The sequence below is a fragment of the Gigantopelta aegis genome, chromosome 10 (assembly GCF_016097555.1).
Source record: "Gigantopelta aegis isolate Gae_Host chromosome 10, Gae_host_genome, whole genome shotgun sequence".
NCBI classification, from domain to species: Eukaryota; Metazoa; Mollusca; class Gastropoda; order Neomphalida; family Peltospiridae; genus Gigantopelta; species Gigantopelta aegis.
Window position 1 is genome coordinate 86821094 of NC_054708.1, and position 144179 is coordinate 86965272.

Genomic DNA, 144179 nt, shown 5'->3' on the forward strand with positions numbered 1-144179 from the left:
CTATTCTTCAAATAAAATTCAATTATGGTGCCGTTTTAGCCATCGTAGGTTCCATTTTAGCCATAAATTTCGGTGCCGTTTTAGCCAACGCAGGTTCCGTTTTGTCCAATTTGTTTCCGTTTTCGCTTGGTGCCGTTTTGGCACGGTTCCGTTTTTAAACGTTGGATAAAAGTCAAATATTGAAATAACATGGCCAAAGAAATGATCTTGGTTTTATTATTAAACATAACGATGTTAGAAATGCACAACCACTGAAACAAGACACAGCACCATTAATGGATTACCTTTTTGGCTATTTTGGTATTTTTCAACCTCAGATTGCAAACGTTTTTGGAGACCATCCGCCATGGTTTTCTTTCTCTCCTGACAACAATTCCTACTTTAATTTTAGAGCATCAAAGAGTCGGTAAGTTACCAGTGAAGCAGGTTAAACAAAACCTTACAGTGTTTTATTAGTTATATAGATGGTGCTCAGGGCCGTATCTAGCAGGGAGCAAGGGGAGCAGTTCCCCACCCCCCGAAAAAATTCGGAAAGCACTATAGAAACTTAAAGAAAAGGAGTTTTAGACTATTAACTACTCAGTTGCCCTCCCAAACAAAAAATCCTAGCTACGGCCCTGGTGCTATTTTTATATGTACTAACATATTGTTTGTGGTCAGTGTTATTTCTAACTACAATAGATGTGATTCGATTGGTGGTGGTGGGTGTGTGTGTGTGGGGGGGGGGGGGGGGGCATTTCTAAGGCTGTCTGACGCTCATGAGCGCTGTCAACTGTAGGGATTAAATGTAACAGAACACACACGTCCGGTTGAATTAGACTGATTTCCCTATGATTCTGTTTTATGCTCAATAAAAGCGCAGCGTATAGACAGAACAGGGAAACAGTTAATGATGGAACCGGAAACTATTAAACCTAAACACAACCCATATGATTTCACGTGGTAAAATGAATTCTGCAGAAGATTTTGATATTCAGCTGAATCTGTGTAGCTCACAGATATCGGATAATGTACGATTAACTAAGACTCCTCCCTCTGGATTTTCTTCCCTGATTTTAATTATAACTGGGCAAAAGTATAGCTAATAAAAATTTTAAATTGCTAAAATGTTTTCTAAAGCAAACTTCTATTCTTAAATGTTATAATTCTAAGGTCGACAACAATCACTTTTCGCACCCTGGTTTAGGCTTTGTATACAGTAAATAAAACCTATTCAGCGGTAATTTTTTAATATGATATATTTAACAAAAGGTACTCTTTATTTCTGTGTTTTAAAACAAACTTAAAGTTACAGTCTCTGGTTACCATTATTATAACATCATGTATAGGAGAAGCCATGTGTTTAGGGAAGTGACGTCACGTATCAGCATGCGCGCGCATCTGGTAGGCAGAAGTCTATCATAATGGCCATTAGTAACAAAGCGAACTAGCGTAGCGTGAATAGCAAAGAATGGCCAACACGTGCTTAAATTACCGCTTGTAACACGGGAACGCTATTCTACATGGCTCCTGTATGGAGGAGATACATGTACTCTTTCCACCCATACAATTTGACTATTGACCGAGTTCAAAACTATAGCAAACTTCCTTTTTTTTCTTTTTCTTTTCACCTGAATAAATATTTTTAGTCCATGTATTTTTAAAGCGTCTGGTCCATATTTCAAGTAAAGCATTACAAACGAGCGTGCGCACACACAAATAAAAATAATAAAATAAAACGAGTAGGCCTATATTTTTTATTTAAAACTGTTTAAAAGAAATAATTGGCCTACACTTTGTTAAAGGAAATTATTTCTTTAAACAATTTTAAATAACCCATATATATATATATATATATATATATATATATATATATATATATATATATGTATATATACATATATATGTACATATAGATGCACATACACACACACACATACACACACACACACATATATATATGAACATTTGTTACAAATGAACAACCAGTAGATAATATATAAACAGTAGTTATATATATATATATAACACATCAGACTTGTCTACTGGTTCATTTGTAAGGCTTTTCATCAACAATAAATTTAAGCAAGTATCTTACTAGAAAACTTTACAAAAACTTTAAAACTATTAATTTTATCAAGTCCTTTTTTATTCCTTAAACTTGCTGATATCGAATACATATTAACACATTGTATTAAAATGGAGGAACCTAAATTTAGTTTCCATACATGTTCCATGACCACAAATACATTGCTCCCTCTAGCTACAGCGTCCCTTTTTAAATATTAGTACAGAACATAGCCTTTTAAACCGGATACATCTCACCTTTGTGGTTCCATCTTCAGAACATTTTGTAGCATTATTTTTATATATATATATATATACATAAAAATTGCCATTAATATTTTAATCGCCTAATCCCATGCAGGCCAGGACATAGTTTAATACGCAGTCGATCTAGGATTGATTCCTGTTGGTGGTCCTATAGGGCTATTTCTCATTCCAGCCAGTGCTCTACAACTGGTGTAACAAAGGCTACACTATTTATTATCCTGTCTGTGGGCTGATGCATATAAAAGATCCCTTATTGTTAATCGGAAAGAGTAATCCATTGTGTGACAGCAGCAGGTTTCCTCCCTAATATTATCTGTGTGATCCCTAAACATGTCCGACTCTATATATCCGTAATTAAAATGACTTGAGTGCATTGTTAAATAAAAGATTCCTTCCTTTCAAATCTAAAACAGTGTCAGTTACCTTTGACAAGAGGCACAGTTTCAAAGGCTATCACTTTCAACCTGATTAATAAACCAGTTAAAACAACAAATTACTGTAAATTGTAACAATACAATGTTTTAATGTAAGACACACATTAACACAATGCAAATATCATTTGATCATTGGTTTATAATGATAATAGAAAAAGAAAATAATAAATATGTGTTGTCTATTGTTTCTCGATATAATTTTATTGATTTTGTAAAGTCTGTTTTTATTAGAAAATAGAGATCCTGGTAAAAAAAAAGATTAAATCCAAGTGTTATCAATGTCATCATCACATACTGAATAGCCCCAATAATATTGCACATGGTAGTTTGGAAAGTCAGTGAAAAAGGTTCTGGTATCCTTCTTATGCACAGAAACATGAGATACTGTAGAAAAGAATCGCTGAATCTGATACCAGTGTTCTCCTTAGCATCCCTTAATTCACCCTAAAACTTAAACGCCGTTAATTCATCGTGAAAGGCCCATTTTTCATCCAAGAGTTGCCGGTTCTCTTTTTGTCCATAAACAGGGATCACTGATACCTAGAAAAAAATAAGAAAATTGGTAAATTTCTATGATATATAAGTATGAAAGTTTTATATTGTGTATATTGAATATTATTCAAATATTTGAATACACATAAATGTATTTGTGAAGACATATTGACATCTGTCACTGATGACAATAATACTTATAAATACAATCAGCTCCCCTTTTCTTTCTTTATTTGCTGCAAACAAATTCAGATAACTTATATAATAAATGCATGTAACATAATTTATGTTTTTAATAAAATATGGTGGCTATCACCAACTTGTGGATCAATATCCAGTTTTATTATTAGTATTTATTTATTTTTAATCCCAAACAAATGATTTAATACACCTGATATCCCACCCTGAAATGTTTATACCTTTTATTTTATTATTAAAAAATCAACTTACACATTACAAATACACCTGTGGATCACTTCTTCAATAAAAAAAAGTAAAACATTATAATTAACATATAATATAATAAATGGAAATATTTCAGAACCATTTTCATATGAAACAATATATATATGCTTGATTGCACACACACACACACACACACACACACACACACACACACACACACACACACACACACACAGCTCCCTGTTATTTAATTAAAAATATAAATACTCCAGCCACCTACATATTTTATGGCATAATACAATATAAAATATATTCAGATTTTTGTTTTACCCACTATAATGGATCTGTCAATACAAACAAAAAGTTACCTAAAACGTTGTTTGTCGATTGACTGGGTAGGCCTACTGTTCACAGGGTAACTTTGTTTCCATGTCAGTTTGGTGGGGGCTTTTATTATTATTATTTTTTATTTTATTATCTTTTCAATTTTCATTTCAATAAATACTGACGTGTATTAGTATTACATACAACAAACCTTGTATAAAATGACGATCTCCGTTGTGGGATGGGCAAAGTTGATTGTTGTCAGCTTTAACTGTTCAACGTTTCGCTTCCACTGTATTTGATGTAACTAATTTCATAATCCTTACTACAGTGACTTGTGCATCTAACAACAACGTATGAAATTACCATGACAAAATACCATTCATCAAAACTAGTCTACACTGATTTAATTGACGGAAAAACATTCGATTGTTCATTACTACTAATGCCAGTATTGTCAACTGGTTTCTTGCCTACCAGCGCTCACACGGTACCATGTGATCAAAACATGTGACGTCACCGTGGCTTCTCCTATACTAGGGTACCACAATATCGCGGTATTTAACTATTTGCAAGAAATAAAGAAATGTATGTAAACATATGAAGGTAAATATACTTGGGTTGCAATTTTTGCTACATCAGCATCATGTCCATGCCATTGTGTTGACAGATAAATAAAATTCTAACATTAAAACAGTTGATGGAAGTACACCATAATCATGTGACCATAGCACTGGTTTCTGTTTAAGGGAGGTTACCACGATATTGTGGTAAATCGCAAACGTTACAATCTGGTGGACCGCACTGGTCAAAAATGGCTCTTTTTGTACACACATTTGTAGTAATGTCTAGTAAACAAACTTCAAGAAAAGTCAACTTAAAATGTTTAGTTTTTCAATTGTAGTAAAATATTTACATTTTCCAATGGAAAAGTCGGTAATAATAATTCTTCTTCTTCTGCAAGACAGTGTGGGCATTTAAAAATACTACCAAGCCATATTAGTAAGATTCAACAGGTCACGCATTCTAAATATATAGTAACACTGTGACCGTATATAGCCTCGTTTTGATTGTCAACAACCAAACGACAGTCTGATAGCTGTGAGAGCAGAATTGTCTGTGTGTATGGTAAGTAGTGGGGCTATTCATAAGCATGGGGATGTCAGTAAAATCACACTCTTATTTTATGACTCAACAGTTAAACTATGAATACTTACCCAAAATTTTGACATTTCTTCAAATTTGTTAACAAGCAAAACAATGTGTTGTCTATCATCACATTTCTAATAATAAACGTGCCATCAGGGGATGTTGCGCGTGCTAAACTGTATAAATGTAAATGCCGCGATATCGTGAGCATGGAGTATACAAATATGAAATGCAAGCTCAAATGCACTTTTAAAAAACGTGTGTGTTTGCTATGAACGGAGATCGTCAAAAGTATACACTCGATTCGTCGACTCTGCCGCCATTGCTCGGCAAAGCACAAACGACAGCTTGTTGTCAGTTTCAGTTAACATGTGCGTTTGCCAATTTCAAATTGTAGGGTTCGTCTCAAAAATTAAATGAGAAATCTTGCACTGTACGAAAAACGTTCGGTTGAGGATACGGTACTAGAGTTTTTTTTCGTTAAAACCGGTTTGATCTTGACAATGTATTATCGACAATCATACCATCCTATTTCAGAATTAATATTTTATATAGTGTTAGTTGAACTTTTAAAGTTTAGTTTGTAAATAAAATATACTAAAGTAGACAATGAACGTTTTCACTTCTTAATTATACGTGTGTTAAAATCAACAAATTCAAATAAATATTCTTTCGTTTGGAAAGGGTAAAGTTAGGTGTTTTTGTTTTTTCTTCTTTTTTTTAGGTTTTTTTTTGTTTAACGACATCAATTGGATGTCAAACATTTGTTAATTTTGACATATAATCTTAGAGAGGAATCGGGTGCATGTGCAAGGGGAGGGTATTGGAGGTCGAAACCCTTACCTGTCCAAGCTTATATATTTTCTAGGGGAGCATGGCCCCATATAAACTTCGTTCAACACAGTCTATAACCCAAACCCCACTGAAATCTACATTTTAAATTAATTTTTTTTAGCAAGGGATCGTTTATATGTACCATCCCACAGACAGGTTATCACCCCTGGAAAGGTGTTGTACCATACCTCTATGGATATAAATATGTTTTGGAGATATGAGATGACCCCTCGATCAAGACAGTTAAATTTGTTCAAAATCACGTGAGAAGCTCAGTGCCTGCGCAAATTATGTAAAGTCCCAGTTCTGCTGGCATCCCGCTAAATGAAGAAAAACAAAGCTGGCCAATGGGTTTGTAGTTGACCTAGATAAGTTTTAAGACTTCTGAAAAAATCCAATGCAAAATTGCAATTTTTTTGTTTGAACATTACTAATGCACCTGAATGTGTTTGAAGAAAATCTTGTGATTAAAAAATTGTACTTTTTACGAAATATGAATTTCAATTGAAATTACGGTAAGATATGCTATATTTATGTACAAAGCCAAAACAAGGGTGCGAAAAGTGACTGTTGTCAACCATTGTAGTAGGAATGCATATTATGATGCATAGGTCAAATGCATGTTACATATCTGCATATTGGAATGATGACCGAAGAGTTGGAGAATTTACGCATTGTGTACATATGGAAGCACTTCAATTGATTTCAATATAAACTGTTGTTTATGCACATGGATTCCTCACTTTTCTATTTTCTATCTTCTAATTCACCCCAGTGCTCTGACTGTAAGAGAAACGGACATTTGGACAATTATTAGACCTTACAGTCAGAGACAATGGTATGTAATTTTTTCGCAATCGCTGCCCACCGAATGATAGTCAAAGATTCCCACTCTAATACCACAACAATCCTATGTTTGATATCAAATACCTTTACATCGATCATTTTCGAGTACCGTGATTGAAAAAAATCCATATATTAATGACTAATATACACACCTCATAAAGAAACCCGACAGCACCCACATTCTGCTAAGCTTCGACCAACTCCGATGCTGGTATTCCAAAGTTTGCTGACCTATATCGTGATGTAGCGTCACTTGGTTATTCTGCTTTACAGAGGTTGTCTTATACGATGTTACAACATCGAGGAGTTGGCTTATGCTGTTTTGGAAGAATTTGGCTTTAATTACAGCTTTTCAACTGTGAATTTTCGAAAAACCACAGGGGAATTTTCTAATGATTTGGCGAAAGAATTTCATTGAATAAATCATGTTTTGTCAGAAAATAAATGGGTTTATGCAAATATAAATTATACTACCGTTACATATATTGCCATGTATTAGCCCACTCCTTGGATAAGCCGACCTCTTAGTCTGACCCTTAGTTATAAATATCAAGGACAAAATCATCAGACTTGTGTATAAGCCAAAGTCATCTTTTGTCCAGTTGTACATTGTCTTAATTTCAATGATACTGTTAAGAAATAGATTTGTGCATTTCTTTTTCATTATAATTTTTCCCCCTTTAATTATTACAGACACGGTAATTGATATTGCTGTACTTACGTCTTCCATGCTGTGCAAAAATAATTTAGCACCGATAAATCATAACAGGAAAATAAACAATTCAAGCTGTAAGAACATATTGCACATAAGTAATTAAATTATTCACTGGACAGCAAATAATAAACATATTAAGGCATGTTTAATCCCTGTCCCCCCCACACACACACACTCACACAGAAACAAATGATTCTGTGGTCTGTCCATGGCTGTTGTTCATACTGGTGCAGGTGGCAAAATCGTGTGATCCAGTGAAATAAGAGCTAACAATTACACTTATCTAAAACTTGTAAATATAACACACACACACACATGTATATATATGTTTTATTATAGACATGCAGGTGGCAAAATCGTGTGATCCAGTGAAATAAGAGCTAACAATTACACTTATCTAAAACTTGTAAATATAACACACACACACACATGTATATATATGTTTTATTATAGACATGCAGGTGGCAAAATCGTGTGATCCAGTGAAATAAGAGCTAACAATTACACTTATCTAAAACTTGTAAATATAACACACACACACACATGTATATATATGTTTTATTATAGACATGCAGGTGGCAAAATCGTGTGATCCAGTGAAATAAGAGCTAACAATTACACTTATCTAAAACTTGTAAATATAACACACACACACACATGTATATATATGTTTTATTATAGACATGCAGGTGGCAAAATCGTGTGATCCAGTGAAATAAGAGCTAACAATTACACTTATCTAAAACTTGTAAATATAACACACACACACACACATGTATATATATATGTTTTATTATAGACATGCAGGTGGCAAAATCGTGTGATCCAGTGAAATAAGAGTTAACAATTACACTTATCTAAAACTTGTAAATATAACACACACACACACATGTATATATATGTTTTATTATAGACATGCAGGTGTTGCTATATGTTCATTAAGTGTGTTCCAACTATACGGTCATTTACCTCAGTTGACTGTTCATAACACATGCATTGCAGGGACCACTGGATTGCAGGGGGTTGACAATTTATACATTATTGAACCATGGCTATGTTGCAGTATGGATGTCTTATTTTAAGTAACATGTTCAACATACACTCCTACTGGTCACCTGAAGTGTTATGTCCGGCCTGGTGATGGGATATGTATAGATATACATATAGTAAGAGATAGTTTAATCAAAGATTCTCTGTAATTTATATTGACATACATGTAATATACTACCCTTTTTTGGTGATGAGTGGCCTAATCCAAATTAAAAAAATTATAGCGATTTACTTGGGTTTGAAAGGAGGGCATTTGGTCTTGGTGACAGATTTCATAATTAAAATTATGCCGTTATTAAAGAGAATTATTTTAATTGTATATTGCATTAAATATATTCGGACACTTTGATGTACCATAATTAAAAGATAAAGATTGAACTGGCATGTCACTGCAGACTGACTACGCTGTATATATATATAAATTGTCATCCCCTTACAACCCCATTGTTCTTAATCATGCATTTGTCATTCGCATGTTAATTGTTAAGTCACTTTCAGTCGATGAATACCACCACTGGTATAAATTAATCTTACAGCATATTGGCATACGAAACAAATAACAAACTCATCATTCAGATTTACTTACAATCTAGAGTTGACATGTTAACAGTAAAACTGCCGTGGACATTATTTTTCTACATCATTTTTTTTGCAGTAGTTATTTTCTTAATTGCAGGGGTTGTAATATATATATATATATAATACATTTTTTAAAAGGAGTTTCTGATGGGTTCTGGCACGGCACGGAACCGAAAAATGCTTCCCGTGAAATTTAAAATCCTATGGCCTGATTCAGTGTAAATAAGGATATTTACTTTGTACATTTTTGTCACAGAGACGTTCGAGAACTAAAGAAAAACCTTCTGGGCTTAACCACAAAAGAGTCATTACAGATGGAACTCCTCCCTCTCGGCAGTCACAGAATCAGAGAGATCTTGGTGGCAAGAGAAAACTGTCTGACTCCGACACAATTACTTCCTCATCCAAGAGGAAGAAACCAGACCAGATCATTTCCTCCTTGTTCAGACATAACCCAGATATTCCATCAGTCGACAGGTAAGCAAGTTAGTACCATCAGTAGACAAACTCAGTTTGATCACTTGTTTAGACATAACCCAGATATTCCATCAGACGACAGGTAAGCAAGTTAGTACCATCAGTAGTCAAACTCAGTTTGATCACTTGTTCAGACATAACCCAGATATTCCATCAGTCGACAGGTAAGCAAGTTAGTACCATCAGTAGACAAACTCAGTTTGATCACTTGTTCAGGCATAACCCAGATATTCCATCAGTCGACAGGTAAGCGAGTTAGTACCATCAGTAGACCAACTCAGTTTGATCACTTGAATCATATAATATAGTAATATGAATTTAGACTTGCATCTTACCTGTTAAACATGACAAAGTAAGAGAACTTTAACGATGTACATGTGTATAACTAATTTGTCTCAACTCTTTGCAGATCTGATGTGACCCCAGTGAAAGAACAAGTTTTCACCTCCAAAACTTTCTGTGATTTGCCACTTCACCAGTTTATGGTAGGATTATTGTTCCATGTCCTGGGATCTGTGAAATCATGGAATCCTGCAAACATTTCAGTCTGTAGTCTGTGACCAATAACTTTCACCACCTGTTGGGAAGGTTTTAGCTGCCTGGTTTGAGTCTGTAGTCAGTAACCTATAACTATAACCACCTGTTAGGAAGGTTTTAGCTGCCTGGTTTCCGTGGCTCACTGATTTTTTTCTGTATTTTAAAATCTACCTAATCTGTTGTACCTTTGCGGTCACCTGTTTTGGTTTTAAAACAAAAACTCTGAATGTACTAGTACTAACACAGGCCTTGGAAGATATTATATTGTCATGGTGTGTATATTAATAGTAGCATAGTTATTTAATTATTGTGCTGAAACTTACATTTTCACCTACAATTTAAAATCGATGAAACTTTACAACCAGTTTAATAGTAGGTCATTTACATGTATTAATGTAGTTAAATTATTCAGGTAAAATGATAAATTGCAGCACATTCGTTCATTCGTTTATTAACTGAGCTTGCTGCTTTCATTATCGTCTGTAGATAAGCAACCTGGTTGATAAGATGAATCTGTTTTCTATAGATAAGCAACCTGGTTGTTAAGATGAATCTGTTTTCTATAGATAAGCAACCTGGTTGTTAAGATGAATCTGTTTTCTATAGATAAGCATCCTGGTTGTTAAGATGAATCTGTTTTCTGTAGATAAGCAACCTGGTTGATAAGATGAATCTGTTTTCTGTAGATAAGCAACCTGGTTGATAAGATGAATCTGTTTTCTGTAGATAAGCAACCTGGTTGATAAGATGAATCTGACCTGTATGACCTCCATTCAGCAACGTGCCATTCCTTGCGTTCTACAGGGAGGTGATCTGCTCATCAAATCACAGACTGGCTCAGGTATACGGTTATTTAAAATTGGAACAGATCTAGCTATATATTTTAAATCAAGGTCCTTTTGTTTATGGCCAACATGGCATCTGTCCACCCAGTTTATAGGTGAACTACACTCACACATGGGTTGGATTTCTCACTATTTGTATAATATTTCTTTTAAAACATGTTTGACATTATTATGTAATGAAAATTGAAGATTTGTAAAGGATATATTTGCTGAAAATAACTGATAATACAGACTTTGAAGTAGATGATGGATGGGGTTACTCCTTGATTGAAAGTGAAAATAAACTTTGTGAAAGCATCATAAACAATAACGTCATGCATCATGATCGTAGGGTTTTAAAAAAATATTTCAAAAATATTAATTAAGTTATGTAACTTTTATTTGGGTAAGTAGACTCACTAAGATGTTCTCTAAACTATGACATACATCAAAGGAGTGTTACATTAGTTGTTTACTTACAATTTGAGGTTTAAAAATGTAGGTTCACAATTACATATTTCATGTTGGAAACTTGGGTCATTGATGACGTTTTCTGGTTATAAAGCTGGGTGGATAAGAGTAAATGATATTTGGTCCACTTGGAAAAAGGGATGCACAAAGAAAGTTGCCTCTTCAAAGATAGAATGATAATTGATCACTTGGTGAATAATTTATTAAGACTGTTCTATGAAAATTAATTGAACACTTGAATACATTTAATGAATGTCTGTGTTTTGTTACAGGAAAGACGTTAGCATATGCTGTTCCTATTGTACAGAAGCTGCAGGCTCTAAAGCCCAGTGTTCAGCGGTCGGACGGCCCATACGTTATCGTGGTCGTGCCAACACGAGAGGTGTGTATGTCAAGAGTCAATACAACTTCAGACTGGGCACTTTGTCATAATATCAATCTTTAAATGTGTGCTTGTTTTAGTCAGGCACAACTATCTCACATTAACGTGTCATAATTAGTACCCTGCATACCTGTGCTGTTGAGTAAGCATCAGCAGTCACCCACAGTGTCTTACAATTTCTGCTGAGAACAATAAAAGATTTTTGCTGAGTAAACAAGTGCACGATAATTTAAGGTATTTTGGAAATTAAAGAACATGGGCTGAAAATAAAAAAAAGGGTAAGCATTTTAGTTATTGCACATTTCACTTATTTGTTTAACATGTTTTACCTCATTGTTCTGTCTGGGTTCTGGGAAAATCCTGGAACGTGCTTATTTTTTATTTTCATCAAAAAAAGTGCTTAAATCTGGAAAAATGAATTAACATCCAGGAAAGTCCTGGAATTTTTGTATTTTGTTTCTTCATTTAATAATAATAATTATTTGGAAAATATATTGATAAATAATTGCGTACTACATCTGGTTCCAAACTATATCATATCCTTCACATAACAGTAATTATAAATGGTCAACTGCCATTGGTCATCTAAAATATATACACAATGAGAAGGTGTGGACACAAATGAACACAACTTGTCATTGGTTGAAAGAGTTATGTACATGTAGCTGTTGGCAGTCTTGTTTCTGATGTTTGTGAGTTTGAAACTGCTGTCAAAATAAATAATTCAGCAATTTGGAATCCGATTTAGACAGGTGACCGCTTACAGTGATTTTCCTAGAAATATGGCAAGGCATGGTAGACCAAACACTTTTGGGGCATTTTCACCAATTTCTGGGCACTTGTTTTTCATTGAAAATACAAAAAAATTAATTGAAATAAACATTAATGTAATTTATGTGCTTGCTTTAATAAATGAATGGCAAAAGATATAAAAGGCATATTTTATTAATTAATAGTACCTTTTTCTGTGTTTTATAAAGGCAATTTTAGTGAATTTTAGTGAAAAAGGCTTGTTTAATCTCAGGGCAGCATGGTGCTGATTAAGACAAGATGATGCTAGACTATTGAGGCATGGTGCTGATTAAGACAAGATGATGCTAGACTATTGAGGCATGGTGCTGATTAAGACAAGATGATGCTAGACTATTGAGGCATGGTGCTGCACCATGCTAAAACAAGCTAGGGAAAAGTGGCTGCTTAAGGCAGGTGACCGCTGATTACAGGTGGCCTCTAGGACAGGTTATATATATATATATATATATATATATATACTAAACGAGCTTGCCTGTCATACCATTTTTATGAAACAAGTGAACAGATTTGGTATGAGTGAAAGCAAGTCAGATACCAACACTGTTCACGAGTTTCATAAAAATGGTATGACGGGCAAGCTAGTTTAGTATTTTATTTATTACAAAACAGCTGCAAACAAGCCATAGTAAGCAGTTGTCAAGACCTACTACACGTTATTTTTCTACAAATTTGGTCAGCAAGTGATCTACGTCAGATGTACACTTAAACAACATCACAATGAGCAACACGTCAGCAATGTACAGTTTAGATTTTGGTGTGAAGCTGGCATTAATTGTCACTTAAGGAGGTGTTAAATTCACAGTAATGACTGGATTATTGATCTGATCAGCAAAGATTGAGCTGAGTGAATGGGATTGACTAGATGTGATGGCCACATAGAGGCCATAAAAAAAAAGAGTAGCAGTTTGACGACAGACACTTCCCGCAACATCATTTTGGCTTTATACCCATTAGGCCCAAATATAACAGCTTATCTTATTGCAGTTTCAGTTCATGACCATATTTTGTAATGGTACACTTTTAAATTACACTGTTTTGTACAAACACAGTTACATGTAGATACGTCAATAATCGCTGAACAAAACATTTTCCACAGCAATTTTGCACTTAATGTTTTCTAGCATTCCCTAAAAGGATGTGTCATGCACCCAATGTGACTTCATTCAAATTTAAAAAAACAACCTCACCAGTCTGTACATGCCAATATTATACTAGTTAGGTACTGAGTAATTGTTATGACATGAGTAATATTTTACACAATAAAAACAGATATCCAGAAAGATATTTGTTAAGACATACAAGGACCATATATTTTTGGCAAGTATCTGTAAAGAGAGTTTTACCACCAACGCCATAACAGTCATGTGACTTTAATAACCAGATTCCAGTACAGCTGAGAACACACAGAAATAGATTTTAATATTAAGTTTTCTTTTAAATTACAGTCTTTGAAAATCATAGAAAAAAGGTATTAAGAAATGTGCTGTGTTTATGAGTGGATTAAGTGTGTATAAAAATGTGTATAAAAGACTGTATATAAAATTATACTTAACTTTTAATGTTCTTTGTAAGAAAAAAAAAAATTAAATCATTATTAACCAAATTAAAAGTGATCAAGTTTAAAAATACAAATAGACTAGTCGACAAACACTGGCATTAATATGCTTAATGGAATATATATTGTTTTCAGTTAGTGATTTATAATGGTTGGTTTTTATTTCAGCTTGCGATACAGAGTTATCAGACGTTTTGCAGTCTTGTTAAAGTGAGTATATTTTATGGTTATTCAGTGTTGATTACCCTCGGTTATTAGTCTCCTACTGGTCTAACCAGAGGACAGAGGGGACTGTAGCTTTCATCTCTGTTTGTCCCACGTGTCGTTTTAAGAACATTTTTTTCTCTGCACTGCCTCAATATATTTAGGTAAAATTTGGTATTTAGCTTTATCGTGTATAATTATAGATCAAGTTTGATTTTCATGGGAATTTATCTCTGTGAAAAAACAAGAAGAGGGAATTCATCCATGTCTGACAGAGTTATGGCCCTTTAATTTATGAGATATCAATATTTTTGGGGTGCAGTATGAGACATGTACTGCTTTAGGAGTACTCTCAGAATACTTGTGCATTATAAATGGTGTCCCATTTTGTGATTTACCTTATTTTGGATATGTAATAATAGTGATATTTAAAATGTGTTGTACTATTGTTAAGCTGACATTTCTTTACTGTGACGAAACCAAAACCTTTCACTGCAGAGCCCAATATTTAACGCAAACCGTTATTCTGTCCGGGTGTCAGTTACACATCTTTAAATTTACATGACCTGCCAAACAGTTACATGTATACATGTGTGAATCATACAAATTCTAAAAGTCACTTTAACAAGTTCAAAGAAACTGCTGAAATTCATTAATGATTTACACAAAACAATTTTTTGTTTCTTACAATATCAGCTCCAAATATTGTCCTTAAAAATAAAATGTACCTTCAATACATATAGGTAAAACTTATGTGAACTTATTTCTAGTTACTTAAGATTCTGGAATAAATTACTATTCCCTGTAATTGTAAAAAAAAACCCCACCCTAAACATTTTTGTGAATAGCCAATTTAATGAACATGGTTCTGTTATTAACTTAATAAGTCTTATTTATAACACTATCAAATCAATATTAGAGGTTCGGTCAAGCACATTTTGTGTAAAAGAAAGCTCTAATCTACACATCTCTCTTTCAGTGTGTATGTTTGTGTTTCTGTCTGTGCCTGCCTGTCTGTGTCTGTCTGCCTGTATGTCTGTGTCTGTCTGCCTGTATGTCTGTTTGTCTATTTGTAACTCACTTATTACATCCTTCCATGAATCTTTTATCTCTAGTTAAATGCTTGTCTTTTCTTTGTAGCCATTTATTTCAATTGTTCCTGGCTGTCTAATGGGTGGAGAGAAGAGGAAAGCTGAAAAAGCTAGGTATTAACTCTTTCAGTGCTAAGTGATTAACCTTTCCATAACCATGTATGCATAAACTCATTTTGAGTGGTATAGCCAAGTCAGCCCATGATATTAATATCATTGTACATATGTTTATTGCCATATACATATTTTCTATTTGTTCATAAATGTATGTATTGCAATTCTGTATTTTTTGTATCTGAGGGCCTCAGGGAAGATTAGTTTTTGCTAACTGTGTTATCCTCACTAAACAAAGAATTTGTTATTATTATTATTATTATTATTAACCTTCACACATCATATTTTTATTACAATATACATGTACATGTATACACACTGGGTACTCATAAAATATTAGCAATCTTATAATTTAGCTACCTCCAAATACGTGACATGTTAGTGATATCAAACACTACACTTTTTTAAAATCATATCAAACATTAAAAAGATATCACACAAAGGTTTTTCACAACAGTATTGTATGTTTCTTTAAATTTAGTGTTGTGAAATATATTGATTACTCAACATAGTAATTATTATAATGCATAGTATCACATTATGTTTTCACTTCGACTGTTACCCTTTAAGTATCAGTTTAAAACCCCACTCTAGTATTAAGAAATCAAGAAAACTAAGTTTGTTTTTGATGTTGAGATTTATTTTAACCTTGCAGACTGAGAAAAGGGATAAACATTCTTGTTACCACGCCCGGTCGGCTGGTTGACCATCTGGAACACACACAAGGGATGTCACTCTCGTGTGTACAATATCTGGTGCTGGACGAGGCAGACAGGTGGGTTTAGGGGGTGATAGACAGATGGTCGTGAGGTGTGACAGACATGTGGGTGCACATAGGGGATGACAAGATAGGTGGTTGTATGGTTGACTTACAGATGGGTGTAAGGAGTGATAGACAGGTGGTTGTGAGGGTGAGGCAGACAGGTGGTTGTGAGGGTGAGGCAGACAGATGGGGGTGAGGGTGAGGCATGATAAAAACAGTTTAGAGTGATGGATTTGTTTTGCATGTATCAAAGCAAATGCAGTTTTCACTCTAAGATTGATTAAGAAAACTTGTATGTGATCATGTATGTTAATATTTTATGAAAGCTGTAGTTTTGTGTGTGTTGTACAATTGTAAACTATGTTAGATGTTGGTGAGGTGGGATTACGGTTTTAAAGCTGTTCATATTTACCATTAGTCAAAACTAAATGATGGTGATATAAAGCTTTTAACAGGAGATTATATATTAAATTTTGAAAATCAAATTTTATTTATACTTGATTATTTTGGGTATGCATCATTATTTTCTTTGTTTCAGACTGTCTGACCTTGGCTATGAGAAAGACATAGCTACAATAGTGACAGCCCTGAACACTGATGGACACCAGCACAGGCAGACCATCTTGTTATCGGCCACTCTGTCTAACGGTGAGTTCTCAATACAAAACATTATCAGGATAACATTTGTTTGGTAAAGGGAGGTAATCATACAGTTCTGATAGAATGTAGTTTTCCTACTACAAGAATTTTGAATAATATTTATTCACATGGTATTTAGCAAAAAATTTATAAATATAGTTTTCATATTATAAAAAATTTATTAAATAGTTGGATTGGGTTGGGGGTTTTTTTGTTTACATTTTATTGATCATACTTTTAACAGTTTGAGGAAACTCAGTATTAAAATGTGTTTCACAGAGTCTATTTTGTTGAAGAGTAATGTTCATCTTTTGTTATCTGGTAGACAGAAAGGAAAGAATAATTGTTTAATGATCCTTCAGCACATTTCCTGTCTGACATACATGCATATGATTATTTGAACTTGAGAGAGGAAAAGAGATCAGTCCTGTTGCCATAACAAGAGATTTTTTGGTTTTGCACTTTACCATTTCATCATGTCGTTTGATAGACTAGTGGTTGGAAATGACTTTGATAGTCACTGAGGCTACAAATTATTGAACTGAGGCGAGTACTCTACCACAGAACCAAAGCCCGCCTCTTGGAGATTGGACTCTGTGTTAATTGTTTAAAGAGAAATAAATATTGTGAACCTCTCTATACTTATTTCATTAGGCGTGGAGCGTCTAGCGGGGATGGCATTAAACAATCCACAGAAGATCAGCGTCAGTGAAAACAACAACCTAGAATCACCAGACAGCAGGCTTGAAGAGTTACCACGGCAACCTACTATATGTTCAGATTCTGACAGGAGTGAGGTTTTCTCAGTCCCTGATCAGCTGGAACAGCAGTTTGTCATCACGCCCAGCAAGCTGCGACTTGTCACTTTGGCAGCCTTCATCTGCGCAAAGTGCAAGGTTAGTAGACCTCCGTGGTTGGCGTAGGGGTGGGTCGAGCTCAGTGTTGTATTTCAGCCAGGCCTCCGTGGTTGGCGTAGGGTAGGGGTGGGATCGAGCTCAGTGTTGTATTTCAGCCAGGCCTCCGTGGTTGGCGTAGGGTAGGGGTGGGATCGAGCTCAGTGTTGTATTTCAGCCAGGCCTCCGTGGTTGGCGTAGGGTAGGGGTGGGATCGAGCTCAGTGTTGTATTTCAGCCAGGCCTCCGTGGTTGGCGTAGGGGTGGGTCGAGCTCAGTGTTGTATTTCAGCCAGGCCTCCGTGGTTGGCGTAGGGGTGGGTCGAGCTCAGTGTTGTATTTCAGCCAGGCCTCCGTGGTTGGCATAGGGGTGGGTCGAGCTCAGTGTTGTATTTCAGTCAGGCCTCCGTGGTTGGCGTAGGGGTGGGTCGAGCTCAGTGTTGTATTTCAGTCAGTGGAATGCTCATTTGAGGTGCTTGGGTTGTTGAAGGATCAAATCCTCTCAGTAGATCCATTCTCTGATTGGGTGTTTTGCAATCCCAAGCAGTGCTCTACAGCTGGTGTATCAAAGGTCATGGTATATGCTGTCCTGTCTTATGGGAAAGTGTATATAAAACATTCCTTGATGCTAATGTAAAAATGTGTCAGGTTTCCTCTGAAAACTGAATTGTCAAATGTTTGACATCCAATAGCTAATGATTAAGTAATCAATGTGCTCTAGTGGTGTTGTTAAAAGAAACTTTAACATTTAACTGTGGTTGACTTGCCCGTTTCAAAATGAAAAATAAAAATACCATTCAGAGAACATTTTGATTAGTGATATTTCTAGTCATTTGAAGAGCAATCTTTGAAACTTGTGTAGCAAATCATAACGCGATACTGAACAAAATGTTCCCTGCTATTGTGTTTGGCTTGAATCAATTTTAGAATTTGTTAATTTAACTTCATTATGTTACTGCATTAAATGGCTATTATTGGTTTTCAGCGGAAGACCAAGAAGTGTAAAATGATAGTATTTTTATCAACGCAAGACTCAGTGGAGTTCCATCATGCCTTGTTCACCAGACTGTTTGTTCAGGATCCTGGAGAGATTATGGACTTGACAGAGCAACACACATACAAACAACACACAGACGTCACCCTGTACAAACTACATGGAGACATGCCACAGAAGGTAATATTCAGGGACATACATAGTGGGGTGACAAACATGGGTTAGTAATATTCTTTTCATAGAATATATACAGGTCATGAAAAGTCCCCAAAATGTCATTAAAAAAAATCAGTTTGGTTTGACTTAAGAAGAAAAGTAAATTAAAGTGTTTCAGACATAACAAAAAAATATTATTTTTGTGTGCAATTTAGAAAACAATCGGCTCAGAAATAAATAATTTGTAGTAAATTCCATAGTATGAAAAAAGGTGTTATCAGTGGGAAGAACTATAGTAATGTCATTTTCCAGACTTGGAATGTTGTTATCAGTGGGAAGAACTAATGTAATGTCATTTTCCAGGCTTGGAATGTTGTGGAATGTTTACTTGGATTATGGAAATTTGTGGAAAATAAACGTGTGGATGATTAATTTTTTTTATATTTCCTAATACATTCTTAAAAAGTTATGTAAATTTGTATATAGCAAAGTGTATGTATGTTGCATAGCTGCTATAAAATAATTGCCATTCATATTGTGTGCAAAACAGAGGTACGGTGTTATGGTGCATATCCCATCATTCAAACTTAATAGTGCCCCCAAAAGTTTATATTTAACTTAAAAATATAACATATTTATTTCTCTTTAGTTGGGAAGATGTAAGATCTTATTCAACCCTACCTGTATATAATACATGTTAGCTTACCTTGGAGTACTGTGAACCCTACCTGTGTATAATACATGTTAGCTTACCTTGGAGTACTGTGAACCCTACCTGTGTATAATACATGTTAGCTTACCTTGGAGTACTGTGAACCCTACCTGTGTATAATACATGTTAGCTTACCTTGGAGTACTGTGAACCCTACCTGTCTATAATACATGTTAGCTTACCTTGGAGTACTGTGAACCCTACCTGTCTATAATACATGTTAGCTTACCTTGGAGTACTGTGAACCCTCCCTGTGTATAATACATGTTAGCTTACCTTGGAGTACTGTGAACCCTATCTGTCTATAATACATGTTAGCTTACCTTGGAGTACTGTGAACCCTACCTGTCTATAATACATGTTAGCTTACCTTGGAGTACTGTGAACCCTACCTGTGTATAATACATGTTAGCTTACCTTGGAGTACTGTGAACCCTACCTGTGTATAATACATGTTAGCTTACCTTGGAGTACTGTGAACCCTACCTGTGTATAATACATGTTAGCTTACCTTGGAGTACTGTGAACCCTACCTGTGTATAATACATGTTAGCTTACCTTGGAGTACTGTGAACCCTACCTGTGTATAATACATGTTAGCTTACCTTGGAGTACTGTGAACCCTACCTGTGTATAATACATGTTAGCTTACCTTGGAGTACTGTGAACCCTACCTGTGTATAATACATGTTAGCTTACCTTGGAGTACTGTGAACCCTACCTGTGTATAATACATGTTAGCTTAACTTGGAGTACTGTGAACCCTACCTGTGTATAATACATGTTAGCTTAACTTGGAGTACTGTGAACCCTACCTGTGTATAATACATGTTAGCTTAACTTGGAGTACTGTGAACCCTACCTGTGTATAATACGTTAGCTTACCTTGGAGTACTGTGAACCCTACCTGTGTATAATACATGTTAGCTTACCTTGGAGTACTGTGAACCCTACCTGTGTATAATACATGTTAGCTTACCTTGGAGTACTGTGAACCCTACCTGTATATAATACGTTAGCTTACCTTGGAGTACTGTGAACCCTACCTGTGTATAATACATGTTAGCTTACCTTGGAGTACTGTGAACCCTACCTGTATATAATACGTTAGCTTACCTTGGAGTACTGTTGCTGTTGTTGATGTCTCATCTCTAGAAACCTCCTGTAGCTTACACTGTACATGCAGGTCAAATTATATGCATTTCAGGGACAGTGAAAATGGCCTAAATTGACTGTTATGTTGAGATATGTATATCAGAATGTAAAATGACATTAAAATAATCATACCTAGGCAGGTTGTGGTTATTGTAGCTTTTAAAAAAGAATGTTTAAAACATACATGTATTATATTTGAAATTCCATGTATATACCCTGATGAACAGAAATAAGGGTTGACACCAAAACTAACATGAAATAGTGACTGCAACCAAAAGCCACATCCATAGTGGCAGCAAGATGACATCACTGACATTCAGTCTCATAGTACATCTTCATACTTTATACAGACATTACAACGCTAATAGTCATTGGAAGTTGGGCTACAATCCCAAGTTTTCCCTTGTTATTTCCTTTAGTATATAATATATTTGAGATTGAAGTCCATGCATCTGCATAGTGTAATCATGTCAGGTGTTTGGTATTCAAGATGGCTGCTATAGAAGGATTTGTTGAATGTTCACTTGTGTTTGTTTGTTCAGGACAGAACGCTGGTGTTCAGAGATTTCTGCATGACGTCTGAGGGAGTTCTCTTCTGTACCGTGAGTGTGTTTTGTGTTTGTTTGTTTTTATGTTTAATGATGTAAACTCATGACCAAGCTTTATCATAGAAAGTGTTACTGGTTCCTTGGCCACTGTACTGTCAAACTGATCACGATGGAATGTGAAATACATTTGGAAGTCATAAAGTCATAGGCCCTGTGTTTATAACACTAGTCTAGACTCAACTCTCTAATGATGTCACAGACATGCATTTTGAATGGCGTTGCCATGACGTTAAAGTCTCAGACTGTCTTGAGTCCTGACTAAACATATTATAAGCACTGGTCAAGCACTTTGGTTGTTATTAAAGAGTTTGACATCTTTTATTTTGACATATTTATAGGATATTAAACAGGCTTCCATTTGATGTCATGTTTATGTCCCAAGTGAAATAATTGTCAATTGCCATGAGCTTTAGCAAATGATAATGAAAATGATTTTATGATATGAACATGATATGAAATGGTAGCGAGTTTAATATCCTATTTATTACCCATTAATAAATTGCAATTTATATCACCCAACTCGTTAGGTTAATGTAAGATTGTTGTGCGCCAGTCATATGACGTCGAGGTGTTACATCCCACTTGGCATTCTAGTGGGACATAACACTTTGATGTGAACCAAGATATGTTTAACCCCATGGGTAACTAGCATGTTTGACTTGCAGGACGTCGCGTCTCGCGGCCTCCACCTGCCTCACGTTGACTGGATCGTGCAGTACGCCGCGGCTGGGTCAGAGGTGGAGTACATCCACCGGGTGGGGCGCACCGCCCGGGCGGGCTCACCAGGACACGCCCTGCTGTTCCTCCTGCCTCACGAAGTGTCATACATCCAGGCGCTCAACAAACAACACATCAGGTCAGATTATCACTACAAGTCACGAAGTGTCATACATCCAGGCGCTCAACAAACAACACATCAGGTCAGATTATCACTACTTAAGTCACGAAGTGTCATACATCCAGGTGCTCAACAAACAACACATCAGGTCAGATTATCACTACTTAAGTCACGAAGTGTCATACATCCAGGTGCTCAACAAACAACACATCAGGTCAGATTGTCACTACTTAAGTCACGAAGTGTCATACATCCAGGCGCTCAACAAACAACACATCAGGTCAGATTGTCACTACTTAAGTCACGAAGTGTCATACATCCAGGCACTCAACAAACAACACATCAGGTCAGATTGTCACTACTTAAGTCACGAGGTGTCATACAAAAAACACATCAGGTCAGATTGTCACTGCTTAAGTCATGAAGTGTCATACATCCAGGCGCTCAACAAACAACACATCAGGTCAGATTGTCACTACTTAAGTCACGAAGTGTCATACATCCAGGCGCTCAACAAACAACACATCAGGTCAGATTGTCACTACTTAAGTCACGAAGTGTCATACATCCAGGCGCTCAACAAACAACACATCAGGTCAGATTGTCACTACTTAAGTCATGGTGTCAGTGGACTGGATTTCAAAATGAACCCAGTAAGCAGCACATGAGGGTAGCTTGCAGTTATTTCATTCTGTTTTTATTCTACGCAGTTTTTACATTTGATCCACAAATAAAACACTATAGGTTTTTTTTAAAATGAATTCTGTTTAATTTCATTCCATTGTTTCAAATAAAAACCAGATATTACAATGTTCTGAAGATATAGGTTAAGATTTAGATTAATATTTTATGCTAATTTAAAAGCATATTGAAATTATTTGGCTTATGAAAAGGCTATAAATATTTAAGTTGTCATTCTATTCTTAGTGCTAAAATTAATATTACTACTACTACTACTACTACTACTACTACTACTACTACTACTAAAACTACTACTGTTGTTATTATTATTATTATTGCTGTTACTACTACTACTATTATTACTGTTATTATTACTTTTATTATCATTTATCCCCTACCGATCCAACTGGAAGGGACCATAGATCTCATCTCTGTCCTTCTGTCTGTCTGTCTGTCCATCTGCCCGTCTGTCTGTCTGTCCTTCTGTCTGTCTGTCTGTCTGTCTGTCCATCTGCCCGTCTGTCTGTCCTTATGTCTGTCTGTCTGTCCATCTGCCCATCTGTCTGTCTGTCCTTCTGTCTGTCTGTCTGTCTGTCCTTCTGTCTGTCTGTCCATCTGCCCGTCTGTCCCACATATAATTTTCTGGATGGTCTTTTTTTAGAAAGTTTTGAAATATTGACCTGGAATTTTGTGTATAGCTTTATCATTTACTATTACAGGTCAAGTTTGACTTTCATGGTGATTTAACCACTTTTCACAGAAGTATGGTCCTTGAATTTAGGAGATGTGAAAAACATTTGAGTTCGGTAGGGGACATGTATTGCTTTAGCAGTACTCTCAGAATGCTTGTTTCTATCATTATTATAATTGTTATTATTGTCCCCAGAAATATTAATAAAGTTAAAAATGTCATGATTGAGATAGTACTAATTATAATAATTACAACACAGATAGAGAAGTTAGTTTCTTGGTGAGATGTGTAACAATGTTGAGTTGATAGTCACTGTGGTTGTGTGTGTGCTTTCAGTTGATAGTCACTGTGGTTGTGTGTGTGTTTTCAGTTTAGACGAGCTCAGTATGGACGAGGTTCTGAAGACGTTGACAAACACGATACAAGATTTGCCATTCCTTGCAAACATGCCGGTAAAACAATTATAGTCACTGCTAGTACTAAAGATACCTCTCTTTTTCCCATTTCTTGTTCAAAATATCAAGTGCGTGTTCAAGCTGTCATTAAAGAGACAGTTTCATGCAGTACAAGTCTTGTGTGTTAGAAAGATGCATACCCAGAACACATACACATAGTTTAACAAATGAAAACAAGGAATTTTAGAATTAAAAAAAAAAATATGAAAAAACTATTATTCCTGCTACCTGGGAGCAGCCATCTTGTGTCTTTCTGACTGGCTATGGCCACTCCAGCTTGCCAGGAAGTGACATCATGACTGGTATTGTATTAACTGTTCCTGTATGTACAGAGTAAACATCTGGCCAGGAAGTGACATCATGACTGGTATGGTATTAACTGTTCCTGTATGTACAGAGTAAACATCTGGCCAGGAAGTGACATCATGACCGGTATTGTATTAACTCTTCCTGTATGTACAGAGTAAACAAACATGGTCATTTAAGACAAGGTGATTCTAATCACTAAAGCCCAACTTCACAGCATCATTGTCTCGATAATGAAATTAGAGAATACATTCCACTGAGAAAGGCAATGACAGCTGCTGAAGCAGTGCACAAATATAGTTATAACAGGCCTGTAGGAACAATATCTGGAATTGGGGGCAGGCACCACCTCTAGTGGTGAGGCCAAAGTCTTTAGTAGAGGATGGCCACATATTAATTTTTATTTACATAGCATAGAAACAAACATACATTTTCATCCTCAAGTGGGGATGCATCACCCTCCCCCCTCCAGTTCCTACAGGCTTGCATAATGAACATGTTTAACTGGCCTAATTTGACATTTTTAGACAGAATAGAAAAACATAATTATATAGTTTTAATTTTTTTTAGGTGTTGTTATACACTGGTTTCCTGTACAACAGTGCATAGTTTTGACTGAACTGGATAAACAGATTGTTTTTGTTTTCTGTCTTACAGAGAGACATGCCAAGAACAGCAGAAGAAGCAGCGTCATGTTTACAAACACAGTTTGAGGACTGTATCCACGGCAACAAGAACATGCTTCAGCTAGCAAGAAAAGGTATGCACCTCATGTTCCCAGTGAATAAACATGCTGATGTTTGCTGCTCTCAGAATCCTATTTACGAGGTCAGTGGGGCTGTGTTGTTAGAATGTTTAAGGAATAATAATAATAATAAGAGGGTAAGAGGATTGAAGACCCACTGCAGTGTACACCGTCTGTTACAAATCAGATGTCACACTTTACAATCTTTATCCTGCAACCGCTGTTTCTATTGGCAAATTATGATGGTAAAGTTTCTTTTGTTTAACGACTCCACTAGAGCACATTGATTTATTAATCGTCGGCTATTGGATGTCAAACATTTTGTTATTCTGATATATATAGTGAAACCTTGTTAATCCAGACAGTATGGTTTGGTTTTTTAAATGTCCGGATTAACGAAATTCTGTAGTACCGAATCATATATAAAGGCTCCTCCATTGAATTACAAACCAATAAAAAAAAATTCGAACTGAAAATAAACATTTTATTTTAAAACATACGTCGGATACCAATACAGTACGAGTTCCAAGGTGAATTTGTCACTATCGGTTTCAAAGTAGCTGACAAGAGAACCAATGAGCGTTCTTGCTTCCTTTGCTGATGGATCTGGTACTGCTACAGGCTCAGTGTCATCGTCATCACTGAGCTCCTCATCTGTCTTGAGTGAGCGGCCAGTTTCTTCCATGTTGTCAGTGGCCACATATGCCTCAGCCGTGATAATGGGACCTCCTTCATCAATGGAACCTTGATACGATTTTAACAAATCACACATCTCTGAGAGCACGAAATCATCTTCATTGTCGACGTCGGTATCGGGAAGGATATCAACATGCTTGTAACAGTTGAGAATCGTTGCACGTGTCACCTCACCCCACGATTCTTTGACGAATCTCAAAGCCTGTTGCAAGTTAACAATTTGTGGTACCTGATCTTCGACACACTTTAAAACTAACCACACCAAATATCTTCTGTAGCGATCTTTGAATGCTCTGACAATGCCTGCATCCATTGGCTGGATGTGTGCGGTTGTATTCGGGGGAAGAAAATGTACTTTCACATTAGACAATACTGTATCTTTGCAAGCATGACTGGTGGGATTGTCAACAAGGGGAATTACTTGATGGCCATGTGACCTCATTTGCTGGTCAAATGCCAATCCACAAAAAAGCTCGGAAGTCATCCACACCATTTTGTTATTTCTGTATCGCTCGTACACCTCTGGGTTGAAATCACTGTTAAAACAACGTGTCCTTCAAGCTTTCGCGATCACAATGGCTTGATTTTGATTTCCCCTGTCGCATTAGCACACAATGCAATTCTTATTTTTTTCTTTTGAACATCTTACACCTTTCACAGGCTTTGATACTGATGTATAGTTTGGCTCAAGTTTTTTAAAAAGTTCCGTTTCATCCAAGTTGAAAATATCCTGAAGCTCGTAGTTTTTCAACACTTGTTTCAATTCTTCCCAACCCTTGACAACTGCTGTTATGTCACAACTTTCTGCTTCACATGCACTTTGTGACGTTATGGCGGGACTTGAAATGTGCCAGTCATTCCCAGGAGTAGGCGAAATCAGTTATGTTTATTTTTGCTCCCAGATCTTTTGCTTTTTCTGTCAACATTTGATCGTTAATAGCAGCATTTTTACTAGCATGTCTCTTAGCCATAAGTACAAGGCGTTTAATTTTTTATTCTTAGCATTTCGAGCTCGTAAGAGTGATGCTTCATCCTCTGCAATGTTTAGTATTTTTTCTTTACTTTTGAGTATGTCACCAATTGTTGATTTTCCGATTTCATCACCAAAGCTGTTGTCAGAATATTTGGACATTCTATCTAAAGTGGCTTTTGGATTCTTTAGTTGTACTTACATTTCTCTTTTCTCAAATGCTGTAATTTCGTGACGTTTTCTTTTTTTGTGTTGGCTAGCCATGACATTAAAAAGCGATATGAGTCAAAGTAACATACATTTCCATTTGGCAAATGTTGCTCATAACTTTATTACACAGAATAGACTTTTACCTTTAATTAACTGTTGAAAAAACCCGTTAATTAGCGGAGATAAGTGAACACAATGCAGCCAAGCTTAAAACCAAATTGAGGTGTGAAACCCTTTGCAGCCATGTTGGATCCTGTCAAAATGGCCACATGTTAACACACCAGAGATGGGACAATTACTTGACAAAATGTCCTCATTACAATTAAAGTAATCGATTACAATTGTGCATACATTGATTACAATCATGATTACATTTCCACAAATAGGCACAAGTAGTGAAATGATGTTACCAACATGAAATTGTTCACTTTATTTCACAACCATACTAATTCCATTTATTGAAAGATATGATGGATAATTTCGGATTATTTAGTAAATCATTTCAGAAATTATGAATGTATGTCCACAAATATATTTATATTTGTCACACAGCATTTCAGTCATTCATCCGAGCTTACACGACCTTTCCGTCCCACCTGAAGTCAATGTTTGATATACGACAGCTACATCTTGGTCACCTGGCGAAGAGTTTCGGACTCCGAGACGCTCCGTCCAACATGAAGGTGAACTTGGGCAGCAAGCACAGGAGTGACCAACACAAACATAACAGGTAAACAAACAAACACAGGAGCGGCCAACACAAACATAACAGGTAAACAAACAAGCGTAGGAGTGACCAGCACAAACATAACAGGTAAACAAACAAACACAGGAGTGACCAACACAAACATAACAGGTAAACAAACAAGCGTAGGAGTGACCAACACAAACATAACAGGTAAACAAACAAGCGTAGGAGTGACCAGCACAAACCTAACAGGTAAACAAACAACGTAGGAGTGACCAGCACAAACATAACAGGTAAACAAACAAGCGTAGGAGTGACCAACACAAACATAACAGGTAAACAAACGAACGCAGGAGTGACCAACACAAACATAACAGGTAAACAAACAAACACAGGAGTGACCAACACAAACATAACAGGTAAACAAACAAACACAGGAGTGACCAACACAAACATAACAGGTAAACAAACAAGCGTAGGAGTGACCAACACAAACATAACAGGTAAACAAACAAGCGTAGGAGTGACCAACACAAACATAACAGGTAAACAAACAAGCGTAGGAGTGACCAGCACAAACATAACAGGTAAACAAACAAACACAGGAGTGACCAACACAAACATAACAGGTAAACAAACAAGCGTAGGAGTGACCAGCACAAACATAACAGGTAAACAAACAAACACAGGAGTGACCAACACAAACATAACAGGTAAACAAACAAGCGTAGGAGTGACCAGCACAAACATAACAGGTAAACAAACAAGCGTAGGAGTGACCAGCACAAACATAACAGGTAAACAAACAAGCATAGGAGTGACCAACACAAACATAACAGGTAAACAAACGAACGCAGGAGTGACCAACACAAACATAACAGGTAAACAAACAAACACAGGAGTGACCAACACAAACATAACAGGTAAACAAACAAGCGTAGGAGTGACCAACACAAACATAACAGGTAAACAAACAAGCGTAGGAGTGACCAACACAAACATAACAGGTAAACAAACAAGCGTAGGAGTGACCAGCACAAACATAACAGGTAAACAAACAAACACAGGAGTGACCAACACAAACATAACAGGTAAACAAACAAGCGTAGGAGTGACCAACACAAACATAACAGGTAAACAAACAAGCGTAGGAGTGACCAACACAAACATAACAGGTAAACAAACAAACACAGGAGTGACCAACACAAACATAACAGGTAAACAAACAAGCGTAGGAGTGACCAGCACAAACATAACAGGTAAACAAACAAACACAGGAGTGACCAACACAAACATAACAGGTAAACAAACAAGCGTAGGAGTGACCAGCACAAACATAACAGGTAAACAAACAAGCGTAGGAGTGACCAGCACAAACATAACAGGTAAACAAACAAACGTTTTGGTCTATTTGACATTTTGTAAATTTTAGTCCTTCAATAGTTCATGTTTTGATTCTGTAATCAAAAGTTGATTAAAACTGATAATCAAAGATGAAATTCTTATTTTCAACTCTTAATTTTCTAAAATAGTGATCAAAGCCATTAAAAAGGCTTATAATAAGAACAGTTCAATTATGCACTCACCTCTTTTAAATATAACTTTCTCACAGATATGACTAGTCATGAAGTTTATTTGTTTAATGACACCACTAGAGCACACTGATTTATAAATCATTGGCTATTGGATGTCATGAATAGCCATGATGCCTGATTTGGTTCCTGGTGGCCCTGGTGTGTACTTACACATTTGAATAGCTTTGTGTATACACATGAAGCAAACACTCTGTATCTGATGGTCTGGTGTGGATCTGGGATATTTTATGTAGAAAAAACTTGTAATGCATTTATAACATTAAACAAAAAACCAAAACATTTTCATTTTCAAACACCTAACAAAATAATAGGCATGATATATTTAGGGAAGTTTGGTTTTGAAAATATTGAAATAGAAATGTTTGGACTTGACTGAAAAAAGGGGGCCTGGGCCTCTTTGGCCCCCATCTAAATCTGTATCCTTAGGTATCCAAATTTATTGGTGTTTATGAATATCTCACCTTGAAGAAATCCTCTGTTAATCCTGGTACAGAGCTTAATCCTGTTGTTCAACTCTCTGATGACAGTCATGTCACCTGATGGAGGATCTTACTGACAGTAAATGCTGTTAACTATCAAAGGTTTGCCCCTGCGTGTGCTGTAACCTCACCGTGGTGCAGGGGTGTAACATTCTCTTTGAGAATGGCCAATACAGCACAAAATTGAAGTTTTGAGTAAAATTCAGTATCCGTAAAATTCTGCGATATTTGTGTTTTTGCACAGTTCTTTCCACTGTTTTTGTTTAAATCTTGAATTTTTATATTGATGTTGATCATCACTTTATTTATTTGCATTACCATAGTTTGACACCCAATAGCCGATGTATTTTTTCGTGCTGGGGTGTCGTTAAACATTCATTCATTCATTCATTCATTCTATCAAGGGTTTGCTTTTCTTTCAGATTTGAAAAGACCGGGAAAGGTTTTCAAAAGAAAAATCTGTCAGAATTCGAGAGTGGCCTGTCCAATGGCAAAATGAAGGGACTTAAATCCCGAAGGAAGAAGAAGAAGCTAAAATGAAGAGTTGTACAATAAATCTTATCACATTGAAAGCAGCAATTGTTGTACTTGCAGAATTGTTAGAGAATGATCAATATTTTGTTACAATTAACATTGGACTTTTCTGCAGCAGTGAAGCTGCCTTCATCAGAAGAGTGTGATTGTGTTATAATTTATGATCGGTCTATCTATCTTTAATCGGGAATCTCTACTGATTACTCAGTGTATGCCTGTCTCTATGCAGGGCTGGGATCTAGCTTAGTCGGTAGGATGCTGTAGACATTTGATTGAATCCGGGAATCTCTACTAATTGCTCAGTGTATGCCTGTCTATGCCAGGGCTGGAATCTAGCTTAGTCGGTAGGATGCTGTAGATATTTGATTGAATCCGGGAATGTCTACTAATTACTCAGTGTATGCCTGTCTCTATGCAGGGCTGGGATCTAGCTCAGTTGGTAGGATGCTGTAGACATTTGATTGAATCCGGGAATGTCTACTAATTACTCAGTGTATGCCTGTCTCTATGCAGGGCTGGGATCTAGCTCAGTTGGTAGGATGCTGTAGACATTTGATTGAATCCGGGAATCTCTACTAATTACTCAGTGTATGCCTGTCTCTATGCAGGGCTGGGATCTAGCTCAGTTGGTAGGATGCTGTAGACATTTGATTGAATCCGGGAATCTCTACTAATTACTCAGTGTATGCCTGTCTATGCAGGGCTGGGATCTAGCTCAGTTGGTAGGATGCTGTAGACATTTGATTGAATCCGGGAATCTCTACTAATTACTCAGTGTATGCCTGTCTATGCAGGGCTGGGATCTAGCTCAGTTGGTAGGATGCTGTAGACATTTGATTGAATCCGGGAATCTCTACTAATTACTCAGTGTATGCCTGTCTCTATGCAGGGCTGGGATCTAGCTCAGTCGGTAGGATGCTGTAGACATTTGATTGAATCCACATAGTGGATCTAGTTTCTCATTTGGTTTTCCTCATCCAATGCAATGCCCCACGAAAGGTTATGGTGTGTGCTGTCCACTCTGGGAAAGTGCATATATACAGGATCTCTTACTGCCAATTGCAGCAGGTTTCCTGTAATACCATAGGTCAGCGTTATCAAATGTTTGACATTCTGTTGCCAATTCTTAATAAATAATTGTATCCTACTGGTATCGATAAACAAAACAAACTTTAACTAAAGACAGTATTCAAAACTATCAAATGTTTGACATCCAATAGCCAATGATCAACAAATCGATGGGCTTTAGTGGTGTTGAAGAAAAATGAGTTTAACTTTTAACTTTGTCTCAATGAACGTTGTGGCGCTCAAGGACTGCTTCAGTCTTGTCAGTATTGATTCGTCTCTATGAACGTTGTGGCGCTCAAGGACTGCTTCAATCTTATCAGTATTGGTTCCCAGGTGTTTTTTTCCAAATCATTGTTAATTCCAATTATAATTGTTTACATTTTTAATTTATTATTTTATTGTTTTTTGTGGTGGGGGAGGGCTGTTCAAAAAGAGATGAAATAATTTGGTCTGTGTTGTCATTATTCAGTTTGGATATGATCCCGTATATGGCATCATCAACTGTCACGAAAGCACAGTGTTCACCCACAGATACAGAAGGTCTAAGTTTAGAACGAGGCCATATTTTAGTACTTTTTAAAAACAACAAATGCATTAGGCTCAAGTTCTACAACTTGCTAGACTTTCTCCATGTCACTGCGAACTTTCAAAGACATATTTTGTATTTCTGTTGTCTTTAGCAGGGGACTAGCTTCCATATACATAGGTACGCAGTTACTTACCACCTGATATTACAAATCTATATATATTTACTCGCGGAAAAAGTTCCCGTGCATCATTAAAATTTCAGTGAAACGTATATTTATAAAATTTTAAAATATTGTGTTTTACATAGATATACTATTTATCTGTCAAAAGTACAGTGATCCCCTCCTGTCTTCTGAACCTGAAATACGGTCTACACAATGCTTGGTGCGCCGTCGGTGACGATATAACAGAACAACGGCAGACACTGCATAGTTTTCTGATGAACACCAAAATGACTAGCAACAACGTTTGTGCCATTCTAACTGCAATCATGCCCATCTTTCGAAGAAGTTAATTTTCTTGGAGGCGTGACATCACACTGACGACGATCAGATGCCAAGAAAAGTATTTTTCTGAGTGATGAGCATCCATACAATAGTTTTAGAGTCCAATGATAAGAAAAATGACGTCAAAGAGGAGCATGTGACCAAGAATGCTAGTAATGCAACTTATGATCACAAAGCATGAATAGCTCGTGCAATTGACTGGGTACTGCTGGGATACGGAAGGAAGTGGTTACACGTTTATTTACTGAATTTTTTTATGACCAGATTTCAAGTAAATTATACTCTATATGCAATTATTTGGTGCACAGGAACTTTTTTCCGCGAGTGTATGTATATATATATATATATATATATATATATATATATATATATATATATATATTTTTTTTTTTTTTTTTTTTTTTTTTTTTTTTTTTTTTTTTTTTTTTTTTTATTATTATTTATTAAAATTAAAATATATGATGTAAATCCTTGTATGCTCTATGTTTTATTTCGTTGCTGAAAACGTCTGTGTACCACCTGAAAATCCCAAGCTAGGCCCCTGTTTAGTAGCACCATACCCAGCGTGGGGTTGTCACCCCATCAACAAGAAAAAGAAAACAAAAAAATGGCTTTTAATTCAGAAGTGCTTATTTATCTAGGTCAGTAGCTGGAGAAGACCCACCAATATTTGTGCACCATAACTTAGTTTTTTTGTTTTTTGCAGGGTTTTTTTTTTATGGGGGGGGGGGGGGGGGGGGGGGGTATCTCGTTTTTTCGTTCAGTTGTTTGGTTGTTTTTTTACTGAACACCCCCACCCGACTCCCTCCGAGTTATATCGGGCTAGGTTTGGTCTTATTTATTCGACACTTCAACGGGTGTAAATGTGTTGACCAGGACCAGTACGGGGTCATTGGTGCAGCAATGATATTCTCGAACGTCGATTTAAAGCAACTATGGTTACAAACCAACCTCAGGGCGAACTGAAAACCGTAAATTAGGCCACCCCGATGTCCTAGCGTGGAGTTTCTTTGAATTCGGCCACCCCGATGTCCTAGCGTGGAGTTTCTTTGAATTCGGCCACCCCGATGTCCTAGCGTGGAGTTAATTTGAATTCGGCCACCCCGATGTCCTAGCGTGGAGGTTTTTTTAATTCGGCCACCCCGATGTCCTAGCGTGGAGGTTTTTTTAATTCGGCCACACCGATGTCCTAGCGTGGAGGTTTTTTAATTCGGCCACACTGATGTCCTAGCGTGGAGGGTTTTTTAATTCGGCCACACCGATGTCCTAGCGTGGAGGTTTTTTAATTCGGCCACACTGATGTCCTAGCGTGGAGGTTTTTTTTAATTCAGTCACACCGATGTCCTAGCGTGGAGGTTTTTTTAATTCGGCCACACTGATGTCCTAGCGTGGAGGTTTCTTTAATTCGGCCAAACCGATGTCCTAGCGTGGAGGTTTTTTTAATTCGGCCACACTGATGTCCTAGCGTAGAGTTATTTTTAATTCGGCCACACTGATGTCCTAGCGTGGAGGTTTCTTTAATTCGGCCAAACCGATGTCCTAGCGTGGAGGTTTTTTTAATTCGGCCACACTGATGTCCTAGCGTAGAGTTATTTTTAATTCGGCCACACTGATGTCCTAGCGTGGAGGGTTTTTTAATTCGGCCATACCGATGTCCTAGCGTGGAGTTTTTTTAATTCGGCCACACTGATGTCCTAGCGTGGAGGGTTTTTTTTAATTCGGCCACACTGATGTCCTAGTGTGGAGGGTTTTTTTTAATTCGGCCACAATGATGTCCTAGCGTGGAGGGTTTTTTTAATTCAGCCACACCGATGTCCTAGCGTGGAGGTTTTTTTAATTCGGCCACAATGATGTCCTAGCGTGGAGGGGTTTTTTTTAATTCGGCCACATTGATGTCCTAGCGTGGAGGTTTTTTTTTAATTCAGCCACACCGATGTCCTAGCGTGGAGGTTTCTTTAATTCGGCCAAACCGATGTCCTAGCGTGGAGGTTTCTTTAATTCGGCCAAACCGATGTCCTAGCGTGGAGGTTTCTTTAATTCAGCCACACCGATGTCCTAGCGTGGAGGGTTTTTTTTAATTCAGCCACACCGATGTCCTAGCGTGGAGGTTTTTTTTTTAATTCGGCCACACCGATGTCCTAGCGTGGAGGTTTCTTTAATTCGGCCAAACCGATGTCCTAGCGTGGAGGTTTTTTTAATTCGGCCACACTGATGTCCTAGCGTAGAGTTATTTTTAATTCGGCCACCCCGATGTCCTAGCGTGGAGGGTTTTTAAATTCGGCCAAACCGAAGTCCTAGCGTGGTGTTTTGTTTTATCAGCCCTAAGGGCCTTACTCGTTCATGGCTCGCCTCGGACAAATACTACCTCTCTTCCGGGAATGATTGTTTTCTTGATAAACAGATGACGGTCGTTGGACCTGGGGCAGGGAGGGAAATGGCTGAAGGGTCTAAGAGCTTGCCGTCACTTTCCCACATCTCAAATTTAAAAATGACCTAGAAGTTACTTTAAAATGTCACAGAGTGCCAAAGCGTCCACAATTCAAAATTCATAAAAGCGGAGCGTGGTTCCGAGCCTCACAAATAGCTTGAGGCCTTCCGATATCAATATTAATCAGTGTTTATGTTAAAATATTTAAATATTTTCAAATCATTTTATTATCAGTCCTTCGGTTTAATCAGTACGTAATAAAACTTTGTCCAGAACTACAGTGGCATTTAGTGTAGTTTTTTGAGAATACAATTCTTGTTCGAGGCAACTGAACAAGGTATAAATGCGCCACACCTCTACTTCCAGCAAAAATGTCCTCCTTTAGGTTGAAACGTTTGCCTTTTTATTTACCTGAATTTAAAGCTATATTGATGTGTGTTGGTTATTTTTATTTACTGCCCCCCCCCCCCCCCCCCCCCCCCCCCCCATTCCTGATTGTAGGTTAGTTAGGTTTACGGCCCTATTGTTTTGTATAATTGTGCCAAGTATATGGGACGTCGTTTGTCACTTTCGTATTTAGCCTACTGATTTATAAATACTCAAGTTCAGCAAAATGTATACTGTTCCAAATAAACAGGGGAGGGGATATTAGAAATCCGTTGTGAATAATTATTGAACGAAACAAGATATAAAACCAGAGACATTATGCATGATCTGATCGATGCATTCTTCAAACGCAGCCATTCGTACAAACACGAATCTTGCATATTGCAGTTGTCTGGTGTGCAACTCCGAATTGAACACTGCAGTATCCCGTTTTGTGTTAATACGTTACTAGATCTTAACCCAAGAGGCACATTGTAGTCAAAGATTCAGGTCTACAAGTATACTCTGGGTTGGAGCAACAGCGAATTGTAGCCAAACACTCGATGTATCTCGATCGGTGATTAGTTGTTTGTGGACCCGACATCGAATAACTCAAACCGTGGATGATTGGCCTCGTCCAGGCTGCCTTATGGCCACAACTCCAGTTCCAGATCGCCACACTTTGAGGAATCGAGGCCGTATCTGCATCTCAAGATAGCCAAACACCTCTATATTACAGGTGGAGTGAGAGTATCGGGTCACGCGATTAGAAACAGACTGCATGCATATAAACTCCGCGCGCGCCGACATTAGCCACGGCCTCTTTGATGGCGAGATACATTGCTGTCGAACGGCAATGGTGTGAACAATGATCGACGTAACCGGGTTTGCGACATCCCAATGAGCGTTACGCAGAGGTCAGCATTCAAGTTCGTGATCGTTTTGGAGGGGTTAAGTTAGGGTCTGGGGTGGAATCACCATGACTGCCACAAACCAACTTCACATTGTCCATGGGAGGGTCAAAGCATCACTCCCTTGTCCAGCTCGAAGTCCCGACCTTTCCTCCATCGAACGAGTCTGAGACATCACGAGGCGACGCCCCAGACAACGTGAACGTCAGCCGACCAATTTGACCGAGCTGGGTGTTGCGGTCTAAGAAGAATGTGCCAGGATCACCCAAAATCAGATTGGACGCTTGATAAGGAGCATGCCTCGCGAGATCCATGCATGTCTGGCGAATTGTAGAGGTTTCACCCGTTAGTAACTCCTGAAGCATCCATCTAACCTTGGCATCAAGTTGTGTTTCATCTGGCCATCTGAAACTACCCAGACATGACCATTTCACGCCAATGTATTTCTTAATAAATCCTTTTGACTTTGCAATAATTCCTAATAAAATATATAATGAACGATCGCCATTATTTAACGCTATATTTTAATATCCTCTACTTATTTTGAACAGTATAGATAAATATATGCACATGATATAAAGAGAGAAAAAGGGGGGGGGGGGAGAGTTGAAGAGAGAGAATGTAACTTTCATTTTGATAATTTGTTTACTGTCATAATGGTGCACGATGCAACACGTGATGTAGAAAAAAAATGCTATACCAGTGACACTGTGTGGGACCAACAAAGGATATTGGTACTGTCGTAACGGCAACGGAAATCGGTACTGTCGCAACGGCAACGGATATCGGTACTGTCGCAATCGATATCGGTACTGTCATCACGACAACGGATATCGGTACTGTCGTAACGGCAACGGATATCGGTACTGTCGCAAAGGCAACGGATATCGGTACTGTCGTAACGGCAACGGATATCGGTACTGTCGCAACGACAACGGATATCGGCACTGTTGTAACGGCAACGGATATCGGTACTGTCGTAACGGCAACGGATATCGGTACTGTCGCAAAGACAACGGATATCGGCACTGTCGTCACAACGGATATGGGTACTATCGTAACGGCAACGGATATCGGTACTGTCGTAACGGCAACGCATATCGGTACTGTCGTAACGGCAACGGATATCGGTACTGTCGTAACGACAACGGATATCGGTACTGTCGTAACGACAACGGATATCGGTACTGTATCAACGACAACGGATATCGGTACTGTATTGACGACATATTTTGCTAGCAGAAGCAGACTTATTGTTGGGGTCACTTACCATTACAAGTCCGTACAAGTTCATATAACTAAAATTGCAGAAAACATTACACATAATAACGCATGTTTTTTCATTAAAAATTTAAATTATGACTAGCAGTTAGTTTTACAATTTCGAACGACGTTTAAATGTATTACACAAATTAACTGTTAACGTATTTGTTTGCTAAAAGTCTTGTATATAGGTCTATAATAAGTGCTTCATTACCAGTTATAAATTTTAGTTATATGTTAAAACTATTTTGTTACCAAAATTCTAATGTGGTGCCAATATATATAGCAGAGATTATGGCTACGGCAGTACCAATCTGAACGACAGAACCGTATTCCCATTTCAAAATTGTCTCTCTACAGGTTGCATAGTACCAAAGAAGAGAGTACCGTGTCAAAGTTCGACGTGCACCGTCAAATATTTGCGGAGTAAAAGCAGCTGTGGGTGTGATTGGTAGTAATATGTGACATTGATTATTTGTGCAAATAATCCATTGACAATAAATAAATACACTTTTATTTGTTATACAGTTGTTATGCAGTATATACCAGAGGTTGAAACTAATGCGGGGTACCCCCAAAAATGGAACTGCAATTTTCAGCAAAAATTACGGTTGCTATTAAAAACATAAATTAAATCTCTTAAATGATACGTGACCCCCCATTTTCTTGCAGCTAGATTAGATGTGAGGTGCCACACTTTCTATTGCTGTACTTCCTGGGTGTGTTGAAACGCTGCTTATATCAGTTTTATTAGTAAACATTAACATTATCGGCAATAGGAATTGATTTGGTCTAATGGAACCTACACAAGGCAGGGTCGAAATGACGTTACGCTAAGGGGCGATTACCTTCATGATCCACTATCTGGGCCCATGCTTATAAAACGTCCAGACTCAATCTTCAGTGACGTCACACGCATGCAATTTGTATGACGTTGTCATGGCATTGGTGTCTTAGTGAAGTAGGAATTAAATAATTAAATGGAAAAAGAAAAAAATCTTGTTGAGAACGGTTAATTTAATACATTCTATTTGCATTATTTCTGAAGGAGACAACATGTCAAAAGTAGATTTATAGTCTACTGTGAAGCACACATCCGTTGATTAGTAGTAGATGGTAAAACACGAAACAACAACAAATGTTTTAAAGACTATATATGTGGCAACCTGCACTCGGCGGCCACCTGTCTTAAGTGGCCACTTTTATCTACTCCCTCGTTGGCTCGAACCCCGTCAGTGCCTGAGAACGTGTTCGACCCATCGGGTAGTTGGACCTAACCGTTCAGTTAATACTGTGTAATAAGTGTAACTCAGCACTTTGTTTTTGGTTCGAGCGTTGCGGTGTAATCGACCCTCTCGACTTCGACCCAACGAGATTCTACTGTACAAAAAAACCCATCGCTGCTTCTACAATGGGGAGCACGTGCCCCATACACCCACACACCCCCACCCCACCACCCCGCTTCCTACGCCAGTGGACTGAGCTTTATATGAAGGCCAACGTCGTACTGAATAGATGAAGGTATGAATAAGAAGAAACTTTCCCCTTTAGAATATATAGAGCAGGTGAAATGTCACTGAGTGCAGCGTAATAAACGCATCCTGACATGATTCATGTTCGGTTGTTACGCCGCGCGTACGTAACCGCGGTCGTAAAACGACGGGGTTGTCCTATCCCGTCTGTCGTCTCGTTAGTTCTCAGTCTCCTTAACACCTAACTGTCTGTACCGTAAAGTATATGGTCCTTATTGGGCACGTGTTGCGGAAACATCGATGAAAAATGGTTCAATAGTGGGTGTCTAGTTTATAATTACCATGTTTGAAACTTATTCACACGATCCGAATGGTGGTTAAACATCTAAAGAGACAATCCTGCGTTTGCCGCCCTTTAATTTGTTAAGGTGTTTCCCACTAACGGAGATATATCAATGACCACTTGTATACACTTTCTGGCTTACAACATCGCTGCGTGTATATTCGATGAACACATTTTTCCGATCAAGGTCAAACTGTTATATTTCCTAATATATATGGGTTTATTTTTTTTCTTAAAATCAAGTTAGTTATTATAAGAATTAGGATGACCAAAATCCACATATACAGACACTGGCATTCTGAACAGGAAAATATATTCTCGTATAGGCCCTACGTGTACGTTTAGTTATTACAGTGTTTTATTGTTTGGAAACATATCCATGTTATATTGGCAACAAAGTTAGGTGTGTGCAGAGAGGAGGCGGATGTTTTGGGGGTCGAACCCCCCTCTCCCTCTCCCTCCCGGCAAATTTTCTTTTTTCAATATATTTTCACACAATGCAGATTTCCGCAGGGATTTAAAAAAAAGATTTAATGTTATTTTATAGTAGCGGGGTTTTTTCTCTAAATTTTCATTCTGAACTTCAAACGTTTTGTTTGCACAGACACTATATATTAGTCTGGAGTGAAATGTAAAAAAAGAAAAAACTACAAAAAGCCAACAACAAACCACCTACTCGTAAAAGCTGATTTCGTTTAAATTGTCTTGTCCTTTGTACATATATATATATGTGTGTGTGTGTGTGTGTGTGTGTGTGTGTGTGTGTGCGTGCGTGTATGTCTGCGTGCATGTGTGTGTGCGTGTGTGTACATGCGTGTGCGTGCGTGTATGTCTGTGTGCATGTGTACATGCGTGTGTGTGTGTGTGTACATGCGTGTGCGTGCGTGTATGTCTGCGTGCATGTGTGTGTGCGTGTGTGTACATGTGTGTGCGTGCGTGTATGTCTGCGTGCATGTGTGTGTGCGTGTGTACATGCGTGTGCGTGCGTGTATGTCTGTGTGCATGTGTACATGCGTGTGTGTGTGTGTACATGCGTGTGCGTGCGTGTATGTCTGCGTGCATGTGTGTGTGCGTGTGTGTACATGTGTGTGCGTGCGTGTATGTCTGCGTGCATGTGTGTGTGCGTGTGTGTACATGCGTGTGCGTGCGTGTATGTCTGTGTGCATGTGTACATGCGTGTGTGTGTGTGTGTACATGCGTGTGCGTGCGTGTATGTCTGCGTGCATGTGTGTGTGCGTGTGTGTACATGCATGTGCGTGCGTGTATGTTTGCGTACATGTGTGTGTGCGTGTGTCACAGTGCTTGAGGGGGTCGTTTTATGTTGATGTTTTTATTAATATTCTCTAACCAAAGAATAACAGAAAATATTGTGCATATCTTACACTTAACAAAGGTAATTTACACCAAAATATAATGCACATTAATCCATTCAATTGACTGGGTTGTTCTCGCTCCAACCAGTGCACCACAACTGGTCAAAGGTCGTGGTATGTACTTTCCTGTCTGTTGAAAATGCATATAAAAAACCTTGGTGCTAATGAAAAAATATAGCGGGTTTCCTCTGATGAGTCAGAATTACCAAATATTTGACACCCAACAGCCGATGATTAATTAATCAATGTGCTCAAGTGGTGTCGTTAAACAGAACAAACAAATTTTAATACACACTACGTAGGATGTATGTATAATGCATTGCTACTAGTGTTCGAGCTGAATATTCGAATATTTCCTCGCTAATTTACTATTGGAAATATTACAATAGTATTTTCAAGTAATTAGTTTTAGGTTTTACAGGGAAAATGACTCTGATATGTATAATGTGATTTCTTTGAATTTTAAAATCTGCCCTGCATGCTGTCTGCCACGTGCATTCTGTCGGTAACATAAAGTTTGTCTCCAGTTTCCTTATATAGTATTAGCAGGGACGTCTTAAGCGGGTGAATAAAATTCGTAGAAAAGTATTTTTGATAACACGGGAATGGGGTTATCTACACTAATCAATATGTCGATTTTAAATTCTATTCAACGATCAATTCTGTCAACAGTCGTTATTCAGGTATTACAAACTTTTCTAGGGGCTTATTTTATACATTATTGACTATGAAATTTTATTTCAAAACCTATTTGACGAGATTATCGTACCAAACTAGATACTGGATAACTAAATTGCGAAGATCATATTTAAGCTTACCGTTCGAAACCGAAAGATGGTTTAACACTCGCAAAGACATGCTATGTAAACTTTATAATACCGATATTGGAGATTAATGCCATTATTTAGTCAATAGTAAAATCAACATATTGAAAACAGAAAGAAAAAAAAAAAATATAGAACAAGATATTCTCTGTTGATGAATGTTCTTGTCATATATGTGAACTATGTGTTTGTTGTGTCCTTTTGTTACATATGTAATGTGTCTGAGTTCTGTTGAATTAAATCCACCCGAAACCGCGTATTCGGCAGTTCACAGCGCATCTCGAAATAGTGTAATGTTGAACACTGTCAGAATGATACATTTTGTGGAAGCTAAACCCCCCCCCCCCCCCCCCCCCCCCCCCCCACTAAAAAACCACACACAAAAACCACACAAAACCCCCAACACAAAACCCCAAAACCAACTGATCTGGTGGTTTTCTACCACATATTTGTTTTCGGTCATACTGTTTTAGTGTTTTTCGTAATTTGATATTGATAATTCAGTAATACTAGACCGAAAGTCGAACTATTTATAACTAGGTTAGCTACCAGTCACTACTGCATTATTATTTTTGTTTATGTCCCTCTTGAGAGTTATTAAAAGTTCATTACACAATTCAAACTATTTTTTGAAGAAAAAAAACAACGTTAGTTTGAAAAGTCAATTGTTGTTTAGTTAGTATTCGAATATTGGCTTGTCATTTCCATGGAACATTCGAATGCCATTTTCAGACCGAATACCGAACACTAATTACTACAATATGCTTCGCTACTAAATGTTTCTATATCATTTATACACAAATAAAAAATTATAAATGATGAACTGACGTGTTTTAACGGTCGTTGGAATTACAAAGTTTCCACGAGCGTGCTACCGCAGTAGTACGCTGTGTGTTGGGGTGGTGGTGGTGGTATGGTGTGTGTGTGTGTGTGTGTGTGTGTGTGTGTGTGTGTGTGTGTGTGCGTATGCTTTCAAAACAAACAAAAATGTCATAAACAATTCCTTAACATCAACATATTGCATGTACAGTTTTAGGAGGGGATACCATAAAACATAGAATAATGTTTTTATACCCATGCTTTCTTTTAATAATAATAGTGAAAGGATTTTGTTTTCTTTTTTAAAATATGTTTTTTTTTAATTTGAAATATTTATGAAAAGAGGCCATAGAGTTCGTTAAACTAAACCAGGATCATAACCAATGAAAAAATATTATGTGGACACATAAAAATCACACAATAAAAGCATATTAACATATGTACTAATACATGTATGTTACGTACGTGACGTGTGTTTCCTCATTGAATATTAATCGATCCAAAATCAGCTATCTCCTATCGTTACCGTCACGACGGGTATCACCTGCGTGTCCTCGCAATCTCCAAGCGGGTTCATAAATACTGGGAGTACGTGCCTGCCTTATTTCCGTTTAATGTTGTCACTGGCGGTAACGCTACTCCACCCCACTGACGCCGACTATCGTTACAGCAGAGATCACCCACAGTTGGAACATTATTCCTACCACCCGACCGTCGGCCACAACGTCTGTGTCATCAGTTGACAGCACAACATTGAAAGATGGGATTGCGCACGTCGTGCGACTAGAACTTAACTTTGATTAACGGTTAACTAAGTTCTCAAACATTTCCGAAATTTTAAGAGACTGTTATTTGTTTTTAACTTGATACGATTTTTTTGTGTGTGCAGTAATAAAGACAATATTTTTAAAAGTTAAAATAAATTAATCATTAAATAAATAAATAAATAAATAAATAAATAAATAATAAAGTTAAAAGAAGTATAGATATAAATAAATAGATGAATAAATAAACAAATAATAAATACATAAACAAAGTTAAATAAAATAAATAAAGTTAAATACATAAGAAAAGTTATAATAAAACAAATAATATAAATAAATAAGGCTCTAAGAATCGAAAGAGAATACAGCATTTTTTAACATAATTTTATGGATAATTTAAAATATCTTTTTATCGGCTCTGTATGACACAGGAATAGTCTGTATGTGACAAACGCCGTGTGTAATGGTTTCTTTATAGACATAAACCGCGGGATAGCAACGACACTATCGACTCAGTCGGCTAAAGCACCATTTTATACGTGCACACCTAATCCCCCAATCTGTATCTCGCCCCACTTTGTAAGAAACTGACATACAGTTTTTGGACGTAACAATAAATTAAATTTTCTAAATCATTAATGTTTAACAAAGACACGCGAGTAACAATGACTATTTCGGAGAATATCGTAACTCTGGTGTGTTTACTTGGTATTCTTATGTGTTGCTCGACGACGTGGGCACAGGACCCGGCACCATTCGATCCAACGGTCCCGATGATTTCTCAGATCATAGACTGGGAGGGTCAGCCGGCGCTACGAAACTCTACCTTACTGCAGGTTTTGGCGACCATACAGCAACTACAAGATCAGGACCAGTCGTTTTTTGATTCAGGTTGGTAACAAATTCTACGTTTTTAATAATAATATAATTATCCATGTCTGCATGTAGAAAGGTAGTTTGAAAATATAGTGTTGCATACATGCAAAGCAGACCTCCAACTAGTAGCCAGAGATTAACAAAAAAACTAATCAAATATAATTTAGTAAGATAAAATAATGGACACAATATATTTTTAAACTCCGTGGAACCGACAACATTCTTCGATATGTAGGTTAGTTTTGCTGTTTGATTTATAAACTGACTTTTTTTTTTCATTTTGTTTTTACAAATTAATGATAAAAATAGAACAGTTTTTTATATCTTCAAAACACTTTTCCATTTTCTTTGGGGTTTTTTATGTCAACCCAAACTGAAATTATTCACAAAAACACGCTTAGTGGAGGCTGGTACGAATATCAGGGGGTATGCAGACTTTTTTTTAGCGATGGAATAAAACTCATAGCATACACGCATTTACATCATATATTTTAATAATTAAAAAAATGTAATCCCAGGTGGCACGCAGCTGCGTACCTGAGTATATGTAAGCTAGGCCCCTGAATATAGGACCATTGTCAAATGTTTTCGCTTTGTACACAAAATACATGTCTAACATATCTAAACGTAATTATGTTGTAGTATGTTACATTTGACGGACGCTATAGTTGTGTTTTCGCTTTGTACACAAAATACATGTCTACATATCTAAACGTAATTATGTTGTAGTATGTTACATTTGACGGACGCTATAGTTGTGTTTTCGCTTTGTACACAAAATACATGTCTACATATCTAAACGTAATTATGTTGTAGTATGTTACATTTGACGGACGCTATAGTTGTGTTTTCGCTTTGTACACAAAATACATGTCTACATATCTAAACGTAATTATGTTGTAGTATGTTACATTTGACGGACGCTATAGTTGTGTTTTCGCTTTGTACACAAAATACATAACATATCTAAACGTAATTATGTTGTAGTATGTTACATTTGACGGACGCTATAGTTGTGTTTTCGCTTTGTACACAAAATACATGTCTACATATCTAAACGTAATTATGTTGTAGTATGTTACATTTGACGGACGCTATAGTTGTGTTTTCGCTTTGTACACAAAATACATGTCTACATATCTAAACGTAATTATGTTGTAGTATGTTACATTTGACGGACGCTATAGTTGTGTTTTCGCTTTGTACACAAAATACATAACATATCTAAACGTAATTATGTTGTAGTATGTTACATTTGACGGACGCTATAGTTGTGTTTTCGCTTTGTACACAGAATACATGTCTACATATCTAAACGTAATTATGTTGTAGTATGTTACATTTGACGGACGCTATAGTGAGTTGTTTTTTGTTTTGTTTTTTGTTGGGTTTTTTTTTTTTTTTTGTTTGTTTTTTTTTGGCGGGGGGGGAAGGTTGTTTTGTTTATTTGTTAGATCTTTTAATTAATTTTTATTCAATTAATGCATATGTTTGATGCTATACAAATAGTATATTACCCATAGAAACAACGTGTATACGTGAGTTACAAATGCCAAACCTTTATTGTGGTGTCTCTTTAAGCAGTTGCTTCATGTGGCAATCTGCCATTAGTACCCCCCCCCCCCCACCCCCGCCAAAAGCCCAACAAAACAACACAACACAACACAAAAACAAACAAAAAACCCATTAAAAAAAACCCCAAACAAACCCGTATTGATTAAGACCTTGAACAACAACTTAACACCAACAACAAGTTCGTCAACAGATAGATCCTCTGATGGGAGAGTTCGTTCAGTCAATAACATAACAAGTACAGGGTCTGTCAGTATAATTTGATGGGGTAGGGTTTCAAGACTAGATTAATAGTACCTATAGTTCAGGGATACAGGCCTGACATTACGTAACAAGATACAGTGACGCTGTCAGTAACAGTGGATTGTGGGACGCATGTCTTATCAGAACAGAACAGAACAGAACAGAACTTTATTACGCTCAGGCCGTTTTGAAATAAACCAACAAAAATACCAATCTGATTGTTCTGATAATATTGTTCTGGCTACTGAAAAACGCGAGTGCTCTACCACTGAGCTACATCTGGAACTCGGAGACATTGATCAGATCGCTAACATGGTATAAGGATAACGTGTGGTGTGATACTGTCTTCTTTGCTGTAGTGCTTAATTGGTTAAGCCATCGGACTTAAGGCTGGTAGGTACTGTGTTCGCATTACGGTTCTCGCTCCCACCCAGAACGAGTTTAACAACTCAGTGGGTAGGTGTAAGCTCACTACACCGAACCTTTTCTCACTAACCACTAACAACTAACCCACTGTCCTGGACAGAGAGCCCAGATAGCTGAGATGTGTGCCCAGGACAGCGTGCTTGAACCTTAATTGGCTATAAGAACGAAGATAACTTTAAATGAATGAACACTAATTATGGTGCAGTGATTCTTTAAACTGCAATCCAGCCAAGACGTGTGTAAAACGTGTGGCCTTTATTACTTGTTTCCTTTGGGTTTTCTTTTTGCGTTTTGGCCACGACTGGTATATTAAAGACCGTGGTATGTACTATCTTGTCTGTGGGATGGTGCATGTAAAAGATCCCTTGCTACTAATGGAAACATGTAGCTGGTTTCCTCTCTAAGACTATATGTCAAAATTACCAAATGTTTCACATCCAACAGCCGATGTTTAGTAAATCAATGTGTTCTAGTGGTGTCGTTAAACAAAATTTATTGTTTTGCTTTTTGGTATTTGTTTTTGTTCGATGGGTGTATTTTTAAAATTCTATTCATCTGATTCTATTTATTATTTCACTCATCATCGGGCCTCGTCGTCATCAACATCTTCGTCGTCGTTATTGTCATCATCTACCATCATCATCACTACCATCATCATCATCATCATCATCACCAGTGACGGATCCAGAAAATTCATTATGGGGGGGGGGGGGGCAATGACATGAGGCGGAATGACAAGAGAACTTTGGGGGAGGTTTGGAGGGGATGAGAATTAATATATAATAAAATTATAACTGGCGCAAGATTTAGTAGGGGACGGGTCGCTGGGGCAACCCTAGATCCGCCTCTGATCACCACTACCATCACCATCAAAACAAGGCTTTCATCGGTGAATCGCTATTAAAACCTGTCTTACACGTGTTTTATTCGCTTATTCCGATTAGTACGCATGTGAGTAATCAACATACAGGGGCTGTTACAATCTCAGGTCATAGCTCTACCCGGCTTCACCTGTCAACTCGTACACGCCTTTGGGCGAAACACCTGCAAGCGAAATACACTTTAATCAGATCGACTTTGTGTGTTCACTTTGAATATTTATCAGATTTCGGTTTCAATATGGTTTTGAAGGGTTCAAGGTATGTTTTTGACAAAGACTTGATATCATCTATGAACATGTACCAGATCTGCTGAAAATTACATAGAAAAATACAAAATAGCTTTACAAAAAACAAGAAGAAAAACCCTTCATTGAAACAAAGCAAATAAACAAAGCAAAATAAAACATCCACACCTGCTTTTTAAATACCCTAAAACAACAATTAATCACTAAAAACTACAAACAAAATTACAACAACTAAAAACACAATACAACAATAGAATAGAATAGAATAGAATAGAATAGATGTTTAACGACACCCCAGAACGACAAATACATCGGCTATTGGATGTCAAACTGGTAAAGGCAAAACATTAAGTGATGCATGAATGAATGAATGTTTAACAACATCCAAGCATGAAAAATACATCGGCTATTGGGTGTCAAACTATGGTTAATGCAAACATAAAGTGATGATCAACATCAATCTAAAAATACAAAAGTTCAAGTAAAACAGTGTAAAGAACTGTGCATAAAATACAAATATGACAGATAAATAAAATTAAAATTTAGAATAAAAGTCGGTATCACGAAGAAATTGTAACAAAAGTTCAGGATGCAATCGAAATGATTCCATCACATTTCTTCGTCCAAAGATATCACTGACAGTGCTCACACTGAGGTGGAGGATTCTTCTTCAAGATAATGAATGAGTCAAATATGTATGACCGATGCGAGCACGACACAAGACTATTTCACCCTTCTTGCACCGGCTATAGGAGGACTGCCACTCTTCCAAGACTGGCTTGACACCATGAAGCTTGTTCGCAATCGCACCGTTCCACTCCACTTGCCAGGTCGAAAAGATAAATTGATTAATATCGTGTTTAAAATCAGTATACGGCACACCGACCCTGGCATGAGGCAAATCCAAAGCAGACTTGGCAGCTGAATCTGCCTTTTCATTACCCCTGACGCCAACATAGCTGGGTACCCAACAAAATACAATGTCTTTATTACAAAACAGCAAATTAAACAAACAACGAGCAAAACAAAATATATGATACGACGTCTATTCGGTTTTTAATTTTTGTGGGTGCCATAGAAATAATAATTTCTCTAGTAATAGTCTAGAATCATTTTTAATTCCATGTAAATTTAATAAAGACAGTCGACAATATATAACTATACTACATATACTTTCGGTGCATAACATTCACTTTGTAGTAATACATTTTAAAATTATTTTACCAATGTACATATACTCCAAAACTGCAAGGGGCGGGACGTACCCCAGTGGTACAGCGTTCGCTGATATCAATCGCCGTCGGGGGGCCCATGGGGCTATTTCTCGTTCCAGCCAGTGCACCACGACTGGTATATCAAAGGCCGTGGTATGTACTACCCTGTCTGTGGGATGGTGCATATAAAGTATTCCTTGCTGCTAATCGAAAAGAGTAGCCCATGAAGTGACGACAGCGGGTTTCCTCTCATTATCTGTGTGGTCCTTAACCATATGTTTGGCGCCATATAACCGTAAATAAGTTGAGTGCGTCGTTAAATAAAAATTTCTTTCTTTTTTCTTTCAAAACTGCTAATAATATTGATATTAATTAAAGTTAAACTAGAACCAACAGTAAATTGAAGTATAACCAACAGTTGCGTTATGAACGATGTGGCCATAATTACATGATCAAATGTGAACTGGAAAACCGTTCTTCGTAATCACAATCGTAACTCTCAACAAGACAGACACTATTTTGGATTCGTTGTATTTGGGTTTTGGATTTGAACAATGACTGCAACAAGGTTCATTGTGTGAAACCAGTCCTGGTATTCCTTTATTCTACAGAAAAGTCCTCTGCATTGACCAAGCATCATTAGCAGACAGGAATATATATGTGCTGGAATCTTATAAATTCCACTCCGAATTAATTTTAATTAAAAAAAGCATTTAGTTTTATACCAAATAAAGAAGAAGAAATAAATATTAAAAACAAACCCTACCTGTGATAGTTTTATTATTCATAACTCTTTACATTGCTTTCTTAATTATATATAATGTAAATAATCATTCATTCGATCATTCATCCATTCATTCTCTGTTTGTGTTTTCTGCCCAACACAGGCGTGGATTTCTCCAAGGGGTTCAACACGATCTCCCAGCAGTCTATTTTCCTCAACACCAAGCAGCAAGCCAGTATCCTGGGCAGACGACAGAGACAGAGAATTGCCCTCATTAACCTCCTCGCAAGACAGTAAGCATCCACTGTAGCTCTAGGCTCAATGTAGGTTCAGTCTATAGCTTCAACAGTTAGGGTCAAGTTAACTAGGTGAAGTGAATAGGTTCAATAGATAAGTTATATGTATTGACGTAAATAAAAGGAGAGTCAGACGTTGACAGTGACTAACAGATAACTTTACAGAGTACACGTATTGACTTATATGGAACAAGATGCAGACACTGATTGTGACTGACTGAGATAACGTTATAATTAAAGTTTGTTTTATTTAACGACACCACTAGAGCACATTGATTAATTAATCATCGGCTATTGGATGTCAAACATTTGGTATTTCTTACTCGTAGTCATCAGAGGAAACCCGCTACATTTTTCTTAATGCAGCAAAGGATCTTTTATATGCACGTTCCCACAGACAGGAAAGCACATACCAAGGCCTTTGACCAGTTGTGGTGCACTGGTTGGAACGAGAAAAAACAACCAGTTAAATGGATCCATCGAGGTGGTTCGATCCTGCGACGCAAGCACCTCAAGCGAGTACTCAACCGACTGAGCTAAATCCCGCCCATAACTTTATAGAGTACACACATATTGACGTAATTGGAAGAAGACACAGACATTGACAGTGACTAACTGAGATAATTTTATAGAGTATACACATATTGACGTAATTGGAAGAAGACGCAGACATTGACAGTGACTAACTGAGATAACTTTATAGAGTACACACATATTGACGTAAATGGAAGAAGACGCAGACATTGACAGTGACTAACTGAAATAACTTTATCGAGTACACACATATTGACGTAAATGGAAGAAGACGCAGACATTGACAGTGACTAACTGAGATAATTTTATAGAGTACACACATATTGACGTAATTGGAAGAAGACGCAGACATTGACAGTGACTAACTGAGATAACTTTATAGAGTACACACATATTGACGTAAATGGAAGAAGACGCAGACATTGACAGTCACTAACTGAAATAACTTTATCGAGTACACACATATTGACGTAAATAGAAGAAGACGCAGACATTGACAGTGACTAACTGAGATAACTTTATAGAGTATACACGTATTGACGTAAATGGAAGACGATGCAGAATAGGCCTGTCATTCACTGTTACCGTATGGTGTGTCTCGCAGGTTCAACATGTCGCGGACAGACGTGTCCAGGGCTCTAGGTGGTCTTCTCGCGGGCTCGGACCTGTCTCACCTGACCACCCAGGGCAAGGGCTGTCAGCCCGGGTTCTCCTTCACGTGCGACCAGAAGCAGAAATACCGGACGGCGGACGGAACGTGCAACAACCTGCAGAACCCGTTCTGGGGCAAGTCGTTCATCGCCATGAGGCGGTTCGTGAAGCCATTGTACGATGACGGTAATCAACTTTGTTACTTAGCTTATCTATTACATTAATGTCTGGGGCAAGTCGTTCATCGCCATGAGGCGGTTCGTGAAGCCATTGTACGATGACGGTAATCAGCTACGTTATTTGGCTTATCTATTACATTAATGTCTGGGGCAAGTCGTTCATCGCCATGAGGCGGTTCGTGAAGCCATTGTACGATGACGGTAATCAGCTACGTTATTTGGCTTATTCATTTCATCATCCATTTGCAAAGAATGTTCAGGTTTTAATATCAAACCTCATCGGAAAGATATTTGAAGCATGATACCATTTATCTTAGAAGGGAGATCCTCCACGAATTTGTATCTTTTGGTGGCATCAGCTGCAGTTTCTTAGCATCTGATGAGCACATAGCGATGTTTCAGATGATAATTTTTGATTATTTTAAAGGTTATTGTCATTGGTTTTATATTTTAAAAATATAATACTAAGATAAAAGTTACGATCCTGAGTGGTGGTTTCGTCGATGATGGTACGGTGGATGGGTATGTGGATGGATGCCTGGTGTCGATGATGGTAGGGTGGGTGGGTGGGTATGTGGGGGATGCCTGGCGTCGATGATGGTAGGGTGGGTGGGTATGTGGAGGAATGATGCGTGGGTGGATGGGTATGTGGAGGGATACCTGGCGTCGATGATGGTAGGGTGGGTGGGTATGTGATGGGATGATGGGTGGGTGGGTGGGTATATGGAGGGGATATCTGGCGTCGATGATGGCCGGGTGGGTGGGTATGTGGAGGGGATGACGGTATGGCGGGTGGGTATGTGGGGGGATGCCTGGCGTCGATGATGGTAGGGTGGATGGGTATGTGGAGGATGATGGTATGTGGGTGGGTATGTGGTGGGATGCCTGGCGTCGATGATGGTTGTGTGGGTGGGTATGTGGAGGGGATGATGGTAGGGTCGGTGGGTATGTGGGGGGATGCCTGGCGTCGATGATGGTAGGGTGGGTGGGTATGTGGAGGGATGATGGTAGTAGCATGAGTGTGTATGTGGAGGGGATATCTGGCGTCGATGATGGTTGGGTGGGTATGTGGAGATATGATGGTAGGGTGGGTGGGTATGTGGAGGGGATATCTGGTGTCGATGATGGTAGGGTGGGTGGGTATGTGGAGGGATGCCGGTAGGTGGGTGGGTATGTGGTGGGATGCCTGGTGTCGATGATTGCCGGGTGTGTGGGTGTGTGGAGGGGATGTGGTAGGTGGGTGGGTGTGTGGTGGGATGCCTGGCGTCGATGATGGTTGGGTGGGTATGTGGAGGGATGATGGTAGGGTGGGTGGGTATGTGGTGGGATGTCTGGCGTTGATGGTGGTTGGGTGGGTGAGTATGTGGAGGGATGATGGTAGGGTGGGTGGATATGTGGTGGGATGCCTGGCGTTGATGGTGGTTGGGTGGGTGAGTATGTGGAGGGATGATGGTAGGGTGGGTGGGTATGTGGGGGGATGCCTGGCGTTGATGGTGGTTGGGTGGGTGAGTATGTGGAGGGATGATGGTAGGGTGGGTGGGTATGTGGGGGGATGCCTGGCGTCGATGATGGTAGGGTGGGTGGGTATGTGGAGGGATGATGGTAGTAGCCTGAGTGTGTATGTGGAGGGGATATCTGGCGTCGATGATGGTTGGGTGGGTATGTGGAGATATGATGGTAGGGTGGGTGGGTATGTGGAGGGGATATCTGGTGTCGATGATGGTAGGGTGGGTGGGTATGTGGAGGGATGCCGGTAGGTGGGTGGGTATGTGGTGGGATGCCTGGTGTCGATGATTGCCGGGTGTGTGGGTGTGTGGAGGGGATGTGGTAGGTGGGTGGGTGTGTGGTGGGATGCCTGGCGTCGATGATGGTTGGGTGGGTATGTGGAGGGATTATGGTAGGGTGGGTGGGTATGTGGTGGGATGTCTGGCGTTGATGGTGGTTGGGTGGGTGAGTATGTGGAGGGATGATGGTAGGGTGGGTGGATATGTGGTGGGATGCCTGGCGTCGATGATGGTTGGGTGGGTATGTGGAGGGATGATGGTAGGGTGGGTGGGTATGTGGTGGGATGTCTGGCGTTGATGGTGGTTGGGTGGGTGAGTATGTGGAGGGATGATGGTAGGGTGGGTGGATATGTGGTGGGATGCCTGGCGTTGATGGTGGTTGGGTGGGTGAGTATGTGGAGGGATGATGGTAGGGTGGGTGGGTATGTGGGGGGATGCCTGGCGTTGATGGTGGTTGGGTGGGTGAGTATGTGGAGGGATGATGGTAGGGTGGGTGGGTATGTGGGGGGATGCCTGGCGTCGATGATGGTAGGGTGGGTGGGTATGTGGAGGGATGATGGTAGTAGCCTGAGTGTGTATGTGGAGGGGATATCTGGCGTCGATGATGGTTGGGTGGGTATGTGGAGATATGATGGTAGGGTGGGTGGGTATGTGGAGGGGATATCTGGTGTCGATGATGGTAGGGTGGGTGGGTATGTGGAGGGATGCCGGTAGGTGGGTGGGTATGTGGTGGGATGCCTGGTGTCGATGATTGCCGGGTGTGTGGGTGTGTGGAGGGGATGTGGTAGGTGGGTGGGTGTGTGGTGGGATGCCTGGCGTCGATGATGGTTGGGTGGGTATGTGGAGGGATGATGGTAGGGTGGGTGGGTATGTGGTGGGATGTCTGGCGTTGATGGTGGTTGGGTGGGTGAGTATGTGGAGGGATGATGGTAGGGTGGGTGGATATGTGGTGGGATGCCTGGCGTTGATGGTGGTTGGGTGGGTGAGTATGTGGAGGGATGATGGTAGGGTGGGTGGGTATGTGGGGGGATGCCTGGCGTTGATGGTGGTTGGGTGGGTGAGTATGTGGAGGGATGATGGTAGGGTGGGTGGGTATGTGGGGGGATGCCTGGCGTCGATGATGGTAGGGTGGGTGGGTATGTGGAGGGATGATGGTAGTAGCCTGAGTGTGTATGTGGAGGGGATATCTGGCGTCGATGATGGTTGGGTGGGTATGTGGAGATATGATGGTAGGGTGGGTGGGTATGTGGAGGGGATATCTGGTGTCGATGATGGTAGGGTGGGTGGGTATGTGGAGGGATGCCGGTAGGTGGGTGGGTATGTGGTGGGATGCCTGGTGTCGATGATTGCCGGGTGTGTGGGTGTGTGGAGGGGATGTGGTAGGTGGGTGGGTGTGTGGTGGGATGCCTGGCGTCGATGATGGTTGGGTGGGTATGTGGAGGGATGATGGTAGGGTGGGTGGGTATGTGGTGGGATGTCTGGCGTTGATGGTGGTTGGGTGGGTGAGTATGTGGAGGGATGATGGTAGGGTGGGTGGATATGTGGTGGGATGCCTGGCGTTGATGGTGGTTGGGTGGGTGAGTATGTGGAGGGATGATGGTAGGGTGGGTGGGTATGTGGGGGGATGCCTGGCGTTGATGGTGGTTGGGTGGGTGAGTATGTGGAGGGATGATGGTAGGGTGGGTGGGTATGTGGAGGGGATACCTGGCGTCGATGATGGTAGGGTGGGTGTGCATGTGGAGGGATGATGGTAGGGTGGGTGTGCATGAGGAGGGATGATGGTAGGGTGGGTGTGCATGTGGAGGGATGATGGTAGGGTGGGTGTGCATGTGGAGGGATGATGGTAGGTGGGTGGGTATGTGGAGGGGATACCTGGCGTGGATGATGGTAGCGTGGGTGTGCATGTGGAGGGATGATGGTAGGGTGGGTGTGCATGTGGAGGGATGATGGTAGGGTGGGTGTGCACGTGGAGGGATGATGGTGGGTGTGCATGTGGAAGGATGATGGTAGGGTGGGTGTGCATGTGGAGGGATGATGGTAGGGTGGGTGTGCATGTGGAGGGATGATGGTAGGGTGGGTGTGCATGTGGAGGGATGATGGTGGATGTGCATGTGGAGGGATGATGGTAGGGTGGGTGGGTATGTGGAGGGGATGATGGTAGGGTCGGTGGGTATGTGGGGGGATGCCTGGCGTCGATGATGGTAGGGTGGGTGGGTATGTGGAGGGATGATGGTAGGGTGGGTGGATATGTGGTGGGATGCCTGGCGTTGATGGTGGTTGGGTGGGTGAGTATGTGGAGGGATGATGGTAGGGTGGGTGGGTATGTGGGGGGATGCCTGGCGTTGATGGTGGTTGGGTGGGTGAGTATGTGGAGGGATGATGGTAGGGTGGGTGGGTATGTGGGGGGATGCCTGGCGTCGATGATGGTAGGGTGGGTGGGTATGTGGAGGGATGATGGTAGTAGCCTGAGTGTGTATGTGGAGGGGATATCTGGCGTCGATGATGGTTGGGTGGGTATGTGGAGATATGATGGTAGGGTGGGTGGGTATGTGGAGGGGATATCTGGTGTCGATGATGGTAGGGTGGGTGGGTATGTGGAGGGATGCCGGTAGGTGGGTGGGTATGTGGTGGGATGCCTGGTGTCGATGATTGCCGGGTGTGTGGGTGTGTGGAGGGGATGTGGTAGGTGGGTGGGTGTGTGGTGGGATGCCTGGCGTCGATGATGGTTGGGTGGGTATGTGGAGGGATGATGGTAGGGTGGGTGGGTATGTGGTGGGATGTCTGGCGTTGATGGTGGTTGGGTGGGTGAGTATGTGGAGGGATGATGGTAGGGTGGGTGGATATGTGGTGGGATGCCTGGCGTTGATGGTGGTTGGGTGGGTGAGTATGTGGAGGGATGATGGTAGGGTGGGTGGGTATGTGGGGGGATGCCTGGCGTTGATGGTGGTTGGGTGGGTGAGTATGTGGAGGGATGATGGTAGGGTGGGTGGGTATGTGGAGGGGATACCTGGCGTCGATGATGGTAGGGTGGGTGTGCATGTGGAGGGATGATGGTAGGGTGGGTGTGCATGAGGAGGGATGATGGTAGGGTGGGTGTGCATGTGGAGGGATGATGGTAGGGTGGGTGTGCATGTGGAGGGATGATGGTAGGTGGGTGGGTATGTGGAGGGGATACCTGGCGTGGATGATGGTAGCGTGGGTGTGCATGTGGAGGGATGATGGTAGGGTGGGTGTGCATGTGGAGGGATGATGGTAGGGTGGGTGTGCACGTGGAGGGATGATGGTGGGTGTGCATGTGGAAGGATGATGGTAGGGTGGGTGTGCATGTGGAGGGATGATGGTAGGGTGGGTGTGCATGTGGAGGGATGATGGTAGGGTGGGTGTGCATGTGGAGGGATGATGGTGGATGTGCATGTGGAGGGATGATGGTAGGGTGGGTGGGTATGTGGAGGGGATGATGGTAGGGTCGGTGGGTATGTGGGGGGATGCCTGGCGTCGATGATGGTAGGGTGGGTGGGTATGTGGAGGGATGATGGTAGTAGCCTGAGTGTGTATGTGGAGGGGATATCTGGCGTCGATGATGGTTGTGTGGGTGGGTATGTGGAGGGGATGATGGTAGGGTCGGTGGGTATGTGGGGGGATGCCTGGCGTCGATGATGGTAGGGTGGGTGGGTATGTGGAGGGATGATGGTAGTAGCCTGAGTGTGTATGTGGAGGGGATATCTGGCGTCGATGATGGTTGGGTGGGTATGTGGAGATATGATGGTAGGGTGGGTGGGTATGTGGAGGGGATATCTGGTGTCGATGATGGTAGGGTGGGTGGGTATGTGGAGGGATGCCGGTAGGTGGGTGGGTATGTGGTGGGATGCCTGGTGTCGATGATTGCCGGGTGTGTGGGTGTGTGGAGGGGATGTGTTAGGTGGGTGGGTGTGTGGTGGGATGCCTGGCGTCGATGATGGTTGGGTGGGTATGTGGAGGGATGATGGTAGGGTGGGTGGGTATGTGGTGGGATGTCTGGCGTTGATGGTGGTTGGGTGGGTGAGTATGTGGAGGGATGATGGTAGGGTGGGTGGGTATGTGGTGGGATGTCTGGCGTTGATGGTGGTTGGGTGGGTGAGTATGTGGAGGGATGATGGTAGGGTGGGTGGGTATGTGGGGGGATGCCTGGCGTTGATGGTGGTTGGGTGGGTGAGTATGTGGAGGAATGATGGTAGGGTGGGTGGGTATGTGGAGGGGATACCTGGCGTCGATGATGGTAGGGTGGGTGTGCATGTGGAGGCATGATGGTAGGGTGGGTGTGCATGAGGAGGGATGATGGTAGGGTGGGTGTGCATGTGGAGGGATGATGGTAGGGTGGGTGTGCATGTGGAGGGATGATGGTAGGTGGGTGGGTATGTGGAGGGGATACCTGGCGTGGATGATGGTAGGGTGGGTGTGCATGTGGAGGGATGATGGTAGGGTGGGTGTGCATGTGGAGGGATGATGGTAGGGTGGGTGTGCATGTGGAGGGATGATGGTGGGTGTGCATGTGGAGGGATGATGGTAGGGTGGGTGTGCATGTGGAGGGATGATGGTAGGGTGGGTGTGCATGTGGAGGGATGATGGTGGGTGTGCATGTGGAGGGATGATGGTAGGGTGGGTGGGTATGTGGAGGGATGATGGTAGGGTCGGTGGGTATGTGGGGGGATGCCTGGCGTCGATGATGGTAGGGTGGGTGGGTATGTGGAGGGATGATGGTAGTAGCCTGAGTGTGTATGTGGAGGGGATATCTGGCGTCGATGATGGTTGGGTGGGTATGTGGAGATATGATGGTAGGGTGGGTGGGTATGTGGAGGGGATATCTGGTGTCGATGATGGTAGGGTGGGTGGGTATGTGGAGGGATGCCGGTAGGTGGGTGGGTATGTGGTGGGATGCCTGGTGTCGATGATTGCCGGGTGTGTGGGTGTGTGGAGGGGATGTGGTAGGTGGGTGGGTGTGTGGTGGGATGCCTGGCGTCGATGATGGTTGGGTGGGTATGTGGAGGGATGATGGTAGGGTGGGTGGGTATGTGGTGGGATGTCTGGCGTTGATGGTGGTTGGGTGGGTGAGTATGTGGAGGGATGATGGTAGGGTGGGTGGGTATGTGGTGGGATGCCTGGCGTTGATGGTGGTTGGGTGGGTGAGTATGTGGAGGGATGATGGTAGGGTGGGTGTGTATGTGGGGGGATGCCTGGCGTTGATGGTGGTTGGGTGGGTGAGTATGTGGAGGGATGATGGTAGGGTGGGTGGGTATGTGGAGGGGATACCTGGCGTCGATGATGGTAGGGTGGGTGTGCATGTGGAGGGATGATGGTAGGGTGGGTGTGCATGTGGAGGGATGATGGTAGGGTGGGTGTGCATGTGGAGGGATGATGGTAGGTGGGTGGGTATGTGGAGGGGATACCTGGCGTGGATGATGGTAGGGTGGGTGTGCATGTGGAGGGATGATGGTAGGGTGGGTGTGCATGTGGAGGGATGATGGTAGGGTGGGTGTGCATGTGGAGGGATGATGGTGGGTGTGCATGTGGAGGGATGATGGTAGGGTGGGTGTGCATGTGGAGGGATGATGGTAGGTGGGTGGGTATGTGGAGGGGATACCTGGCGTCGATGATGGTAGGATGGGTGGGTATGTGAAGGGATGATGGTAGGGTGGGTGGGTATGTGGTGGGATGCCTGGTGTCGATGATTGCCGGGTGTGTGGGTGTGTGGAGGGATGATGGTAGGGTGGGTGGGTATGTGGAGGGATGATGGTAGGTGGGTGGGTATGTGGTGGGATGCCTGGCGTCGATGATGGCCGGGTGGGTGTGCATGTGGAGGGAATGATGGTAGTAGGCTGGGTATGTGGTGGGATGCCTGGTGTCGATGATTGCCGGGTGGGTGGGTGGGTGGAGGGATGATGGTAGGGTGGGTGGGTATGTGGAGGGATGATGGTAGGGTGGGTGGGTATGTGGTGGGATGCCTGGTGTCGATGATTGCCGGGTGGGTGGGTGTGTGGAGGGATGATGGTAGGGTGGGTGTGCATGTGGAGGGATGATGGTAGGGTGGGTGGGTATGTGGTGGGATGCCTGGTGTCGATGATGGTAGGGTGGGTGTGCATGTTGAGGGATGATGGTAGGGTGGGTGGGTATGTGGTGGGATGTCTGGTGTCGATGATTGCCGGGTGGGTGGGTGTGTGGTGGGATGCTTGGCGTTGATGATGGTCGGGTGGGTGAGTATGTGGAGGGGAAGATGGTCAGCTGGGTGGGTATGTGGGGGGGGGGGGATGCCTGGCGTCGATGATTGCCGGGTGGGTGGGTATGTGGAGGGGAAGATGGTCAGCTGGGTGGGTATGTGGGGGGGGGGGATGCCTGGCGTCGATGATTGCCGGGTGGGTGAGTATGTGGAGGGGAAGATGGTCAGCTGGGTGGGTGTGTGGTGGGATGCTTGGCGTTGATGATGGACGGGTGGGTGAGTATGTGGAGGGGAGTATGGTCAGCTGGGTGGGTATGTGGGGGGGGGGGGATGCCTGGCGTCGATGATGGTAGGGTGGGTGCGTAGGTATGTCAGGGGATGTCTGGTGTCGATGATGGTAGGCTGGGTTATGTGGAGGGATGCCTGGTTCCTGACAGCTTAAATATTGCTTCATATGCATGCGATCTCCAGAGGTATATATTCTGTCATATATTGTTTACTCTCCTGTCGTGTTGTTGTCAAATCCACAAATGCCATCACCAGGACCAACGATTGTTTGATTGTGTACAGCCATAGAATCTGCATATACTGTTTCATATTGGGATCCACATGGAACATTATATGTGTCGTTATCATTTTCCAAAATATTCTCTCAATGTCATTTTTATCCATACACTATTATACCAATCGTTGTGACTGAAATACTGTACGACGTTGCTATAGTAGTCTTGGGTCCGGTTGGATCCTATTGATCAATGAGCGCGGTACGACGTTGCTATAGTAGTCTTGGGTCCGGTTGGATCCTATTGATCAATGAACGCGGTACGACGTTGCTATAGTAGTCTTGGGTCCGGTTGGATCCTATTGATCAATGAACGCGGTACGACGTTGCTATTGTAGTCTTGGGTCCGGTTGGATCCTATTGATCAATGAGCGCGGTACGACGTTGCTATAGTAGTCTTGGGTCCGGTTGGATCCTATTGATCAATGAACGCGGTACGACGTTGCTATAGTAGTCTTGGGTCCGGTTGGATCCTATTGATCAATGAACGCGGTACGACGTTGCTATAGTAGTCTTGGGTCCGGTTGGATCCTATTGATCAATGAGCGCGGTACGATGTTGCTATAGTAGTCTGGGGTCCGGTTGGAACCTATTGGTCAATGAATGGTAAACTTATAATTGTGACTACAATAGGCCTAATGTCACGCAATTAAAATATTTTTATACCAAAATATCACATGAGGGGTCATAATAATCATATCAATATATTCCGAGACATAACCTGAATAGAAAGCAGAAGGCCTGAACTACTGACAGACCCCAGGTGTACGGATTATTAAGTTCTGGGACTGTACTGATGAGGCTTAATATCCCTTTACACGGTTCTGAAATGCCAAACCGATTTGATTTAGCATTAATTAAATAAATCTTCTGTTATGTCACTTATGATATGTGATCTGGTTGAGTAAGAAAATGTTCATATCCATGGCTTTACATTGTAGGCGTGTCCTTCCCGCGTGCAAGGGGCAGAAACGGAGGTGTGCTGCCGAGCCCCCGTTTCGTGAGCTCCATGCTGCATGCCTCGAGACAGCCGATTCCTGATGATGAGTTCGTCACCCACATGGTGATGCAGTGGGGGCAGTTCCTCGACCACGACATCACCAGCACGCCAGTTCACAGAGGTAAACACGTGTGTGTGTGGAGGGGGGGGGGGGCAGTTCCTCGACCACGACATCACCAGCACGCCAAATCACAGAGGTAAACACACGTGTGTGTGTGTCGGGGGGGGGGGGGGCAGTTCCTCGACCACGACATCACCAGCATGCCAGTTCACAGAGGTAAACTCGTGTGTATGTGGAGGGGGGGGGGGGCAGTTCCTCGACCACGACATCACCAGCACGTTAAATCACAGAGGTAAACACACGTGTGTATATGTGTGTGTGTGGGGGGGGGGGGGGGGGCAGTTCCTCGACCACGACATCACCAGCATGCCAGTTCACAGAGGTAAACACGTGTGTATGTGGAGGGGGGGGGGGGCAGTTCCTCGACCACGACATCACCAGCACGCCAAATCACAGAGGTAAACACACGTGTGTGTGTGGGGGGGGGGGGGGGGGGCAGTTCCTCGACCACGACATCACCAGCATGCCAGTTCACAGAGGTAAACTCGTGTGTATGTGGAGGGGGGGGGGGGGGACAGTTCCTCGACCACGACATCACCAGCACGCCAGTTCACAGAGGTAAACACGTGTGTATGTGGGGGTGGTGGGGGGGGGGGCAGTTCCTCGATCACGACATCACTAGCACGCCAGTTCACAGAGGTAAACACGTGTGTATGTGGGGGTGGTGGGGGGGGGCAGTTCCTCGATCACGACATCACTAGCACGCCAGTTCACAGAGGTAAACACACGTGTGTGTGTGTGGGGGGGGGGGGGGCAGTTCCTCGACCACGAAATCACCAGCACGCCAGTTCACAGAGGTAAACACGTGTGTATGTGGAGGGGGGGGGGGGCAGTTCCTCGACCACATCACCAGCACGCCAGTTCACAGAGGTAAACACGTGTGTATGTTGGGGGGGGGGGACAGTTCCTCGACCACATCACGAGCATGCCAGTTCACAGAGTAAACACGTGTGTATGTTGGGGGGGGGGGGACAGTTCCTCGACCACGACATCACCAGCACGCCTGTTCACAGAGGTAAACACGTGTGTATGTGGAGGGGGGGGGGGACTGTTCCTCGACCACGACATCACCAGTACGCCAGTTCACAGAGGTAAACACACGTGTGTGTGTGTGTGTGGTGGGGGGGGGGGGCAGTTCCTCGACCACGACATCACCAGCACGCCAGTTCACAGAGGTAAACACACGTGTGTGTGTGGGAGGGGGGGGGGGAGACAGTTCCTCGACCACGACATCACCAGTACGCCAGTTCACAGAGGTAAACACACGTGTGTGTGTGTGTGGTGGGGGGGGGGGGCAGTTCCTCGACCACGACATCACCAGCACGCCAGTTCACAGAGGTAAACACACGTGTGTGTGTGTGGGGGGGGGGGGGGGGGGGGAGACAGTTCCTCGACCACGACATCACCAGCACGCCAGTTCACAGAGGTGAACACACGTGTGTGGGATAGATGGGAACATGTCTATTAAAATACCTCCAGAAAAATATACTTAGGAGCAGTTCACAGTTATGAACGTTTTCACAACAGTACATGTCTTACTGTTTTTGGTAGCGCCTCATAAAACATACATAAATTATAGCTTTTGTAAGGAATATATTTTATCAACATTGTTTGTTTAGTACCCCTTCCCACCTCTTCCCAGGGTACGGTTTGTACTTTTGTCAAACTGAATGGCGCCCGACACAGCCGACGAGGTATATGTGTGAGATTTATTGTATCAAAATACGATGTCTCACTGTTGCTGAGTTTAAAGTAATCTGATCGGCTGATCTATGTTGATGACTCAGACGCCAAAGCTAATTCACCCTATGAAATTATCATTAACGAAACCGACGTTTTAGTTATCTAAACAAGTACAACTTAAAAACTCCTTTCTTAAAAACACGTCAAGCTATTTGGGTTTTTTTTAATTGTTGTTGTTGTTTCTGCTATTTTTTTATTTTCGTAAATGTAGAGGCCCTGATGTTTTGTATTAGTTGACTATGTCAGATGATGTGGGGGCGATTTTGCACCTTTGATTGACTTGTATCATGTCGTTCTCCAGGTTTGTCCGGATCTGCGGTCACCTGCTGCGTGGATGATCTGGTTCCTGCCAATCTGAGTCAGGCCATCCTCAACAATCTCAGACACAGGTTTGTCAGTCATTCTGTCGTTTTAAATTTCAGTCTCAGACACAGGTTTGTCAGTCATTCTATCATTTTAAACTTCAGTCTCAGACACAGGTTTGTCAGTCATTCTATCATTTTAAACTTCAGTCTCAGACACAGGTTTGTCAGTCATTCTGTCATTTTAAACTTCAGTCTCAGACACAGGTTTGTCAGTCATTCTGTCATTTTAAACTTCAGTCTCAGACACAGGTTTGTCAGCGATTCTGTCATTTAGACTTTTGTTCCGCCAGTTGACCGATGCTCGTACATATCCCCTGAAAGTTGCGATCACTGAAATATGTTCAAACATCATAAACTGGGGTGTTATTGTTGCTGATACCCGCAACATTAATGTGTAACAGTTAAGCATCACCATGTCATGCGCTAAAATATATATTCAATATTACATTTAGACAGATGGCGACAGGGAAAGCACCTGTAAGCATTTGTATTGGGTCCATTGTGAAATATGTTCGATGTAGCTTCGCAAGCCAAGGTACCATTGAATATCTGTGCAGTATACTGTACGGACTCGTACCTTGTCTTGCGAAGGTGGATATGTCCAAGAATATAAGGTACTCCGGCAAGTTTATTCGTAGTCCACAACTCAGCTTAACCCTAACCCTGGTGTTGTAATTGAACAAATAATCGAGTGCCAGCTGAGTATTTCAGCTGCAGTGGAAGTATAATGCGGCCGAACTATCCTATGCTTATGAACTTATTATCATCACTTTCTAACTTACTGATCTTCAACTATATTAACATGGCTATGTCCACTGGAGGTTCAGGCTCGTCCGCCATGGGCATAACCTCTGGGTATTCCAATAACTGTGTCCAGGGCAGAATGGGGGTGAAGTTTGAGGTGGGCGAAATTAGAAATAAGTTAGAAATAACTTACTGATGCTGTTACGCTTTCACTTTCAGAGATATCTGTTTTCCTATAGCAGTGCCACGGAATGATCATAGGTTTGGTCACCGGTCGTGTCTCAACTTCGTGCGGTCTATCCAGGTGGCCAATGCGGACTGCTCGGATGGTATGTTCCTTTGATTCATTTGCAAACGAGCACAATAATACAGCTTATTACAAACAAATGTTGCAGTGTACCAACTCAGAGAATTCAAATTTCGAAGTTTACCGGTAAAAATTAAGCTGCAACTCTGGTAGTAATTTGTGACGTTCCAATAAATTAATATACTTTTAGTTAGTATAATTTGTTATGCAGTATATACTAGACGTTAATTCCAGTACAGGGTATAATTAAAAATAAAATGGAGCTCTGCTAAAATGAAAGCTGGTAATAAAAGCATTCTTTAAATTTATGAAAGTTATTTGACAAGGTTTTCTTGTAGATTGATTAAAGACTAGAATATATGCATAAAATTAATATAAAACATTGTTCACTAAATCTATTGGGATCTTACATCAGTTCCGGTTGAGCAGCTCAATCAGCTAACAGCGTACGTGGACGGTTCTCAGATTTACGGGTCGACAGAGGAGGAAGAGAAATCTCTGAGGACAGGAATGAACGGTAAGCTTTCCACTTGGAACACCTTGTCTGATTACACGTTTCCTAGATATCCTGCCTCGGAGAAGGAAATGGTTAAGATATATTATTCTCAAAAACAAATTAAAATGTAAAAATAATTGTTTTAGGGTTAAAATTGCATTGCTGCATGGGTAATACATCTTGATTAACGAGTGCGAATCTTTTTTACCGAGACTATCTGGCTTTGTATTGCTAAGAACAAACAAAATACATTTCTGGTCTCTGGTCAGCGCGCGTGTCGATTTTGACACTCGTGCGTCAACATTTTTTTATTTAATTTCCCGCGGTATGACGTCAAATTTTGAAGGCGTAACCTGTGGGTTGTACAGACCCCCCCCCCCCCCCCCATACTACTGTTTAGGAAAATATTTAGGGTGCCAAGGCAAAGGAGGGGGCACCATGGCCATTGAGGATGGACAAGGCAAATGAGGAGGATGTAACAAAACTAAATATACCGACCTTTACTGTGCAATCCATGATTTACCAACAAGAAAAAAGCCGCATCTCCGTATAAATTCTGGAACCTTTGTCTGACCAAAGACCGACTCTGGTTTTTTACCTAAACGATAGGTGGTACATCCGATGTTTTATTCGTTGAAGTCGAGGTCTCGGTGCTCGGGTATTACCCACAAGGCCTTTAATACAAATCTGATTGGCTGAATCATTGTATGGTATGGGTCTACCAATTCCCACAAATAATTCAGTCATCAGCAAAATTCAATTAAACCTGCAACAAACATATCAAGACCATTGGCAGATCCCATCATCATTATCATCATCATCATCAACAGCAACAACAACATCAACAATAACATCAAATAGAAGAAGAACATCATCATCATCATCATCAACATCATCTATTATTTTTTTGTGTACTTCAGGTCAGCTGAAGAGCTCGAGGGACGGACTCCTGCCTAGAGAGGAGAAGGAGATTTGTGAGATGGACAGACCAGGAGCCTTCTGTTTCAAAGCAGGTAACAATTTAATACACCATAAACTAAATAGATGAGCGGACAGATTTTAGGTTCGATAGAGTATGGCCAGCATATCGCGAGTCAGACGTTTTGGCCGTTCTAAATAGAATAAATCTTAAATTAGCAAAATGCATGTTTGTTGGTGCACCTAACCAATTTCAATTCAATTTATTGCACAATACCAAAAAATCTGGTCTCAGCAAACAGAGATAAGAATTTTATAACATCAGTAACAACAATGAAAAATGGGGAAAAAATCTTGTAGTTGTTGAAACCCGTTGTCGATCGAGCTGTGAGTTTTCTGTAAAGTGATCATAAAAACATTGACCTTGAGGTTGCAGGGGGAGACTTACACAGCTCTGATGGGATTTGTTCTATCCTCTAGTAATCCCCCCCCCCTCTCTCAATATCTCTGTCTCTCTGTCTCTCTCTCTCTCTCTCTCTCTCTCTCTCTCTCTCGTTCAAACGTCACAATGTTTCTATGGACAGCGGTGTTAGATCTTCAGACGTACTTGTTACTAATGGGTGGATTTAGTTTGAGAATGGTAGCGGGATAACCCTCGGTCCGTACAGCGCTCGCCTCAGGTACTCTGGTTACAGGATCGAGTCCCTTCAGTGGACACATTCTCCGATTGGTTTTACCTCGTCTCAACCAGTGTCCCTCGACTATTACATCAAAGGCCGTAGTGTGTACTGTCCTGTAAGTGGGAGAGTAAATATAAAAGATCCCTTGCTGCTAATGCAAAAATGTAGCGAATTTCCTCAGACTATATGTCAGAATTACCAAATGTTGACATCCATTACCTGATGATGAATAAATCAATACTGTAGTGGTGTCGTTAAACAGACAGATAGTTTATTAAACAAATCAAACTTTAGATTGAAAAACTGTTAACCGATTTGTCGATGGCGTGGTTTGGAAGTGGTGTAACCGACACGTGGATTGAAAGCTTACTTCTCGTGAAACAGTGTGGCCTGACATGTTCTTATAAATCATCGTGAATCACTGGCTGTCGCTGTGTGTAAACACTGATAATACAGGACAATCAAATACAACACGAATGTCCAAACAGCTGGAGGATTTTCACGACCACATTTAAACAGTCGGTGACGCGTGACTACAGCAAGTGGACGTTGTTTATTGCGGGAAGCCAGTATGTCATAAAATGACCATAACGACGATTGTAAGTTACAACGCTATGTTCGGCTGGTGCTTAAGTAGGTGACTACCTACAGTTATCGGAGAGGCGGGGGATCTACGTTGGTTCTTAGATCTGTGACTACGGCCATCGGAGATGGGGCGGGTCTAGGTTTGACTAAAGGGAGATGGTGGTGAGAAAACGCGCTAGGGTGTTTTTATTTCAGGATTGTGGAGTGAAACTAAGGTTTAGATGATAATATTCGACTCTTCAATAGATATGAATATATGGATCTGTACTCGCTTTGTCAGCTTCATGGGAATAATATCTGTATGGAGTGGCACAAGCTTTAGTGGTGGGCGGGCACATGTGAAATTGTTATCTTTGGGTTGCCTCAAATGTGCTGTCCTAGCGTCTGGGGAACAAAAAACCCCACAACATTTTAGATGAAAATATTCAGCTATTTTAAATGTCTGTTATCTTATATATAGCAAGGAACAAAATACAGCTTATAATATTCAAAAGGACGGAGAGCAAGGTTGTAACCAGGGATTGTGATGGCAATTGTGTAGTTAGGAGTTATGAACGAACAATTCTGTGTATGTTAACGTTTTGGATATTTATTTTTCAAAAAAATAAAAAATTGGGGGGTGGGGTGGGGGTGGAGAGGTTGTGGATTTTTGCATATGTGTGTGTGGGGGGGGGGGGGGGTAGGGCTATTTTTAGTTTGTTAGGTGATTTTTTTTTTGGGAGAAGGGGCCCGTTCTTAACGCCAACTGCTCTTTATTTTTTTGCAGCTGCCTTGACAATTTGTATTTCTGGTTATATCCGTTTCACTGATACGGCAAGGATATTAAATAAATTTCTCATGTGTTGTGTTCTGGTTGTCTCTGTTTGTAGACGCCCAATAGCCGATGTGTAGTTTTGTGCTGGGGTCTCGTTACACATTAGTTGATTCATTCATCCATTTATTTATCCGTTCATTCATCCATTGAACTCCGTGTGTAGGTGACGAGCGCGTCAACGAACAGATGGGCCTGACGACGATGCACACGACGTGGATGCGACAACACAACCGGATCGCCGCCGACCTGCAGACTCTGAACCCGCACTGGGACGACGAACACGTGTTTCAGGAGACTAGGCGCATCGTGGGCGCCATGCTGCAGCACATCACGTACCACGAGTTCATGCCGTCAGTGTTCGGTCAGTCCGACATGAAGGCCTGGGGCCTGACGTCGCCCAGCTGGGGCTTCCACGACGTTTATGACCCGGAAGTGGACGCCAGCATACGCAACGGGTTCGCGACAGCCGCGTTCCGGTTTGGCCACTCGCTGGTTCGGTCGTTCATGTCGCACTACACGCGGGACTACCAGTTCGACGGCGACTCGCTCCTGCAGCACATATTCGGCAACACGTCCGTCATCCTGTCCAACCACAACAGGATCAACACCTTTCTGCGCGGTCTCAGCGTCGATCGCGCAAGCAAGATGGACCGCTTCCTGTCGAGTCAGATCCTTGACCATCTGTTCGAAGACAAGAAAGGAGACGCCCTTGACCTTGCGGCCTTGAACATTCAGAGAGGTCGTGATCACGGACTTCCGGGGTACAATCATTGGCGGCAGATGTGTAAACTTACTGTCGCGACGACCTTTGACCCCGATCAGCCAAATGGACTAGTAGATCACCCGTACGAAGATGCCGAGATTTTAAGTTCTCTGTACAGGTAAATATGATTATAATATTCGAGATCACCGTGATATAGAATCTTCTCAAGGTCGATAAAGGGTAAAGTTGTGACTTTACTCTAAAAAGGACACAGTATTTTTCTGTTGCTCCCTCTAAATATGATTCTAATGTTAGAGCGGAGTTATGTAGGAAGAATGGTGTGAACACTGATATTTATTAAACTGTAGTCGGAAAACGTGTGTCGGGTGTGAATGCAAAGATGAAAGATGTGACAGACCAGATATAAATGAAGTCAAAAGTTACAAGAAAGTGTCGCAGCAGAATCATTATATATATCGATGATACAGGATTAGTCTGAGGTAAGCTTTGAAATGTTATTTGCAAGAAACTCGGATTAGGTGAGATGGGGTCTGTCCAGTAGTAGCCATGTGCTCACCTGGATATCTTTGTATTGTCCGTAGCGCTGTTTTGGTAAGGGATCTGTTTCGGTGGTTGCGTCGTTTGTGACATTTGAAGATGTCGTACATCGTTGACGTTTGCATGTGTACAGTAAACAAATGTCTGTCACATTCACTGAAATGTTCGTAAAAGTAAGGTTATAACGAGCAAAGAAAGCAAGATTGAACTGAACCCACTCACAAAAGACGGCACATTTCTTAATACCTTTTTTTCTATGATTTTGAAAGTTTGTAATTTGAAAGAAACCTTAATTTTAAAAAACATTTTTGTCTGTTCTCAGCTGCACTGCTATCAGGACATTGAAGTCACATGATTGTCACGGCGTCTGCTGGCAAAACGTTCGTTCCAGACATTTGCCAAAAATATATGGTCCTTATACGTTTTATATCTTTCTGGGTGTCCGTTTATATATTTATTAAAACTCAAAATGCAGCTTATATTTTTTAACCAAACAATTTTACCATTATAACCATGCATTTGCTCAACTTATAACACAATTGCAAGACATTTGAATTGTTATGTTCGTTTTCCAAAAAATGTTGTCTACTAAAATTGGTTCTCGAGGACTTCATTTTGTCATTTACCTTTAAATATTCAAAATTGTTTTTATAAATTATTATAAGCATTTGTTTTGTTGAAGAACATACATGGTTTTATAAAACACTGACACGTTTTGTTTTGGAACGTTCTGGATGTAAGCTGTACCTCTAAACGTTTCACTCACCGAAACAGGTGATGTATTTATCAATATTTACACACGTGCTGAAAACGTTGCTACATAGCAGCCAATTCATTGCTCATTTGAATCGTAGAAATACTAATAAAAAGGTAGCTATACATACACTGTCCGTTTATAAATATTGATATGCTATAAAACCGAATGCTTATGCTAACCGAAACTAATCTCCCTATGATACATAGTTTGCTTTTCTGTCACACACCTGGGCTATACTTAACTCCAAATTACTAGAGATTTCGGGGGGGGGGGGGGGGGGGGGGGGGGGGGGGGGGGGGGGGGGGGGGGGGGGGACTTCTTTTTGACCTAAAAGGGAACTTTTTCATATTTATCTTGGGACACATCCATCCTGACTGGGACTTTTTCATATTTATCTTGGGACACACTCCTCCTGACTAAGTACGACCTTCCATTCTAGACAATGTAAATATTTACTATCTGATATGCACCTAATAGCTTCGGATTACAGATTAAAGTACGAAGTTTTGTTTAATGGAACATTCTTTCATCTATCGTTATTGCAGACACCCAGACGACATCGACCTGTTTCCCGGGGCGATCTCCGAGCGGCCTGTCCCCGGCGGTCTCGTGGGTCCTACCGTCACGTGCATCCTCGGCAAACAGTTTGCCTTCCTCAAGACTGGGGACAGGTTCTGGTATGAGCGTAAAAACGAAGACACCGGCTTCACATTAGGTAACTGAACTAGGTACTTCATATCAGAAATCAAAGGCCATGATATGTGCTATCCTGTCTGTGGGATGTTGCATATAAAAAATCCCTTGCTACTAATGGACAAATGTAGCGGATTTCCTCAAGACTGTATGTCAGAATTTCTAAATGTTTGACATCCAATAGCCGACGATTATTAAATAAATGTGCTCTGGTGGTGTCGTTAAACAAAACCAATTTTTCATATCAGAAATGCGACTTCACTAGGTAAATATTTAAAGCGTTTCATATCGTAAACGAAACTTACTTCTCATGTATTAAGAAATACTTAATGTTTGATATCTGTCTAAGCAACTTTATGTCACAAACATGATTTCATTAAATAACTACAATGCAAGAGGGTGCATGCCATAAACGCGATTTCACGTGGTACATATTCAAGCAGGTTTATGTCATAGAAGTTACTTCTCAAAAAGGAACTAACCAAAGCACTTTAACTTTAAAAGTAATTACGTTAGCAACACATTTTTAACTATGGCCAATTAAAAAGTGTCCTAATCGTATATTAGACGAGCAATAGCCGCCACTAGAACAAGGTGCTGGGGTGTCATCCAACAAACCTGTCTTCCTGTTTCAGAGCAGCTGAACAGCATCAAGTCGGTGTCGCTGGCTCGCGTCATGTGCGACAACTCCAACATCGAGAAGATTCAAGCTCACGTCTTCTGGAGGATCGGGATGGACGAGCGGTATATGTAAGTGTTCGTTTGGTGTCGGGTCGTGATTGAGGTATCAACTTAATGGGGGAATAAGATTTACACAAACAAGACGTGGACCAGAACGTTTTGAAGGCGTGGATCGTAAATCATATACACGCTAAAAGGTGTAATGTTCAAGTAAAACCTATTAGAAATAATAAAGCAGTTTTGTGATATTAAAATAACAAAATTTCTTTACAGATTTCTATTAAACCTTGGTCTGGCTTAAAACTAGAATCTTCCTTTTCGTCGTTCTGCAACGACGGCCTTACATTTTAATTAATAGACATGTAGGCCCCCACCAGTTGGGGACAAATATATACGGTGTTTCGTCCAAACAATATAAATAGTCCCTACTAAAGGTTGTGCCTCCCACTTCAGATATTCCGAATAAAACAATTCCCTCATAATTCGCTCTAAAACGTAATGGTGCTTTTTTTCAGGAACCCAGTGGTCGGTTGCTGGTCACTTCCGGCTCTTGATCTGACTCTCTGGAAAGACAATGGAGCCTATTGGTCAAACTGGTCCGAGTGGTCGCCATGTTTCGCCAGCTTCCGTCATCGAAGTCGAACTTGCCCGAACGAAGTGACTATGTGTGACGGTCCCAACACACAGTTCAAAAAGTGTTCCAAACAATCGTGCGATAAATTCGTCACTCCAGAAGATAGATTCAACTGTCTAATGAATATAGCCGACATATTTGACTTTAAAAAATAATTCGGCAACACGAATTTTGTTATTTGTTTAGTTTTTAGTGATTTTTATTAAATTTGGCAGTTTTTCAAGACAGTGTGCCAGTTAAAAAAAAACCCACCCAACTATACTCCAGGTTAAAATTATTTGAAAACAATCCGAACTTTACTAGAGTCTCGTGTCTAGACTCTATAAACACTACACCATTCAGGGGTTTGTGAAAGGGGGAGGCCCGGACTTGATAAGATGTTTTTAAAGACGCTTTTCTTTTTTTTTTCGCTTTTTTTACGTAGACGAATAAAAGAGGGTTCCCCACTCGACGTCTCCCCATGAATTAGCGCCTGCCATTATTTTAAAACAATTTAGAATGTTTAGAATCAGTTTCTAATAACACGGAAAATTGTGAGCGACATTCTTGTGAAGTGTCTGAATCAAAATAAAATAATTCAAATTCATATTTAGACCGCCTTTCAAGTGGCAGTACCCCCTCCCCGTCCCGCCCGCTTCCGACGCCTTTGTAGGCCTATTTGTAAAAAATCAGGTGATTTATCATGAGTATGAGGCTGGTCAGTGCCGTCATTCGAGCACATCGCGGATACAGAGTACAAAAGACTCTAATAAAAACAACATTATCCTGACCTTTTGTTCAGCTCTCAATAACACTTGGTAAATTAGTATCCTTGATTAACCTTTGAATAAAACAAATTAATATTTTAATTGTGTACTTTGTATGTTTTCCGATCCGATATCAGAACAGTAAACAATCGGATTGTTTCATCATTCAAATGAAACACATCTAGGGAACAAACTGAGTGGTACTACATTTTTGCTGTTGGTTACAGTTTGGTTTGTTTAAAGACAACAAGAGTACATAGATTTATTACCGCTACATTTTTCCATTAGTAGCAAGGGATCTTTTATATGCACCATCAAATCCCACAGAGAGGATAGCACATACCACGGCCTTTGATATACAAGTCGCAGTGCACTGGCTGGAACCAAACATAGCCCAATGGCCCGACCGACAGCGTATCAAACGAGCGCTATACCAATGGGATACGTTCCGCCCCTTTTGCTGATGGAGTATGAATTTATATAATATACAAGGACGTATGAATTAGATTCAAGTATAAACTGTTCAACTATACATTTATTGCGTTCTGAGATATTCATTCATTCATTTATACGTATGTTCGTGCTTATATCGAATTAAGGGTATAGAACGCTGTCATGGGCACACATACATCAGCTATATGGGTTGTCTGTCCAGGACAGTGAGTTAGTGGATAGTGGAAGAGAAGTTGCCCATTGGGTCGATCAAACTCGCTTCTGACATTGGTAAGGTAATAAATAAATTGGATGTAATCAAATAAAACATTGGCACTTGCAGCCTTTGGTTCAAAATAACACATAAAACATTAAACCAGAATTACATTCTTTGTTTCGTTTCAACTTCATTAAATATCTCTTCATTTCGCCTGTATTAAGAAACAAGAGGATCTTAAATTATCGATAAAATAACTCAACACAGGTATACAGATAGTAGTAGGTGCGTCATTTGAGCCTCTTGTATGCACATAAGCTAGGTTACGTGACCGCTTCTGATTGGCTGACCTCTAGTGAGGCGTGGCCTAATGACGTCACGGCGTGGTTGACCTCTAAGCGTGGCGTCAGTGTAAACTGGGTTAACGGCTTTGGCAGCTGTCAGCTGACCTCAATGACCTGGGTTAATGGGTTTGGCAGCTGTTGCGGTTCTATAGAGGAAACTGAAATTGTTAATGGCCCGTAGAGTGGCTTACGGAAGGTTTGATTGAAAACATACTTTATTGCATATTAATAGTAGGTGCGTCACTTTGGGTATCATGTATGCACATGAGCTAGGACACGTGGCCTGGCCTGCGCTCTGTTTGCGTGACCTCTAGGGGGCGTGGCCTCTTCTGATTGGCTGACCTCTAAGCGTGGTGTGTGACGTCACGGCGTGGGGACGCTAACCTTGACCTACTTCGAGTGCATGGACCTCTGGGTTAATGGCTATGGCAGCTGTCAGCTGACCTCGGTGACCTGGGTGAATGGGTTTGGCAGCTGTCAGGGGTCTATACAGGAAACAGATGGTGCGGAAGTCGTTAATGACTATCGGATGTCAAGATAGCGTGGGGTTATAGGCTTTGGCAGCTGACGGACATCCGGGGAACATTCCATTAATGACAGCTGTGCGTGTGAAACTGACCTCAGGATAGCTTAATGGACTATTGGTCTAGTGTTAGAGTAGAGAATCTCACTTCCCCCTAAGCACTATCCACACTGTCCTATACAGCCCTAGATAACTGACGTGTGTGTATGTGTGTGTCCAGGATAGCGTGATTGAACCTTAATTGGCTAGAGGTACGGAAAATAAATATATCCCAACAGAGTTCCATTTTTATATTTATTTATATTATGTTCACAAATACGCCACGAATGTGCAGAGCTCTAGGTCTTAAAATACAGACTATTTGAAAGAATATGATCGACATCAGTGAGAAACACGTGTCGTTTTGAAGCGAAAGAGAATGGTGTTGCTTTCTTGTTCCATGTCTGCCTGGCCGAATAGGAAATATGATACCCCGTGAGTCAAAACCATATGTCTTTTCGAGGCTTGTTTAATGAAAGAAGTTTCTAGCGAGAGTGCACTGGTTTATCCTTCAAGTATGTGTTAAAAAACACTTCAATTGTCTGTGATTGATTACATTGCATAAACAAACAAAATCATTTAATTAATTAATTAACTAAATTTCTTTCTTTCTTTATTATTATTATTATTATTATTATTATTATTATTATTAGATTAACAAGAGATTGCATAGAGCGAATAGCCTTTAATGATATTTTGACACACACGATATATAATCATAAGGTAAAACACCGACAGATGTAACACATAGACAACTGACAGATTGAACATGAAAACGTAATTTGATCTTCTTGTGGTTTTTACGAGCGTCTTAAAGTTGTTTTTGGTTTGAGATAGTTTGAGATAGTCGGTATATCCTGCTGGCGGTTATGCCCCTCTAACCTGTAAACAGAGAAACGATATGCCACACGTGCTTAATCCATCAATGGAAGTTATTAGAACTACGACGGGTATATCAAAGGTATGTCCTGTCCTGTGCAAACATCCCTTGCTACCATAAAGTAGCGGGTAGCGGCAGAAATATCAACTGTTTGACATCCAATAACCAATCACAAATCTAATCATGGAGTAAAAAGAAAAAAAGAAAAAAACGCAATGGTTTGGATTTTCGTTTATTTCTAAAATACAATCACTATAGACCACTACACATATATAAAATGGACACACATTGGGTTACACCGAGAGGCCTTAAGGTCGACATGTGAAAATAGTAGTGTTTATTTCTCTTCGTCACCTTCGTCCTCTCATCAGTATCATCATCGGTATCGTCGTCAGCTAGTTCGTCCAAATATTCGCTGATCCATGAACGATACTGATTTAATTTAGAACGAATCTGTGGTTGACATCTCTGTTGGAATTCACAGACTGTAGAATGTTCCTCGTGTTGGGACCTTTGTCAAAGTAATGCATATATGTTAGAAAGCGAGAGTACGTGTCTTTCCATAACTTCGATTGTAAAGTCTTCATGTTTCTTTCGATGGCATCTTGGGACATATTTTGTTTCGTAACGTTTCCTCTTGCTTTCGAAATAGTCACGATTGATGTCGAATTCACGCTCGATCATCAGACGTACGCCTTCGTTTTCCAGATCGGGCAACGGCTTTTTTTCATTTCCCTCCTCGCACAATTTAAATTGTAGATGTCGCTGCAAGTCATTCCCGTCTTTAAAGACCAGACCACACGTATCGCAAGACTGAATCCTCTTTACTTTTTCAGATAGGGTTCTACCTCATAATATTCTTCGTCGTCACTTTCGTAGATGGGTATGCCTGGTAGTTTTCTCTTGAATTCGTCCCTTTGCATGATTTGCATGTAGAGCTCTTTCTTCGATGGTGGTTGCAACTCTTCTGAGACATTCGCTGTTACGTTCATACTTTTATACCATTTGGACGGCCCCATCTCTAAACCATTAGGTCGAAGGCGCCAATGTTCGGGCGTGGTCGGTTTCAAGTCCACCAAGAGATGTCCGTAGGGCCTGTGGGTAGCTTCCTCAAACCGTTGCATCAAATGACGAGTATTTCCAGGATACATCTGCTGTGCCAAGTTCAGAACTTATTGCTTGTCGATGGGGGTTGTTGAACAGCGCCAAGTAATGGCAATTTCTTCTCTGTGTCGGGTCTTTGCTGTGATAGAGGTTTTGATTGATGGCAGTCACCTAGAGGTTTCTGTGGTAACTTCCTTCCGTGAACAGGTCGGTGATGCGAGGGACTTTATTGGCCGTGCACATCAAGTCATCCAGGACGACGAGATATCTGATTCTGGGATCCAAGTAATGATCTTTCTCCAGGCTCTCGGGTATGCCTTAGATGAATTCAACTTTCTAAACCACGTTGTTACTGTCATATGGGGATGTCATCTTATAGGGTCATGTCTCAATATGTGCTGGATTTTTTTCTCTTGGAATTTTCCACTCTGAAGCTCCCCGTTACCAAGGCTCACATCTGGTTCTCTGTACATCAAAAGCTGCATAATCAGATGACACTTCCGTAAGCGGTCACGTGACCTAGCTCATTTGCATACACGAGCGCAATTGTCACAACTACTACTACATGTATATCAATTGCATTATAGTGTGAAATGTCCAGTTAGGTGGGGATTAACTGTTAACTTCTGAAGTTATACTCTTCAAAAAAAGAAACGCAAAAGGGTACAAATGGGTTATAACTCCGATTTTATGTTTCCTACCGGTTCATGCTTTGTGAATATAAGGTCATTGCATGTCCCAAACACATTCCCACGGTTACATTCGATAAAACGCAGCTACTGTACAATAAAGTTCCAAAATGTGAATATTCGCACAAACGCAGCCACGTGCAAACCATGTCACCACTGCACGTGCGTTGTCTGCACGTGCAACATGAACACCGACAGTATAAAAGTGCAGGGTGTTCGCTTGCCTGGCCTCTGTATCTGGCCGACAGTTGACAATCCAGGACATGCCACGTCTCAGTGAACCGCAGAGAAACAATGCCATCGGCCGACTAGACGCAGGCGAATCCAGAACGGCCGTTGCCAGGGCATTCCATGTGTCCCCAAGCACCATCTCCAGACTGTGGGACCGTTACCAGCAACATGGATCAACACGTGACCTCCCTAGATCCGGTCGACCACGGGTCACTACCCCCGGGCAGGACCGCTACATCCGGGTACGCCACCTTCGGGAACGATTGACTACTGCCACCTCCACAGCCGCAGCAATACCAGGTTTGCGCAGGATATCCGACCAGACCGTACGGAACCGCCTACGTGAGGTAGGAATTCGTGCCAGACGTCCAGTTCGAGGTGTCATCTTAACACCACAACACCGTCGACTCCGACTGCAGTGGTGCCAGATTCATCGACAATGGCCTCAACTGCGATGGAGACAGGTGTGGTTCAGTGACGAGTCCCGATTTCTGCTCCGACGTCATGATGGAAGATGTCGCGTGTATAGGCGTCGTGGTGAACGTTATGCGGCAAACTGCGTGCAGGAAGTGGACAGATTCGGCGGGGGTAGTGTCATGGTGTGGGCAGCCATCTCACACACTGGCAGAACTGACCTGGTCCACGTGCAGGGCAACCTGAATGCACAGGGCTACATTGACCAGATCCTCCGGCCACACATCGTTCCAGTTATGGCCAACGCCAACGCAGTGTTCCAACATGACAACGCCAGGCCTCACACAGCACGTCTCACAACGGCTTTCCTACAGAACAACAACATTAATGTCCTTCCTTGGCCATCGATATCACCGGATTTGAACCCAATTGAGCATCTATGGGACGAGTTTGACCGACGCCTCCGACAGCGACAACCACAGCCCCAGACCCTGCCCGAGCTGGCAGCAGCCTTGCAGGCCGAGTGGGCCACCATCCCCCGGGACGTCATCCGTACTCTGGTTGCTTCAATGGGCAGGCGGTGCCAGGCAGTTGTCAACACACGCGGAGGCCACACCCGGTATTGACTCCAGATGACCTTGACCTAGGTGGTGTGTCCTATCACTTACTCACAATGGACTAGAGTGAATTGTGAACAATCCTGCAACATTTGGTAATTATCGGACTCACCATTCAATAATTAAATCAATTCTCCAAATGTTACGACAATGTGGTTTTGCGTTTCTTCTTTTGAAGAGTATATATCGATAAAAAAACAAATCGGGTTAACTTTTTGAAAGGATATTTCATTTCACTTTATTTCCTGGCAAAATATCTCAGCTATAGGGTGTATACTACCAAATCAAATCCCATAGACGACACTAATAACATATGTCGCTAAAACTCCTACCAGCAGCGTATCAATCGACATAAACGCCACGAATATAAATACTACCACCCCTCACCCTTAAAGTGATTCAGAAAAAATGGGGGTCAAGCTGCTCATTTCTGAGATAACGGGTAGCGTCTATGACTACCCTAGTTCTGCATAAAATTCGAGTAATTGTTTTTACAGGTACTCCATTAATGTTTGAAGCACAGTGCTACTTGACTCAGTGGTACTAGATGAAATAAAAAAATATATATATATTTTACCAAGATGAAACTATTTGTTTTTTACGACCAACACACTCACATTTATCACCAATCACAGGACTTATCAAAAGTTAGGTGCACCTTGACCCAGCCGGACGCTATTTGGTTTAGTACTACCTATATGGACTGTCCAGGACAGAATTTAATGGACTGTCCAACACACATCTTAATGGACTGCCGAGGTCAGAGTTTAATATACTACCCTGTGTAGAACATATTTTAATGGACTGTCTTAAGGACACAGCTTAAAGGACTGCCTAGAACAGTTTAATGGACTGCCGAGGTCATAGTTTAATGGACTCTCCAGCAGTTTAATGGACTGTTCAAGATAGAGTTTAATGGACTGTCTAGGATAGAGTTTAATGGACTGTCCATGACAGAGTTTAATGGACTGTCCGTGACAGTTTAATAGACTGTCTAGAATATAGTTTAATGGGCTGTTCAGTACACAGTTTGATGGACTGCTAAGGTCAGAGTTTTAATGACTTTTAAGGATTATTTCAAAGTTATATGTTTTTGGGGTGTACAGGGAGGTTAGAGTGCACACATTCAGTACCTATTCGCATTTTCTATTAGAATAAAGTAAAAAGAAGAGACTTAGTAACACTTGTGTGAATATTTTAATATTTAGATTACAGAAACTAGCTGAATATGTTGATTAGTTCCGTTGGAAGGTGAATTAATATATCATTGGCTCCTTCGGTTAACCATCTACGGACTTTGTTGTTGATGTACTTATTCGTGCATTTTGAGTAAGTTCTAGTTAGCAATCCGCTTCCGAAAGATCTCTTCTGGTACCCATGCATCCTAGGAACAATCCGGTCTTAGTGCGAGTCTACGTTTGAACCTCGGCCGTGCTCGGAACCGACACTCCCACCACTTCCATGGTCCCCATGACTCACACATTCGTGTCTGTCTGGTTTCTCCCCTGCACGAGGGACCCGACAGACACCGCCGAGTTCGGTACTGCCTGCCGCTCCGACACGCCGACCAGCCAGTCCAAGGCCCCAATCTGTCTTTGACCAACCATTTTCTCAGGTCCAGCTTCGCTAAACGTGGGTCGCTACATTTCATACGGGGATTGTGTCTGAGTAAAACAAAAAAAAGATTTTTTTTTTTTATTCGTTATAGATCACTGTCCGGTAAAAAATATACAAGATGCATGTGCCTGGGCCACTCCCATTGCTAGTGATATTCAATGTTGGGCTAGTAAATAACTACTATTGCCATGCCCGACGGCTAGTGAAAAACAAAATTGTGCAATATTTCAGGGAAGTCTATTTTGTAAATATGAATATCCTGCCTTCACCCCAACCTCTAATGTTAGTGTTTTAAAGCTCTATCTCCCTCTTTAAGTGACCTATCTGATTATTACTATTACTGAAAAAATTGTATTAACAAAGTAAAGTAAGGCTAGTGAATATTAAATTGTGGCTAGTTAATTCTTTAAATCAATGATCCCATGGCTAGTGGATTTAAAAATAATTCTAGTAGCCCTGTATACATATATATATATACTGACAGCCAACGTGTGAGATGTACTTCGGTGGTAGAGCGCTCCCTTGCACTATGTACTGACAGCCAACGTGAGATGTAGTACGGTGGAAGAGCGCTCTCACGCACCATGTACTGACAGCCAACGTGTGAGATCTGGTTCGGTAGTACAGCGCTCCCTCGCACCATGTACTGACTGCCGACGTGTGACATAGTACGGTGGTAGAGCGCTCCCTCGCACCCTGTACTGACAGCCAAAGTGAGATGTACTTCGGTGGTAGAGCGCTCCCTCGCACCCTGTACTGACAGCCAAAGTGAGATGTACTTCGGTGGTAGAGCGCTCCCTCGCACCTTGTACTGACAGCCGACATGTGAGATGTAGTTCGGTGGTAGAGCGCTCCCTCGAACCATGTACTGACAGCCAACGTGTGAGATGTAGTTCGGTGGTAGAGCGCTCCCTCGAACCATGTACTGACAGCCAACGTGTGAGATCTGGTTCGGTAGTAGAGCGCTCCCTCGCACCATGTACTGACAGCCAACGTGAGATGTAGTACGGTGGTAGAGCGCTCCCCCGCACCATGTAGGCTACTAACAGCCAACGTGTAAGATGTAGTTCGCTGGTAGAGCGGTCCCTGGCACCATGTACTGACAGCCAACGTGTGAGATCTGGTGCGGGGGAGCGCTCTACCACCGTACTACATCTCACGTTGGCTGTCAGTACATGGTGCGAGGGAGCGCTCTACTACCGAACCAGATCTCACATGTAGGCTACTGACAGCCAACGAGTCAGATGTAGTTCGCTGGTAGAGCGGTCCTTGGCACCATGTACTGACAGCCAACGTGTGAGATGTAGTATGGTGGTAGATCACTTCCTCGCACCATGCACTGACAGCTAACGTGTGAGATGTAGTATGGTGGTAGAGCACTCCTCACACCATATACTGACAGCCACCGTGTGAGATGTAGTTCGGTGGTAGAGCGTTCCCTCGCACCCTGTACTGACAACCAAAGTGAGATGTACTTCGGTGGTAGAGCGCTCCCTCGCACCTTGTACTGACAGCCGACATGTGAGATATAGTACGGTGGTAGAGCGCTCCCTCGTACCATGTACTGACAGCCAACATGTGAGATGTAGTACGGTGGTAGAGCGCTCCCTCGCACCTTGTACTGACAGCCGACCTGTGAGATATAGTACGGTGGTAGAGCGCTCCCTCGTACCATGTACTGACAGCCAACATGTGAGATGTAGTTCGGTGGTAGAGCGCTCCCTCGCACCTTGTACTGACAGCCAACATGTGAAATGTAGTTCGGTGGTAGAGCGCTCCCTCGTATCATGTACTGACAGCCAACGTATGAGATGTAGTTCAGTGGTAGAGCGTTCCCTCGCACCCTGTACTGACAACCAAAGTGAGATGTATTTCGGTGGTAGAGCGCTCCCTCGCACCTTGTACTGACCGTCGACGTGTGAGATGTAGTACGGTAGTAGAGCGCTCCCTCGCACCTTGTATTGACAGCCAATGTGTGAGATGTAGTTTGGTAGTAGAGCGCTCCCTCGCACCATGTACTGACAGCCAACGTGAGACGTTGTATCGGTGGTAGGGCGCTCCCTCGCACCATGTACTGACAGCCAATGTGTGAGATGTAGTTCGGTGGTAGAGCGTTACCTCGCACAATGCACTGACAGCCAACATGTGAGATTTAGTACGGTGGTAGAGAATGTACTGACAGCCAACTTGAGACGTAGTTCGGTGGTAGTGCGCTCCCTTGTACCATGTACTGACAGCTAACGTGTGAGATGTAGTTCAGTGGTAGAGCGCTCCCCCGTACCATGTACGGACAGCTAACATGTGAGATTTAGTATAGTGGTAGAGCATGTACTGATAGCTAACGTGAGACGTAGTTTGGTGGTAGAGCGCTCGCTCGTACCATGTACTGACAGCCAACATGTGATATTTAGTACGGTGGTAGAGCATGTACTGACAGCCAACGTGAGACGTAGTTCGGTGGTAGAGCGCTCCCTTGTACCATGTACTGACAGCCAACGTGTGAGATGTAGTTCGGTGGTAGAGCGCTCCCTTGTACCATGTACTGACAGCCAACGTGTGAGATGTAGTACGGTGGTAGATCGCTCCCTGGCACCATGTACTGACAGCCAACGTGTGATATGTAGTACGGTGGTATATCGCTCCCTCACACCATGCACTGACAACCAACGTGTGAGATGTAGTACGGTGATAGAGCGCGCCCTTGTACCATGTACTGACAGCCAACGTGTGAGATGTAGTACGGTGGTAGATCGCTCCCTCACACCATGTACTGACAGCCAACGTGTGAGATGTAGTTCGGTGGTAGAGCGGTCCTCGCACCATGTACTGACAGCCAACGTGTGAGACGTAGTTCGGTGGTAGGGCGCTCCCTGGCACCATGTACTGACAGCCAACGTGTGAGATGTAGTATGGTGGTAGAGCACTCCTCGCACCATGTACTGACAGCCAACGTGTGAGATATAGTTCGGTGGTAGAGCGCTCCCTCGCACCATGTACTGACAGCCAACGTGTGACATGTAGTACGTTTGTAGAGCGCTCCCTTGTACCATGTACTGACAGCCAACATGAGGTGTAGTTCGGTGGTAGAGCGTTTCCTCGCACCATGTATTTCCAGCCTATGTGTGAGATGTAGTACGGTGGTAGAGCGCTCCCTTGCACCATGTACTGACAGCCTACGTGTGAGATGTATTTCTGTGGTAGAGCGATCCCTCGCACCATGTATTTCCAGCCTATGTGTGAGATGTAGTACGGTGGTAGAGCGCTCTCTTGCACCATGTACTGACGGCCTACGTGTGAGATGTAGTTCGGTTGTAGAGCGCTCCCTCGCACCATGTACTTACTGACAGCCAACGTGTGAGATGTAGTTCGGTTGTAGGTAAGATGGGTCATAGAACCGATGAGGTATTGTTCCCGTCCCAACCAAGTGTTCTAGATTATAGATAACTGACTGAATCAGTAAGGGATGAAACCAGCTACAGTCACGATCATCTCCCGCTGTATACTTACTGTGCGACATTCTGGAATGCCAGACGTTGGATGGACTTGGTGTCGGTGTTGTCACAAATTACTCTTGAGAGTTGAACCTTCTTTATTTGTCGAATCTGATCTGTATAGTAAAAACAAACCAATGCAAGGTTATAAAATGCAGGTTTAGAGTACAGCCATGAATAAAATATAGCGTTGCTTGTATTATTATGCCTTCAGAAATTGCAGTATTGTAGTTTCAAGTTTATAGATAAAATTGGAATTGTGTATCCGTCCACAGTAGATGGATGCATTCAGTATTTGATCGCTTATGACCTGTGGATCATTCAGCCAAATCCAGAAATCACCGTCAGACTATTTGCTCAGTAGAATGTGTTTCTTTAATTTACATTTTGTGCATACACCTCATATACGAGGATGAATATCTCACTGTGGTTTGTTTCGTTATTTACACTGGCAATGGCAGCCATCTTGCATTCTACTTTTCGACCATGCCTTCTGCTTGTATTGCTAAGAATATATGTGAATACATTTAACTTATAGTAATCATATTTATATATTTACCCTCAAAATCTTAAGACGTTAGCCATTTTGTGTTAATAAATAATAAATAGCGGAACTCTTAAAAGTATGCAAATTACCATAGTTGACCAACCTGCATCATTGTACCACAACACATGTATCTGTTCCAATTTATTATAGGTAAAATCTTATTGTGCCAGGACAATACCAAGGAGGAAACGTTGTTTGTTTGTGGGGGGTTTTCCAAATACATCATATCAATATTGGCCTATTACTGACGCAATATATCATAACATTATTTATTATGTGAAATACTTGTTAAAAATATTAGGTCAAATTTACAAGGCCTATTTTTGACTTACACGCGTGTAACTACATACATTTACAATACTTAAACATATACGTTTATGAAAAAAGGCTTCGTAAATTCGACCAGTTGTGTACATCGCAGCTTGGTCATCTTCCAAGTGTCAATACATTGACTGTAATTAAAGAATAATGTACCTAGTCTGAATCCAAGGCCGCCGATATCTCTTTCGAACCAAAATCTGTCTCCTTGTTTGAGAGCTTTGAACTGATTGGCTAGAATACAGGCGAAGGTGGGGCCCACCAGTCCTCCTTTAACCGGATTCTCAGACACGCCTCCCGAAATAGGTCAATGTCGTCAACATGTCTGAAGGAATTAAAATGCGAAAAGTATTAGTATTCTTGCACATATACGATCACAAACAAACAGTATATACACATATAACTTTTAAATTAAAATTTATTTATTTATATTTATATATACTAGTATATGGTATTGTGTACTTAGAAAAAAAGGCCGACACATTTGTTTTCGAGCTGTTGCAGCTGTTGTTGTGTTGTTTTAAAAATATGGGTGTAAGCTACGTAAAATATTCGATCCCCAACAGTATTATTTTTAGTAGACGTCAAAACAAGACATAGCATTCAATACCTGTAGACTAATTTCAGTTTCTTCTTAGCATCAGTGGGGTGATCAGTCAGGCTGTCAATTGACGTAGCTGCACTCAGATGACACCACTTCCGGAACTGGTTGTAACCAGGCAACCCATGGTCTCGTCCTCGCTGGATGTTCAAGGCGGCAAGGTCAAGGCTGTTTCCTGACGGATCTTCGAAGAGATGATTCGTCACTTGTTGCGTCATAAACCGGTCTACCATTCGGATGTTGTCCACGAGGAGGCCGCGGATGTAGGTGTTGACGCCGTCGCCGTTGTTCTTCAGAATCTGCGAGGGGTTGCTGAAACTCTCCTTAAGCAGGTAGGCGTTCAGGTATATGTAGTTCCTGTCATACTGCGACATCCTCGTCTGAATCATGGAGTGGCCGAAGCGGTAGGCCGCCGTCGCGAAGGCGTTTCTGATACTGGGGTCGGTGTTGGATTTGTAGTCGTGAGAGAAGTCCTTGGCCAGCAGGAGCTGGTGGCTCTTCATGGCGGCCGGCCCCAGCACGATGGGCAGGAACTCCGAGTACGTGATGTGCTGCAGCAGGGCGCCCACCAGTTTGCGACTCTCTTGGAACAGAGTCTCGTCGTCGAGGTCCGGGTTGAATAGAGCCAGCTCGCGGGACACGCGGTTGTGTTGCCGCATCCAGATCGTGTGCATGCTGGCCAGAGCCATCTGCTCGTTCACTCGCGCATCGCCTGATACAGACAGCGAAAAATAGCTATGTGCGTGAATACATGCGCATGTATTTTCATTTATTGCATTGCTTATTGCCATCAGAAGTTCAAAAGTGTTCCAAGAGCACATTCTATTACTTACGTCAACGATTTGTGTATAGATTCTAGCAAGCAATATTCGTTTAGTAACCTTAAAGGTGGATTTTTGTTTTTGTTTTTTTAAGTAAATGGGATTTGTGCAAATATATACATATTTTGATTCATAACTCTTATACATTCTCTACATATGAAGTATATCTAATATCTATATTAATCGTCGTTGTAATTGTTTGCATTCACTGACTATAATAGAGAATGTCTCTGTTACCTGCTTTGAAGCAGTAGTCGCCTGTCTTCCTCAGCACACAGCTGGGTCTGTCATCTTTAGGAAGCAGGTTGTTTGGCGAGGTCTTCAAAAGTCCTGAAACATTACGTCATTGCGTGCATTGCGTGTTACAAGTATATGCTATAAATTATTGCGTGTTACAGGTATATGTTATAAACTATTGCGTGTTACAAGTATATGCTATAAACTGTCGCGCAGCAATGCTATTCTTGATCGTCAGTGATAATGATAGAACGAGCTTAAACGTTTAAAGCGTATGCTACAATACATATTTGGTTCACCCTATATGACTGCACAAACGTTTACTTAAATACAACTGTAATAGTTTAAAACGTGATTCAACAATTATATTAATGCTAGTCATAAAAACCATTCTGTGGATCTGTGAACGCCAAGACGAAATGCCTATACACGTCTGGAAAGTCTCGCGCTCGGCCAAATAATATTTAATCACATAATTGGCTAGTTTTGAACATATTGCGCCGATTCGCCTGGTATTTGACAGTCCAGTGTCCTGTCCACTCGGCCTAAGTGGCCAACTAAGCCCACAGCTGAAATATGATGTGAAATGCCAGGTGTGTGGTCACAAGAGGCAGGCACCTGTCGCGCTTGGAGACAAGGATTAGGATGTGGATACCAAAATAACTTAGAAGATAGGAGTGAGCTGCCATGTCGGGAAAAACTAAGTTGTAATTCAGTGGAGAAAAAGGAAAAGGGGCGGTGGAATCAAACAGAAGACTTTTCTAAAGTCCTTAGTCTGAGTTTTATAAATAGGAGACCAGATCGCGTGCATTTCATCAGGTCGTCACCGCTGTGCGGCTATCATATGAAGTGAGAACACGCTGTGTTTGATCAGTGGGCCGAGAGGCCCGAAACCTTATCAGACGTATCACTGGAGAGCCGTACCTCCTTTCAGTGTTCTCAGTGGCCTTTGATCCCTCAAACTGGACCCGTAGATCTGAGAACCATCTATGAACGCCGTGATCTGATTCAACTGCTCCACGGGAACTGAAAACAACAAATGAACAGTTAAAAGTTTGTTTTGTTTAACGATACCACTAGAGCACATCAATTTGTTAATGTATTAATCATCGGCTATTGGTTATGGCTATGATGTCCAGCGACTCCTGGGGCATTCCAAACGTTTTATGCAGACATTTGGAGGCTATATCTACTAAATGTTTATACGATGCATCACTGACCAAAATGATGGTTTATGCTACTCCATATTTTGAACTTGTGCGAACTTTTCATCTCTTTGGTGAAACTTTTGCACATTTATTTTTCCATCGTTTTAGATGAAGTGACGGACTTGGCAGCTTTAGTGGAAGTATTCATGACGGAAGCCAATAAGCTATGTCCTGTGCTAGTTTTGATTTCGTAAACTAGTCTGGGGTGGCAGTCCTATATTGGCGGTGCAAGAAGGATGCAATTTCCAGTAAAACATTTCCTTAGGAGTGGCTGTGTTCCTATAGACGAGGCACTAGATAGAGATTCAACCACTAATTAGCGAAATGTGGCTGTGTTCCTATAGACGAGGCACTAGATAGAGATTCAACCACTAATCAGCCAAATGCCCATTTGACTCTGCATTCTACAGATACTGCCTTGTCGGCATATTAGGGGCGGGACGTAGCCCAGTGGTTAAAGCGCTCACTTAATGCGCGGTCGATTTAGGATCGATCCCCGTCGATGGCCCCATTGGGCTATTTCTCTTTCCAGCCAGTGCTCCACAATTGGTATAACAAAGGCCGTGGTATGTACTATCCTGTCTGTGGGATAATGCATATAAAATATCCCTTGCTGCTGATCGAAAAGCGTGGCCCATGAGGTGCCGACAGCGGGTTTACTCTCTATATATCTGTGTGGTCCTTAACCATATGTCTGACGCCATATAACCGTAAATAAAGTGTGTTGAGTGCATCGTTAAGTAAAACATTTCCTTTCTTGTCCGCGTATTACGGTTTTATCTTTCAGATTTACAGTTTTCTCAGTTACCGGGCTAACGCTAACCTCCTCTGCAAAGACACACATTCCCTTTACTCTCACTTATGTTCGACGGCCCTGATTAGGCACGTGACGTCATACTTACATGTCCGGCAGTCTACGTTTTCCACCTGGACAGAACGAACGAAACTCAGACAGGATCTCTGCTTGAAATGGGAATCTCCGTGAGGAATCTCAATAGGGAAGCAGATGTCCCTGGTGGAAGGAAACAAAATTAAAGATAAACACGAAACACATACCTCTGCTGAGTGCACACTAGTCTTGTGTTTTGGAGAGCGAACATCCATAGAGACATAGCGAGCGACGCCGAGCGATCAGGCTCGTCAGCATGTCTCGGGTGTTTGTGATGGAGTGGACTTTACATAAACTGTGTTTTTACTAAACCTATACTTCAAAGGTTCCTGCTTGAATCATTTGAAAAGCCAACAAAATAGGGTTAAAGGCATAGGAGTAAAATATCTTTGTGGTAGCGAATTTCCTCATCCTTTGTGTTTCTACTAAAGCTATATAGTTCAAAGTGTTCGTATTTGAATAATTAAAAAATAATTAATAGGAATAAAATAGCATCGTTGTGGTAACAAATGTCCTCCTTTAAGTAACATTATGTAATGGAGAATGTACGAGGAGGTGTAGTTTCCTAACAAATAATTAACTCGCCCCTACGGGGCTCGTGAATTATTTTTCACGAATCTACACTTCCGAGTGCATTCTCCAACTTAATCCATTATTCATTTTTAAAAACTACGTTACTGCTAAATTAACATCTATTTGATCTTTTGCTTAATGAAAATATTGGTTAAAATGGCAAAAACATATTTACAAAACTAATAACCCAAAATGGTAGGATCCTTTCAGACCTAACCTGAACGATTCGGTCAAGAAAACCTCAGCAGTGGATAGTTGGCATTAATGCGTGATGCACATGCTAAATGTGTAACCTCTGATTTCCGATTTAGTTTCCGACAATCTTCGTTGTGTTCCGCCAGAATACATTACTGTCACTAGTATCAGGTTTATAAGGCTTAAAGGCATATTGTCACAGACCACTGACCTATTTAATGGTCTAACAAAGTATTACCTGAACAAAATTTATTTGATAATTTGATTATTCAACCATCTCCATAACCACCATACTCCATTTATTACTGACATTTTGTAAAAGTAATTGAATTATAACAATGGTCCATAATTCAAAAACTAAAATTGCCGAGAGGGATGACATGGATTTCACTAAATCATGGTAGAGTTAAGGTGATGCGATAGCTAGATTTGGTTTCCAACAATTAATGTAATTTTTATTTATTATCCATTTTTAGATAAATAAATCCGTGACAGTATGCCTTTAAATTACATGTTCATTTGATGATACTGATGCTTGGCTTCGTAGGCTAATGCGTTGTACTTGTTTACAATGTACAAGTTCTGTCGGCAGTAGGTTCGAATCCCTGACCTAAACTCATAAAAAGTTCAAATTGTATTGTTTCATAGGTGTTGATTTTTGAAAAATAATCTACACCTTAAATAATAGTTATTACATATGGTGATGTTTCTCGCTACTTTGTTTTAAAGGCAAACATAACTACATACCTCGAGCCTGGATTGAAGAGACGTCTGGATCTTAAACTGATACTGACGTCATCGATACAACACGTGGGTATTGATCCATAAACACCTAAAACACAGGTCAATGGGAGATGATGACATGTCGAAAGTGTTAGTTAAGTCGGCCTCACATGGTGCGAAATTGCTGCGATACGACACGATACTAAATATACGATACGATATCCTAAGGAATCGCACAGTGTCATGATACCTTTGATTATATAGACGCCAATGTGAAAAGGTTCAAAATTTGTCAGTCGTGGTGTATCTTGGTGTAGGTAATCAAATCGTAGCAAAACTATCTTGTCACAGCTAAGACATTTTCACTGTCTTTCGCCTAAAATGTCTACAGAAAAAACGTATGGAAATTGCAGGAAATCGTATCGTGTGCGGGAATTTTCTGTGTCATCATTTGCGAAAGATTCTCTTAGGTCAGGTCAGATGAGAATATTTAACGTGCACATTCAGAGCAAGCTGTTGTAGCGCACGCTTGTCGTGGGCGCAAGTTCTTGCGAAGCAAGCCCTTGCGTTTAAGACAGGAAAAGAGGGGGCGGGACTCTCGCTTACGAATTCAGCACTGAAGGAGCGCGGTAGAACGGTTGTTGTGACCAAGGTAAGGGCGAAAGATGCGGTGGTGAAATTTTGAAACTTCTCAGAAGGAGAATTAAGCCGAAAAGTAAAAACATTTTGCGTTATGTCCGAACATTTCTGGTGATTGAACGCTAATTTTGAACGGTTCAGCCAAAAGTTAAAGGGTGTGGGATTTTAAAAATTTAAGCCTAAACGAACCGACCTATACGAACTTGGGGATAGCCTTAAGGGCGAAGCTGACGAAGTGACGCTGGTACCTGCTGAGGACGTCCCCGTAGTGCCGCGCGAACACCCTGCGCAGCATGTCGTGGGTCTGACGCTGTGCGGAGCCCTCCCCACGTATGCCTGCTGGTATACACCGTCATGTTGCATCGTCAGCATGCTGATCCGCGATCCGGTACCGGATTCCACTGTGTTGATGTGGAAGCTGCCACGATGTCTGTCGTATCAGTGCGGAAACATCCCCCTGGTCGGTGTGGTAGGCAGCATACACGACCAGGAGTGAGATTCTCTTGCGCCAAGATATCTTTTATTGTGACGTATCTCAGAAAATATGCAGAGTCTGAGGCCTAGTTAGGCACACCTCTATGATTTCACCGTACGATAAATGTCGGAAATCATAAATCGGAAGCCGTCGGGTCAGTTCTCGTTTCCGGCGAGTGTTGTCATATAAGCGATACTTGCACACTAACCTGTGTCTCCACTGACGGCCGACATTTTGGTGTTCTTGGCACAATATTATTGTTTATTAATGTTCTTGTTTTAAAAACTATAAAGTGGGCCAGATAAATATCGCCTCACTGTACAATAGGTGGAATTTGGCGGTAAAGTCTGAGATGTATGACTGCGGAGATGTGGGGGGGGGGGGGGGGGGGGGGGGGGGGGGGGGGGGGGGGGGGGGTGGGGTGGGTGGGGTGGAGAGTTAGATGTTTTAGATGTCCCGATTGTCACATAAGCGCTACACATTAAAGTAAATACATTTATAAATTCATTTTAAGTTAAGGTTAATTTAGGTTCAGTTAAAGCTAGGCTAGGCTAATTTAAGTTATGTTATATATATATTTTTTAATTAAAGAATATAACCACAGCGCCCACGCGGTTGGTTTTGCTAAAGTTTTCAGCTATACTCGCTTTGTTGAAGTGGCGTGCTGGTGATGTCGTGGTCTAGAAACTGCCCCCACTGCATCGCCATGTGAGTGACGGAATTTGACGTTTTCTCATTGGTCTCGTGCACCGTCCGGCTTACATTGCGCGCGCTCGGAAGGTTTGCTGACGTCACCACAGAGAGAGTCCTGGGCGTAAACATACCTAAAATAATAACAAATCAACTAAACTAATGATAACACGAATGAATGAACGAATGAATGAATGAATGAATTAATTAATTATTTAATTATTTCATGAAAGTAATAAAATAAACAAATAAATTTCATTTTTGGTAAGCCTATTTCAGTACAGAAATTTATTACGGTCCCATTAATGTGTAGTTAAGAAATTACGTCAGTTATGTTTTGATTCATGCAAGTATGAACCGAAAGACCTTTGTGCACACTGTATGGCTCCGAGTACTTGATCTACTCTTTGGATGGAGGCAGCTGACCTTAGCCCCCACCTTCACCAAGCAGCCTTACGGGCGGCACGTAGCCCATTGGTAAAGCGCTTGCCCGATGCGGGGTCGGCCTAGACTCGATCGCCGTCTATAGGCCTATTGGGCTATTTCTTGTTGCAGCCAGTGCACCACGATTCGTATATCAAAGGTCGTAGTATGTGGGATGGATTATATCAAAGGTCTCTTGTTACTAATGAAAGAAATGTATTAGGTTTCCTCTCTATAACTGTATTCTAACCGGCCACTAGCGATTATTTTAGAAATCATTTATTTCAAGTGTCGTATCCTAACCGCAAGCGTGCGACGCGACATATAAATCTGTCGCGTAGCGCGTGTGCAGTTAGGATGCGGCAATGGAAATCAATGATTTCTAAAATAATCGCTCGCATTGCTCGCGGCCGGTTAGCATAGAGTTTAAAGCTGTATCCTAAAGCTGAATCCTGGGCGCGAACGACGCGAGCGATGCGAGCGATTATTTTAGAAATCATTGATTTCAATTGCCGCATCCTGACCACACGCGTGCGACGCGACAGATAAATATGTCGCGTCGTACGCGTGCGGTTAGGATACGACATTAGAATGAGAATTTCCAAATGTTTAACATCCAATAGCCGATGATTAATAAATCAATGTGCTCTAGTGGTGTCGTTATTCAAAACAAACTTTAACTTATAAGTAGCCTTGCGGGCCTTAACATCGATGCTCACCGTCCTGATAAGCTGGTTTGAGGAAGCGCCTCATGGGAATAAACGCCTGCCCCCAGTCGGGCCTGCCGAGGTTATTGCAGCTGCCGTCCGCCGTGCGGTACCTCGAGTTGCTGTCGCAGCGTGGAGTCGTCCGCCGCTTACAGACGCCGTCAGTTCTCACCAGGTCCACGAAGCTGCTGGCCGGACCCCCACCGTCTTGTAGGAGGATGTCGACAGTGTCGGCGAGCTCGTCTCTCGTGCCATCCAGTCTGCAACAAGAGATCACCTAGTTAACGGGCAGGCAGTTTTATACAGAGGGCATCTTAGTCAGGTCAAGTCATAGGGAAAGCTCTTGTAGTGTACGCCTGTCAACCAAATGGGACGATGCCGTGCAAATAACCATTCATACCAAGAGTACATTTATGAGGTAACTGATTTGTATCTTGCCCCTAACTGACGTAGTATGATCCGATAGAGAGTTTGGCTCAGACTTGTTTTCAAAAATGTTCTCGAAGCGCCAGTCACCCTCATTTTGTCAATGGTACAATAGTAATTAAAACCCTGCAAATTAACCGATCCCACATATATTAGCATAATTATCTCAAGAATATGAAAATTATGATGTGTTGCCAACGTGTTTCCACTCGGATTAATCAGGAGTTTCGTCAAAATGTCTTGGCAAAATTGTAAAAATAATTCAGTGTAAAGTCACGTGTATACCTGTCGGCCATCATTATTGAATCCCCTGCGCGTGCTATAACCTCATCGTGGTGCAGGGATGTAACATTCTCTTTGAGAATGGCCAATGCAGCACAGCTCCCCTTTTGGGACATCTTGTTGGCCGTGAGGTGCATCCCGTAATGCTGGATGATGGGATCCTGGTGGTTGAGTTGGGAACATATCTGCGGATATGTTTTCTGGCAACACACTACTTTGGCCTGGAGTTCAGCCAGACGGGTGCTCAGGGAGGCCCGACCTGATTAATCGGCTGGTCACGCCAAGCTCGAGAGCATACAACCGTTTAATTTGTTTATATAGTAAAGAACAAACATTGTTTGATGTACTTTTTGTATTTGTTGCTCTTGGGGCGGTGGCTATGGTCAATTGGGTGATTTATTGTTTCTTTATTGCCCAAGTATATCAACCATGTATCCCTGGCATGGCTGCCTGCTGGTTATCCACAGCACCAAGTCCCCTCGTTGGACTCGGTAGTGGGTGGGTGCATGGTTGATGGAATTATAGATTCATATATGGATCCAAATAAAGATATACCTTTTGATGGGACCCTGAAAAGGGTCCACACAGAAGTTGCGGATTCTTCGTCATCTGATGAAGAATCCATGACCAATGTTACAATTAAGAAGTCCAGAGTAGGGTCTTCTGAATCCTGGCCAAGGTTCTTGGTTGTTACTTCTTAAACAGATGGAGCCGTGGGCAAACTTTCACCGTTTGCTATTCAGAAAGGTCTGGTTGGTTTGGCTGGTGTGCCAAAAAATGTAAAACAAATTGAGGAATGGTTCATTGTTAGTAGAATGTTCCAAAGAGAGTCATTCAAAGTGTCTCCTGAAGTCAACATTCCTCTGCAATGTACCCATTACAGTTACAGCTCACAGTACGTTAAATTCATCTAAAGGTGTCATCAGATGTCGAGATTTGGCAGGAGTTGGTGAAGACGAACTTTTTGGAAATTTGTCAGCACAAGGCGTGACATTTGTTAAAAGAATTAAGGTCCGTCGGAACAATGAGTTGATTTCGACAAATACCTTGATTTTAACTTTCAATACACCAAAACTTCCAAGCTCGATTAAGGCTGAGTATATCAGTGTACCTGTTGAGCCTTACATCCAAAACCCTTTACGTTGCTTTAAATGTCAGAAATTTGGGCATGGTCAGAATACATGCCGCAATAAAACTACATGTGCTCGTTGTGGTCAGTTTGACCATGACAGCAAGAACTGTAACAACGACATTAAATGTATCAACTGTAATCGGAATCACTTTGCATATTCGCGAGAGTGTGCAAAGTGGAAGTTTGAAAAGAAGGTTCAGCAGGTCACAGTTGACAGGCACTTGTCATTTCAGGAAGCTAGGAAAGTGGTGGAAACATCAACATCTCCAGCTACTGCAGATAAATCGTATGCTGCAGTAGTCAAGGTTTCCATGATTAGTGTTGCTGTCAATACTGATCTTACTTGGCCATCTGGTGACAATAAGTACAAGTTGTCCAATGTTGAAAAAATTAAAGACAAGTGTCTAAAGCTGTCAAAAAAATGAAGGAAGCAGTTATACAACAACAAGTATTGGCTTCTACCTCAAAACTGTCTGATTTGTCCTTCGGTTCTGTGAACCCATCAAGTAGGTTGAGTACTGGTCAGCCAGGACCCAGTCTCTCTCAGTCAGGAAAAGGCAAACAGACAAAAAATTCTAAATCTGGACGAATAAAGAAGAGTGAGTTGCATTCCATCTCAGTCAGCAATCAATATGATCATTTGGTTGTTGATATGCTTGATGGGATGGATGATTCATCATCACAAGATTATTTGCACTCACAAAAAGTATTATCAAAATCTAAGGGAAAGTCTAAATTAACCCCCATACTTCCTCCCAATTACTAATTCAGTCATTCAGTGGAACTGCCGTGGGCTTAGGCCCACTTTTGATGAATTAAGTATTTTAATTATAAAACATATTCCTCTTGCAGTGTGTCTTTAGGAAACTTTCTTGAAGGACACTGATCATATTACCATGAGAGGATTTAACCTCTATCATAAGTTTCATTCCTCAGAGTATAGTAGCTTTAACTACAAATTTACAAGCTGTGGCTGTAAAGGTCTCATAAAACTATACTTCTGTGTTCAGTTTATTTATCTCCTCGAAACCATTTTAATTTTAATTCTAGAGATATTCAAGATCTCATTAACCAACTCCCTACTCCCTTTATTATTATGGGAGATTTTAATGGTCACCCCACTTTGTGGGGATGAGAGGATGTAAATATTAGAGGTAAACAATTGGAATACTTAATTCTCAAAAATGACTTGCTTTTATTTAATGATAAAAGTCATACATATTTTCATTCTTCAAATGGTTATTTTACTTCTATAGACTTAACCCTTTGTAGTCCATCACTTTTTCTTGATTTCTCCTGGAAACTTGGTCCAGACCCTTGCGGTAGTGACCACTTTCCCATTATTTTGGAGAATGATGGACCTCCATCGCTTGAAAGTGTTCAAAGGTGGAAGTTGGCGAAGTCAGATTGGGGTCAGTTTCACCATATGTGCAGCACTAGACTGCAACAATTTGCCATTACTGATGCTGATGATCCCATGTCTTTGTTAACTTCCATCTTGAAGGACATTGCAGATGAAACTATTCCCAAGACTTCGGCAGTACCAAAGCATTTCAATAAACCATGGTTTAATGATATGTGCAAGGATGCATTCAAGAGCGAAACAGGTTACTTGAGAGGTTCAAACGTGAACCTACTGGGGATAACCTGGATGCATTTCGTATTGCTAGGGCCAAGGCTCGCAGAGAAATCCGAGAGAGTAAGAAATCATCTTGGAGAAATTTTGTCTCCAAGTTGAATTCACAAACATCAGTGAAATATGTCAGGAATAGGATCCGTAAAATCAAAGGCAAATAATCCAGTAATACAGTTCATCATTTGTCTGTCAATGACACAGATGTCACGTCTCATCGTGACATTGCCAATGCATTGGCAGACAACTTTTCTCACAGTTCATCTTCTGCTTTCAGTACAGATGCTTTTACATCTGTCCATTAATTTTTCATCAGAAAATGCTGAAGTATACAACAGGCGTTTCGCTATGGAGGAATTGCAGGATGCTCTACGTAGAGCCCATGCTACTTCAGTAGGACCAGATGAAATTCATTATCAGTTATTAAAACATTTACCTGAATCATCTTTGATGATTCTTTTGAATATTTTTTAATAACATCTGGATTTCTGGAGACTTTCCTTCTGATTGGAGGAAAGCTATTATCATTCCTATTCCCAAGCCTGGTAAGGATCCAACCAATCCTACTAGCTATTGCCCTATCGCTTTGACAAGTTGCATTTGTAAAACCATGGAACGAATGATCAATCGTAGATTTGTCTGGTATCTTGAATCCCACAAAGTGCTTACTAACGTGCAATGTGGGTTCAGATCTAGACGTAGCACGGTTGATCATCTGTTAGATTTGAAACGTTTTGTAGGTAAGCTTTCACCCATAATCAGCACTTAGTTTCAGTGTTTTTTTATTTGGAGAAAGCTTACAATACCACGTGGAAGTATGGGATTTTAAAAGACCTCCATGGCATGGGCCTAAGAGGTCGACTTCCTGTTTTTATATCTCAAGTTTTAAGAGATAGATCTTTTAAAGTCTGGGTGGGATCGACTTTGTTCGACATTCATCCACAGGAGATGGGTGTACCCCAAGGTAGTATCCTGTCTGTAACTTTATTTTCTGTGAAAATTAACAGCATCACCCAGTGTTTAACACCTGGTGTGGATTGCTCGTTATATGTCGATGTTTTCAGATTTGCTATAGATCGTCCAATATGAGTATCATTGAACGTAAGTTGCAGCTTTGTTTGAATACACTTCATCAATGGGCAACTGACAATGGCTTTAGATTCTCAAAGTCAAAAACGGTTTGTATTCATATCTGCCAGAAAAGAGGTCTCCACTTGGATCCACAGTTGTTTCTGGACAAAAATCCGATTCCGGTTGTGGAGGAGACTAAATTTCTGGGGGTTATATTTGACAGGAACCTATCTTTTGTGCCCCATCTTAAATATGTTAAAAAGAAGGGCTTACAAGCTCTCAATATTTTAAAAGTTATTGGTAATATGGATTGGGGAGCAGACCGAAAGGTTATGCTCCATCTGTATAGATCTCTTGTGAGGTCTAAACTTGATTATGGATGCATTGTGTATGGGTCAGCACGCAAGTCTTACTTGCAGATGCTAGATCCTATACACAATCAGGGACTTAGGCTTTGTCTTGCGTTTAGAACATCTCCTGTAGAGAGATTGTACGTTGATGCACTCGAACTTTGTTTGGGTGCTAGGCGTACAAAGCTTTCTCTGCAGTACGCTACCAAGATCGACTCTTTACCAACACATTCTACACATAATGCGGTGTTTGACAACAAATATATGAAGTTGTTTGATGCAAGGCCAAACGTTATTCGTACATTTGGTCTTCGCATTAAGCGCTTTTTATCGCTTTCCAACATTGATCTAACTGACACTTTGGAAACTCCTTCATATTTTGTTTTACCACCTTGGTGTATTACACCACCTAAAATTGTGTTTGATATGGCGCATCTGAAGAAAGATCGTACATATGCTGTTGTTTATAAGCAATTTTTCATGGAAATTCAAGACAAGTACTGTGATTACATTCCTGTGTATACAGACGGATCACGGGATGGCAATTATGTGGCTTGTTCTACAGTTATTCCATCAGACACTATTATTTCCATGCGACTGCCTGGCTTAGCATCGATCTTTAGTGCTGAAGTTTGGGCAGTCATTAAAGCCTTAGAAGAAATAAAGGATTCTAATGCATCGAAATTTATTATTTTTACTGACTCACTTTCAGGTCTCCAAGCTTTGCGCAATATGAAGCTGGACCATCCCTTAATTGGGATGGTGATACGAAAGTGTGTCTTTTTATCTAGTGCCAATAAAGACATTGTATTTTGTTGGGTACCCAGCCATGTTGGCATCAGGGGTAATGAAAAGGCAGATTTAGCTGCCAAGTCTGCTTTGGATTTGCTTCATGCCAGGGTTGGTGTACCTTATACTGATTTTAAATATAGTATTAACAAATTTATTTTTTCGACTTGGCAACGTGACTAGGACGGTGTGGTTGCCAACAAGCTTCATGCTATCAAGTCAGTCTTGGGAGAGTGGCAGTCCTCCTATAGACAGTGCAGGAAGGATGAAATATCATTGTGTCGTGCTTGGATCGGTCATACTTACTTGACCCATTCATTTATTTTGAAGAAGGATCCTCCACCTCAGTATGAGCACTGTCAGTGTCTTCTGACGGTGCGACACATTTTGGTGGAGTGTTCTCATCTCAAAGGAACTAGAAAAGATATATTTGGACAAACAAATGTGATGGAATCATTTTGATTCCATCCTGAATTAGTTTTACAATTTTTACGTGATACTAACTTTTACTTTAAACTTTAATTTGATATATCTGTAATATTTATATTGTTTGCACAGTTCTTTATAATGTGTTTTTATTTGAATCTTAAATTTTTATATTGATGTTGCTCATCACCTTAGTTTTCAATTTACCATAGTTTGACACCCAATAGCCGATGTATTTTTCGTGCTGGGGTGTCGTTAAACATTCATTCATTCCTTATTGGATTTTACAATGACATACGTAACTTACACTTGTGCTATCTCGTTGATCAGTGCTATCTTGGCCCTGGTCGATTGTCCCAATTGGACAGATTTGGCTTTCGTCCCAGATAATATCGCTTTCGTCCCGAGACTCGAGAAGTTGGCTATTTTGTCCACTCCTGTTGTGAACGAAAAGAAACAGTTTCATCAATATCACACCAGTATCGTATACACCCGCAATGCCAAGATATTTTAAAAACTACAATTTTACTGTAACACACCATTCGTTAATAATCTTCAGTATGGATGGGTATTACGAAACATCTTGCACTGCGATATATCGTGATATCGGTATCTTGTATCACGATACATTTACAGCATATATTACGATATATTACGAGGCATCTTGCACTGCGATATACGATATCGGTACCTTGTATCACGATACATTTACAGCATATATTACGATATATTACGAGACGTTTTGCACTGCGATATATCGCGATATTGGTACCTTGTATCACGATACATTTACAGCATATTTTACGATATATTACGAGACGTTTTGCACTGCGATATATCGCGATATCGGTACCTTGTATCACGATACATTTACAGCATATATTACGAGACGTTTTGCACTGCGATATATCGCGATATCGGTACCTTGTATCACGATACATTTACAGCATATTTTACGATATATTACGAGACGTTTTGCACTGCGATATATCGCGATATCGGTACCTTGTATCACGATAAATTTAAAGCATATATTACGATATATTACGAGACGTTTTGCACTGCGATATATCGCGATATCGGTATCTTGTATCACGATACATTTACAGCATATATTACGAGACGTTTTGCACTGCGATATATCGCGATATCGGTACCTTGTATCACGATACATTTACAACATATAGTACGATATATTACGAGACGTCTTGCACTGTGATATATTGCGATATCGGTATCTTGTATCGTGATACATTTACAGCACTGTCTTGCGCTGAAGGTACTGGGTTCGGATCCCAGTCGAGGCATGGGATTTTTAATCCAGATACCGACTCCAAACCCTGAGTGAGTGCTCCGCAAGGCTCAGTGGGTAGGTGTAAACCACTTGCACCGACCAGTGATCCACAACTGGTTCAACAAAGGCCATGGTTTGTGCTATCCTGCCTTTGGGAAGCACAAATAAAAGATCCCTTGCTGCCTGTCGTAAAAGAGTAGCATATGTGGCGACAGCGGGTTTCCACTAAAAAACAGTGTCAAATGGACACTTATTAGAAGGTTTTAAATTACATAGAGGTTGTAGGCAAGGTGACCCATTATCTCCTTACATATTTGTAATATGTGCGGAAATACGTGCAATTTTAATACGTAATAATAAAGACATTAAGGGTATAAATATTGATGGAAAAGAATTCCTGATTTCTCAATATGCCGACGACACTACCTTTATCTTGGATGGATCCCCAAATTCCCAGTACAATACACTTACTACACTGAATTTCTTTTAAAATCACTAATATTACCAAAAATAATAAATTTGTTAATTTCGCTACCATCCCCGTCAGAACAGTTAATTGGAAAGTTAAATAAGCGATTTTTAAAATTCATTTGGCAAAATAAACCTGACAAAGTTAAAAGAGATGTTATAATTCAGGACCATAAAAACGGGGGTTTAAAAATTATTAAATTATCTACGTTTATAACAACATTAAAGTCAACGTGGATAAGAAGGTTACTTTTAAACAACTCAAAACTGACATATCTCTTCTCGTCAGTTATAGGTATATCGATCAAAGAACTAATTATATATGGTGATCATTTTATTAATTTAAAAGTTTAAAATATGACTAACCCTTTTTGGGAAGATGTTCTAGATAGCTGGCGAAACATCCAATGTAAACAACCAATAGAAAATGAAAACGATATAGCTGGTATAAACATTTGGTTTAACAGTAAAATAAAAAAAAAGAAGAAGCCTATTGTTTATAAAAAAAATATGCAAAAAGGGGAGTTTGTTTCATTAGCGATTTAGTTAATACTGATGGATGTTTTCTAAATTTATGCGATTTTATTGCAAAATTTAATATAAAAACAAACTTTCTAGAGTATGCTTCTTTAATTAATGCAGTGAAATGTTTCATAAGAATATATGGAAAACATAATGATGAAATAAACGAGTCAATTACAAACGAAAAACCAGTCTACCCCCACAAGCTAAAACAACTTCTTAAAGACAAAACGGGATGTAGAGAAATATATAAATTGTTATGCTACACAAAAGCCATTCCAAAGTCTCAATTAAAATATAAAAATAAAGGTTTTTGTTATTCATCAGCAGAATGGAATATATTTTACAATATACCATCTAAATGCCTTAGAGATACAACTTTACGTTGGTTTCAATATAAAATTCTACACAGATTTCTCGCTACTAACACATTTCTATATACAATACATTATATTAATTCAAATAAATGTACATTTTGTAATCGTATGCCAGAGACAATTGAACATCTATTTTATGATTGCTGTTTTTTAAAGAATTTTGGAAAGATATTACAAACTGGATATTCAATACTATAGAAGAGTGCATAATTATAGATAAACAAATTGCCATTTTGGGTCTGCTTAAAAAACCAAATACATATGCAATAAATTGGTTAATTATTAACATAAAATATTATATTTATTCCATCAAAATACAAAAGCAAAAATTAAACTTCTCTGCCTTAAAAACTATAATTAAAGAAAAGTTGGAAACTGAAAAATTTATCTTATATAAAAATGGTAATTATGAAGATTTCAAGACAGAATGGGAGCAGTGGTATAATTTATTTCAAACATCATAAAAGTTGATTAAATCTATCAAATATTGAGATATATTTATTTCTAAAATACCTTCTTCGCACTTTATACTCCTTCACACACCTTTTCATAATACTTTCTTGTATCAATACTAATTCAGTACATAACATCTTCTCCTTTATCTTTTTTTTCCTTCTTGGCCCCAGATAATAATAATAATAATATTAAAAAAAAAAAAAAACCCAAACAAGATATCAACAACAACAATATACATAAAGTGTGTGGATTATATCTATTCGTGTGTATATATTTTGCCATTTATATGTATGTATATAAAACTGTGTATACCATATGAAATTTAAAAAATATTGTGAGACAGTGAGCTCAGGGCACCCCAACCCTGACACTGCCATTTTATATTCTGGGGACAATACAAAATTTAAAAATAAAAATAAAAAATAAAAATCTTTTAAATAAAAACAGTGTCAGAATGACCATATGTTTGACGTCCAATAGCCGATGATAAAGATAAAAAAAATCAATGTGCTCTAGTGGCGTCGTTAAATAAAACAAACTTTACTTTACTTTTACTTCTTGCACTGCGATATATCGCGATATCGGTACCTTGTATCACGATACATATACAACAGAGATAAGAGTATTCCGAGAATATATTTTAACAAAATTCAGAACATACACGATACAACTTTAAGGTTAGGCCTATTATTTAAATCTCGAACAATATGGATCGCTTCTATCACGCGAATATGGAAGAATGGTGCATCACGGACAAAACAAATCAAATACAGTGTGTGTGTGCGTGCGTGCGTGCGTGTGTGTGTGTGTGTTTATACTGAATAATGAGTTTGAAAAAGTAAATACAAAATAGATAAAACGTGCATCAACCTGCATGTGAAAACAGAATACTGAAATATAATAATATTAAATTCTCAAACCTATTCAATTTGATACTAAAATAGATAAAACGTGCATCAACCTGCATGTGAAAACAGAATACTGAAATATAATAATATTAAATTCTCAAACCTATTCAATTTGATACTAAAATAGATAAAACGTGCATCAACCTGCATGTGAAAACAGAATACTGAAATATAATAATATTAAATTCTCAAACCTATTCAATTTGATACTAAAATAGATAAAACGTGCATCAACCTGCATGTGAAAACAGAATACTGAAATATAATAATATTAAATTCTCAAACCTATTCAATTTGATACTAAAATAGATAAAACGTGCATCAACCTGCATGTGAAAACAGAATACTGAAATATAATAATATTAAATTCTCAAACCTATTCAATTTGATACTAAAATAGATAAAACGTGCATCAACCTGCATGTGAAAACAGAATACTGAAATATAATAATATTAAATTCTCAAACCTATTCAATTTGATACTAAAATAGATAAAACGTGCATCAACCTGCATGTGAAAACAGAATACGAAATACTGAAATATAATAATATTAAATTCTCAAACCTATTCAATTTGATACTAAAATAGATAAAACGTGCATCAACCTGCATGTGAAAACAGAATACTGAAATATAATAATATTAAATTCTCAAACCTATTCAATTTGATACTAAAATAGATAAAACGTGCATCAACCTGCATGTGAAAACAGAATACTGAAATATAATAATATTAAATTCTCAAACCTATTCAATTTGATACTAAAATAGATAAAACGTGCATCAACCTGCATGTGAAAACAGAATACTGAAATATAATAATATTAAATTCTCAAACCTATTCAATTTGATACTAAAATAGATAAAACGTGCATCAACCTGCATGTGAAAACAGAATACTGAAATATAATAATATTAAATTCTCAAACCTATTCAATTTGATACTAAAATAGATAAAACGTGCATCAACCTGCATGTGAAAACAGAATACTGAAATATAATAATATTAAATTCTCAAACCTATATTCAATTGATACTAAAATAGATAAAACGTGCATCAACCTGCATGTGAAAACAGAATACTGAAATATAATAATATTAAATTCTCAAACCTATTCAATTTGATACTAAAATAGATAAAACGTGCATCAACCTGCATGTGAAAACAGAATACTGAAATATAATAATATTAAATTCTCAAACCTATTCAATTTGATACTAAAATAGATAAAACGTGCATCAACCTGCATGTGAAAACAGAATACTGAAATATATTAATATTAAATTCTCAAACCTATTCAATTTGATACTAAAATAGATAAAACGTGCATCAACCTGCATGTGAAAACAGAATACTGAAATATATTAATATTAAATTCTCAAACCTATTCAATTTGATACTAAAATAGATAAAACGTGCATCAACCTGCATGTGAAAACAGAATACTGAAATATAATAATATTAAATTCTCAAACCTATTCAATTTGATACTAAAATAGATAAAACGAACATTAAATTGCATATACAAATTGAATACTGAAATATATTAAATATTAAATACTCAAACATAATATACTCTTCAAAAAAAGTAGGGGAACCTGAAATAGTAATGTTAATATCAACTATTAGACCGAACATATGTTTTGATCACAGGCATCCTAATAAAGAACGTTCGGGTCTGTTTATCAACACACCGAAACACATTCTATAGTTTGCACGTGCATCACGCAGTTGCCCCGTACACGTCCGTGGGGTGTCATTCTCGATTTTGACAATTCCCAGGAAGGTCGATGTGGAACATTATTTCTGTGAATCTTTTTCGTTCTGTTGATCATACAGTTGTTATTGTTTTTAGTCATTTTTATTGTTTGAATTTGCGATTTACTGATTTAAAAAAAACGTCAACTTTCAAATTTCACTTCTGACCCCAGTCGTCCTTCAAGATCTTTGGTGGTCATAAAACCTACTGTAATACTGAACTACCGGTTGTAATATTTGCCCAATTAATTCACTATTATCATATAACCATTCCCCACAGCTAATATATCTGACAATTTTGGCAATTGTAAATTCTTATTAGAGTTCCACTACTTTTTTTGAAGAGTATATATTAGTGCTGAAGGTAAAAATAAAGATTTGACACTGAATCGATAAAACCATGACACAGACCTGCCTTGAAAAATGCCTCGTCTTGACCGACAGTTTTCTCTCTGCTTTTCATCACCGCTGACGTCAGAACTTTTGGCTGGGACTTCAAGAAGGCCGCATTCCTCACTGACTGACTACGGACGTTCGGACGTTCCTCGGGTAAGCGGTCAACCCTCGCTGACTGACTACGGACGTTCGGACGTTCCTCGGGTAAGCTGTTAACCATCGCAATACCGCACACGAGAGTTACACTCAGACAAATCACTCTCAATACTTCCATTGTTAAAGATTTACCTTAAAGGTTTACCTTCATGAACAATGTTTTGTATTATTTACTCCAAAACAAAATAGTTAATGTATTTTCTTATGATGTTTTGTGCGATGTCGGGTGTAGATGAAACTGCTTGACGTGACTGTTACTGGTTGTATTTAAAGGTATGTGACGTGTAAGGAGGTGGGGGGTAGCATGTCGTTAATATTAGATCTATAGATACCGACAAACAAAACATCTTAAGAAGCGTCGTCATTGGCTAGCGCTCGGCCTGTATCGGATGACATCCTGGTACATATGTGGATCGCATAGACCCATCAAATTTGGAATTACGGTTCAAGTAGACCATCCCTGGCTGTGCTCTGACACTGGTATACGCGGTAAACCCAGAATAGTCTGCTAAGGACTAATAGTCAGTGTCGTATCGCAGCTCAGCTACATCTTGCACTGTACCAAAGAAGAAAGTTCCGCGTAAGAACAGCTGCGGCTCTCATTGGTAGTAATATCTGACATTGATTATGTGTGCAAAAACTATTATCCATTGCGAATTGAAAAAAAAACAAACACAGGTGTGTGATGCGCTGTTTATATCAGTTGTATTACTAAATGTTAACATTATTGGCAATATGAATTGATTTGGTACATTGGAACCTAGATCCCGCACCGTCCCGTGGCGTGTTCAGGAGGCTGAGCGTTCGCAAATAAGTTTGTGCTGGTATATCACGATGCACGCGCGAGCATACGTGCGTATGTATATGTATATGTGTATGTGTATGTGTATGTGTAAAATGAAACTTCTTTAAACCGGACCTTCAGTTAACCGGAACGTATTTCACGGTCCCGTGTTTTACACAGCTATAATCACTGAAATTAACCCCTAAAAACCGATAAATCCAGTACTCTGAATACCGAATCAATTACCCGGTCCCGTTGTGTTTATACACAATGTACCACTGAAGAAGGCGTGTCGCCTGTCTTGACGACACCAATGAGTTGTCACAGTGGCGGTCTTACTGACAAAACCGGCCTAGGTGGTGTCGTGGTTAAGCCATCGGACATAAGGCTGGTAGGTACTGGGTTCGCAGTCTGGTACCGGCTCCCACTCACAGCGAGATTGAATGACTTAGTGGGTAGATTTAAGACCGCTACACCTTCTTCTCTCTCACTAACAACTAACAACTAACTCACTGTCCTGGACAGACAGCCCAGATAGCTGAGGTGTGTGCCCAGGACAGCGTGCTTGAACCGTAATTGGATATAAGCACGGACATAAGTTGAAGTGAATGAATACCAGACGATATGCCCATGCTCGGTGCAGCATGTCCGGGTTGTGTCTGGACGTCTGCCGGACGTGTACTAATTCAAACTTCATTTTGTTTCCTAATATACACGTTTTTGTACGTACGACATTGTTGGGAGTTGAAATCCAGTTTGGGCTACTTACAAAGATTAGGACGATCATAAATAAATTGAATGTACAGACACTGATATTGTGAACAACAAGCTGTATTCAGTATGTAAGTTTAGTCTGTACAAAATGTTCTAATCAGAAACATCATACAATGGCAGCACATTCAGGACAGTCCCTTAAATTAGCTAAGAATTCATGACCAAGCTAGTACCAGTACATTGCTATTTTCATTTTATTGACTTATTTAATTAGGTAAACATTATACTTGATATCGATTAATTTCAATGTGTTTCATTTGTTTTTATTATTATTTTTGTCATAGTTAAATGTAAAGAACAAGAAATATGATATTTGCAACTATGATAATGAATCTTTAATTCTAGTACATATAAAATTTGTGGTTAGGCGTAGAAAGTGTTTTATTTTAATAGTAAATACGATATAATTGTTTGTAACCATGGGGAGATTAATGTTTAAAAATGTCATCCGAATTTAAAGCCCATGGGCTAAAATGCGATAAACCCGATAGACGATATATTGTTCGTGCTGGGTGTTTGTTATACATTCATTCATTTAAATACAGAAAAGTTTCCGTTTTAAGCCCATGGACATCCATTTCGAGCGGGAACCCTAATATCTAGAGTTCGATTATCCCTTGAAAAGCGCTGGTTATTCAATTAACAGCTTTACGTCAGTAACAGAAATGAACATGTGCACTGCGTTTATTGGGAATTATACTATTACCTCTTCCCTGCAAATTAGTTGCTGTTTATATCTGATTATTTATAAACTATTATAGACTTTTTATTTAAAACATGTCCAAGATATGTAATATTTAACACAGGGTACAATAGTTAAGCAACGATGTGCACGTTGGCAGACAACAGTGGAACGCTTTGTTAAAACAAAACTCCTAACATTTCTTAACATTTCAGTTTAAGTTGTTCAGTAAAGTTATTAGATATTAAATCAATAAGATATACACCTTGTTTGGTCCAAATTCCTAGAAACAAGGCATGCCAATATATTGTTCTAGAAGAATTTACGACAACACACAATGCACTGACTTCGATCTCCATAAGGTTATATTTGTAATATACAAAGCTCGCTCTCTCTCTCTCTCGCTCTCTCTCTCTCTCTCTCTCTCTCTCTCTCTCTCTCTCTCTCTCTCTCTCTCCTTTCTTCCATTCTTTAACTCTTTTTCTTTTATTTCAAGTTTTCATTCATCATAGAAGTATTGTGCATGTATATATATCCATGTATATTAGTACATTTGTAATATGCTATAATTATCGTATATATCTATATTATTCATACTTTATAGAATCATTTGTCATAACATGATTGTAAGGTAGTGATATCCGTGACACTATTATATTTGTTTCTTGCGACATACATTTTTTTCGAACAAAGAAAGAAAAAGGATATACACCTTTCACACCAGGCAGCGTGGATAAACGATGCTTAATGAGGGTACAGGGGCGTAAACGTTTCACCTTATTACAAGGAAACGATGCTGTTAATAGCTGTTCAATTCAGCGTCATCACTGCAACTATTTCATGTGGCCAATGTTTACCCGGCTCGCGGCGTATCCGTGTTTATACTTCCCGGATAATAACCTCGATTTTAGGTAACCAATAGAATTAGGGTTTTCTTGTGAATAAACATGTTGAATTACAATACAGTTTGACATTCACCAAGTCGATACAACGTAAGTCAATAGGCGGATGCGATGATCCAATGTATAATTCCTCCCTTAAAGTTTGCCTTCTGTGAAAGTGCACAGGACATAGTTAAACCTTGAAATAAACTGGCTGATTACGCTTTATACATGCTTCACAGTCGTACACTTTCATTTCAGTTTACACTGACGTGCACATATCCAGTTGAACCTGCGCATACATCTCCAGCTCAATCACTCCCCCGGACTTGTCCTCTATTACTTTTCTCTCTCTTTCCCTCTCACTCCCCCTCTCTCTATCCCCCTCTCTATCTCTCCTCCCTCCCTCTCTCTCCAATTGATTCTACAACCCATCGTTCTACCACACTGCATGATTAAACAATATAGTTGTAGCTGTAACATATCTAACAGATACATTGTGTATTTTACCATCCCAGTGGATGACTGTTACTTTCACGACATAAGAAACCAAACTTTGACTTTTAAATTGTAAAGACAGACTGGAACTGGAACTTATTATAAAATTATTTTCATTTCTGTATTATCTCCGTCCAAAATAAGAGAAAACGGGATTTTAAATTAGCAGTAGTGATGGTTTAACTTTTCTTATACACAAGCTTTAAACATGTTTCCCTGACCTCCACCTCGGTGGATGCATTCAACTGAGTGGGTTTTTTCTCGTTACAAGAAGTGCATCACTGGTCAAAGTCCGTGGTATGTGTTTTCCTGTCTGTGGGAAAGTGCATATAAAAGATCCCTTGCTGTATTAGGAAACATGTTGCGGGTTTCCTCTGATGACTACGTATCAGAATTAACTAATGTTCGACATCCATATGCCGATGATTTATTAATCAATGTGCTCTAGTGGTGCTGTTAAACAAAACAAACTATGCTTCCTGGACTATCTGTATATAGTCCGAGTGAACCAACGACCAGTAAACAGAGTGAAAGTTAAACAAAACCAACTATGCTTTCCTGGACTATCTGTATATAGTCCGGGTGAACCGACGACCAGTAAACAGAGTGAAAGTTAAACAAAACCAACTATGCTTTCCTGGACTATCTGTATATAGTCCGGGTGAACCGACGACCAGTAAACAGAGTGAAAGTTAAACAAAACCAACTATGCTTTCCTGGACTATCTGTATATAGTCCGGGTGAACCGACGACCAGTAAACAGAGTGAAAGTTAAACAAAACCAACTATGCTTTCCTGGACTATCTGTATATAGTCCGAGTGAACCGACGACCAGTAAACAGAGTGAAAGTTAAACAAAACCAACTATGCTTTCCTGGACTATCTGTATATAGTCCGGGTGAACCGACGACCAGTAAACAGAGTGAAAGTTAAACAAAACCAACTATGCTTTCCTGGACTATCTGTATATAGTCCGGGTGAACCGACGACCAGTAAACAGAGTGAAAGTTAAACAAAACCAACTATGCTTTCCTGGACTATCTGTATATAGTCCGGGTGAACCGACGACCAGTAAACAGAGTGAAAGTTAAACAAAACCAACTATGCTTTCCTGGACTATCTGTATATAGTCCGGGTGAACCGACGACCAGTAAACAGAGTGAAAGTTAAACAAAACCAACTATGCTTTCCTGGACTATCTGTATATAGTCCGGGTGAACCGACGACCAGTAAACAGAGTGAAAGTTAAACAAAACCAACTATGCTTTCCTGGACTATCTGTATATAGTCCGGGTGAACCGACGACCAGTAAACAGAGTGAAAGTTAAACAAAACCAACTATGCTTTCCTGGACTATCTGTATATAGTCCGGGTGAACCGACGACCAGTAAACAGAGTGAAAGTTAAACAAAACCAACTATGCTTTCCTGGACTATCTGTATATAGTCCGGGTGAACCGACGACCAGTAAACAGAGTGAAAGTTAAACAAAACCAACTATGCTTTCCTGGACTATCTGTATATAGTCCGGGTGAACCGACGACCAGTAAACAGAGTGAAAGTTAAACAAAACCAACTATGCTTTCCTGGACTATCTGTATATAGTCCGGGTGAACCGACGACCAGTAAACAGAGTGAAAGTTAAACAAAACCAACTATGCTTTCCTGGACTATCTGTATATAGTCCGGGTGAACCGACGACCAGTAAACAGAGTGAAAGTTAAACAAAACCAACTATGCTTTCCTGGACTATCTGTATATAGTCCGGGTGAACCGACGACCAGTAAACAGAGTGAAAGTTAAACAAAACCAACTATGCTTTCCTGGACTATCTGTATATAGTCCGGGTGAACCGACGACCAGTAAACAGAGTGAAAGTTAAACAAAACCAACTATGCTTTCCTGGACTATCTGTATATAGTCCGGGTGAACCGACGACCAGTAAACAGAGTGAAAGTTAAACAAAACCAACTATGCTTTCCTGGACTATCTGTATATAGTCCGGGTGAACCGACGACCAGTAAACAGAGTGAAAGTTAAACAAAACCAACTATGCTTTCCTGGACTATCTGTATATAGTCCGGGTGAACCGACGACCAGTAAACAGAGTGAAAGTTAAACAAAACCAACTATGCTTTCCTGGACTATCTGTATATAGTCCGGGTGAACCGACGACCAGTAAACAGAGTGAAAGTTAAAATTTGTTTTGTTTAACGATACCATTAGATCATATTGATTTATTAATCAGCGGCTTGGTAATTTTGAATCTTCAGAGGAAACCTACTATATTTTGTATTACCATGAAAGGGTCTTTTATATGTATTTTGTCCCACAGACAGAAGAGCACATACCACGATCTTTGATGCACCACTCGTGGGGCACTGTATGGGATTAAGGTACAGCAATGTAGTGTCTTACCCAGATGGACAAAAGGGATACTTTTCAACTAAGATGATCTGATAAAGACTTAGTGTTGTTCTGTGCCTAGATGATGGTTCGTCCAAGCATTTAAAATGTCAATGAAAAACGATGGTAGCAGAACAACCAAGTCACGACATGGTATTGGTTATGTTTTAGGCACTTAGAAATTAATCCTCTAAACTGGATTTTAATTAAATTGGATGTAATCCATAAGGAATGCGAGCAGGGAGGGGGAATTCCCCATGAAACCCTATAAAACGTGCTCCTGTACTCTAGCTGTACAAGGCCTACATCAATATGTCCTCACATTATTTTACTGTTGCTCCCATAGACCACGTATTAGGGATTGGACAGTTCGGTTTTTTATTTTTGGTTCGGTTTTTGGTCCATAGTTCGATTTATTCACGATATGTTTTACAAGTAGTACAAATACGCCAATTATTATACATACAGTTTTATAAACTATTTTAAAGGGACATACCCTAGTTTTTAAACACTAAATCATATTGTTTACTATTAGAGCCGTTTTCGATAACTGAAGTCATACTTTACTTAGATTTTATTGTTTAGATTATCCATTTCCGTACAGTCGAAGTGTTTTGGGGCATCCTAGTGTTTTTAATATCACAAAATGCATTTCTCATATTTTTAAAAACACACGTGCGTCTGAGAAGTAACAGCTATGGAGTCAAGTTTTAATCTATTTTTAGAGGGTATTTCACCATTTCAAAGTCACAGACTCATGTTTAAGAGCAAGACATTTTATTTTTAATGGCCATTTGTAAAATACAAAAATTATATCTTGACTAGAAAACAAAAATTGTATTTTTACCATGCTATGTTAGCGTATTGGGTTTGGGGTACTTGGGCAATGTGTCCCCCAGGATTTGAGTTCATAGAGTTGGCAAAATAATTTCGGGGCGAGAATGCTATGGATAGTGTTATATATATATATATTGTTGCGGCCCAAGGCCTCAAAATAGTGTTTTGGGCGTTTTTCTATACTTAACGGAGTGTGTGTGAGTTGTTTATTATGGTTAAAAGCTGCTGTGTTCTGATGATGGACTATGATGGTGATTTGAATTGAATTCGGGGCACGATGGAATTTTCTAAGTGAGTACTGTTCTCTTTAATAAAATAATAATAAGTGATTAATAATGTTTTATACATAAATAATCATATTTGTTATTTATCTCAATATTTTATTAGTATTATTAAGTCATTTTTGATGTTCTTCGCATTTTTAGAAACAGTTTAAAGATTATAAACAAAATAGGATAATTTATTTGTCGCAGACTATACATGTAAACTTGTTTACACGTTGGCATTAGTGATGCGAAGAATTAAATATTTTTGTATGTATAAATTCAAAGAGAACAGTATCTACACGTTAAAATGTAGGATTTAAATTAAGAAATATTTATTATTAATCAGAGGTTATTCTAGAATTATAGTTGAGTTTGGATTTTAATTGTGAATTTAAACCGTTTCTGGGTTTGGTATTTTGACGTCGCCTGCCGACGTGTCTTCGGAGAAACTCGGAAAGAAATGACGTAATGTTCGTTGACGTCATGCTATATGACGCAATCCTTCCGGCTCTTAGGGTATAAAAGGCGGGACACGAAATTGCCTGGGGATTTTGCGCTTCCAGCAGACCCCGAAGACTGAAGACAGCAACAACAGATTGGAAACCAGGATTTCTTCGTGGGAAGCATAGGACGAAGAGTGCACGTTGCGTTAGGAAACGCAGTGACCTACAATGCGTCCAGTGCATGTAGAGAACGCAGTACCGTGCGTTTTACCGAGTGCACTTTGCGTTAGGAAACGCAGTGACCTACATTGCGTCCAGTGCATGTAGAGAATGCAGTACCGTGCGTTTTACTGAGTGCACTTTGCGTTAGGAAACGCAGTGACCTACATTGCGCCCAGTGCATGTAGAGAACGCAGTACCTTGCGTTTACCGAGTGCACTTTGCGTTAGGAAACGCAGTGACCTACCTTGCACCCAGAGCATGTAGAGAACGCAGTACCGTGCGTTTATTGGGAACGCATTGCGCTAGGAAACGCAGTGACCTACATTGCGCCCAAAGCATGTAGAGAACGCAGTACCGTGCGTTTATTGGGAACGCATTGCGTTAAGAGACGCAGTGATCTACATTGAGTAAGGAGAGAACGTACTGCGTTAGGAAACGCAGCCGACCTAGATTTGGTCCAGATAGCGCACACTGTGTTAGCAGAGAACGCACTGCATTTGAAACGCGGGACAGAACGCATTGCGTTAGGAAACGCGGTAGAACAAGATTACGTACAATTAGTGCGCACTGCATTAGGAGAGAATTGTGGAAGTTATAAATCCTGAGTTTTGGAATATATAGACGAAGTGGAGCTAGGGAGTGGCCAAAGATAGGCGCAGGGGTAAGGCGCGGCGTCGCACCAGTAAGTCGCAGGGTTCTTTAAACGCCACTGACGTCCATTCATCTTATTTCGGATCAGGGTTGCACAGGATATATAGAATTGATGCTGTGCTGCTATAACACTAACTTCCTGAAGTGTTTTAATCCCCGAGGTTCTGCCTTCCATACGTTAACTGTATCGACCGACGCGGATTAAGAGGTGCTATGGAGTGGCCCAAGATAGGCGCAGGGGTAAGGCGCGGTGTCGCACCAGTAAGTCGCAGGGTTATATGGGAAGCCACTGACGACCTCTTGACGTACACTTGATTCGGATTGAGGATTGGAAGGCCGTCTCCATTCTGTTCATTGCTGACTGCCCCATGACAGGTGAAAGTTAGAGGTGCGGTACTTCCGCAAGGGACCAACGGATTGGATATCCACTTTAGCGGACCCAAGAGACAACGGCTTGACCACAGGGCGCCTACTAGGCGTAGCCTACTCTCTCTTCAGCTCTGCGGTGATTATCTACTACACAGGCCTCGTGTGGACCGACAGTACCTCTGGATCCGCCCTACCGACTGACAGCCCCGACCCAATTGACAGTGGGTGTTCAAGATCCAAGTTACGGTGTTGTTGTTTACACGCTACCAGTGTAATTTTCCGGTTCGAGTTTTAGTGTGTGGTGCATATTCTCGTGCACATTGTTGGAACGCAGAGTAACAAGACCGTTGTGTCAAAGACTGTTAAAGAGACATTTTCGCGATTCGCGTTCGATCGTTGATTACTGTGAACTACACAATATTCTGCTTTCTGACATAAAAGAGTTGTTTTCTTTAAATTTAACTGGTTTGTTGTATTGTACTTGTGTTACAGTTTTACGGGATAGCTTTAATAGCTAGAAGGTTCTAGGGGTTTAAATAAGCGAACCTTAACCTTTCTAAGACCCTGGAGGGAACGTTTCCAGCTCGGACACGTTTTACTACTACTGTTTGGTGACGGGGCGAAAGGCAATTGTGCGGCGCCTCACGCTACCACTAATTGGCACCATGCAATTGGAGCGATCCCCGCTACAATATATATATATATATATAATAATAATAATAATAAAAAAAATCAATTGTCTTTAGATGCATTCTGGCGTACATAATATATGGGTGTGACCGTGTCATGTACACATGATAGAAATCTAAAAGAAAGATATATGTCAAGACATATTTCTGTAATGTTTATTGTTTATTTCTTGCAGAAAAAAGTGCCAAGTAGTTTGCGTACATTTCGTTCAGGAACTGCGGATGATTTCGTCCCGATAAAAATGTACGGAAATTAGCGATGTTGAATCGTTTTAAATTAATATGACGGAAACTAAGCACCATTTTATAACCCTGACGTTAACACGTGTTTACTTTTTTTTCAATTTTGACAACTGGGACGAAATATACTTAAAATGTTTATTCTCACGGCGGATTAATCATTGAGTTCAGTCCATATTTTGGGATGTCACAATTTTTACCTCCGGCAAAAAAATTCGCGGGTTCTGTGCAGGATCCGAACGGCACTTATCACCCATGCAAACATGTCCGGTTTAAGGGAATCGAATGCTGTGATTGGCCGAAATACTTTACGGGTCATCGGGATTACCAGCAACGTGCGGAAACGTTTATACATGTAACTTTTTTTTTTAAAAGAGAAAAAAAAGAAAAAGAAATGAACAGCGGTTCGCTAATTGAGAAACGGTGCACCAAACCGTGGGCCTAAAACTGCGGTTTTCAGTAACGTCAAATAATCGTCCCATCCCTATCAGGCATGGTACTGAAGAGCCAGGCAATTCTGCCTCCCTAGGTTTTGTAACTAACGATGCTTCCGAACTCGTCCGTTTGCGTCACGTGTATGTGTCCCTGCACCAGACACGTGGGATCGAACGACCAACCGCTGCTCCACTATTGGCAACAACATAAAAGTTAAACTTTGTTTTGTTTAACGTCGCCACTAGAGCACATTGATTTATTAATCATCGGCTATTGGATGCCAAACATTTAGTAATTCTGACATGTAGCATTCAAATGAAATCCGGTAGCTGTTCTCTTAGCAGCAAGACATCTTTTATATTCACTTTTCTACAGATAGCACACCACATACAACGGCCTTTGATATACGGGTCGTGGGGCAATGGTTGGGACGGGACCTGATTAAAGAGACCTGTGTAAAGCAAACTATCACGTGCAATATCAAAACAATCGTAAAGCATTCAGTGACACCAGTTTAATGAATTAAGTAACAGACAATAATAAATATCCAGGGGGGGGGAATATCCAGGGGGAAATGTCCTAGAATCGTTTCTAATACCACAAAATGCACTTTTCGTGTTTTTAAAACTGCACGTTTCAATGTCACAGACTCTTGTTTCAATCTCTTGTAACGTTATCCGAATGTTACAGGTTTGTAACTGAACCAAACTTAGTGTCAATTTTTACGGGTTGAAACTAGGGTATGCGCCTTTAAGTAACTGTCATTGATGGATGTTCAATACTGTGAATTATTCACTGGCCAACAAGTGGGAATGCAAGACTTTGTAGATGGTTACATGAATTATATCATTAATAAAATGCATGAGAATGATGTGTATCTTGTCTTTGACTGTTACCATCCATACAGCATCAAGAGTGGTACCAGGAATAGCCATGCAGGAATCTACTACCAGGAACTACTTCCACGAACTCCGCTTCCACCACAACAAGTTGTCGTTACATACAGAAAACAAGGTTCAGCTAACTGATATAATCTGTCAACAGCTACTTCATAGAGTAAATAATGTTCAGGCGACTGGTAATACGACAACTACAAGTCTTCTTGTAACAGGATCCGAATCAGTTTCAACAGAATCTTTCATAGGACGTTTCATACAAAGAGAAGACTTGAAAACAACTCACGAAGAAGCCGATGTGATCATTCCACAGCAAAAGATGGCAACTGTTACAAGGGGCAAACAACATTGAAGTTATTTCAGATGACACAGTTGTTGTTTTTTTGTTTGTTTGTTTGTTTTTTGTTTTTATCTTGCTGGTGTATTATTACGTTTGCAGCAAACTGTCATGTGATTTGCTGATGGAAGGAACTAGTACGACTAGAACTACAATAGACATTGGAGCAACTGCAATGAAACATGAATTAATTGCACTAGCAGCTCATACCATTTCAGGCTGTGGCACTGTGGTTATAATGTGGGGTATCCAAAAAGAAACAGTCATCAAAGGTCTTTCTAAAGGACATAAACGTACTAAACTTGGCGATTTAAGATCCAATATGCATGGTGTCATAGAAAAAGCCACAGAAATTGTTTCTGCTTGCTATAGCACTAATAAATACAGTAGTCTGTCACATGTTAGGTACGAAATGTGGTTGAAACGAATGAGGGAAACCCCCCACCTGACACAGACCCCGAAGATGAAATCCCTCCCACTGATATCAGAAGCCTTTTGAGAGAATCAGGAGACCCACCCGATGCAAACTCAACAGACTTTGATTGGTCAAGAGATGAATCATCGACAACTCTTTCCCCAGTAACTCTTCCATCTGGAGTCAAACCTCCTGAAATAATTATGACGCTGATTCGTTGTGCATGTTCCACCGAAACACACTGTTTAACTGCAAAATGTGACCGAAGCACAGTTATCGTATACAGGTTTCTGTAGCTGTTATGGAACAGACATTTGTAACAACCGATTCACCAAAAGAAGTGAACTTAAATAGTGGACACAAGGACAATGAAAGTTTGGAGGTTGAATGAAGTGTGAAACATTCATTATCATTGGTCATTTGATACTTTCTAGGAATCTGTAATTAACATAAAACTTGATTGTTTTGGTTAAAGTAGAAAGCAAGATTTGGCCACTTGTTCTCTTTTGGCATCCATTTTGGTGGCCATCTTGGAGTCAAATGATGGTGCAATGTCCTAGTTAACAAGAGGTTGTTATCAATGAATGTTATGATCACTAAAGCCCAATGAGAGACATCCACAGTTTTGGCTTAAGTGAAAAATGACCATTTTCATGTTTTGGCAGCCATGGTGGTGGTCATCTTGGATTTAAATGGTGATGTAATGCGTTGGTTACCAAGTGATAGTTATAACTAAATTGATTCCTAAACCCCAGTCAAAAACCTCAAAAATTATATTCTAGGTGATGTAGTATCCGAGATACTGTCAGTTCTATGTTTTGGCAGCCATTTTGGACACCATCTTGAATATTTTAAAATGCTCAAGGGTGCAAACTTTGCACCCCTCGGATCCTCAATGAGCAGCCTTCAAAGATGTAAAAACCGCAAAGAACAATTGTGGGTACCGAAATGCAAGGTTAAATGCCTTGGCAAACAGAATATACACCATTCAGTTGCAGATCCAGGGGTTTGTGAAAGGGGGAGGCCCGGACTTGGTAAGAGGTTTTTAAAGAGGCTGTTTTTCTACTTCATTTTTTATGTAGGCGAATAAAAGAGGGCGCTCCACTCGACGTCCCCCCATGAATTCGTGCCTGCCATTATTTTATGATCATCTATGCATATTCCTATACTTACATACATACGGCTTTTTAAAACAATTTAGAATGTTTAGAATCAGTTTCTAATAACACGGAAAATTGTGAGCGAAATTCTTGTGAAAAGTCGGAATCAAAATAAAATAATTCAAATTCATATTTAGACCGCCTTTCAAGTGGCAGTACCCCCTCCCCGTCCCGCCCGCTTCCGACGCCTTTGTAGGCCTATTTGTAAAACATCAGGTGATTTATTATGAGTATGAGGCTGGTCAGTGCCGTCATTCGAGCACATCGCGGATACAGAGTACAAAAGACTCTATTAAAAACGACATTAGCCTGACCTTTTGTTCAGCTCTCAATAACACTTGGTAAATTAGTATCCCTTGATTAACCTTTGAATAAAACAAATTAATCCTTTAATTGTGTATTTTGTATGTTTTCCAGGTTCGTATTTACATATATGAACACAAGTTTCCGATCCGATATCAGAACAATAAACAATACTCGGATTGTTTCATCATACAAATGAAACACACCTGGGGAACAAACTGAGTGGTACTATATTTTTGCTGTTGGTTACAGTTTGGTTTGTTTAAAGACCACAAGAGTATATCGATTTATTACCGCTACATTTTTCCATTAGTAGCAAGAGATCTTTTATATGCACCATCAAATCCCACAGAGAGGATAGCACATACCACGGCCTTTGATATACAAGTCGCAGTGCACTGGCTGGAACCAAACATAGCCCAATGGCCCGACCGACAGCGTATCAAACGAGCGCTATACCAATGGGATACGTTCCGCCCCTTTTGCTGATGGAGTATGAATTTATATAATATACAATGACATATGAATTAGATTTAAGTATAAACTGTTCAACTATACATTTATTGCGTTCTGAGATATTCATTCATTCATTTATACGTATGTTCGTGCTTATATCGAATTAAGGGTATAGAACGCTGGGCACACATACATCAGCTATATGGACTGTCTGTCCAGGACAGTGAGTTAGTGGATAGTGGAAGAGAAGTTGCCCATTGGGTCGATCAAACTCGCTTCTGACATTGGTAAGGTAATAAATAAGTTGTATGTAATCAAATAAAACAGTGGGACCTGCAGCTTTTGATTCAAAATAAGACATAAAACATTAAACCAGAATTACATTCTTTGTTTTCTTTCAACTTCATTAAATATCTCTTCATTTCGCCTGTATTAAGAAACAAGAGGATCTTAAATTATCGATAAAATAACTCAACACAGGTATACAGATAGTAGTAGGTGCGTTACTTGAGCCTCTTGTATGCAAATGAGCTAGGTCACGTGACCGCTTCTGATTGGCTGACCTCTAGTGAGGCGTGGCCTAATGACGTCACTGTGTGGCTGACCTCTAAGCGCGGCGTCAGTGTAAACTGGGTTAACGGCTTTGGCAGCTGTCGGCTGACCTCAGTGACCTGGGTTAATGGGTTTGACAGCTGTTGCGGTTCTATACAGGAAACTGAAATTATTAATGGCCCGTAGAGTGGCTTACGGAGGGGTTTGATTGAAAACATACTTTATTACATATAAATAGTAGGTGCGTCACTTGGGTATCATGTATGCACATGAGCTAGGTCACGTGGCCTGTCCTGCGCTCTGATTGGTTGACCTCTAGGGGCGTGGCCTCTTCTGATTGGCTGACCTCTAAGCGTGGGGTGTGACGTCACGGCGTGGGGACGCTAACCTTGACATACTTCGACTGCATGGACCTCTGGGTTAATTGCTATGGCAGCTGTCAGCTGACCTCCGTGACCTGGGTCAATGGGTTTGGCAGCTGTCAGGGGTGTATACAGGAAACAGATGGTGCGGAAGTCGTTAATGACTATCGGATGTGAAGATAGCTTTGGCAGCTGACGGACATTTGTGGAACATTCCATTAATGACAGCTGTGCGTGGGAACCTGACCTCAGGACAGCCAGACGTCGGCCTCGGTAACGTCATGGGAACATTCCATGCCCATATAAGGTTGGGATGTCATCGATGGTGGTGAGACTTTTAATGGGTTTGACAGCTGTGCACATCCGGGGAGGGACAGGTTTGAAATGTGCCCATATACGGCGATGGCCATGAGTCATCCCAGAACGTGTTCAGACACGTCTTGACCTCGAGATAGCGTGGGCACACTATGGATGGCGTGGGGTGTGATGTCATAAGAAATGCCCGAAACATTTGCTGTATTTAAATTTTAAAAACCCCACATTATTATCGGCCTCGGTGGTGTAGTGGTTAAGACTTAAGACTGGTAGGTACTGGGTTCGCATCAGGGTATCGACTGGTGTAAGGTATTCAGCATTTTCACTAACTACTACCTCCCAATATCCTGGCTAGCCCTAGATAGCTGCGTGTGTGTCCAGGATTGCGCGCTTGAACTTTGATGGACCATTGGACTAGTATTAGAGCGGAGAATCTCACTCACCCCTAAGCACTATCACCAGTCCTAAATAGCCCCAGATAGCTGACGTGTGTGTGTCCAAGATAGCGTGCTTGAACCTTAATGGACTATTGGTCTAGTGTTAGAGCGGAGAATCTCACTCACCCCTAAGCACTACCTCCACTGTCCTAGGCAGCCCTAGATAACTGACGTGTGTGTATGTGTGTGCCCAGGTTAGCGTGATTGAACCTTAATTGGCTAGAGGTACGGAAAATAAATATATCCCTACAGAGACCCATCTTTATATTTATTTATATTATGTTCACAAATACGTCACAGATGTGCAGAGCTCAGTGAGAAACACGTGTCGTTTTGAAGCGAAAGAGAATGGTGTTGCTTTCTTGTTCCATGTCTGCCTGGCTGAAAAGGAAATGCGATACCCCCTGAGTCGAAACCATGTCTTTTCGAGGTTTGTTTAACGAAAGAAGTTATATGCTTACTGAAAGTAGCAATCTGAATTTAGATAATGATAGCTTTTATTTTATGGATCATGTACCTTAATAATTATTGCTTATAGAAATTTATAATTATAAATTAACAGCTTTTTGTAAATGTTTCTACAATTAATGTTTCTATCGAGAGTGCATTGGTTTATCCTTCAAGTATGTGTAGAAAAACACTTCAATTGTCTGTGATTGATTACATTGCATAAACAAACAAAATTTAGATAATGCAGCAAGGTATACGTGGGCTACTTCTATAAAGAAAATGATGTTTTCTTTAGGCTTTGGATATGTGTGGATATCTCAAGATGTTGGGGATAAGTCATTATTTATAGCCACATTCAAACAAAGAGTAAAAGATATTCAAACACAACACTGGATTACGAAAATTAATTCTAGTAGTAGGCATGATATAATTATATTGTAAATATAAATTAAATCTAGAACCTGAATTATATCTTACATCTTTTGCACTTGACATGTATAAAAAGGATATATCACTGATTAGAATGGGAGGAGTGGGTCTAGCGGTGGACGAAGGCAGAAATACAGGTTTAAATAAAAGGGATAGGATTTGTAAATTATGTAATAAAAGAAGTAGAAAACGAATTCCATTTTATTATAAATTGTCTACTATATGAAACTTTAAGAGAAATGTATATACCTATAAAGTTTTTGACAAATAGATCCTTGTATACTTTTAATGAATGATGTCTACAAGAAATGAAAATACACTAAAATATTTAGGTATTTATTTAGCTAAAGCATTGCAGTTAAGAAAGGAAAGAAGTGGTGTAAGTTACAGATCTGGTGTGTAATGTAAATGCATAGAAGATTATAACTATGATGTTCATATAGTGGTACTTTGGAATAATGTCACCTGCAGAAAGGTCCAGTTGTTCAACAATCATAAGCTGACTACACGTTGATAAAGAGTGTGTATGTGGGTGGGGTATGACAATAAAGAAAAACAATAAATATGAGAATAAATTATATGAATCAAAACTATAATAGTGGGATATAAGTTAATTTGTAGACCTATATGAGATAATGTACACCAAAAATAATTGCTAGAAAATACAAATATTGTTATTCTTCCTAAAATCTAAATACAAACTAATTGCAGTTAAATAATATTTAGTTTGCTATATGAATTGTTGAACAAGGGGTCCTTCAAATGTCACTTTTTGTTGTCTGTAAATGGGCTATGGCCTTAGAACGGAATAAAGAATTGAATTGAATTGAAAAACAAAATCATTTAATTAATTAATTAACTTCTTTCTTTCTTCTTCTTCTTCTTCTTCTTCTTCTTCTTCTTCTTCTTCTTCTTCTTCTTCTTTCTTCTTCTTATTATTATTATTATTATTGCATAGAGCGAGTAGCCTTTAACGTAGAATATTTCTTTGATGATATTTTGACACACGCGATATATATTCATAAAATACAGATCGTAAAATACCGCCAGATGTAACACATACAAAACTGGTAGATTGAGCAAGAAAACGTGATCTGATCAGCTTGTAGTTTGCGAGCGTCTTAAAGTTGTTTTTGGTTTTGACGTAATGTTTGAGATAAGTCGGTATATGCTGTTGGTGGTTACGCCCCTCTAACCTGTAAACAGAGAAACGATATGTCACGCGTGCTTAATCCATCAATGTAAGTTATTTGCCAGAATTAGGCGACGGGCAGACTAGCAGACGACACGCGTCGTCTGCCGCCATGGGTTTAACAAGTAGCACGTGTCGACCAAATGGAAATAACCGCATTAAAACAAAAACAGTGTTCGACTTAAGGTTACAAAAGTAATTGCCCCTTAACACGAACAGATACCTAATAAAAGTAGTTAAGTTTGTTTTATTTAACGACGCCACTAGAGCACATCGGCTATTGGACGTCAAACATATGGTCATTCTGACACTGTTTTTTAGAGGAAACCCGCTGTCGCCACATATGCTACTCTTTTATGACAGGCAGCAAGGGATCTTCTATTTGCGCTTCCCACAGGCAGGATAGCACAAACCATGGCCTTTGTTGAACCAGTTATGGATCATTGGTCAGTGCAAGTGGTTTACACTTACCCATCGAGCCTTGCGGAGCACTCACTCAGGGTTTGGAGTCGGTATCTAGATTAAAAATCCGAACCAGAAGAACAGAACAGAACTTTATTACACTCAGGCCGTTCCACAACGGCGTTAGAGGAACATACATAATAAATAGTATAAACGTGACAAGATGGTTTACAGGAGGATGAAATAATAACATATGATAATACATAATACATGCATTTACTTGTATATGATATTAATTGATAATAACTGTAACAGTAGTAGTATTATTATTATTAGTAGTAGTAGTAGTAGTAGTAGTAGTAGTAGTAGTAGTAGTAGTAGTAGTAGTAGTAGTAGTAGTAGTAGTAGTAGTAGTAGTAGTAATAATAATAATAATGGTGGTAGCAGTAATGGTAGTCGTAGTAGTATAATAATAGTAGCAGTAGTAGTAATAGTAATGGTAGTACATGGTACAGTAATAATAATAATAATAATAATAATAATAATAATTGTAATATAGCTAGGAAACAGGTTTGATTGTAACATGAGTTATTCAGTTACAAGGACGTTTAAAAACCTGGCAAATTACATTTATAAATTTCGCCAACTTCTTTAATACACTTATTTTCTTACTGCTCATTAGTTCTTTGAATTTGTAGGTGCTTGGTCTAGTATAATAATAGGGATGTAAAAATCTTACTCGGGAATTATGAAAAGATATACATACAAATAAATAATGGAATTCATCACCAATGTCACTTTCATCACATAAAGTACACAATCTGTTTTCAAATAATATGTTATTCCACCTTCCAGTTTCGACAGGTAAATAGTGATTTGACGTTCTAAATTTTATAATTAATCTCCACAACCTTTCGGGAATTATATTTAAATATTTTTTCAAAAATGAGTTCTTCTTTAAACAGTTGATAGGTTTTACCTCTTGATGACATTGATATGCTATTATTCCATATTTGTAAATATTGATCATTTTGCCTAATTTTAATTTGTTGTGAGAGCCAAGTTAACGATAAAAAGGTGTGTGATATCGAAACATCGCTCATTCCTAAATGCTCCAAAATATGTTTAATACTAGTGAGCCAATTATAATTTATTCTATTTGTAACATGATCTGTCAACATAAATCTGTATAGAAGAAATGATAATTTTGATTGTTTCCCTGAAATAATGCGTGCCCAGTAACAAACCATTCTTCTTTGAATATTTAATTCCACGGGCACTTTCCCCAATTCTCCGTATAACATAAATAATGGGGTGGATTTTTTTGTTGGCAAGATGTGTCGGAAGAAATTTATTTGAACAGAATCGCATATATCGTTTTTTGCATATCCCCAAACTTCGCAACCGTATAACAAGATTGGGAGAACCATTGATTCAAACATTTTAAGTTTACACTCAATCGATAGATTATTGTCTTTAGATTTCGCCAATACAAAATACATAGCTTTAGTTGCTTGATGTTTTAATTGAGCCTTGGTCGTTTTAAAATTATTTAATTTGCTAAAAGTGACCCCAAGGTATTTAAATTCCTTCACATTTTCGAGAACATATTTTCCAAGTTTGAAAGTATATTTATAATCTCTGGCATTTCCATTGAAAATTAATACTTTAGTTTTTGAGATATTTATCTTTAGTTTCCATTTATTACAGTACTGATCGAATACGTTTAGTGTGTGTTGTAAATCAGCGGCATTGGTAGCTAATATAGCAGTATCATCTGCATAAAGTAAGCAAAGTAAGTGAATGCCGATGTCGAGCGGGTTTTGTTGGTTTTCATCAATGGGGGGGGGGGGGGGGGGGGGGGGGGTACCAGTACCTACCAGCCTGTAGACCGATGGCCTAACCACGACGCCACAGAGACCGGTAGATACCTTAGGGAAAGAAAGGAATGTGTGTGGCACCCCAGCCCATTGCTTTGAAAACAGACATGATTATAAAAATAATAGAAAGGAATGTGTAGGCGCCTTAATTGGTAGGGAATGTGTGTGTAAATGTACCTAATGGGTAAATGCAGAGGCGAGATGTAGGCCAGTGGTCGATCTAGGATCAATCACCGTCAGTGGTCCAATAGGCTATAGCCAACCAATGCACTACGATGGGTATATCAAAGGTATGCCCTGTCCTGTGCAAACATTCATTGCTACCATAAAGTAGCGGGTAGCGGCAGAAATATCAACTGTTTGACATCCAATAACCAATCACAAATCTAATCATGGAATAAAAAACCCACCAAAAAAAACCCCAAACGCAATGGTTTGGTTTTTCATTTATTTCTAAAATACAATCACCATAGACCACTACACATATATAAAATGGACACACATTGGGTTATATCGAGAGGCCTTAAGGGCGACATGTGAATAATATTAGTGTTCATTTCTCTTCGTCATCTTCGTCCTCATCATCAGTATCATCATCGGTATCGTCGTCGTCTAGTTCGTCCAAATATTCGCTGATCTAGGCACGATACTGATTTAATTTAGAACGAATCTGTGGTCTGACATCTCTGTTGGAATTCACAGATTGTAGAATGTTACTCGTGTTGGAACCTTTGTCAAAGTAATGCATATATGTCAGAAAGCGAGAGTATGTGTCTTTAAATAACGTCCATTGTAAAATCTTCGTTTCTTTCGATGACATCTTGGGACATGTTGTTTTCTTCGTAGCGTTTCCTCTTGCTTTTGAAATAGTCACGATTGATGTCGAATTCACGCTCGATCATCAGACGTACGCCTTCATTTTCCAGATCGGGCGACGGCTTTTCTTCATTTCCCTCCTCGCATGATTTAAATCTCAGATGTCACTGCAACGGTGGTTGCAACTCTTCTGAGACATTCGCCGTTACATTCGTACTTTTATACCATTTAGACGGATCAAACGGACGCTGCTCGTGAACCCGATGAAATCGTGGAAGAAGAACCCATGGATCAGACGGATGCTGCTCGAGAATATAAAACGACGCCGCTGACGAATGGGGTGGCCTTTTGAGACATTACTTGTTCTGCCATCGTCCCGAAATGAGAGGATTCTACAAACAACTCTACACATTTGGTCATTGTCTTTTGGAATTTGCATACCAAAACGTCATCACTGCTACCGCTGCTACAACTGCTACTGTTGCTGTCCATTCTAGAATATCCCGAAGCCATTTGGACCGTACGTCTTCTCTTTACCGCGGTCCACTGATGAATGACGGACGATTCTAAATCTAAGAGTTTTATAACATGTCCGAACAGGTCCTGGGTTTTCCCCCTTCATCAGATTCTAATGAATGTAAGTGGCACAGTATTACATCCCTCAGCTCTGGCACAAAGTCGTACAAAGTGTCAAAGCTTTTCTGGAGCTTTTCCCACTGTTCGGCAGTCATCGAACACCTCGACGGTGTGATGTGTCTCGTTTGAAGGTGGCTTGTTCCAACCTCTGTGTTACAACCATATTTTATTGTAAATATGTTATATTGTAGAAGTGTTAATGGGATGTATATAATTGGTATATTGTGTATATTATGTATTTACTCGCAGTGTTTGTATGGTCCATTTTCACATGCACCGTCAAATACTGTAGCACTTGTAACGGATTGCCCTTCGATTTTAACGCATTCGCAATAAGCAAAGGACAATCTCAAACCGGGTTAACATTCCTACACGAGACAGCGAAGAATGTGGTTGTGTTCATCGAACGTTGAGGTTTCTCTCTCCCCCATCCCCCCAACCCCTCCCCTCCCCCACCCCCTCCCCCCACCCTTGGGGCTGTGTTGCAGGAGCTTGGTCCTTTGGCCAAGTATCGCGTTGAACACCATGGGAGTTCAGCTATTGTTACCTTGTATTATGGTGACAACAGACCGAAGAGAACAAGCAGTAGGAGGAGAAGGCGTCCCAAGGTGGCTCAGGGGGACCAAACACGGCGGCTCAACCGCAGGGGCGGTTCGGGGGGGGGGGGGGAGACCGGCAGCTCAACTGCCGGTGGCGGTCCCTTCTGCCTAAGGAGTGGGCCTAAGCTGTCAGCTCAACTGGCAGTGGCGGCCCCTCCCCCTGTAGCACCAGCGCCGAGTGAGACAGGACATGTCAAAGTGTCGTCAGCTCCAGCCAGCCCACCGGCGTCTCCACAAGTTGTTGCGACAGCTAGTGCAGAGCGGGACGCCAAGAAGCGGAAAGTGTTGGTTCAGGACCCGTCTGACACCTAAGCCACTACTTGGCAGATCGCCTGCGACAAGCTTCCTGAACGGTACCGCGAGTGTGTCAAGGGGGAGTTCACTGCTACCTCCCAACTGCCAGGCCCCTCATCCCCAAGAGTTGGAGACCAGCACCATCTGGTCAGAGGCGGTACCAGTTCCAGTACGTCGAGAAGAGTCGCACCTTTTACTTGACATCTGAGCGGAACGGGGTGTATCGGCAAGGATTGCTGAAATCAGACATGGATAATCCAATCGTTCATCGGATTACCAGGCTGATACTTCCGGAAGATTACCCAGCCTTACTTCAGGGAGAGTGCTACATTGACCTGCCTCACTTCTTCCCGAGGTTCCGGGCCGATCACCCCAACATCTCTCCTTTTTGGAGCTTAGTTGGACTTTAAATTTTTTGGCCGTGGTTCAAAATTTTATGTTTATTTTTTTTGAAAATAGTCCGACACACTTTACTTTGGCAGCCCGTCTAAGTTGCTCTAATCACCCTAACAACTTTTTGGCTGAGCACTCTAATATTAGTTTTTGGATTTTAAATTTTATCCAAACATGAGTCGAATGTAGCAGCTCCTTTTAGCTTTAGGTCCCTTGACCTAAATTCGTATTCCAAATTCCGCCCACCTTAAACCTTTTATTTAATTTTTTTTTTTTTTAATTCTATTAACTTTTTTTTACTAATTGCTATTTTCAAAATTCTGCCCATTTTCAACTCTCTGACGTTTGACGTCGAATAGCCGATGATAAGATAAAACATCAATGTGCTCTAGTGGCGTCGTTAAATAAAACAAACTTTTTTGGTGTTATGGAAGGGTTTTGCCATGAACAACTAGGGTAAGTACGGTTTTGGTTATTTATAAATAGTGTTGTATTATATACTTGGAGTTGCATTATGTTGTAAGTATTTTGTTTTACTTGTAAATTAAGGAAACTAGTGTAATTTCTTACGGTAGTGTATTGTTGTACATTATATTTTGTACAAATTAAGGTCATTGTATAGCGACCAACATATAGTGATTTTGAGTTTGAAAATAAAAGTACATTTGCAAGAATGGTTACCCTAGATATGACTTCATAAACATGAAAAATTAAAACTAAATTAGTGTAAATATGCCCTCATACAGAACACAGATATGTCTATAATGGGATAAATAAATCTACATATGAAAATAAATTTGCATATATAAGTATTGGTAACTCATCAACTGAAGCCTTTTTCCTACAGAAAGCTACACATTTAGTGACAATGTGCTATAAATATAAACCACCATGCTGCTATATATGGCCGCCATCTTGCCTAGGATTTGTGGGTTACTGGGTAACCAAATAAAAAAGCCAACAACACACGATCGGCAATTTCTAGGCTACATTTTGCAATGAAATGTATGTCATGATTGTATTGGTAATGAATACTACAAGTACGATGAAAGAACTAACTGTACGATTACAAATAATTCTATGATGAAGTAGGCTAAAAAGTTTGTTTACTTCGATGTTCATCGATGTGACCTTCACCTTATAGTTGTATTCTTATATAACTGTTGTAAATCGACATCATTTACTGATTAATTCCAACTAATAAAAATATAAATATGTACTTAAAAAAAGTATTAAACACACGGATGGATAGATTTACAAAGAACTATATGTTTGCACTACAAATTCCGGTTCCGGTTTTCCTCGGCTGTTTTGGTTAACTATTCATAGAGGGTTTCTTGTAAGTATCAAAAACAAATATAAAAAAAATTCTATTAATATGTATAATAACAAGTGTGCCAAAGATGATGTCTCATTTTGGCAAGCGATCGATAGCCCGATTGTCCTTAATAGTATGTCCAAATAACGATTTGACATATGCTCAAAATCACGTGTGTTGTCAATGTTCGTTGTCAAGCATGATTTTTAGATGAGGTTTATAAAGTTAATAACAATTGTTATTTTAATACAATAGTTAAAATATGTATTATGTTTTTTTAAAAAGGTTTTACTAATACCTATAATTAAAAAAAGTATGTGTTTTAATATGTTACACCATACACTGGTGATGAAAGTAGTCCCTTAAATAAAATGGCTGATTTTTAACAAAGGGTACCATGTTTTAAATTGGTATTACTAATTTATGGATGGTATTTTAAAGATTTCATTGCTCAGCTGTTGTTGTTGGATCTACAGAGGACTCTTGGATCACACTCAATCTTGTGTTTATTGTTCATGGTTATTGCTATCTTGACACTCCCGTACCTTACATTTGCTGGTATTCATTTTAATGCATCATGTTTTTGTTATCACATTTATTTCACCCTTTTATATCTGTGGGATACTTGTGTATACACAATCAGTTCATATATGGTTATATTTACAACATTTGGGATATAACCCATTATACCCTTGGGTGTCATGGTGGATCACTTTACAATGACCTTAAAGTGACAATGGCTAATTACCGATATAGGTTATTATGCGTTTAGTGGTTATTGGCCTTTATCGGACATTTAACCTGGTTTGATAGTTCATTGTATTTGTATACTAGTAATAGTGCAACTTATTGGTAATCTGGAATTGTTATGAAATGCGATGTGTTGTAAATGTGTAACCAATGGATATAGTCATTATTACTAGAAATGTACTTTTATATGAGGAAACCAGTATGTACGTCATTATGGCTACATTTTAAACGTTTGTTAATATATTTAGCCAATATTTATGATTGTGTCAGATGTAAGCATTGAATTGTTAACGTGTTTCATTTATAAGGTCGTTTTGGGGTTCTAACCTGGCAGTGTGGTTCTGAGGGTTGCCAGTAGCATTTGTGTCGCCGTTTGAGTCGATGAGATGGATGGTCATATTAATGGTGGAACGCCAAAATGCTGTTGATCTAGGTGATGGTTGCAATGACTGATCGATCGACCTTGTTTGGAGACCGTGACCCGGATGACGACTACGACCGTAACTTGTGGATTTCAAGTATCTGGAGTTTGGTCAAGACGTGTCTAAACACGTTCTGGGATGACTCATGGCCATCGCCGTATATGGGTACGTTTCAAAACTTTCCCTCCCCGGATTGTTTACAGCGGTCAAACCCATTTACCCAGTCCCCCACGTCGTGATATTTTCCCACGACGTTATCGAGGCCTACGTCTGGCTTTCCTTTGGTCGTGTTCCCACGCACAGCTGTCATTAATGGGATGTTCCCCGGATGTCTGTCAGCTACCAAAGCCATTAACCCCACGCTATCTTGACATCCGATAGTCATTAACGACTTCCGCACCATCTGTTTCCTGTATAGACCCCCGACAACTGCCAAACCCATTCACCCAGGCCACCGAGGTCAGCTTCCAGCTACCATAGCCATTAACCCAGAGGTCCATGCACTCGAAGTAGGTCAAGGTTAGCGTCCCCACGCCGTGACGTCACACCCCAAGTTTAGAGGTCGGCCTATCAGAGCGCAGGACGGGCGACGTGACCTAACTCATTTGCATACATGGTAACAAAATGACGCACCTATTACTCTATAATATATATATATATATATACACACACACACGCGCGCGCGCGCGCATACACACACACACACACACACGCATACATACAAACACATACATACACACACATACATACACACAAAAAAATTATTGAGCATAAGTTACCCTCTCCTAATTACAAACATTACATTGTACAATAATGACTGCAATTTTCAATAAATCAATCAATTATTAAAGTACACGTTTGTGAAAAACGATTGAATAAACTGAAATGACAGAAAAGGAAAAGAAACAGAAATAATAGATGGTTTAACAATATTCATAATTAACAGTTTTATCTTCTCAGACAGAATGAATGAATGTTTAACGACACCCCAGCACGAAAAATACATCGGCTATTGGGTGTCAAACTATGGTAATGCAAATAAATAAAGTGATGATCAACATCAATATAAAAATTCAAGGTTTAAACAAAAACAGTGTAAAGAACTGTGCAAAAATACAAATACAAATATCACAGAATTTTACGGACACCGAATTTTACTCTAAACTTCAATTTGTGCTGTATTGGCCATTCTCAAAGAGAATGTTACACCCCTGCACCACGGTGAGGTTACAGCACGCACAGGGGCTTCTCAGACAGTCCAACTGGTAAGTAATAACAATATACCAGTAAAAGTAACAACAAATAAATGAATAAATGATTCCGCACCACGAGATAACGTTTTCTTAGTCAAATCGTTGTGTCTGTTTAATGTATTTGCGAACATACTGAAATATTTGTTAATTGGTATCATCATTAAACGTGTCTCGACCGTTTAATATCAACTGAAGATTAATTGGTTCAAAAGTGTTTAGAGATGTTAAAATAATAATTTTTTGCTGGTTATAAAACTGACATTCAAAGAAATAATGACGAGTGCTTTCAGAGTAATGTCCACAATTACACGAGATATCCATAGTAAGGCCACACCGATATAGATCTGCATTTAAAGTACTATAGGCATGTCTTAATCTGGTATTTCGATTTCCGCATAAATGGAATGAGGGTAATTTATAAACATCCGGTGCTACTGCTCTTTTAAGAGATGAAATTTGTTCACAATTCGTATTTCCGCTTTCAGACTATTCCAAAGATCAGTTGTTGAATGTATAAATTACAAAAGGAATAGATATATCGCTTAGGTTCATCACACTATTAGTGGACACGTTTTTCAACCCTAGATGGTACGCTGCTGACTAAGAAGTCGAGAGCCATACCATTCATTATTTTGAACACAGTACATAATATTTTTGCCTTTCGGCGTTCAGGTAGTGTAGCCAACCCCGTTTCTAAATATAATGCGTTTCTAGATGCGAACAGTGGTAGACCGGTTATTATCCTTGCTGCTTCACATTGAACCTTTTCTACATTTTCAGAATCTATTACTGAGCACCCATCCCAAACTTCAGATGCATATTAAAGTACTGGTCGAATACAAGTTGTGTTTATTTGCATCAGTATTTGTCGATCAATAAAGTAATTTTGTATTTCCTGAGATCATAGTTGAAGCTGATTTACATATATTTTGAATATGATTTGTCCATTCTCGAAATGTTTTTTTTTTTTTTTTTACGTTTCAAAACTTTTATTCTGTCTTTTTCAGACAGATAAACAGAACAACAGGGACTTCAGGCAGCCCTACGCCTTACATGTACATCGGATCGAACCGGAATATTTGATACAATGGTACATATATTACTTACTTTTGCTTTTATCCAATAATAAATCAAATATTTGGTTTAAAATATGCATATTATATTGATATATATTTATTCTTAACTTTTTATCCAATAAATAAGTGATAAATATCCAATATATAATTGTAAATATGTATGTATATTTTTAATGAGTATATGTATTTTTTGTTATTGATTACAGTTTTATCATTATTGATTTCATCTATATTCCTTCTTCTTTCTTTTCAGACATAGTGGGGTAGACTAGACAATACGTGTCTTTATAGAATAATAAGTATAAGGATATTAACGGAACTATTTACAATTTTTAGACAAAAAATAATGTGTATTCCTCCTTCTGTCTTTTCCAGAGATTATCATAAAGATAAATGAACGGTGAAAATCCATGTGTTAAAGGTAAGCAAAGATGAGTGTAATTATGATTATGTACAATGTTATTTACAGGTTTTTTTATACCAAATCGACTATTCATTCTTCTGTCTTTTGCATATCAATTATATGTATATACAATGGTAAGTATAATGGTGTATAATATTACGAAAAGGTAAGTATCTGTGCAAACAAAGGTAAGTATGAATGTAAATATATTTAATGTTAATATTTACAGTTCTTTCATTGTTGAATGTTTTCTAATATTTATTTATGTATGTACACTGTCTTTAAAGTCCATCACGGTTTTAAATCTCCTGGTTTCAATGAAGAAGTTTCGTTCTCTGTCTGGTTTTAGGATGTACGCCAAAACCTCTTCTCTTGTAGCTTCTCGTCCTGTGTCGGTTTTAAACAGTTTAAACAGTTTGTTTGTAGCTTTTATTTCAAACAAGGAGACATCGTCACTGTCACTGTCACTGTCGTTGCTGTCGCTTTCACTCCCGCTTGTATTTAATCTTTTCATTTTCAATCGCAATACTGGTTCTCGGGGGTACCCGGAGTCGTGTACCTCGCTTGCCTTTATCCTCGTTTCTTTGTTCATCGGTGTCGCTAGTGTTGTTGTCGCGTCCATGTCCGTGCTGACCTCGCTGTCTGTCGTCATTATATTGTCTTCGCTGTCGCTGCTGATGTTCCACTCTGTTTTTCCTTTGTTTTTCCTGGCCTTTATCACCGCTCTGTCGTCGTTCACTGATTTTCTTTTGTTTGTGTTCCTGCGTAGCTTGTCTTTGTTTGTGTCACTCTGTGTATCTGTAGACTCACTGCTTATTGATGTTTTGCGTTGCCTATTCGGACATTCCTTTTTTGCATGGCCGGTCTCTTCACATAATAAACACACAGGATCTCTATTTTTCATGACCCACTAGAAAATCCTGTCCCATGAAATCCGCACAATGTGGGATGTTGTTGTACTCCTCCTCCGTGCACACAATTTCAATGTTTCTAACATTAGTTTTTATGTTACCAATCTTTTTAAAGGACACATGCATGACTTTACCACAGTTATTTTCTTCAAAAAATTCACTGATAAACGTTTCGTCTACCAACACTGGTAGCCAGTGGATACGCCCTTCATACAGTCGTTGTTCCGCATTGCACATAACAAAAGGGATAGACCCAATCTTGAACTCGTCAGCACATACATTACAAAATTTCTCTTTGCTTTCCCAATCTTTAAAACCAATAGTCCAATCTCCAAAGTCTTTCAACTGGCTAATCGATTCTATTTCTTTTTCAGGTGTAAACTTCAAGATGGCGTTCCTTACCTCTTCCCACTGCAGGGGTCTACACGATCCGTGCAGCATGGGCTGAAGCCGGACGCAGCAATCCATGACGTCCTTCAGTATGAATCGCTCACTCAGAGGCATCTTTAGGTCAAGGTAGGTCAGGTGAATAAATTAAAACTCACAGTTTTCTTTTCTCTGTACTTCTGTTATCCTTCTTTCTCTTTTCTCTATTCCTTTTTTATCTATCTCTGCATCTCTCTGCTTTCACTGCGCTGATCGCGATTTGTGAAAGTTAAACCTAAATACTCATTCATTCATTTCATTTCAACTTATTTTCGTGCTTATATCCAATTAAGGTTCAAGCACGCTGTCCTGGGCACACAGCTCAACTATCTGGGCTGTCTGTCCAGGACAGTGGGTTAGTTGTTAGTTGGTTAGTGGTTAGTGAGAGAGAAGAGGGTGTAGTGGCCATACACCTACCCATTGAGCCCTTAAGAACTCGCTCTGGGTTGGAGCCGGTATCGGGCTGCGAACCCTGTACCTACCAGCCTGTAGTCCGATGGCTTAACCACGACGCCACTTATATGTTTGTGTTATATTAATAGGAGTGATACCAACATATAAATTGGTTACTTGCGATGAATTGATGTTATTTAAAAAAAATAATACTACGTGAATTTTATCAGAGTTGAAAGTAACTATTGCTTTGACCATATGTGTAGTTTCTGTAAATGTTCATTATGATTAGATTTAATAATCGTTATGTCATTTGATGATGCTGTTAAACTAGTGTCATCTGCAATTAATCTGGTTACACAGTTAAGTTCATCAACAATATCACTGACGTATACTAAAAAGAGAAATGGGCCGAGTACTGAGCCTTGGAGTACTCTGGCCGTTAGTGTACAATAGATGGATAAAGAAATATTAATAAAAACTCTTTAATATCTGATTATGCAGCTTTTGTTGTATAGGAAACAAATGGGATGGAAGTCGTTAATGACTTGTAGAGGGGTTATCGGGTCACGAAAAAAAGCCAAGAAAGCTGTTTTTATGACACAAAAACATATGTTGGCCTCCGATGTCTGTGAATGAGCAGATCTACTGGCGTCGGAATGCTGACCTCTAAGGTAATGTCAGTGTAAACTGGGTTAATGGCTTTTGTAGCTGTGGGTTGAGCGTGGAAACCTGACCTGTAAGCGTACTAATGAGGTTAATGGTTTTGACAAGTGTGGGCTGAGCGTGGGTACCCTATGGAGGGCGTGGGGTGTGACATCACAAGACTTGTTCAGAAATGCCCCAGATATTGCTGTATTTAAATTACCCTCCCCCACATTATTATCGGCCTCGGTGGTGGTTAAATCATATGACTTAAGACTGGTAGGTACTGGGTTCGCATCTGGGTATCAACTGGTGTAAGGTCACTACCCAGACGTTTTACTAACCACTACCTCTGTAGCGTGTGCGTGTGTGTATCCAGGATAGCGTGCTTAAATCTGAATGGGGCGGACTATTGGACTATTGTTGTATTATAGCGGAGATTCTCTCTCACCCGCCACTATCCCCACTATCCTAGACAGATAGCCACATATAGCTAAACTGTGTGTGTCCGTGATAGTGTGATTGAACCTTAATTGGATACAAGTTCGGAAATAAAATATAAACCAACAAACACATTATTTACAGAGTTTCATGTTTTGATATATTGCTTGTTTATATTTCGTAGAATATAGGAAAGAATATTATTGTACTTCACCGTTAATGAGAAACACGTGTGTACAGTTTTCACGTGCAAAGAAAGATTAAAATGTTTCTGGTGAAATTTGCGGTGTCTGCCAGGCTGAAACGGTCTGTGAATAGGAAATATGACACTGTTTAAACTAAACCATATGTCTTTAGCCGACGATATTTTTCAATAAGAAAGAAATGGTAATGGACAGTAGGGGAAAAAAGGAATGTGTTTACACCCCTAGCCCATTACTTTAATAGTAGAAATTATTAAGTATTAAAATAAAAGAAAGGAATATGTAGATGCACTTAATCAGCGGATAGTGGGGAAAGAAGGGCATATGTGTTGAGGAGAAAAAAGGAATGTGTGTGACAGCCCATTACTTTAAAAATCAGACATTATTATTACAATAAAGGAAAGGGATGTGTAGACGCCTTAATCGGTAGGGGAAGAAAGGAATGTGTGTGACACCCCAGTCCCATTGTTTTGAAGAAAGGAATGTTTAATGCGTTACTGCAACTCGAAATAACGCTTCAAACTAACCTATGCCAAAGGGAAATAACTGGTTTTTAAACAACAATATCATTCGATTTATGGTTCCAGGACCGTTTAATATAAATTTACCAAATGGGTGAAATGGCGAGACGTTGGTCAGTGGTAAAGCATGTTATGCGGTCGCTCAGGATCGATCCCCGTCAGTGGTCCACGATTGGTATATCAAAGGATACGGGCTATCCTGTCCTGCACATATAACACATCCCTTGTTACTATAAAGTAGCGGGTTTCCTATAGGGGAGAAATACAATTGTTTGACATTCAATAACCAATGATAAATATATCTAGTGGTGTCATTTTAACGAGTAAAAAACCCACAAAAAAGGTTTTCATTTAGTTTCTATTACAATCACTAGTCTACTGACACATGCATAATGGACACACATTGTTTTACAACGAATGGTCTGATGGGCAAAATAACTACAATGTACAATGACGTAAAATATAATAAATGATGTAAAATGTAATAAATGATGTAAAATGTAATAAATGTCATTCAAGTAGTCTTTCCACTTGCATATATCAGCGTACATGTACGCAACTATGAGTCTTTCTATATTAGTCTTCTTCGTCATCTTTGACAGACTCGTTAGCTTCACCCGACTCGGTATCCTCAGAATCACTTTTGTCGAAAAGGTCCTCTAGGTCTTGCCTTTTTTCCGAAGAGCCTTCATTATTGCCCAACTTTTGTTTTCGTAGGTTTGAAGATTGTCTTTCACGTCATCCATTATCTGTTGGTGTATGGGACCATATTGAATATTGATGATTTGGTTGATAAGTTTTTTTATATTGCTCCAGAAACAGTTTCATCTCTTGTGGAAACAACTTCTCGTCAGCTCTGATTGTGGCTTCATTTTGTGAAAGATTCTCTGTCTCGTTATTGTTGTTTTTTTTGTTTGTTTTTTTCCTTCCACTTTTCTTCCACAGCTTTACCTGCTTTCGCCATGAACTGATCGAACACCAAGTGTTTCTTATCTTCACCATCGGTGTTACTGTCAGTGTCACTGTCCCCCATCTTCGATAACGTCTTCCACCTGAATGCCTTTGTGTCATCATCGTCCGAATCTCGCTTTCTCTTATATAATCCATCAGAGGTTTTGGGATGCCATGAGTTCACGTGTCTCTGTAGATGTCGCTCAACTGCATCTTGTTGACTTTAAAAAAAAGGGCTCTACCTTTTGTCATCGTCGTCGTCACTTTCGTAGGTAGGAATGCCTGGCAGGTTTCTCTTGAATGCGTTTTTATGCATGATTTCACTGTATACGCAGAGCTCTTTCACCGACGGTGGTTGCAAGTCTTCTGAGGCCTCCAACGTTGCATTCGTACTTTTATACTGTTTAGTCACGCCTATTTCTAAACCATTAGGTCGAAGGCGTCAATTGCAGGGCGTGGTCGGTTTCAAGAGTTGGCCGTAGGGCTTGTGAGTGGCTTTCTCAAACCGTTGTATCAAATGACGAGTGCTTTCCAGATGCATCTGCCGTGACAACGTCAGAACTTGCTGTTTGTCGATGGGATTGTTGAACTGCGTCAGGTAATGACAGTTTCTTCACTGTGCCGGGTCCTTACTGTGATAGAGGTTCTGATTGATGGCAATCACTGACAGGTTTCTGTGGTAACGTCCTTCCGTGAACCGATCGATGATGCGAGCGACTTTATTGGCCGTGCACATCAAGATGTCCAGGACGATGAGATATCTGATTATGGGATCCAAGTAATGATCTTTCTCCAGGTTCTCGGATATGCCTTGGATGAATTCAACTTTCGCAACCACGTTGATACTATCATATGATGGCTACAAATGTTTGTAAAACCAAATGATGCGCTGGGGAAGCGGGTTGATAATACTATCCTTCTATAGTTTGTATAGCAAAACCGTTTTAGTACACGAAGTTGTTGTGTTGGTGAGATCATTACAACGTTGGGTTCTGTAGCTTTGTCCTATTTGTGTTTCTTCCACGTGGAATTGTAAAGTTCTAGACACTCATCCACACTGAGCTGTCGTTCTCCACAGTGTTGACGTTTGCCTTGGACATGCAGCTTGTAAACGCAGGTCCACCTGTCCAGTCGGGGACGTACAAATTGTACTGGTCTGACATGTTGCTCCTCCCAAATGACGATGTTGGTCATTACCATTTTATTTATACTTTAGACAATTTCGCGCATGTGCATAAAGACGTAATTTGAATTTGCGTGATACATATGACTCATGCCCCTTCCTAAAGCATAGTTCATGCATGGCTCAAGAGTCGTATATTAATAACAAACAAAACGTGTTATTCACGTTTATTTTACAAAACCAAAAGTAGCACACCCAAGCAATAAAAGTTTAATGTCTGAACACATTGTTAATGTAGGGACATCTCGGGGACAGTCTGTAATGTTCCATCACGGGTTCGTCCAACTTCTTCCATCCGTAGACACGTAGTCCACAACAGTAACAGGCGACGGCATCGTGGTCTCCCGTGTTTAAGAAACCGGTCTTGTCGAGTTCCCTCAGTCTTTGGCTCATCTGGATGGGCCACCGACCAAATGTGTAGAGTTGTCTATAGAATTATCTCATTTCGGGATGATGACAGAACAAGTAATGTCTTGACAGACCATCCCATTCGTCATCGGCGCCATAGGCAACATCATAGGCAGCATCCGTTTTATATTCTAGAGTAGCATCCATCTGATTCATGGGTTCTTCATCCACGATTTAAGGGGGTTCACGACCAGCATCCCTTTGGTCCGTATATATGTGTTTGGTAGTCACTCTTTTGCATTTGATCATGTATATTTCAGAACATTTGCATACCAAGACGTCGACACTGCTACCACTGCTACTGCTGCTACTGTCCATTTGGAACGTACGTCTTCTCTCTACAACGGTCGAATGACAAATGACGCACATTTGTAAATATAAGGTTTTTATACACATTGTCTGGGGGTTTCCTTATACGCCACAACTCAATACATGTCTGGAACATTCGAAACGAGTCTGTCTAATGTCCAGGATTAAATTCTAAACCTGATATGGCTCCCATCACATTCTGATGATTCAAAGTGGCACGCACTAACATCTCTCAGCTCTGGCACAATGCCGTACATACCAGCAAAGCATTTCTGGAACTATTCTCACTGCTCGCCATTCAGTCTAACACCTCGACGCTACAGCTTCAGTTCTTGCCTGCAATACCACCACTGACGAACGTCTCGACGTAAACGTTGCCTCCAAGATGCTGTGGTGTGTCTCGTTTGAATGTCGCTAGTTCCAACCACTGTTTCATCGTTAGAGGGACGCCTTTCTTAGTAGAAAACAGTTTCGAATGTGAATAACAATGTCCATTCAACGTTTTCGCCACCACAAATATCTCACCACCAAGATCCATCTGACATCTGGTTTTATTGCCTTCTGTAGTGCTTCTTGAATATCCTGATGCCATTTTATATATAATAATTATTATATATTGTGAAGATCATCAACGTTGTACGTCTTTCGTCTAGACACTTCTCTAAGCGAATGCCAATCGTTCTAAATCTGGGGTCTTTATACCCTCCGAATGGTAAACCAGACAGCTGCAAAATCCATTAATCCAGTTTACACCGACGCCACGCTTCGAGGTCAACGCTCAGGTGGAATGTTCCAAATGTGCCAAAACTATACGTACCCACGCTACCTCGGAGGGGTGGTGGGGTGGTGGGGTGCGTCATCTTAAAGGTCATGTCTCAATACGTGCTGGAATTTTTTTCTCTTGGAATTTTCCACTCTGAAGCTCCCCATTACCAAGGCTCACATCTGGTTCTCATTATACACACAAAGAGTGGCCCCACTCAGCCCGCACCTGTCAAAACCAGATTTCCACGCGCACCCGACACCCCATCTATGAGTCATTAACGACTTCCGCCCCATCTGTTTCCTGTACATCAAAAGCTGCATAATCAGATAACACTTCCGTAAGCCATTCAATAGGCCATTAACGATTTCCGTTTTCTGTATAGACCCGCAACAGCTGCCAAAACCATTAACCCAGTTTGCACTGACGCCACGCTTAGAGGTCAGCCACGCCGTGACGTCATTAGACCAGTCAGAAGCGGTCACGTGACCTAGCTCATTTGCATACACGAGACGCAAGTGACACACCTACTACTATCAATTGCATTAAAGTGTGAAATGTCCAATTACGTGGGGATTAACCGTTAACGTCTGCAGTTATATCGATAAAAAAAACAAATCGGGTTAACATTTTGAAAGGATATTTCATTTCACTTTATTTCCTGGCCAAATATCTCAGCTATAGGGTGTATACTATCAAATCAAATCCCATAGACGACACTAATAACATATGTCGCTAAAACTCCTACCTGCAGCGTATCAATCGACATAAACGTCATGGATATAAATACTATCATCTTAAAGTGAATCAGAAACAACTGGGGGTCAAGCTGCTCATTTCTGAGATAATGGGTAGCGTCTATGACTACCCTAGTTCCGCACAAAATTTGAGTACTTTTTTACAGGTACCCCATACATGTTTCAAGCACAATGCTACTTGACTCAGTGGTACTAGATGAAATAAAATTACATATTTTTTTTACCCAGATGAAACTTTTTTTTTACAACCAACACACTCACATTTATCACCAATCACAGAACTTGTTGTGTTCACTTCTCTATCAAAAGTTTGACCCATCCGGACGTTATTTGGTTTAGTACTACCTATATGGACTGTCCAGGACAGAATTGAATAGACTGTCCAGAACATTGTTTAATGTACTGCCCAGAACATTGTTTAATGGACTGTCAAAGAAAGAGTTTAATGGACTGTCCAGAACAATGTTTATTGGACTGTCCAGAACAGTTTATTAAATTGTCTAGAACATGGTTTAATGGACTGTCTAGAATATATGGACTGTCCAACGCACAGCTTAATGGACTGCCGAGGTCAGAGTTTAATATACTGCCCTTTGTACTGGACTGTCTAGAATATATTGTAATGGAATGTCTAAAGGACACAGTTTAAAGGACTGCCTAGAACAGTTTAATGGACTGCCGAGGTCATAATTTAATGGATTCTCTAGCAATTTAATGGACTGTTCAAGATACAGTTTAATGGACTGTCCAGGATAGATTTTAATGAACTGCTCATGACAGAGTTTAATGGACTGTCCAGGATAGATTTTAATGAACTGCTCATGACAGAGTTTAATGGACTGTCCGTGACAGTTTAATAGACTGTCTAGAATATAGTTTAATGGGCTGTTCGGGACAGTCTAATGGACTGCCGAGGTCAGAATTTTAATGACTTTTAAGGATTATTTCAAAGTTACCGGGTATATGATGTTTTTGGGGTGTACAGGGAGGTTAGAGTGCACACATTCAGTACCTATTCGCATTTTATATTAGAATAAAGTAAAAAGAAGAGACTTAGTAACACTTGTGTGAATATTTTAATATTTAGATTATAGAAACTAGCTGAATATATTGACTAGTTCCGTTGTAAGGTGAATTAATATATCATTGGCTCCTTCGGTTAACCATCTACGGACTTTGTTGTTGATGTACTTATTTGTGCATTTTGAGTAAGTTCTAGTTAGCAATCCGCCTCTGAAACATCTCCTCTGGTACCCTTGCATCCTGGAAGCAATCCGGTCTTTGTACGAGCCTACGTTTGAACCTCCGCCGTGCTTGGAACCGACACTCCGGCCACTTCCATGGCCTCCGAGTCACCCATGGTCTCCGAGTCACCCATGACTTACACATTCGTGTCTGTCTGGTTTCTCCCCTGCACGAGGGACCCGACAGACACCGCCGAGTTCGGTACTGCCTGCCGCTCCGACACGCCGACCAGCCAGTCCAAGGCTCCAGTCTGTCTTTGACAAGCCATTTCCTCAGGTCCAGCTTCGCTAAACGTGGGTCGCTACATTTCACACGGGGATTGTGTCTGTATAAGAAAAAAAACTGAATTTTTTAATTCGTTATAGATCACTGTCCGGTAAACAATATTGAAGATGGATGTGCCTGGGCCTTGTAAGAAAGCAGTCGGTATATATATATATATATATATATATATATATATATATATATATAGATATATATATAGATATATATATAGATATATATATATATATATATACACAAAGAAAAAAGTTAAGCACCCCTAGATGTAATTAGTACTGAAATAGCCCCATTCGTAAAAACTGCAAATTACGTGACGAATATGTCAAGAATGGTGTTCCATCGAAATAATAGGAGAGTACAATGACAATTGTGATGTCTCACAACAGAACGACATGCACGTGCATCATATCCACCCATGCTTTGCTCAAAATGCAGTATCAATACACTGCAATTGTTTCCATTTAACATCACTGTCTTGCATTGTTGATGTTTAATTGTTGAATATGGCACGTCGACGGTTATCAGAGGCCGAAAGATGGCGTATTATTGGTATGCATGCGACCGGCATGACCTTCAAAAGTATAGGATGTCAACTGGGGTAACATTACACTGTAATCAGCAGACTGATACGAAAACACGGGCATACCAATGCTGAAAAGGATATCCCACAGTCAGGGAGACCGCGCCTGACGTCACAGCGCGAGGACAGGGCCCTGCTTCGGCTTGTACATCGTCAACCCTTTGCTACGTCTCCTGTTCTGAAGAGCTAATGGTTACCCAATAGACGGATGTCAGCCAGAACAGTGAGGAATCGCCTGAAACTTGTGGGATTGAAGGCCAGAAGGGTCATCAAGCATCCCTTTCTTGCTGATCATCATGAGAGATGCCGTTTAGCGTGGTGTTTGGCCCAGAGAGGATGGAATCTGAGGTCCTGGCGAAGAGTCCATTGGTCCGACGAAAGCCGGTTCTTGCTCCATGTGACAGATGGCCGATTGAGAGTTTGGAGACAAAAATGCTGCCTACACACCCAGGAACATACAACCTATGACTTCGTATGGTGGAGGTTCAGTAATGGTTTGGGGTTGCCTATCACATGATTGTAAGCTGGATCTTGTCACCATCCAAGGCAACCTCAATGGTGATCAGTACATTCGTAACGTCCTGCAACCAATTGTTGTGCCGCATTTTGACAACCATCCACTCCCCACCAGACCTCTGTACATGGATGACAATGCTAGGCCACATCGTTCCCGAGCAGTAACAGTTTTACTCCAAACTGAAGCTGTGACAACCATGCCCTGGCCGGCCATGAGTCCTGACCTAAACCCGCTAGAGCATGTTTCGGACATCTTGGGTCGTCGAGTACAGGCACTGACCCACCTGTACAGACTCTGGCACAATTAGAGGCAGCTCTTCATTGAGAATGGCAACAGTTGCCCATGCAGCAGATCAGACGACTTACTGGAGGGATGAGACAAAGGGTGGAAGTTGTCATCCGGGCACTTGGTGGGTTTACTCGCTATTGATGATTTGTGTCATGAATGTCATCTGTGAACTTCAAATGACATTTTTCATCATCAGTCATGATGTTGACTTGTGTTTCTGACTCTGCACCTCCATACTTATTGTGCCTCAGTTTTTGGCTCAAATACAGCATATTGCAATTCTTCTCAGAATCATGATTAAAATTTCAAAACTGGATACACTTGTTATGTTTTCTTACTGTCAAAGATGTATTCTTGCAAAAGACATTTGTTTTTCCGAGGTTATGTTATCAGACTTTCAACGCCATACATATATATATATATATAAACTGACGATCAAAAGAAAGTATACCAATTATTTTTATGATAAATAAACACAATACACGTTCATGGAAGGTTAGTAGGTTCCAGTATTGTTCATTATAATGCAATCAATGACGAATAGTCGCACATTGCTGCGTTTGGGCGATGCCGCACGTGCAAAATGAGTTTATTCATCAAATTTATACTGCACGAGAAACATGATACTCGTGCACATAAGGGTGTAAAAAAGGGTGCCATTGCTTAGAACATGCCTCAGTCAACAGTAAAACACCAGAGAACATGGCAAGGCTAACTGCTGAAAAGAGAGAGAGAGAGAGCTATTGGTATGGTGCAGTTGGGTGCGAGTTATGCCCAAGTGGCAAGAATCCTGAATTGCACAAAATTGACAATCACCAGGTTGATACAGCGTTACAGGGTGACTGGCAGGGCTGCAGACAGACCATGAAGTGGAAGACCCCGCGTCACAACAGCCAACGAGGACCGCCATCTCCGCATCTTACACTTACGTAACAGTGTCCTCACTATGACGTCATCTGCAGCGACTGGCCTTGGACATGTCATCAGTCGTCACACTGTACGTCGTCGACTACGACAGCATGGTATCAGGGCCTATCGACCATTCAGAGGGATGACATTGACGAGGCAACATCGACTTCGACGTTTACGTTGGGCACGTCAGTTTCAACGTTGGCAACATCGGAACTGGCAACGTGTACTCTTTTCTGATGAGAGCAGGTTCCAGTTATTCAGAGCTGATGGCAGGACTCGGATATACCGACGTGCAGTAGAGAGAACAGCTCCGTGCTGTGTTCAGGAGACTGAACCGTTTGGTGGTGGATCTGTGATGGTTTGGGGCGGTATCTGTGGCCAACAGCGGACAGACCTTATTGTCATTGACGGAAATCTGTCCGACGTCGGATCCATGCTTGCATACTTGCACATGGTGGACACACACGCTATTGAAACATGTTCTTTGTGGTCAAATTTATTCACCTTCGTTATGAGTGGTCCTTTATGAAATCGCATATTTCACCCCTAGTGCTGTTGTGAGCTGTGCTATTATAATTTTATGGGTTTTATATATATATCAGGGCTTCTAGATTATGGTAGCCCCACTCC

General features: G+C 40.4%; 5 protein-coding genes across 6 annotated transcripts in view; 3 read left to right on the top strand and 2 right to left on the bottom strand.

The window, feature by feature from the left end:
* Positions 1-374, bottom strand: part of LOC121384437 (prefoldin subunit 6-like) — a 20098-nt gene extending 19724 nt beyond the window's left edge. The window contains exon 1 of the mRNA XM_041514833.1: positions 285-374. Coding sequence (XP_041370767.1) covers positions 285-348 — 64 coding nt within the window. The 5' untranslated portion in view covers positions 349-374. The remainder of the gene's footprint in view (positions 1-284) is intronic.
* Positions 375-875: 501 nt separating this feature from the next.
* On the top strand, positions 876-30453 carry LOC121384038 (probable ATP-dependent RNA helicase DDX31). Its single transcript, XM_041514200.1, has 17 exons — positions 876-1010; positions 9398-9618; positions 10028-10103; positions 10882-10996; positions 11723-11832; positions 14369-14410; positions 15545-15609; positions 16265-16384; positions 16911-17020; positions 17666-17907; positions 18888-19076; positions 21462-21521; positions 22193-22383; positions 24108-24189; positions 25156-25258; positions 27672-27849; positions 30304-30453. Exons 1-17 carry the CDS (start codon positions 930-932, stop codon positions 30419-30421), a joined length of 2103 nt encoding a protein of 700 aa, XP_041370134.1. The 5' UTR covers positions 876-929; the 3' UTR covers positions 30422-30453.
* A 5868-nt stretch (positions 30454-36321) lies between these two features.
* On the top strand, positions 36322-37461 carry LOC121383882 (insoluble matrix shell protein 4-like). Its single transcript, XM_041513978.1, has 2 exons — positions 36322-36426; positions 36907-37461. The coding sequence occupies exons 1-2, from the start codon at positions 36322-36324 to the stop codon at positions 37459-37461; spliced, it is 660 nt and encodes a 219-aa protein (XP_041369912.1).
* A 5994-nt stretch (positions 37462-43455) lies between these two features.
* Positions 43456-72101, top strand: LOC121384079 (peroxidasin-like). 2 transcript variants are annotated; one of them, XM_041514301.1, is made up of 12 exons: positions 43456-43971; positions 49425-49554; positions 50696-50928; positions 60399-60578; positions 62623-62710; positions 63650-63759; positions 64153-64254; positions 65154-65246; positions 67394-68111; positions 69794-69963; positions 70577-70691; positions 71138-72101. In XM_041514301.1, the coding sequence occupies exons 1-12, from the start codon at positions 43719-43721 to the stop codon at positions 71409-71411; spliced, it is 2466 nt and encodes an 821-aa protein (XP_041370235.1). In that variant the 5' UTR covers positions 43456-43718; the 3' UTR covers positions 71412-72101. The 2 variants fall into 2 exon arrangements, with proteins under 2 accessions (XP_041370235.1, XP_041370236.1); XM_041514302.1 differs by lacking the exons at positions 43456-43971; positions 49425-49554; positions 50696-50928 and adding an exon at positions 51072-51122.
* Positions 72102-78670: 6569 nt separating this feature from the next.
* LOC121383883 (chorion peroxidase-like) lies at positions 78671-104224 on the bottom strand. Its single transcript, XM_041513980.1, is given in 13 exon segments — positions 78671-79156; positions 82617-82716; positions 83622-83765; positions 83768-83790; positions 84076-84778; positions 85125-85217; positions 86049-86150; positions 87235-87344; positions 88737-88821; positions 90474-90650; positions 91659-91906; positions 98063-98192; positions 103951-104224. Coding segments are annotated over 13 exon segments (2454 nt in total). The 5' UTR covers positions 104210-104224; the 3' UTR covers positions 78671-78876.
* Positions 104225-144179: the final 39955 nt, after the last annotated feature.

Coding starts and splice junctions, on each gene's coding strand:
- LOC121384038 (XM_041514200.1), top strand. CDS start 930: ATGATTTCACGTGGTAAAATGAATTCTGCAGAAGATTTTGATATTCAG. Junction 9,619..10,027: donor GATATTCCATCAGTCGACAG/GTAAGCAAGTTA, acceptor AACTCTTTGCAG/ATCTGATGTGACCCCAGTGA. Junction 24,190..25,155: donor CATTCCTTGCAAACATGCCG/GTAAAACAATTA, acceptor TCTGTCTTACAG/AGAGACATGCCAAGAACAGC.
- LOC121383882 (XM_041513978.1), top strand. CDS start 36,322: ATGGGAGGGTCAAAGCATCACTCCCTTGTCCAGCTCGAAGTCCCGACC. Junction 36,427..36,906: donor ACGCCCCAGACAACGTGAAC/GTCAGCCGACCA, acceptor CACGTGATGTAG/AAAAAAAATGCTATACCAGT.
- LOC121384079 (XM_041514301.1), top strand. CDS start 43,719: ATGTTTAACAAAGACACGCGAGTAACAATGACTATTTCGGAGAATATC. Junction 60,579..62,622: donor CAGCACGCCAGTTCACAGAG/GTAAACACGTGT, acceptor GTCGTTCTCCAG/GTTTGTCCGGATCTGCGGTC. Junction 63,760..64,152: donor CAATGCGGACTGCTCGGATG/GTATGTTCCTTT, acceptor ATCTTACATCAG/TTCCGGTTGAGCAGCTCAAT.